At 43.6% G+C, this 134,155-nt stretch overlaps 1 protein-coding gene and 1 long non-coding RNA gene across 2 annotated transcripts; one reads left to right on the plus strand and one right to left on the minus strand.

Annotated features, from left to right (window-relative positions):
* Positions 1 to 10,511: 10,511 nt before the first annotated feature.
* Positions 10,512 to 94,461, minus strand: LOC129328778 (uncharacterized). Its single transcript, XR_008596891.1, has 4 exons — positions 94,400 to 94,461; positions 92,523 to 92,645; positions 15,214 to 15,357; positions 10,512 to 11,142 (listed from the first exon to the last, which is right to left on the minus strand). It is a non-coding gene; the product is annotated as an uncharacterized LOC129328778 (long non-coding RNA).
* A 233-nt stretch (positions 94,462 to 94,694) lies between these two features.
* TOB1 (transducer of ERBB2, 1) lies at positions 94,695 to 99,592 on the plus strand. The gene is made up of 2 exons (XM_054978213.1): positions 94,695 to 94,894; positions 97,699 to 99,592. The coding sequence occupies exon 2, from the start codon at positions 97,841 to 97,843 to the stop codon at positions 98,837 to 98,839; it is 999 nt and encodes a 332-aa protein (XP_054834188.1). The 5' UTR covers positions 94,695 to 94,894; positions 97,699 to 97,840; the 3' UTR covers positions 98,840 to 99,592.
* The last annotated feature ends 34,563 nt before the right edge of the window (positions 99,593 to 134,155 follow it).

Below are 134,155 nucleotides of genomic sequence, written 5' to 3' on the forward strand. Positions count from 1 at the left end.
TGGGATTTAAACACATACCTTGATTTCTATTTTGTTAATCATATTTGAATGATAAATAAGCAGAGTTTGAAATGGAAGTCTCATTTTGTAAAGAGGCCTAGGGACTTCTATTGACCTAAATAAAAATCGGTTTCATTTTTATCATGAAAATAAGCTCTCCATATGAATTAAAAAACCCCTATCCTGCTACCTAAGTTGAAAGGTTATTGCTAACAGATTATACATGATCCAAGCTCTGCCAAATTTATCTCAGACTTAACCAGATATATGCATAGTTCTCACAAAAATGGTAAGACAGTACATAGAGGAAACTGTGCATCTCCTCTATACAGGGGAGGTCCAGTCTCATTATTGAGTGATTCCGCACACGTTGGATAATGCACTTCCAATCCTCTTTATAGATAATTTGGAACGGATTTTTGTGTGTGCAGAACACAAAATCCACCTCAAATGATTGATAAAGTGCATTGAAAGTGCATTATCCAACGTGTGCAGAATCAGCCATTGTTCACCAGAGTTTACAGCCATGCTTAATAGGAGGCTGGCTGCCTTTCAAGAGTGCCACAGTCTGACATGGTTGCTTGCTATTTTGTTGCCACTCCTTTTGGTTGTAATAACTTGTGCCATTATTATCATCAGATTAAAAGCACCTAAGAACAGCTAGTACAAATAAATGACATTTCTACAATACAATGACAATTTTTTGTTCTTGCTTTGCAATGAGTTTGAAGTGTGATGTCTTAAAAGTTCAAAAGATTACACTTCCTTGCTTGCGAAAAGGAGAGAGGCATTTCATGATGCGAGAATATTGTTAGGATGTCTAGGAATTGCACACATGGGACAAGGTCACTTTGATCTATAAGAAATTAATTTTATGTTTAAAAGATGCAGTGAAGCAATTTTTTGGCATCGTGGGTATTTTTCTCTCAACTTCTCCAGAGACTACACTGGAGCTAATTTTAGGCATTATGTAAACTAATGTTCTGTCATTCAGTTATTTAAGTTCCAACATCATTTACCTCCAGAATACTCTTATGAATTACCTTAAGCTCTTGCCCTAAAGGACTTTAAATTTCATATGTAAAATGAGAGTTTGTGACTGGAATTAAAGCCAACATTCCCATTAGTTGATTGCAATACTGTAAAAGAGTGAAATACCATGTACCTGTGGCCCATCATACAGCTTTTTAATATACTTATTCCTCATGTTTATATTTCACCTTCCTCAAGGATGACATATATGAGCCCCTCTCCCCATGTTATCCCCCAAAAAACCTTTGTGGTAGGTTAGGCTGAAGGAAAGTGATTGGCCCATGATCACACAGGTGAGATACGAACTGATACAGCCCTAGTCGAAGTACAACACTCTAGCCACAGGCTCTCAGTTTGGTGTTATCTGACATGTTATCTAAATAGTGGTATTTAGCAGACAACCACTAAGAGTGGAAAAACACAAGATGAATTTCATGTGAAAAGCACTTGATTGGTCCCGCAATCTTCCCTGGGAATGGTAGTCTTACCACCTCCCCTCTACAAGCAACTGGAGGAAAATGGAGCAAAGTGGATTTTCTTGCAAAGAACAGCTGCCCGGCTGAAGAGATTCAAAGACATTCTCCCAAAGAGAGACTGGAGAGATTCACTTTCAAAGATTCTCTTTCAAAAATCCAATCGGCTGGTTTTCCTTCAGGAGCTCACAGACAGGGCGGGGGGGGTGGGATGTAACAGGACCCTGCCAGGAGAAGAAGAATGGGAGGGATTGGGTATCCCCCCCATCCTGAACTCTCAAAAGGATTTTTGAAAGAGAGTGTGTGTGAGAGAGAGAAAGTCTCTTTTCACATCAAGCAGCTGGGGTTTTTTTACTACAATTCCCAGGGATCCTTGCAGTATTCGACACTCACCTGTGCGTCTCGTGTGTTTTGACCTTGAGTAGTACCAAGCTCCTTCCCAGTTATGATTCTCTAGACTCCCTTACTGCAGTATTCTAACACAGAGATGATATAAGGCCAAGTTCAGGAAGGGCCGTGCTGATAATCAACCAGTACGAAGGTGAGGAGGCCTGGTGGTTAACTATTCTCTGTGAGGAGTCTCCCTCCTGAAGGTGTGAAAGCAACTTCAGCTGCAAGACTAAAGGAACAAAGAGGCATGATGAATGGAAGGATGAGGCAGTTTCTAGAGCTGCTCTGGCCATTCTATGACAATATGGAGACCAGCAGAAGAAGTCTTGAAGGAGTTCTATGAAAATGTCTACATTTAACAGAATTGTGTTGCTGTTGGGGCTTGGGTGTTCTTTAGCTGCCAAGTTTTATATATGCAAGTATGAATCAATATTTAATCTACAAGAATAATGAGATGATTATTACTTGTCCAGGTGTTCCACCCCCACCCTAAACAAAACAGACTACTGGAGGCAGAAAAAGAAATATTTATTTATTTATTTATTTATTCAATTTATATACCGCCCATCCCCAGGGGCTCTGGGCGGTGAACAGTTAAAATTGATAAAAACAAAAACTAAAATCAATATACAAATAATAAAACAAATTAACAAGGTGCAGTGGTGGGGAGAACCTTCCCCACCCCAAAGGTGGGAGGCTGACATAGCACCGCCCCCTTCAATCACCAAACGCCTGGCGGAACAGCTCTGTCTTACAGGCCCGGCGGAACGATAATATGTCCCGCTGGGCCCGGGTTTCCATTGACAGAGCGTTCCACCAGGCTGGGGCCAGGACTGAAAAGGCCCTGGCCCTGGTTGAAGCGAGGCGGGCTTCCTTAGGGCCGGGGACCACAAGTAAATATTTATTCGCTGATCGGAGCGATCTCCGGGGAACGTACAGGGAGAGGCGGTCCCGAAGATATGCCGGTCCCAACCCACTCAGGGCTTTAAAGGTAAGAACCAACACTTACAAATAGAGATAAGAATAATGGATTCACTCCTTCTGCTTGTGGAACAGGCCCTTCTGCACTTGCTAAATTTCTGCCAATTCCCCTTTCCCTCTGCAGGAGCTCCATGCTGTTTCCTGAGGTCCGTTGACTCCCAGCACATACATTTCAGAGAGCTCAGCAGGCTGCTGTGGGAAGGGGAGGTGGAAGAGTTCTGCTCCATGAGCACAGATGCATTCATAGTGCTTAGGAAACATGATGCTTAGGACAATGTTTTAACCAATAGATACGTGGTTCCTTGCTATTAGCCTATACAAATATTTATTTTAATATTTATTAAAACATTTGTAGCCAGTGCGCTCAGCAATAGAACCTCCCAAGATGGTTTCCGCTTTTTAATTAAAATTAACAATGCCATCTTAAAAAATAATGAACAATCTGCAGCCAGAATTAAACAGCATGCATCACAAAATCTGGCCTTAAAATTATGGTAAGAAAATTCAGCAGCATCAAAACCAGAGGAAATTGGCCAAAGTCATTTTGGGAGATAGCAGTAACAAACAAACAAAAATCCCTCAGATGTGATCTTCAAGGAAATCTAGCCACACTGACTGGCCACTGGATGTCACTGGTTCTTTACAGAGATAGCACAGTCTGGGCTGTGTAGATCTATTGTGGAATAGAATTCTGAGCAATTAAGGCTCATTCTGCAGATGCGAAAAGACATATACATAAACAAGCAGGTGTTTTGAAGATTGCCCTTGTGGCCTCTTCACATACGCTGTCTCAGAAATATGAGAGCTGCTCTCACATGCTGTAATCCCAAAGTGCATGAACACGTGTGAATTAAGTGGGGCGTGGAGTCATCCCAGAATTACAACTGATCTCCAGACTACAGAGATCAGTTCCGCAGGAGGAAATGACCATTTTGGAAGGTGGACTTTGTGGTATACCATAGAGTCTATGAGAAACTGAAGTCCTAGGTGATATTACGTCCCAGCTAAGCTCCCTCCCCTTTCTATACTCAGCCCTCCCCAGGCACCACTCCCAAATATCAATAGATTTCCCAAGCTGGAGTTGGCTACCTTTTTAAAAACCTTCATTTATACTCTACCCTTCTCCTCAACAGGAATCTAAAGTGGTTTACATATCTCTCCTCTCTTCCACTTTATCTTCACAACAACCCTGTGAGGTATATTAGGCTGTGTGTGTGTGACTAGCAAGTCACCCAGTAAGTTTCCCTGGCAGAGCAGAAATTTGAACCTGGCTCTCCCAAATCCCAAATCTCCAAATCCTCTAACCACTGCACTGCACTGGCTCTCAAAGCTTTTTGTGGACGCTATGTAAAGGAGCAACCTTGTAGGTTTCTCCTATGTACTTGGCACCAAATTGGGAGGGTGCCAAGTACCTTGTACATTGTGGAAGCAGCTTCCACATTGTTAGGATTGCTGTGAAGACAACACTTGATGCAGGACTACAGATATATTCGGTTTCCCAAATCTTGAAGATGAGCATCCAGAAATGAACCTATATTTGCACACATGCAAGACGCCTTGTTATCATGGGTATTTTATAGGCAAGATGAACCACTAACCTTTATGAACATCTGCATTCTATTTCTGTATGCTCATGTGTGTCATTTGATAAGCCTCTTGCCTTCTCATTAACTTCAGCTGCTCTGTAGATCATGAGTGAGGAAGTTCCTCCCTGGGGTCAGGTTAAGAGAACTCTGAATGGAGTTTCTACAACACTCAGGAGTTACCAATATTACATTTACAGAGTGAAGTTCAAATTCTCTGTTTTTGAAACTTGGCCAGTGACATTGGTAAAGCAGAAATGAACTCTCTTGGTTAATCTTCACTGCAACCAACACAGCAAGCAAAGGATTTCTGTTAGATGAAAATTTGTGGAACGAGGAAGAGTATTATAGAAGTCTAATTTTTGTTGTAAAGGTAACTATTGTGGAAGAACACTTACCACAGTTTAGTCAGATGTAGGCGTCCTTTTCTCCAGGACTAATGTCAGGGGAAACCCATTCTTCCTGTTTGCAGAGGAAGGGGCTGTTCTCAGCACTGATAGTCACAAGGGCTAGGAGAAACAAGGGCCGCAACAGTAGGAAAAAAAGAGAAAAAAACAGATGCAAGAATATGTTGGGGTTCTTGTGATCAGGGCTTTTTTTCTGGGAAAAGAGGTGGTGGAACTCAGTGGTAGAACTCAGGACTGCACAATGACATCACTTTGGGTCAGCTGGAACAAGGGTGGACTTTTTAAAAGTTTAAATCGCCCTAGTCGAAAATGGTCACATGGCTGGTGACCCCGCCCCCTGATAGCCAGACAGAGGGGAGTTTAGATTGCTCTCAGAGGGCAATCTAAACTTCCCTCTGTCTGGAGATCAGGGGGCGGGGCCACCAGCCATGTGACTATTTTCAAGAGGTTCTGGAACTCCATTTCACCGCATTCCAGCTGAAAAAAAGCCCTGCTTGTGATCCCTACGCGTTTCGCTTTAAGGCTTTGTCAGGGGATCGGTTATAAGACATAAAAACATAATTTATCAGATTAGAAGAACAACATTATAAAATTAGAAACATTCAAATATAGTACATAAATACATTAAAAATTCCTTCATAACAAACGATTGGATGTTGTGAAGGAATTTTTAAGATAAACTTGTAACATGCTCGGATAGGTATTTATGTATCATATTTGAATGTTGCTAATTTTATAATGTTGTTCTTCTAATCTGATAAATTATGTTTTTTCATGTCTTATATAACCGATCCCCTGACAAAGCCTTAAAACAAAATGCGTAGCGATCACAATAACCGCAGTAAATTCTTGTACCTTGCTCCTTTTTTTTTCTTTTCAGTCACAAGGACCAGCCAGTCAAAAAGTCACCTTGTTGGATTAGTCTACAAAGTTCAACTTTAAAAAACAAAACATCAAACAAATGTTTATTCAGATAAACATGTGAGGTGGTTGAAAGAATTTTTTTAAAAAGGTTGACAGCATGAAGCATTGGTGGGGAGAAATCAAAGAGAAAATCATTACTGTATGTGTTATCATTACAGTATGCATGTGACAGTATGCATGTTATTTGATTAACAAATTGGAAAGAGGCTGTGCAGGGATCATGACGGTGTAGGGTTGCCAGCCTCTAGGTAGTAGCTGGAGATCCCCCGGAATTACAAGTGGTCTCCAGGCCACAGAGATCAGTTCACCTGGAGAAAATGGCTACTTTGGGGGTGGACTCTATGGAATTATGCCATGCCAAGGTCCTTTCCCTCCCCAAACCCCTCTTTCTCCAGGTTTCTCCAGGTTTCACCCCCTAGATCTCCAGGAATTTCCCAACTTGGAGCTGGCAACCCTATGATGGTGTGCAATGTCTCTCATTTATTGATATATTTGTGGGTACCCAAATAGAGAGTTGAAGTACACCAGAGGTTCATCCCGATATGGTGAGGCTGAATAATTCTTAGCAAAGAACTTTTGCTATATGTAATTAACTGGCAGTTTAAAAGGAGGATGCAGTCACAGTGGCTTTCACAAATTTGGCCATGGAACACAAATCTGGCCTTGGAACACAAGATTCTTTGTACTCAGCAAAATTGTAGAACGATTATGTTTGAAAGACATCTTCTGAAAGTAATTGCAAATTATGTAAAGAACATTGTAGCCTGGTTGTGAACCGCAAGTTAGGCATTAACAGTTGACATTTCACACATTAGATTCTCTTTCACCATAAGAGGTTAGAGTAGAAATGGTGTTTGTTTTTCTTCCACTCTGGGTATTATTGTCATGAAGCAGAGGAAAAGACTCTCCTAAAAAAAAATTGACTTACAACGTGATCTTTGGGGTGAAATGGTGAAATCAGTAGAACATGTGTGTGTGCTCATATGTTGAATGGATGTGTGCACATATGTGCCAGCTATCATGCCACCAAAGTGCTACCTGTATGAGTATGGTTCAACATGTTTTGAGAAGAAAACTCTTCCTTGGAGGCAACTGAATCTGGAAGGAACTGCTTGAAACAGTCTTATGCGACATTTGCTCAAATAATTTGTAAGACAACCCTAGAGGGGATTTCTTGCTGCTGAGTTTAAAAGCTGGAAGCTCTTCACAAGCACAAAGGCTCCTCAGTTGTTCAACATGATGTTCCCTCCAGATTGTCGTCTGAATTATTTTAGCAAATACAGCCATTGATGGCTTCAAGCAGTTTCTTCCAGGAAAAACAATTTTAGCTGCCCCTGTGGAAGAAACCTGTTCCTTCAACCAACTGCTTTTTTGATTCCTGTGCACATTTTGAGAATTCTGCTCTTTTCTGAGAGCTGGTGTAGCATGGTTTGTCCCTTGCCAAATACACATGATAGCATCCTCATACCCTCCACAGGTATCCGTTGCCATTTTAAAGTGATTTAAAATGGTGGTAGGGCTTATAGCGTGGCAGGCTGAGGTACTCTTGTCCCCCTCCACACACACACACTTTTCAGCTACGGGAGAGGGGCATTTTAACACTTGAAAAGGTGCTGGGGGCGGGGCGGAAACAAAAGTGCCTCAGCTCACTATGTTGTGGGCCTGATGGCCTTTTTGGCATTTTAAAATCACTTTTATTGGCAGCAATATTGGCAGCAATTGGCAGTGTCTGAGGTGGACACAAGGATGCCATCGCTTCTAGCTTGGCTCTAAGAGAATGAGCTGTAACCAAAGAAGGCGCCGGTCTGGTCTTCATCTGCTGTAAGCTTATTAGGTGTCACTAAGAAAGCCACTCTTTTTCAGCCTCAATCTCCCAGCCACGGAACATCGCGCCGAGCTCCCAGAACAACAGTATCGTTCTCGCGCAAAATCGCGCCAGGAAGATGCTGTCGTTCCAGCAGCTCGGCGTGATGTTCTGTGGCCGCTAAGCAGTGTGGAAACGGCCTATATCCAAGGCAGTCAAAACCTTCCTGGAATGACTCCGTCCTGACTCTTAACGTTGTAAATTAGTTGTTGGGAATATAAAGGAGCCTACCTGCTTTTCTGAAAAGAAGTTTCTTCCCATTCAACTAGTGAAATGTCATTTTTCTCAGCCTGTCTTAGCCCTGGGGCCAATCGGGTAAATTGCCTTGGCCATTCACAACAGTATTTCTTGGAGGGGAGGAAAATTTTAAAAATTGCAACCATCCATTATGTTTTTCCTTTTGTGCTGTGTGTGTGTGCTGCATGTAGGTTGCATTCACTGCTCCTTGTGTTTTGAGAGAGATACCTTGTTTGGACCCCGGCCAGACAGATCCTGCCTGGACAGTGCTTGTCAACACTGCAACACGATCAGAGTGGGTGGCGGATGGGCGCCTCACTAGACAGACACTCTCAATGAACTGCTTTCACTTGGTCACTAACTTTGATTTAAAAAAATGCCTCTCCTAAAAACCAGCGGCCATTTTTGCACCTTTCCCTATTATACAGAGAACATGGATGGGGGAAACTTGTTGAAGGGGCTGTAAAATAGGACCCCTCTGTCCAATTTACTTGAAACTGGGGGATTCTTTAGACAAGAGGGTGGACTAGGTTCCCTGATGTTTTGGTACCATTTGGTGAAAAAGTCAGCTCAGGAGAAACTGCCATTTCCCCCGTGGAAAACAATGGGCAGACATCCAATTAGATCATAATGCAAATGGACTATATACTCTGTTGGTTTTTACGTCGGATGGCAGGAGTGCCGAACTGTGTTGCTGGACCTGTGCTTAGAACAGTATTTGCACAATGCTCCTTGGAGGCCAAGGCTTGGCTTGCTGCCTTCAAATTGAGAATGAGGGCCTACTATTTGGCACCTAATGCCCAAGGAGGTCTCTTATACTTGCTAAAGGAAGACAGCCATAGAAGCATATGGGGAAGATATATAGATAATGAACATACTGCTTGGCAGGGCTTTTTCTCTGGGCAAAGAGGTGGTGGAACTCAGTGGGTTGCCCTTGGAGAAAATGGTCACATGGCTGGTGGCCCCGCCCCCTGATCTCCAGACAGAGGGGAGTTTATATTGCCCTCCGCACCGCAGCATGGAGGGCAATCTAAACTCCCCTCTGTCTGGAGATCAGGGGGCGGGGCCACCAGCCATGTGACCATTTTCAAGAGGTTCTGGAACTCCGTTCCACCGCATTCCAGCTGAAAAAAAGCCCTGCTGCTTGGTCTTTCACCACCAATGCTCAGGATGGAATATAAACTCCAGTGAAGCGATGAAACTGATTAGGTCAAGGGTGTTCAATCTAGACTGGGCCAGTACTCTAGCTCGCGCGAGACGAGTATATTCCACCCTTGCACTGGGATCCTTCCTCTTATGACTCTTCCTGGGTACGTAAGTTCTCTTACGTTCCCTAATCACAGGCATGCTTTATGTGTTGGAGAGGTATATTATTTTTCTGATTTAGCACATGAGCTGCACACAGTTTTCAAGGGTCTCCAAACCCTCTTGAGCAACTTATCAGGTAGGGTGAGGGAAGGGGTGAAGAAGATGACGGGAGGAGGCAGGAAAAAAATTTTATGCAGGCAGAGCAGAGCTTGCAGTCCTTTGTGTCCAATTTCAAAGCCATGGAACTTAAGCTAGTTAAACTTGTGAGTAGCTTTTTCCACTGGTTTCAGTGGAGTTTAGATACACTTTTAACTTTAGGCAGAGAGGGGCAATGACTTTTTAAAAGAACAGCTTTTCTTTTCAGTTGTGATCTTTCTGGTGCCTTGGAGACGAGAGATTCAAATATCTCAGGAAGAAAATCTTTCAAGCCAAAGTATGGAGTTCTTAAACAATATGGACTTACTATAGATTCACTTCGTGTTTAACTTTTCCTATCCCTGTTAACGGAACTGCTTTTTCCATGTGTTTCAGAGATGTTGGAGGTACTGGGGTGGCTGTAGGGAATACATTTTTTTTTACCTTATAAGCTGTGGTCTTCATGACAATCAAGAGAACATTGGCATGTGTATTGATGTTGGTTGCAGTCTTGACCTTAAGAAAGGAAAATGCAGCGAGCCGGGCTATTTATAGCAGATCTAATCACTTTCAGAGATACCAGGCATTGGGTTCTTGTTCTTTTTTTCCCCTTTCCCTTTTTTCAAAAGGCGTACATGGAAATACACACACACACTCCTTACCATTTTACAGTATGTTTGCCAGCTGCAATATATAGGTTTTGGCAGTGATTTTAACTGCAAGATTCTGTAAGAGGAGGAAAGTGAACACAACATGGTATTTATAGGCTGTAGTAAGATTAAGGGCAACGTGTGTGGGTGGGAGAAAGTAACAATATGGTTGGTGTGGTTTGGTTTTAAACTTTTAAAAAGTCCTCCTTATATAACAAAAAGCGGATGAAGGAGTTCGCTGTGTGAACTCTACTAGCCTTTTTTGTTTTTTTTAAAAAATCTACGATATTTTCCATCAAATTCCTCCAGGCTACATCGCTGTACTGCACAAGTATGGATTGGAGGAAGGCTGCCAGGATTCTCGCAGTGATCCTTACAGTGTTGGTTTTGTTCACTTATGTTTGTACAAGCATGGTGACTTCTTGCACAACTGGTAAATACTACGAAATTGAAAGTGAAGGAAGAGAAAAGCAGACGCAGGAGAGCAAGCATGGTCTATCAAATTATATTGCATTTGAGAAGATACATTGCATTTGAGACATAAATTATATTGCATTTGAGACCTGGATTCAGACCCTTGCTTAGCCATATAGTAAAGAGTCCAGTAGTACCTTTAAGACTAACCAACTTTATTGTAGCAAAAGCTTTCGAGAGCCACAGCTCTCTTCGTCAGATGCATCCTCTGCATCTAACTCCTCTGGATCTTGCTTAGCCATGAAATCATTGTCTCTCATTGTGACCTACTTTGCAGGATTGTTGCGAGGATAAAAATTGGAAAAACCCAAAGAATGCCAGCATATTCCTGGGATGAAGGGCAAGCTTTAACTGTAACTTAAATAATATTCTTAAAGTAGGAATCCCATAATTACATTGCAGTTATTTTGTGTGGGTGTTGCCAGAGGTATTTCCAGCAGGATGGGAAGGTTGGGAACGTTTCTTTGCTAGCTGGTTGAAATTGGGGCTGAGCTTGTGTTCCTCTTCTGTTGCAGGTATTTTGCCTAATTGTGGCAAAAAAATCCTCATGGCCTGTTGCCTGTGGCCCTCAGCATACCAGGCCAGCAGATCCAGGACTAGCCCAAGTCATGTTGTATTGTATCTTTTGTTCTCTGTTTAGTTAAATAGGCATTTTCGTATTTTGTAAGCCACTTGGCATCTCCGCTGGGGAAAAAAGAGATAAAAATCCTTAAATGTTCATACAGTATGCAGGACCTTCAGTGATATCCATCCATGCAGTATTTCTTTAGGCAGAACCAGATCAGTGTTGGACACTGATTGGAATGGGACTGGTCCTTAGATTTCGTCCAATGCACATCCACCACTTGCCCTTCCAGTTTCAGCTTATCTGAGTCATTTCCTAGACAGTCTGCACTTCACATAGTTCCAAGATTGTACCCTTCTGGGCTGACCTGGAAACAAACAGGCCAGATGCAACTGGGACAGGATAATGGCATGGTGGACTACGGTGTGCAGTCAAGCTGGAAGGGATGCATTAAAATTACTCTCTTGCAGATGGAGTACCAGAGATGTTGGGGCTGTAGAGTTAGGGAGCAAGGGTAAAAATTTACACTTTTAGTAATAAGTCATGCTAATAACTGCAAGGGGATCGACCAATTGCATTTGTCTTTATTTTGAACATACTCATTCATGCCTAAAATAAATCCTCCTTATACGACAAGATATCTATGTTGTTTCCCTTGTGTCATATCAGAACCCCAGGGGCCCACTGACGGTATGACCTTCACAATAAATATGAAGAAACCTAGACATACTCAGGGCACAGAACCTGGGAAAGCCACTACCATTTTAATGCCTAACGGGAGATTTAAAAAGGTGCAAGGGCCTGATCTGGATCATACCGGCAGTGCAGTAGAACCAGTCACTCTTGTTTCACCCCCATACCTTTTCAAGTGTTGATTCCGCCCACCCCCCTCACACCACCATTCCAGCACTTGAAAAGGTGTGGAGGGAGTGGACAAGAATGCCTGGCTCTGCCACACTGCAGGTCCATTCTTGACTGGGCTCTTGCAGCTTTTAAAAATTTCCTCTGTTGGGCACCAAGATGGCAGTGGTTTCCCTAGGTCCAACCTAGGGATGCCATCGTATATATCTCTGCCTCGGTGGTTGTTCTCAAATCTCTTCATCGGTTGACACAGGTTGGACACTTGTCAGCTTCCCTTAAGTTTTGATGGGAAATGTAGGCATCCTGGTCTTGCAGCTGTAATGGAGAGCCAAGCTGTAAAACCAGGACACCTACATTTCCCATCAAAACTTGAGGGAAGTTGACAAGTGCCCAACCTGTGTCAGGTGTCACTAGTAGCTTGGCTCTCAGTTAATACATTCCCTAGTTGTGGAGAGAGAGGGTGTCATGTTTCCAACTCCATTGAACATCCATGTATATGTCCAATTGATTTATTTTTCAAGTAAATATGTACATGCCTTTCTTCTGTCATAGTCGAGACCTAATATGGATGATAACCATAAGAACATCTATATAATAAATTTATTTTTAAAATAATAAAGAACTACTATAAAACATTTACAGATAAACCAGCACCCACCCATATCACCCATTTTTGATGGAAGGACATCATAGCTGCCCGTGTTAAATCCTCCGGGGGTGGGGAGAACCCGACCCCAGACAGATCATATCCTAGTTAAGTAAGCAAGATTCCACTGAAAGGCTTTATCCAATCCCATGCTCACACAGGACCAGATTACACTGTTGATTTTTCAGATAAAATACGAGAATTGACTGTACAATTTATCTCAGCATGTTTTTACATGTGAAGGCCCATATTTCGAGACATGTAGGTAGCGCGGTGTAGTGGTTAGAGTGTCAGACTGGGATCTGCTGGGTGACCTTGGGCCGGTCATACACACTCAGCCTAATTTGCCTCACAGAGTGGTTATGGGGAAGAAAGGGAGGAAAGGAGAATGACATAAATTGCTTTGGGTCCCCACTGGTGACAAAGGTAGGGCAAAAATGAAATAAATAAACATTATGGAGTGAATTCCAAAACGCAGCACCAGTATAACAGCTGGTATACCCATTCCTGGAGTTCATACATTTATTCCTGGAGTTCATATTCATTTATCACATTTATGTTACGCTTCCTCCCAGGAGCTTCGGACAGGTTAAACAGATGGCGTGATCCTAGATCTGGTTCAAGGGGGAGGTTCTTGCATCAAAATGAGGACCATGGTGCCTAATTTTATGGGCTGTTGCTGAATGTTGCTGCATCTGGAATAAGGGGGAAGAACATAGTCCAAATGGTCTTCAACAAACCTTCATAGGACCTTACTGTTAAAATATATGGAGCGTCCACCATTAATCATAAGATGATAGTTGTGATGATGGAGAATGCTCTCAAGTCATAGCTGATTTATGGCAGGCTTTTAATGGCAAGAGACTAACAGGTGGTTTGCCATTGCCTGCCTCTGCAACCCTGGTCTTCATTGGAGATCTCCCGTCCAATTACTAACCAAGGCTGACCCTGATAAGCTTCCAAGATCAGACGAGATTGGGCTTGCGTGGGCTATCCAAGTCAGGGCAAGCTGATAGTTAAACATGCTAAAAATACTGAAGCGGATTATGAGAACTCTCATGGGAAGGGGCTGTGGCTCAGTGGTAATACAGCATCTGATCTGCATACAGAAGTTCCCAGGTTCCACCTCAGGCATCTCCAGTTAAAAGGATCAAGTTGCAGAAGCAACACCTTCACTTGAGGCCCTGGAGAGCCGCCAATCAAAGTAGGCAATACTGACGTTGATAGACCAATCGTCTGATTTAATATAAAGGAGTTTAGTGTGTACATGCTCAGACCAGGGCTTACATTTTCTGTGACTTACAGATTGTTTGAAGTCTTATCACATGTATTCCTTCCCTTCTTTCCCCTCTTCTTTCCCATGGGTCAACTGCCAACACATACAGCACAATATTCATGAGAAGTTGTGACTGATCTGATTTATGGAGGTATAAAACTCTGCCACAGGATTATACTTTACTGAATGTTATATGCAGATTTAAATAGAATGCAGATTTAATTTCTTTTTATGGCCATGGGACACACACTGAATTCCTTGAGTGGAGGATTTATGAGACTCGTTTCAGGAGTGTGAAGGTTTTTTTTATTATTATTAAATCCTTCTAAAAGCAAGTGCTGGCTTTTATTTCTGGGAAAAGGAGAAGGGTGACATAAAAACAAAATAGCTAAAATCTGGATGCCTGGCAAAGCAAGCAGTCCTCCTATCCATGCATAGATATATCAATTTATATACCGCCCTTCAGGACAACTCAATGTTCACTCAGAGTGGTTTACAAAGTATGTTGTTATTATCTCCACAACAATCGCCCTGTGAGGTGGGTGGGGCTGAGAGAGCTCTGAGAGAGCTGTGACTGACCTAAGGTCATCCAGCTGGCTACAAGTGGAGGAGTCGGGAATCAAACCCGGTTCTCCAGGTTAGAGTACCGCTGCTCCGAATGGAAATCCATATGAAGTCCTGTGACTTTTAGAGATCAGTCCTAAACATCTCCTAAGAAGCAAGCCCCTTGTTAAATCAATAGGTTTTATTCCCAGGAACATGTTCTTAGGATGGTAGCCCAAGTCTCTAAAATTTTTGTTAAAATACAGTAGGGTGTGATGGTAAAATGATGATGATAAAGGATTTTTATAAAGAAAAATAAACTGACATTTATTTTGTATACCCCTAAATTATAAGGCTATCATAGCAGGTGGGGTTGCAAACACTGTTGTTACCCAACCTCTACTTATATTGTTCCTGAAAAGAAATTATTTTTTTCCATCAGAGCCTAGGAAAGTATTCTTTGTTGAGTTAAAAAAAAAAACCCAAACCATTATTCACCAGAACATCTGTATGATAGATCCAAAATGACTACCTCCTCCATTTTTTTCCTGAACCAAAATAATAAGATGTGTTTTATTCAATTGCCTGCAGTTTGGTCCCACCAGCCTGTTTTAAATTTTAAAACGCGTTCCTTGTATAAAACTCTTTGGAAAATAGAAACAGCATTAATGCAAAATATTTTGTTAGGAAAATGTTCTGGCCGCCCAGCTCTTAAATGTTATTGCACAGCGGAAAGGCCGTGATTTGAACATGGCGATCAAAAAGGCTGTAGTAAAAATTATAATTGTACACAATTATGTGCCTTGTACTTTGACAATAGCATGACTGACATTCTTTTAGTTACGCCTGCTTCCAAATTAATACCTTTTACGTTTTGCATCTCTCTAATGTAACTCTGATGTGTTGCTGGGGAACACCTTCCTGTCGCCGCCATTCATGTTGCCGGGTTACTCTTCCATTACCAGTGACATCGGTAACCACGCTTCTTGGATCATATCAGGAAGCTGCCTGTAGCAAAAAAAAAAAAAAAAGTCTTGTTGACAGGGCTCATTTTGAGGGGGAACGCGCGGGAGCGCAGTTCTGGTAGTTCTCCAAAGAGGTCACATGTCAGGTGGCCCTGTCCACCTGATTTTTATCCATTTGGGGCCCGTTTTGGCCTGGATTGGGTCCAAAATGGCCAGGATTAGGCCTACAACAGCCAGGATTGGTCCCCAAATGGCCATGATTGGGCCTCTTACGGGTGGTGGATCACTCTCCCGCTCAGCAGTGGCCCAATTCTGACCATTTTGGGCCCCTTTTCAGCCATTTTCAGGTCCTTTTTGCCATTTTGGGCCCAATTTTGGCCCTGAATGGCCAGGATTGGGTCCAAAACAGCCAGGATTGGTGAGGCCAGGGTGTGTGGCATATGCAATTCATTTATGCTAATGACACACTTCCAGTGATGTCAAGGGGCATGGCATATGCCAATGAGTTATGCTAATGAGTTATGCTAATGAGTTCCTGCAGCTCTTTTTCTACGAAATGACCCCTGCTTGTTGACCAGAATACTTTTCCTTGCAGAAACTTAATCAGCAATGTAGAATGCAGTTCCCTAGTGTTCAGCAGAGACCTTGAGGTGTTTCCTTGGCAACAAACAATGAATTAGTCAGCATTTTTATTGAAGACAAACGACTTGGAAGAGGTAATATTATGGTATAATATTTCTGGTACTGAACCAGTTCTGGATGTCTGTGGAATCCAGCAAAGAGAATTCTTAATTCAACTGTCCTTAGATTCTTCCTCCAATGCTCTTTCAGCTTGACACTGCTTGATTAATTCAGCCTTATTCATCAAGATGTTCTGGGCTGTTTTTAATACTCTGCCCCTACATTAGGTGATCCCAAAACAAAAGAAACCCTTTGGTTAGAGTTGTGTGCTGAAATGGAAAAAGAAAGAAACAAAACTTCTTTCCTCTTGAATGTCCAAATTGGGAGGGAGGAGTATATACTCAGTGGAGTTTGTTCTACCCTATTGCTACCACCACCAGCATGAGAAAATGGGATCCATACACACTCCTGAAAAATGCCAGAGTGGTTCAGGGACCAAGTTATCAGACTTCAGTTTGTAGACTTTTTCTTTTTCATCCAACCCCACCCAACAAGAACCACAGCTTTTTCTAATACTGCCACAGTGGTCAGAAGGAAGCTACTGCTGAAGTCCTATAGAACTTAATTTCCCTCTCATATCTCCAAACATGGCCCCTACAATTCTATATTTCTCTCACCCCACTTCACTGTAAGCAAAGGGCAAATGCTTGGGAGTTGAGCATATCTTGGCAATTGTATATCCAAAAACGGAGTTCTTCCTTTCACCTAATTGTCTTTATTAGGATGAGGTGATTAGGGAGATGCAGACAGACCAAAAAAACAGAGACCAAATGAAAAAAAAGATATAACTTTTACTTAGCAAATAAAAGTTACTGATTACTACAGAAAAAAAATCACTACGTTCAGCAAAGTAAGAACCCGAATTATGAACCGTTTCTCCCCAAACTTTAAACTTACACCAAAACATGGAAATGAAGTACCTACCAAAAATGTGGATTCTGGTTTTTGGTGAGACATGCCAACGGTGGGAGGAACTTCTCTTGACTTCTCATGGTATCTAGATGGCTTCCATTCAGCAGCCTCTATTGCCATCTTTTCTTCCCCCCACCCATTTTCACGTTCCTCTTTGACAAGACAGATTCCTCTACCATTTAGTCCTACTCAAACCCCACCCAACTAATTACTAGTATTTTCCAGAGGATCCCAGTAATTTCTGTTACGAAAAGTTTCTGATGTCTTTTACTGCGGATGCAACATTCAGCTATTGTTCTAAGAGAGCGATCCTTATTATTATTATTATTATTATTATTATTATTATTATTATATCTCACCTTATTATTATTATTATATCTCACCTTATTATTATTATTATTATTATTATTATTAATAATAATAATAATAATAATAATAATAATAATAATAATAATAATAATAATATCTCGCCTTCCCTGCAAGTGGGCTCAGGGCGGGTTACAACAGAAGATAAAATATACAAGATAAAATCACAATAAATTAACACAGCTTTCTAATAAAACACCTACTCACTGTATAAAAACCATATAACATCTGACGGAGGTGGATGTGTGGCTTAACCATGCATGGTCGCTCATATATGGGGGGTAGATCATCAATACCCCCTACAGACATAGAGGAGACCGGGAGAGAGGCTCATTTGGTGGAAACCCTGATGGCCTCAACCATACGCCTGGTGGAACATCTCTGTCTTACAAGCCTGCCTGAAGGAGACAAGATCTTGGCGGGCCCGGGTATCCTTAGACAGAGAGTTCCACCAGGTCAGGGTCAGGACTGAAAAGGCCCTGGCCCTAGTTGAGGCCAACTGAGCCTCCCTGGGGCCAGGGACCACCAGTAGGTGCTTACCAGCAGATCTCAGCACCCTCCGGGGACTATATGGGAAGAGATGGTCTCTCAGGTATGCTGGTCCTAGTCCGTTTAGGGCTTTATAGGTTAATACCTTGAACCTGATCCGGAACTGCACGGGAAGCCAGTGTAGCTGCTGCAGAACTGGAGTTACATGTGTCCTGAAAGGCACACCCATCAAGACACGGGCAGCAGCATTCTGGACCCGCTGTAATTTCCGGGTCAGACTCAAGGGAAGCCCTGCGTAGAGCTAAACAATTCTACTCAGGTCTATTCAGTGAAGTTTCCTCCCAGGAAGGTGCTTTTAGGATTGCACTGTTAGAGAGCCTATTGTTTCACCAAGGCCAGTAATCTATATATCTATATCTTTTCTTTAAGAGTAGCTAGGAAGAACGTGTAAATCAGGCCTTAGAAACTGGCTGTCCAGTCAGAAGGGCAAGGGAGCCCTTCCAGGTTCATCATCTACAAAGGAGTCTGCCATAGGCCATTTTCACACAGATTACCGGCCACAGAACATCGCGCCGAGCTCCCGGAATGACAGCGTCTTTCTGGCACAATTTCGCAAAATCGCACCAGGAAGAACGCTGTCGTTCCGGGAGCTCGGCATGATGTTCTGTGGCCAGTAAGCAGTGTGAAAACGGCCATATATTGTGAAGATCATGCATTAGTTCTCAGCAATCCTTGTATGAATTGATTTCAGAGTGATGTTATATCATCCATAGAAATAAGAAAGAAGTCCGCAGAGAGTGACAGAATCTGATAAAGTAATTCTCTAACAAAAAGGATTTGCAAACGCACCAAACTTTCAGGCGATAGCAACAACCAATGAATGAACAATGGCCTGTCTGTTTAGGTATGTTGTCCTTACTTCCAGTTGCTACTAAAAGAGATGCAGGCTCCACATCCCAGGATGCTCCCTATTCTACTTACCATATGTGTGAAGGCAGTTCAACTCTTTTAACTAGAGACCATTAGTACCCCTTTGGATTTTATCCCTTTTAAGACTTTCGCTTCCATTCCCTTCATTTTAAAAAAAGAAAAAAAAACTTTCCTTGCTCTGGCAAATGTATAAAGTCAACACAATAAGCAGTTTATTTTACTTGGAGAATCACTACTGAGCACTATAAAGAGCCATGAATATTTAAACACTGGCTGACTAGTCATCTTCTGTTTGCATTCAACTGATGCCGCTTGCCAACAGGAATGTTTGTGGGAGCATAAAAGGGAATTTGAGAGTATATATTAAAGCAGCGCGCTTGTTTGTTCTAGGAGCGTTCACTCCAGAAAACCAAGTAACTAGCCTTTCTTCCAGCCTGCAAATTCAGCAACCGGATTGTTAGGCAAGTAGTAACCAAATTCTTAACAGTCGTATTTCATTTGGTTTTTCGGGTCATTTAGATTTGGACTGATAGCCATGCACAATTTTTGAACATACGGAACATACGGAACCAGGATATTAGGTCAGCTGTTGCTTTTGATTATATATGTTGGCTTTACACAGGTGATGTGTAATTGTGTATATATGTGCAGTGTTGTCTATGAAATATGTAGCATTAGAGGGCCAAATGATTCATTTCAGATAGACATTTTATATAATTACAAACGAAAATATGTGATCATGCACATTCTTTGAAACTGATCCAGTAGGCTAAACATTTTTGGCTGCGATCATATAGCTAGGCATTAAGGCCCATTAAACTTACTTCTGAGCAAACATGTATAGGACCAGACAGTTAATGTCTTATTTTTCGACATACAATTTTAGATTTCAGCACTGTTTTCTTTTCAAGACAAAATTCTACTTCTTTTATTCCAGTCCTTCAAACAATTTCGTATCCCAAAGAGCACATTCAGTGGCATCTTCTTTTCTAATATACATGGCATGCCTCTGTATTCAGAGCAAACACACAATGCACACACACAAAATTCAGCTGATTGCCATTTTAGCAGGAAACATGCCCCCCAAAATCATTAATAATCAATGCATGTGCGTGCAAGATAGATGAATTGGGGTGTTTGAGGCTCTGCAATTGCCAGCACAAGTGCACAAAAAGTGGTTTGCAGAATTTACTCCCTGCCTGCACATACAAATGATATTTGAATGCTCGACAAGTACCTGTATTGCTGGGAAAAACAGAGGGAGATGCGTGGTGCAGGCTGGCTCAGCCTGGCACCATTAGGGGACTGCTGGTTGGCCAGCTATACATCTGTTGATTTTCAGTACCGTAGTACACCTGCTTCTTTAGGCTGAGGGGGAACATAGATTCAGGTCATCAGTGCCTAGGACTGGGCTGTTGCTGGGATACAATGGAAAGAATGATGTGAGGAAAATAAGAGATTTTCTCACTTAGCGGGGTGGAAGAGCAGAGGGGGAAATTGATGCAAGAGTGATACAGGGAGAGAAGAAAAGGGAAAATTACTGGAGGCCAGGGCTTTTTTTCAGCGGGAACGCAGTGGAACAGAGTTCCGGCACCTCTTGAAAATGGTCACATGGCCGGTGGTCCTGCCTCCTGAACTCCAGACAGAGGGGAGTTTAGATTGCAATCTAAACTCCCCTCTGTCTGGAGATCAGGGGGCGGGGCCACCAGCCATGTGACCATTTTTGCCGAGGGTGATTTAAACTTGAACACCCCCCCTTGTTCCAGCTGACCCCAAGTGACGTCATTGTGCTGTCCTGAGTTCCACCACTGAGTTCCACCACCTCTTTTCCCAGAAAAAAAGCCCTGCTGAAGGCGAATGGCTTTTTGGAATGAAGAATCTTATGGAAAAATTAACAGAAGTGGAAATGAAGTTTTGGGCAGATCTGAGAGGAGAATGAAGTGGGTAAATTGGTTTGGATGGGAAATTAGTTGGGGTGTAAATTCATTGGAGTTTTACTTACGGGGAGGAAGTTTATTATGCTTAGGGCTCAGCCTCTTTGCTGTGTATCCACTTTGTGGCTTTGGACAAGTCAGACACTATCTAATCCAAGGTTGCCAACTCCAGTTTGGGAAATTCCTGGAGATTTGGGAGCAAGGCCTGGGGAGGGCAAGGTTTGGGGAGCAGAAGGACCTCAGTGGGATATAATGCCACAGAGCCCACCATCCAAAGCAGCCATTTTCTCCAGGGAAACTTATCTCTGTGCTCTGGAACTCAGTAGTAATCCTTGGGGATCTCCAGGCCCCATCTAGAGGTTGGCAACCTGCTATTTATCATGTTTATAGGTATTTATAAACTGAACAACTTGTGGGGGGCATCTAATTCCCCCCAGAATCCCTCTCTTTCCCTTCCCTGTCAGCCCCCATAGCCTGTCCACTTTTCCTGTTTCCTTCTCTTTTTCCTGCCCACCAGCCAACCCATCTTCACCTTTCCCAGTGGTCTTTCCCAAGAGTCTGGACCACTTGTTGCAGGTGCCAGACCTGGTCCAGTTACACAGTGACCTCCACTGAGGCTGAACCCAGTTGCACAATGGCTGCCAAGTAGGATTGCCAGCCCTCCTCTCCCCCGCCCAACAACCGGCCCCTACATATTGTCATTTCCATTATGATGCTGTTGCTTTTGGTGTCATACAAGGGCCAATTCTTTAAAAATTGGCCCTTGGGGTGATGGGCCCCAGTGCAATGCCAGAAGCAATGCTGTTGCGCCTGAAATGATATCATCTGTAGGGCCCACAGGCATGTACACACTCATTTTGCTGTTTGCCTGCTCTGGTGGGAATCCATTTTCTGGGCCTGCCACCTATCAGCTAGTGGTCAGCAGGCAGAGGCAGGAATCACCAAAATTTGCCATACACCTAGTAAACCTATTGCCAGGCCAGGAGCCAGGCTAGACATGATCATCATTGGGCCTGTCCCTGGTGAGTCCTCTATCAGATGACATGACATGAGGAACCCTTTCCATAGCTGTTTTGGCCTCCAATCTATCCCTGCGCCTCCTCCATGGCTTTGCTTTACAGAAGGCTTGGAAGGCTTGCAGCACTCTATGGTTGCCTTAGCAACCTCCAAAATGGTGATTGAGAGCTCAGCTGGCGTTTTCCCCATAAAGCTTCAGCAGCTTGTTACTAATATTTTCAGAAGGTTTTTTTTTTAAAGATTTCACATTTTTCTGCAAATTTATGACTTCATTTTTATAAAGCCCCCCCCGCCCCCCTTTCTGTCTATAGCTCCATTTTGTGGATGTATAGATGGCCTGGTTGAGAACTGTGGCTTGGTTCAGGATTGGATGTATGATTTTAATACTTTTTTTAAAAAAAAAAATCCAGTCCAAGGGCTTTAGAATAACCCTGAGTTCAGCATCTTCAGGCTCCTTTCTCATTCGTACCATAGCTATGGAGCTGCCAAAATTCATGCCCTGGAATCTAAGCATTCTTTTAAAACCGATGGAGTAGGATTGGTGCTGTTTATGCATATTATCACTTCAGCCAGGTGTTAGTTTTTAAAAAATAGAGAGGACCCCGTTACCTGCCCATATCTTTAGCATCCATGGGACAACAGCAGAACGTAGAAGCAAGTAGCATGGAATTTAGGTCTATGCATACGTCCTGTGATATGTCATTTTTAATATGTAATTTTAAGTTTTCAATTACATACTCTAATTTTTTAAAGGTAATTTTTTCCTTATCCAGGTAGCCTGTGGGCAGTGGAGTCATCCACTAGTATTTCTGAAAAATCATTAGAGGGAATGTGGGTGACTCGCAGTGGGAAATCTTACGGGGAGTGGGAGTCAATTAGGCATATGGCATGTTTGCCAGTTACCTAAGGCTGTTTCAACGAGAAGACTGATAAATGTTTGGAGTGTTGCTAGTCAGAATGCTGTCCTGAGCGCAGGAGAAGAATGAAGAGGACACTAGAGGCTCTAAGGGGATTACAACTGCCCCTGAACTGGAGATTTTTAAAAAAATGCTCATTTTCAAATGTAATATTGCCTCCTGTCCGTAATTTAGATTTAGATGTAGGCTGCTTGCACAAAGCAGTGGGGATCTTTTTGCAGCTGAGAATGCACAGTCATTGGCACATGCACATGGCATTTCCCCCTACACTTTCCCTCCCCCAGTCCTCAGCAGCCATTATCTCCCCCACAGCATCCAAGAGCTTGGGGGAGGATGTTTAATTAATCAGCAACTCTCACATTGCTATAGAAATTTTTGTTCTTAATAGTCAATCACGGATTAAGGGAAGGGCCTAAAAAGCCTTAGGTGGTACTGGGGGTGTGGGAATGGCAGCCATGGACAACTGGGCACATTGCAGCACAACAGATTTAGGAACGATCACACTAAAGCAAAGGAAAAACCAGACGGTGCAGAAATAGGTTATGATTAGAGATGGGCAGGGGCAGCGCAAGGGTTTGTGGTGCTCGTGGCCGGCTGGCCGGATGCCCGTGTGCGTGCTCGTGTGCACGTGCGCAGCCGCCGGCCCGATCGCTGTGGCGGGTGGCCTCTGAGCTCTCCCGCTCGGTTGCCTGCGCCGCCGCAGATGCCTGCCTGTGGTGGCTGCGCCTGGCCGGGGGCTTCTGATGGCGGCGGCGGCAGCGGCAGCAGCGCGGGGCGGGAGGGATAGGAGGATGCTGCTTTGTGGCGTGTGCTCCCGCCCCCCACGCCTCCTCCGGCGATCCCTCTGGCACCCTGCGCCTGAGGCCACCACCTACCTGGCCTCTATGGGCACGCCAGCCCTGGAGATGGGCACAAACAGCAATACGAACTAAAAATCCCCACAAACAGCCCAATCTGCTGTTCGCAAACAAGCTGTTTGTGAGGCCCCATTCTAAATGAACAGGTGGTCGTTGCAAGCCTCGCTCGTTGCTGTTCGTTGCTGTTCATCATAAGCTATTATTTATTATTGGTACCTTTCCTGCTGCCTGCTCATGTAGGGTTTCTGGGATTGGTGCAGTAGGGATCTTGATGGCTGGAGGAGAGCCTGCTGGCCCCCACGAACAACGAACATGTTCGTGACAGGATCATGTCAGTGTTCGTTGTTCGTTGTTCATGGATGGCAACGAACAACAAACACCATGTTCGGTTTTTTTTCTGTTCGTGCCCATGTCTAGTTATGATGCCATGTGGAAGCTCTAAAAAATTCCCACTGTGCTTTCATACCCGATCTGAACTAAAACACACATGTGGAAGTCACCTACGTACCAAAATGATTAAATCCAAAGCTTGTCTTTCATGAAGGACCACTCCTTCCTATTGCTTACACATGGTTAGCAGCTGATCAAATAGGTTGTTCTGAGTGCTAACATAAATGTTCTAGTTCCCTATAGAAGGCACTTGTTATCAGGGATGTTGGAAGTGGAGGCCAAAACACAGAGGATTATTTGTTCAGTCTGATGATAATTTTTCATTGGCTCAGTCTTGATTTTCCAAAGTCGAGAAGTGAAGGCCAGGAAGTAACTCTATCTGGAGTTATTTATAAAGATGGTTCTTGCCACTTAGAACGGTGACATTTGACACAAGGGGGGCACTGGCATGTATTGATTACTAGCGCTTTAACAACTGCCACCTTTCAGGACATCAGCAAAGAGCTAAAGGGGGAGAAGAAACAAGTCCTGGGGCTGAAAACTCAGTGATAAATCTAATACGGTCAAAAATACAAAATCCAGACAAGACACTAGCTGTTTGCTCTAAGACATTATTCATTCATGTCCAAATGATCAACTAGTAACGTTTATTTTCTTTTCCTTAAACTGGATTGATGTCTTGCCCTTGGCTTAAATATTTCCTCAGGGCTGTGTGGGTGTGTGTTTATGTGGGTTTGTTTGTTTTTAAGGTCTAAGTGGAACAGAACTGTTTAAATTTAGTGCTAGTAAAAGATTTCATGTTGATGATCTTGGAAAGAGGACTCTGTGCATACTTAACAGTTCGGATCAAGCAAGCCCATTTCTAAAGGTATTCTGACACCCATCACTAGAATGTTGACATTAAACAGGGGCCGTAAGACGTCTTGTTCTTATTGTCTAACAGATGGCGTTACCCAAATGTCTACCAGTGTCTTCACCCCCTTACTCTAGTGACAGTGCTCTGAAAAAGTCTGGAGTGTAGAGGAACGCCGACAGGGTTAACATAAAAGTGAGAATCTCTTCCCCAGGATCCTGGGGATGTCACTAGTGCTTGCTACTAGGAATTGACAACGGGAATGTGGTGGAGAGGAGGGAATGTCTGTGACCCGCTGCCTCCTGGTGACTTGACAAACACAGTGAGGAATTAATGATACACAACACCTAAGGACTATAATGAGGCTTACTACAACTAAATAAACAAATGAGAATGACAATGAAAATACAGACCAGGAAACATGCTCTCAACATTCCAGAGCAACACATATGAGACACATCCTATGGTTACATATACTCCCTCATTATATCCTGGCTTGCCCTCTATACGCAGAACCTAGGAATAAATTCCTGGCTAAGATCTTGTTTGCTCTACATCCCCTGTCTGACTTTGATAAGATTGTTACGATGCTCTCCGACAAGGATTCTTTTATTTCACTAAGATCGGTGCTTTTTGCTTTAGCTGCTAGGAAGATCGGAGCAAAGGAATCAGTCATTGATTCTCTGTGATTGCTTTTAGAAGGTTTTATTAATTTTAAAGTTTTTTTAGTAGGGCGTTTTATGTGGTTTTGAAGTGTTTGATTACTTGATTATTTTGATAATGTATTATACTGATATTTGAGAGTGTTTTGGTATTGTGAAGGCCAATGGCCATATACAATAAAACAAATCTGATTTGATGGTTACATATACAAGATGCAAATAGAGCTGTCTAACATATACACTTGGAGACAGATCAAGATGGGTAGCCGTGTTTGTCTGTAGCAGTAGAAAAGAGCAAGAGTCCAGTAGCACCTATAAGACTAACAAAATTTGTGATAGGGCATCAGCTTTCATGAACCACAGCTCACTTGAAGAAGTGAGCTATAACTCATGAAAGCTGATACCCTACCGTCTTATAGGTGCTACTGGACTCTTGATCTTGTTTACTGCTACGGACAGACTAACACAGCTACCCATCTAGATCTATCTGTACGGCCTACTATTCCAGAGCAGTAGTTCTCACATTTTCTAGACCTGGAACTCATCTTTAACCCACCCACCCCACGTGGCACTTAAGAACATAAGAATTATGATCTCACTAGTGTTGTGGCCAAGATTCTGGCAGTGAGACCAAGAGCTGGGGACTGGAAACACAAGCCAAAGAGCAGGAGGTGTACCACAGTCTGCTGACACCTGGACCTAACAAGATTTATTATCTTTTCGCTGAGCCTGTAGGACAGAGATGTTCCGCCAGGCATATGACTGAGGCTGGGCTATGGGCGAGCCTTCCAGCTGGTCTCCTGTTGTGGGGGGTAGTGGAATCCCCATCCTGATTTTTTCCCACCGGCTGGACCAGTGCTGCTCTTTCATCTCTCACCCCATAGAATGTTGGTTGGGGTTGGAAATATGGGCCGCCATCTAGAGCTGTTTTATTACTGAGTTATGTTTATTTATGGTTTTTAAAGCAAATTTTATTGTAAATCTGTTCTGTTCTGTTATCTGCTCTGAGCCCGTTCACAGGGTGAGTGGATTATGGCTGTTTTCACATGCCCATAGCCTCCGGAAAATCATGCCAAACTCACAGCATGAAGCATCTTCCTCATGTGATTTCCCATCATGATCCTGTTTAATGGCGCGATTTCTGACGTCATCACGCCATTAAACAGGAAATTGTGCTAGGAAGACACTTTGTGCCGTGAGTTTGGTGCGATTTTCTGGAAGGTTATGTGTGTGTGTGTGAAAACGGCCTATAAATCCAATCGATCGATCAATCAATCAATCAATCATAGTGAGGAATAAATCAAGAGTCAAAGCCATGAAGGAATCCTTTCTTCTGTTAGGTGGCTTCAGGAGTAGGCCTGCTACTCCTTGTAGCATGCATGCAGAGGGAGCAGATGTGGAGTCCTTGCACTGTATGTATCATATGCACACTAGAAGGAAGTCCTTCTAAAACCCAGCAAAAAAAAATTTCATGGCAGTTCTATAGGTGATCCAGCAGGTGGGGCTCTTCAACCCACTGGAGGTTCCTCCTGACTAGACATGGCACGATTGGAATTACGGTCTGAAAATTGCCCCGATTTTGGCATTTGCGCCATCGGGACCGGGCTGATCGGTTCCGTCCACGGCTCCCGGTTCAGCGGTCGGGTGGGGCGCTCTATCGGGTCTCGATTGGATCGATCAGTTTACGTTTGGGATTGCAGTCTGCAGACAGTCTGGCGCCAGCCATCTGTTCCCGAGGGAACGGAGCCCCGTGGAAACGGAGCCTGGGGAATGCCGGAGCTGTTTGCCCTCCTTCTGTTGCACTGAAAACGCGAATGGAAGCCCAGCTTTCCTTGATCAGCAGGGCTTCCTTCCAACCACGGAGCAGCCAGAAAAGCGCGCGCCCGTCTCGTCCATTTGGGAGAAGAGAGGGGAAGGTGGGGGAAGGGGGTGTTCTTCTGTAGCCATGGGCACTCGAATCTCATCCCTGCAAAGCCTGAAAGGCAGCTCTTACGGCCAAACACAGCCCTCCTGCGTAGCAGACCCAGGCTTTATAAATAGCCATGTGCTGCGCAACAAAGTTTCACTTTCCGCTCGCGGGTGGAGTGGGACAGAGGCGAGCTCTCGCTTGCCGCTTTTGGAGAGAGAAAGCGCAAGAGAGAGAGGGAGGGAGCTTTAGCTTTGGGCTTCAGCGGATAGGGAATTAGGGAATAGGGAGCTATCTCCTCTGGTTCCAGGGCTGCCGCCTAGCTCTGGGGCCAAGCTCGGTCAGCACCTCAGCTGAGGGCTCTGGTCTGGGGGGGAGTGTTGCAGCTGGGGTTGGGCTCTATTCCTATTCTCTCTCTCTGGTTCCAGGGCTGCCGTCTAGCTCTGGGGCCAAGCTCAGTGGGCACCTCCTTAGCTGAGGGCTCACACAGTATTACACACTCTAGTGCCTGGTCACTCTGGTCTGGGGGAGTGTTGGTGGTGGGGCACCCTCCTGCGGCGGCCTTCCCAATTCCCGATTCTGTATCAGAAACGAGACTTGATTGGCGAGGTTCGGGTACCTGGGTTCGGAATCACGATAAGCTAAATCGGGATTATTTTTTGGATCGTGCCCATGTCTACTCCTGACCCATGCACTGAAGACTATTGCTATGGAAGATGAAAGGCAGCATGGATATATATGGTTCGAAGCAACATGCACTAGGATGAGTTGTCTTTGAACTGTTTGATCTTAAGTGAAATTTGTCTAATTCATCAGATTGTTTAAATATTGATGATAAGACAATATCTTATTATTCTGATTCTTATCTAACATGACATCGAAATAGCGCAATAAACTTTGCAGGTTTCTTTAAAAAAGTAGATTTGTTCATCCCACAGTGGTTTACAGGAGTTGGATGGGAAAGTCTCAGCCAAACGATCAAAAACTTTACAAAGGGGAGAATGGGTAAAGTGGGACATTGCTGATTTGGCATTAGAAATCGCTGGTAATCGTTCCCGGACAGTCACATGCAAGTCATGAAAATGGAAAAAAAGAATCACAAAGCATAATAATTGGGGAATGAGCAAAAGCGAAGAGAATGGGTTTTCGCAGAAGGAGGTGAGATTCTTGTGGAAATTATGCAGGAAAAAGCACTAGTTTGGCACTAAACTTGTGAAAACGGCCTAGGACTCATACCAGTAACTGATTATTTTGTTATAAAAGTATAGCATTAAAAGGGTCTTGTTTAAATACTTTATTAAATCACACTTCAGTGACATTCTTTAGATGCCAGTTTTGAGTATGGAAATGAACCATCTACACACTGGGAAATCCTCATACATGGATGTGTCCCCCCCCCCCCCCCGCTTTACAATGAAACCCTAAGCAGAGTTACTCCAGTCTAAGTCCATTGATTTCAATGGGCTTAGACTGGAGTAACTCTGCATAGGAATTCACTGTTGGTGTATTTTCTTCTTCAGGAGAATGTTGGCTTCCATTCCATATACAAGAAGTATGTAGTGATACTATTGATCCATTGTTCATAAAGGAATATACAGTAAATGTCGAGAGAGTTAAAGGCACTCATCTATCTATGTTCAGACCTGTAATCAGAGTAGGGCCAATTGGTGGACTGACATGCCATGACCAAGGTTTTAAAATTTGTGATGTGACAACTTCCCTTTGAAGGTTTTTTTTTTTAGAATAGGAGAATTTCTAGTTTAAATATTAAAAATGGTGGTATTTGATGGCCTCCTCAGCAGCAGTTCTTCAACTTTGCTCTCATGACTCGCTCAGCTCTGCTCACCTATGATTCTCCATAGCTTTCAGAATCACTCTCATTATCATGCTGAAGAACTGGGAGGGGGGAGGGGCAGGAAATCCCCATTAGATTCTGTGCTTGTGAGCACAGCAGAGTTTAAGCACTCTGTTTAAGGGGATAGATCAATATGGGTAGCCCGTTAATGTCAGGTCTTGCCAGATACTTCCCCAATCATTTCACTGCATCACTTTTGTGTATGAGTTAAAGATGATTTTATTAGGAAGAATATCAGTTCAAGAAACTGTAACAATGGAATTGACCAGAATGCCTGAAGGTAGTAAAGCAGGTTCAGTTATAGGACACTGTCTCCACACCCCTCCCCCAGTGGGAAGAAGAGGCCGTTGGAAGTTTTGGTGTGCATTGCCTGAGAAGAGGGGGAGGGGGGAGAAAGGAGCTCTGCTCAGTCTCTGTATTAAGTCCAAGGTCGGGTTCTCAGGCTTCAGCAGGAACTGGTAACCAAAACACCTTGCCTGGAAGATAAGCAGTTAGCAACAGAGCAAAAGAATACTAGTTTTACTCTGCATGTTCTCAGAGATACAATACTTTCATAACCACAATACACCGAGGGCATGGCAGATATGCTGGGGCTTATCTGACATTCTGGCCCCCCCCCCAAGAACTGCCCCCTCCAAAGAACTATCCAGCCCTTGGTTTCTCCGGGTAAGTCCTGTGGAACTGGCACACTAATCTAGGGGCATTAACATCAGAGGACTTAACCCATTCCACATTACTCTTATCAAAATAAGTCCATTGAATTAAGTAGTACAGCTCTCTATGTTTCACTTTAGAGTCCAGGACAGTGGTGAGGTTGCCCATTCACGATGAGAGGGGGTGGGATTCTAGGTTCCGGGTGCCACACATCAGGTAGTGGTGCTTTCTTTAAGAGGCTGGAATGGAATATAGGGTGGATATGCTTTAAGTTCTTCGGCAATTTAAATTCCACAGTCACTGCATTTATCACTCTGAGGATTTCAAATGGCCCCAGGTACTTCCACCCTATTTATTTACTTGGTTGTTCCCCCCACAGATTTTTTGTAGAAACGTAGACCATGTCCCCTACTTTCAGTTCTGGGGGGAGGGGGAGCACTTTCAATCAGCTTCTTTTTGTAATCTTTAGCTTTGTTCAACATTTGCTTAATCACCTCCCACTGGTCAGTTACCTTAGTCCACCGTTCAGTTAGGTCCCCCCCCCCATTAGTTGGGGTCAGATTATATATGGGTATCGCTTTGCCTTCGAACCCTTGTGCAATTTGGAAGGGGGATGCTCCCGTGGAGCTGTAGACACTGTTATTGTAACAATATTCTGCGAAAACCAAAAGTTCAGCCTAATCATTCTGCTGATAATGTAACATCTCAAAAAAATGCTCCAACACCTGATTAACTCAGTTTGCCCATAAATCTCAGGATGATAGGCCAAACTTAATCCCCGTCCAATCCCTGCTACTTGCAACAGTTTCTTCCAGAACTTGGCCACGAACTGTGATTCTCGGCCAGAGATTACCTTATCAGGAAAAGAATGTAAACGTACCACATGTTGCATGAACAAAGTGGCCAGCTTTTTTTGCCATCGGTAATATGGAACACAGTATGAAGTGGGCTTGTTTTGACAAAAAATCCACCACCACTAAAATCATGGTTTTCCCCTTGGTGGGGGGAGGTCTGTAATGAAATCCACGGATATCGTGGCCTACGGTCGAGCCAGGGTCTCAAGAGGCCACAGCAAGCTGGGAGGCTTCCCTCCCCTTTTCTTCCACATTAAGCATACTTGGCAAGTGGAAACATACTGTGACACATCATGCCTCATTTTAGGCCAACAAAATTGTCTCTGCACCAGGTGCAAGGTTTCGAGATATCCAAAATGCCCAGCTAATTTGGCATCATGACAAGTCTTTAGGTCCTTTCCTCTCAGGCTGGCAGGTATGTACAATTTCCCTTGCCTGCACCAGACCCCATGTTCACCCTGTTCTAGTTTGTCTCTGGGCATCTCCTCCCCCTCCTTTTCCACCTCCGCTTTCACTTTTTCCTCCCACTCCGTGAGGTCAGGCTGCTCCGCTTTGGCTTTAGCCTGCTGCCTAGTGACAACAGCCCCTCCCAGCTGCATAGGCAAGAACATAGTGTCCACTACCTCCTCTTTTTGACTGTCATGTTGGAGGAGGCATGAGAGGGCATCCACCTGGAAGTTTAATTTGCCAGGGAGATGTTTGAGCACAAAATTGAATTGGGAAAAAAACTCTGCCCCCTTAATTGCTTGGTGCCCAATTTGCGAGGGGTGTGTAATGCTTCCAAATTTTTATAATCAGTCCATACTTCAAAAGGCATTTTAGCCCCTTCCAACCAATGCCTCCAAGTGCAAAAAGCTAACTTAACAGCAGACACTTCTTTGTCCCATACCGCTCAGTGGAGTTCTGTCTCAGAAAACTTTTTAGATACACAAGTACAGGGGTGTAATTTCCCTTCGTTATCCTCCTGTAGGATTACTCCCCCCATCTCAACATCACTGGCATCCACCTGACCACAAATTTACAGTTCTCATTGGGGTGGTGTAGAACCAGCTCAGAGGTGAACGATCATTTCAGGCTCTCAAAAGCTTCCTGGCACTCTCCCGTCCAGGCTAATTTAGCACTAGGCTTTGTCCTTTGGGGCCCCTTTCCCTATGTCTTCAGTAAGTCAGTCAAGGGTAGTGAAATCTGAGTAAAGTTCTTTATGAACGGTCAGTAAAAATTAGTGAACCTGTTACCAGAACTGCTCTTTGTTATAATGGGGAATTAGCTATAGCAGTCTGTAACTTAAAATTAAGCGCGGATCATAACCTATGTATACGGAGGTCCCGATCCCAGACACTCTAGTGAAAAAGAGGCAGACTACAAATAGGTTCAAACACGTGTATTGTCTAACAATGTGGCGTAAGCCTGAACTTGCACAAGCATACAAGAAACACACAAGATCTAGGAAGTACAGAGTATGAAATACAGAGACGTTCGCATTAGCTGGTTCCCAACGATGATAGGGGAAATACTCACTTATCCTGGAGCGAAGCAGAGACACAGCAGCGAGGGTGGGTGGCCCAATGCCAGCACTGGAACCACAGACGGACAGCAAGGAGGTCTGGATAGGGAATGGCCGAGGCACCGAGTGGTCTGAGAGACCAGCTTAAATACCCCAAAATGTACCCTGGGGCTGGTGCTGTACTTGGTGGTTCTCACAGTTTAAAACAAAGGTTCTAATGGGCTACTGAATGGCTTAGATGGGCCACTTTGGTAATCAGATTGTGATAAGTGACACCTCAGGAAGAGGGGACAAAAGAGGGAGGGGGAAATCCAAGTGGGCTGAAAGGATGTTCCAGCGGACAGGGCTTGTCCTGATGTCATCAGCTTCTGGAATGCGGAGGTTTCTTTGAGATGCATTCTCTAAGTGCTTGGGATGGTCAGCACTTAGTTCTTCTCCGGGGCGGCTCCTAAGATATGCAGAGCGGGGCGAGGGGCTCTCGCTGCGGACGTGGTGTGCCCGCTTCGCCGAAATGGCTTCTCAAAGCAGTCTTCTTCCCAGGGTCTTCTGGCTGCCTAAGAACATGGATGCCGGCTGGGCATAGCTGGGGCTGGATAGCAGGCTGCCCGGTAGCGAGGGCAAGCTCGGGGACCGGCCCGCGGGAGGCTCCAGGCGGGAACTGACCAGGGAGCGCCTAGCCAGGTTCGCTGGAGGTTTCCCCGGCAGGCGCCCGGCTGCTAGCAGCGGCTTGGGCCCATATGAGGCAGGCTTCCATGGAGGCAGGGGAAACAGCACACAAAACACAGTCCAAAGCAGGGAACAGGCACAGTCCGTGGCAGATGGCAATGCAGGCACGGGGTACACTTGTAATAAAGTCCAAACACACACTGGGAAGTCCAGATACAGGTCAGGGCAGGGTTGCCCAGGAAAAGAGTCCTTTGTGCAGTTATTCAAGCATGGAGTCAGGGAACTACACAGTCTATTGTAGCAGCAGGGTAATAAAACAGCAGACAGGAAACTGACACGTGTACCAGAACACACACGTGCAGGGTAGTCTTTGGTGCAGCAGTAAAACAGTAATGCAGGAAACTTTAACACAGTCCATGGCAGGCTTTAAAGCACGAGAGGGGGCCTTCTTGGCAACAAACCCCAGGAACGATTGCAACTGCCGTTGGATTTTGTGGACCTCCCGTTGGATTTTGGGCACCTCCCGTTGGATTTTGGGGACTTCCCATTGTACCTTGTACCTTGTACCTTGGCTGGATCCATCCCTAACCCTTGGCTCGATACTCGATATCCCAGAAAGTCCAGCTTCTTCTTGTGAAACTTGCATTTGGATAGTTTAACAGGCAGCTGGTAGGCGTGCAGGGTTTTCAGTACCTCCCACACCAATTTCACGTGAGAATCATAGTCTTCTGAATACAACAACATGTCATCTAAGTAAACCACCACCCCTTTGTAAAGATATTTGTGGAGAACCTCATTGATCAAATTCACGAAAACCCCCGGAGCCCCTTGCAATCTGAAAGGCATCGCTAAGTACTCATACTGCCCCAAAGGGGTGTTGAATGCCATTTTCCATCCATCCCCCTCCTTTATCTGTACTCTAAGCATCTTGCAGCCTGTCTGCAGCAGTAGAAAAGTGCAAGAGTCCAGTAGCACCTATAAGACTAACAACATTTTTTTAGTATTATAGGTGCTACTGGATTCTTGCTCTTTTCTGCTTAAGGGGTAAGGGATAACTTAAGGAAGTTACTGTTTATTTTAAAAAGATCTTTACAACAAATAGGTAAAATTGTCTAATCTTAAAAAAACCTGTTTTCATTCTGTTTCTGACACTGATATTTCATCAATGTTAAAATACACATAGCTGCTTTGTCTCAGTAACTGGGAAAGAAAAAAATATATTGGACTGAATCCACATATCATTGGACATTGCCCTACTGTTGCTCTATAGCAGTCATTTGCAACTGGAGTTTCCTGTGGCGATAAGAGAATCCAGTTGCAAATGACTGCTATAGAGCAACAGTAGGGCAATATGTGACAATGTGTGGGTGCAGCCTTGGTTATGAGGAAATCATTGATTTTTCCATTCATTTCTTTGAGACCCAATCTGACAGTAAGGCTGTCTATAGTCTGATTTGAGTTCAAGGTGGGCAACTTACCCTGCCACAAGGAAACAGGAAATGTTTCATGGAAGAGATACATACATAAGGAACCGATACGGTCATTACTGGGTTTGCACTGCAGTTGCTGCACTGTATCTTCTGATGCTACCAGATTAGCCGTCAATCACCACAGGAATTAACACTTCCCCAGTAGCACTACGGCTGTCAGTTGTGTTGATTCAGCATCTGAAAGTGCTGTAAGATACTCCTTTAAAAGAAAAGAATATTATTACTCTGGAAGTTCTTGACGTTGTGGTGATGGAAGAATGAAAATGTATTTAGCTTAGCTACCACCCAGCAATGTTGCCTATATAGAGAGAAGCCCACAAGTATTTTTGTATGAGGTCCCCCTGTCTTTAACCTGTTGTTCTTTTTTGTGAATGAATTAAGATGGTATCTGGTCTGGATCTGAAAGTAAAAGGAAATTTTATTTTGCTCATCCTGTTCTTTTCTGTTTTACCACATTGGCTTGCTGCCAGTGCTGCCGGCCGTATCTGTCCTGCCTGTTTTAAAAACCGTACAAATGTTGCCTGTCATGTTAATACAATGGACTGAATAGAAGCTTCTTTCTATTTATAGCATTCTTGGAACTAAGTAAATGAGACAAACTTAAAATATATGCTTAATCACCCTCAGGGAAAATTCCCATTATAGTTTTGGTTGCATAAGCACACTAGATTAGAAAATCTGGGATCTGTTCAAGACCTTTTGATCAGGGGAGCTTTGCAAGCGCAGAAAATTAAAAACACAGACAGATGGGGATTAGAATTGAGTATCAGGAGAATGATTTCCTTTTTTAATTTCAGTTCTATCAGTGAATAAAAAAGTCTGGTTACATAACTTGCATCAGAGTTCAATTATATATGAAAAATAATGCTAAATGTAATGAAGTTATCACATATCCTACGTTTGATTTTATAGAGGTAAGATTCTTGCCACATGCATGAGTGAATATACTTAAAGCATCCAAAAATACAGGTTGATGGGCCAGAATTAGCTATCTAAATTGTTTCAGGTTTCAGGAATTCAGATGAGTAAACTTTCCAAAATCTGACCTGCATCTCTCTCTCTCCTTTAATGATACAATGTGAAGCTAAAACTGTACTCCTAAATATTTATGTTAAAGGAAGATGTCAGTCCTACCTTGACTTGATTGATCTGGCCACTTTGATCCATGCTATGATAACTTCAGTGCTAGGCTATTTTAATGCACTCTACATGAGTCTCCCTTGAAGACAACGCAAAAACTTCCATTGGTACAGAACAGCACAGCTGTGTTACTGTTGAGAGCTAAGCAGAGTGCCTTTCTGAAGCCACTCCATTGGTTACTGATCAGTCATCAGGCTCAATTCAAGGTACTGGTTATCACCTACAAACTGTGTTTGGGGGAGGGATGGCAGGGAAACTACAGGGAAACCTGCCACGTGGAAGGCCTGTGGCTGCTGCTTTTTTATTGGTGGTGGTGGCAACTAGAGATGGGCATTGGGTTGGTTGGAATTGGGTTGGTTTGTGGTTCGCAAACTGGCGGTTCATCAGAGCAAATTTCTGACAAACTGCCACAAACTTTAGGCTGGTTTGTTTGGTTCATTTTTTGGTTTGTCACTGCAGACAGCCTGGTGCCGATCAATCAGTTTCCTAGGCAACAGGGGATGGCCTTCCTGCAGACTTTCTGCTGGCCTGGAAGTGACCTTCTGCTGGCCTGGAAGTGACCTTCTGCAGACCTGGAAGTGATGATTCGCTGACCTGGATGTGATGTTTTCACGAACCAAACAAACCAGTTTGCGAACCGGGGCAGGTTCATGAAAGTTCGTGGTTCGTGAAATGCAACGAACCACGAACCGCACGGTTCAGTTTTTTTCCAGTTTTGCCCATCTCTAGTGGCAACAACAGGGAAACTACACAAACCTGTCCATGTTTAGAAAACACCATCCTTTGCACAAAGAGTACAGCATAATTTACTTTTGCCAATATGAAAGACAGTAGTATTTAAAATGTTTCAAAATTCAGTTTTAAAATTCAGTAATAATCTTCCATCTCCTTGTTTAGGTCCTCCAAATGTGCTCTTACACACACATGCATGCACGCATGTGCCAATTATTGCTTACATGTTTCGCTGCTTTACTCACAGGTCAGTCCTTCCTAGCTACCCATTGATAGTTTTTCACTTCACAATGTAATTCATGAAATTTGATTCATTAATAAAAATGAAATTAATACATTCATTTAATCTCCATTTTTGTCATAAGAAACAGTGGGGGGGAGGTTTTTATGTTAAAATCTTGACAACGATATGAGTAAGAAATGAGAAAATTGTCAAAAGTGTTTTTGTTGGAATTTATTAAAAACTGTGCTGGAGCTGATAATACAGAAATGGTTACATCTGTGTGGAATGCTGCTAGAATGCATGTAGCAAGTGCCTGGAAATCAAAGAATCTGTCATCAATAATTGATTGGTACAAGAAGATATGGACTATGGCACTTATGATTAAAAGGCTAAGAGCGAGGAAGAAGGATCTTCAACATACACTTTTAAAAAATGGGATTTTATTTACAAAACATTGGAATATAAAATTTTCCTGATCCTTAAAGACCTTTTGTATTGTTTTCATTGATATAAATAAAAACATATAAAACTGAAAAAGAATACCAAGGCATAAAATATGCCACATCTGTAGACAGACGGATGGCCAAAATCATAAATCGATGACACATCTGTGTTCACCTCAATAGCTGCAAGAAATCTAAAGGAGATAGAGTTTGGAATTTGACACACAAATCATTTTAACAAAATTTTGTTAAAATGTTGAACATATCCTGATGGAGGGACATCCTGCCCCTTTGATATCCTCAATTATAATGTAAACAGTTGCCCCCAATCCCATTACAGTGACATACACACTTCTTGCATTGATTTCTACGCTAGCTTCATAAAACAAGGTGAGAGGAGAGGATTTATCAAGTTCTCTTGCAACAGGTCAAATTGACCTGTGTTGTAAACTAGTAACAAAGTGCTGGGTATACTGCCCTGGTCTGGATGACTCATCTGAAGGCATCTGATCTCCTGCCACAGGCTATCAAACACGCATACACACGTTGTACTCTTATGAGTCTTGGAAGGAAAAATTCCAATGCCTGTCTACTTTTTTTAAACTTCCAAGACTAACTGGGGTGGGGGGAGCTTTCATAGGCAAACCCAAGCAGAGGTGGAAAGGTTAGTCCTCCTTTGCATCTCACAACTTTTTTAAAAACCCAAAGCCTTGCTTCATCATGACATGTTGATGGGTGATTGCAGAAGATTGCTGGTGTTCAAGCTGAGCTAAACAACTTTCAAAATGTACCTTTTGCTGGAAGTGCCCTAAAATTCTGTCAAGGGTGCTCAGAGGAACAAAAATAATGTCGACAGAAGCAAAGCAGAATAACTGAAGTTTTCTTTTGTGCCAGTTTTGCAAGGGCAGGAGATTCAAAGGTTTATGATAAGCTGGCAACATTGCATGTTATGTAGGTAGTAATGAGGTGTCCCTTTGTTTAAATGGTGTTATTAAGAAAATGCATATTGTCTGCAAGATTCCAAAATCTTCTGGATTTCCTTCTGGGAATAAAATGTTCTCTGCACAGAGAGGCTTTTTGCATTAAATTAGTGAGCATGTGCCTAGAAACATCAATTAAAGTTAATAAGATTCTTTAGCATCGCATCAGGAAGTTGGAATCATTCTAAAACAGTTAAAAATGCTCTCCCCTAGTACTTTCAGCAGCAGGGAAGCTATAACTTCTTTTCTCTTTCTCCCTTGGAAGCAATGAAATTCCCTAAATTTTACCTTTGGAATCATATTTATCTTCAGTGCAATAGCCAACCCCAAAGCTATTTGCAGTCTTTGCACGTGCAGTAAAATTTTTTCTTATTCTGAGCTTTCCTCCACTCCATTCTTTGGTTGTAGAAAGTGCTGTCAAGTCGCATCTGACTTATGGCAACCCTGTAGAGTTTTCAAGATGAGATGATCAGAGGTGATTTGCCATTCGCTGTCGCAGGGTTAGCAACCCTGGACTTCTTTGGTGGCCTCCCATCAAAGTGCTAATCAAGGCCAACCCTGCAGCTTCTGAGATCTGACAAAATGTTCTTGATGGAGAGAAATCCCTGCAAGTTTACCCTTTGTGGCTACAGCGCTGACCACAATCTGACTTCAGCTATTACGGGCCTGAGACATAACCAATTATGTAAGTGGAGATGCAAGGCAAAGAGATAAAAAAGAATCAGGAGATTGTGAGGAAACCAAGGCAGCAAATCCAAAGAAGGACAAATGGAGAACAATTATTCTGGTGTTTATAACCTCCGAAACAGTTAGTAAGGAGAAGTGAATGATAGTCATAGGAGGAGTTGCAAAAATTAAATCAGGAGGTTCTATAGCAGTGGTGGGGCAGATCAGAACTTTTTGCCATCAACCCATTTCTGAAGCCAACGTGGATTTTTCACCCCCTCAGTGTGTAATAAAACATAATCTCTCTCTCGTTTGCTCTCCCTCTGTGTGTATTCAGCTGAACAAACTATTTGGAAGATATTATTCATAGTATAACTACACAGAATAGCGGATTACATTCATGACTCAACCGTGAAAATTGTTCGGAAACCTTCAACTTCAATGGTTTATTTTATTATTAGGGTGGATTTAAAAAAAAAAAAAATCTTTACTCCTCCGGGCCAAACCTGCTCCCATTTCATCAGAGCCCTGTAATGAGTTGCAGGATACAAAGCCTGTCATACAATATGCAGTGTAACAGAGAAGAGAGAATCTTTGGAGTAGGTTTCCATAGAAACACTGACGTATTGCCTGGCTAACAGGACATTGAGTTCCTTGAATGAGAGGCAAGGGTTTTTTTAAATAAAAGAAACCATTAAATGGCCGAAAGCCAATTCCGTAAAGCCATAGCTTTGCATCTGCCAGCAGCACACAACTTTAAAGGTTGGAGAAACAAGCACTGCCCTTCACTTTATGAAGTTATTACTTTTGGATAGCTGTTTGTAAATGGGGAAACCAGTTCCAGAAAATAAATCAAACTGCTCAGCAGAGCTGCGTCAAGTGACAATGCCAGAGGCATGTCAATACTTGAGGCTGTAAAATTACTAAAATCTTCTCCGCTTTTGTTACCAGCTACAGTTTTCATTTCATCACAAATCTTTAAGCCTGCACAATGCAACCTGATGGCAAACGCCTCCAGCTTGCCCTGAAATCAGACAGTCATTTTGCTCAAGCACCAGTTCTCTGTTTTGAAATCTGCCATCCACAGAAGAATGTTTTCAGCTGGAATTATAATGCCTTGGGAGGAGCCTTTAAGAGCTTTAGGGTGTGCTCAGAGAATAAAACAGACTGTTCTGTCTTCCCCAGGTATGAAATAAAAAAGAAAAGTAAATGTTGCCATCTTTCAACCTGCTCTACTTTTGTTCCTTCAACAATACCTGGACTAGGATTGCCAATTCCAGGTTGGGAAATTCCTGGAGATTTGGGAGTGCAGCCTAGGGAAGTAGGGTTTGGGGAAGGGGGAGGGAAATCAGCAGGGCTTTTTTCAGCTGGAATGCGGTGGAACGGAGTTCTGGCACCTCTTGAAAATGGTCACATGACCTGCGGCCCTGCCCCCTGATCTCCAGACAGAGGGGAGTTTAGATTGCCCTCTATGCCTCTCTGGCATGGAGGGCAATCTAAACTCCCCTCTGTCTGGAGATCAGGGGGTGTGGCCACCATTCATGTGACCATTTTCGCCTAGGGCGATTTAAAAAACTCCCCCCTTGTTCCAGCTGACCCAAAGTGACATCATTGTGCTGTCCTGAGTTCCACCACCTCTTTTCCCAGAAAAAAAGCCCTGGACGTCAGTGGGACATAATGCCATAGAGTCTACACTCCAAAACAGCCATTTTCTCCAGGGGAACAGATTTCTATACTCTAGAGAATAATTATAATTCTGGGAGATCTCCTAGAACTCTCTATGTGTAAATTCTGAACATGGTTCTCCTGCATGGATCAAAAAATCCACAAGAGGGGGCACCAAGGGATAGGGTTTTTTTTAACCTACAACTGAAAAAATTGCTGAAATATCAGCGGATGAAAAAAAAATAATTAAAGAAAACCCAAAACGAAATTGCTGAAGCAATTCTGTGCTTGTGCAGACATCACAAGTTACAGGGGGAAAGTAGATCTCACAACACTGCCATTAATTTCAGCTGCTTGAGGGTCTGCCATCCAAATCAACATTGTTGAAGGAAGGAAGGAAGGAAGGAAGGAAGGAAGGAAGGAAGGAAGGAAGGACGGAAGGAAGGAAGGAAGGAAGGAAGGAAGGAAGGAAGGAAGGAAGGAAGGAAGGAAGGAAGAGGAGGAGGCAGCGGCAGCAGAGGAAGGAGAAGAAAAGGTGGCAGAGGCAGTGGCAAGAGGGATGGGGTAGGGGATGGGATCTCACACGAGCTCGTCATTGGTTCCTCTACTTGTCAGTTATTATTTCTATATTCCTGTTCTATTTATTGTTTATACACATTGCTGAAAAGATTGCATTTATCTGCACCTTCTACTGCTGATTATACTCCTATGGTAACTTCTGCTTAATAGTCTAGCTTCTGCCATGTCTACATACATGGTTTCTTCTTCCACCTGTCGAATGAGAATATGGAACATAACATAAAATTATAGAGTTCATTTATATTCAGGATGGAAGGAAAGGCATTTCTCTTCGGGAAGACTCTGAACCCCAGACACATTGTCCCTTAATGCTGGGTTCTGCGGAATACTAGGAACTACTGCTGGATCTTCCAGTAGTAAATCAACTAGATTTAATGTGAAGCTTACTTTTATGAAGGCCTTCACCTCAATCGCTCAGGCAAGCCTGAACTCGTCAGATCTCAGAAGGGTCAACCTTGGTTAGTAATTGGATGGGAGACACCCCCCCCCCCCATGAAGGCCAGGGTTGCAGAGGCAAACCACCTCTGTTAGCCTTTTGCCTTGAAAACCCCACTAGGAGTCGCCATAGGTCAGTTATGACTTGACAGCACTCTCCACCACCACTATTATGAAGTATGAACAGTGACAAGGACATCAAAAGGAGACAAGCAAACCTCTGTCTGCCTATTAAGAGCCAAAACACATGAGAAGAAATACCTAGATTCAGCACGTGTTCTCTTACATCAAGGTTTGCCGGGATCTGTAGGCGTCCTGGAAGCTTAAAGTTTAGCATTTATAGAGCAGCAGGAAGGGAAATACAGGCGCCTGTATTTCCCTTCCCCTCCCTGCTGCTCTGTAAATGCTAAACTTTAAGCTGCCAAGACACCTACACTTCCCAACAAACCTTGAGGTAAGAGAACAAGTTTAGCATTTACAGAGCAGCAGGAAGGGGAAGGGAAATACAGGCGCCTGTATTTCCCTTCTTGCTGCTCTGTAAATGCTAAACTTTAAGCTTCCAGGACGCCTACAGATCCCGGCAAACCTTGAGGTAAGAGAACACGTGCTGAATCTAGGTATTTCTTCTTGTGTGTTTTGGCTCTAAGAGAAGAAAAACTCATTGATAAAACTCCAGAATAGTCTGTGTGGCCTTGGATGACCCACTTCTATGCCAACACTGGACTTTTTTCTACTTTAGAAGTAGCAAGATGTGCATATACAATGTTCGGCCTGCAAATCAACAACATACTTCTAGCTGTAGTAACCTGTCATGTACCGAAGCCCTCCAACACTCTCATATTGAAGGTTAATGATGTTTTCTTCCCTGCAGAGGTATAAGAGCACTTTATATATCGCTTCAATATGTTTATTTGAAAGGGACCATGTAGATGGAGCCAATTGCATGAGTCTCTCTTATCTGTCTTCTCTCCCAGCTGGGTGAAAATTGTATCACAAAGATCAAAGTATTTGGCTCCTATCACATGTATACGACAGCTGAGTGAAACTCCCCCACAGATAAGCAGCCGCCATAGTGTATTGCTGAGTGGTGCTTCTCCTAGTGGTTAGAATGGGAATCATAGAGCCAAACCAAATGGGGGGAATGCTACTGCCTAGTGGTATCTCCTAGCACAGGGACTGATACGTCCAATCTCTTCCTCCACCCCAATTCCTGTTGGTCACCATCCTTGTGTGTCATGGTGTTGCTCATTCAGTCCAAGAAATGCTCTCAAAAACCCCTTTAAGAAATTCTTTATCTAGGTGAATACCTATTTACATTCCTATTTTTATTTTTTTTTATAAAATTTTTTATTGGATTAGACACATATAAAATTTATTACAATCACATTCCCTTAAATTTTCCAATTCTAACCCCCTCCCTTTCCCCCCCCTTTTGTTGACTTCCAACAGTTTTCCAACCCCTTGTCTATTCTCCCTCTACTCATTTCAAACTTATTGTACTTATTATAATATACTTTCAAACTCTTCTAAGCTTTTCTATAGTAACATAGTGCTATCTCTAATTTCCTTCCCAAATGGGTAAAAGTATGACAGTCTTAACTTATCTTTTTCAATAATAGTAATAATAATCATTTTGGTATTCTGTACTCTATCTTACTCTTTCTAAGTACTTCAAAATAGGACAAACAATTTGTCCCTCTTTATGCATAACTTCACATACTTCTATAAACATTGCATACATTTATTATAAATCAATCAACTTGACTTGTACTCTATGTGTTACTCTTTACTTTCTTTTACATGTCTTGTCCTTTTTGATTAACTAATTTCTCCATTGTAAAACTACACAACAAACAATTCATGTACACATTCAACAAAGGTCTATCAATTAGACCTGTATTATGTATGCTAATGTATATTAATTCTCCATTGTACAGTTATCTGCTTACTTAAAAAAAATTAATTAAATTCTATCCTTATAATCCTTATAATAGTAACACTATTGATACCCAGCTATTCATACTAATCAAATAAAATAATTGCTTAGAATTTTTCCACTTTACTCTCTCCCCCCGGTATAGTCACTCCCCTCTCCTTTTGTTATATTTCAGTAATTATCAAACTGCCACAGTCCTCCCACCTCCCATTTTTTCACCAGATATCATTTCAGCCTCTCCCAGTCCGTGTTAAACTGTCCCGGGTCAAGGTCTCTCAATTTTCTTGTCATTTTATCCATCTCCGCCATGTACAGCAATTTGTAAATTCAGTCCTCAATAGTTGGCACTTCTTGTACTTTCCATTTCTGCGCATATAAAAGTCTAGCTGCTGCTGTCATGTAAAATAGCAATGTCCTGTGTTGTGCTGGAATATCTTCCATTCCCAAGTTCAGTAGCAGGAGTTCTGGGTTCTTATTAACTTGAAATTGTAAAATCTCACTCATTACTCTTATTATTGCCCCCCAGTACTGCCTAGCTACCTCACAAGTCCACCACATGTGATACAGAGATCCCTCATGCTTTTTACATTTCCAGCATTTATTAGATGTATTCGAGTTCCCTAGCGCAATTTTCTTTGGTGTCAAATACCAACGATAAATCATTTTGTAGAGATTCTCTTTAATACTGGTACATGTCGTAATCTTCAATGTATTTTTCCACAAATATTCCCACGCCTCCATTGTTATTTCTTTATTAAAATTTATAGCCCACTTCACCATTTGCACTTTAACTACTTCATCTTCTACATTCCTATTTTTATGAAGTTCTCTCTCTTTTTTGCAACCAGATTTATATCACAATTTTTTATAACAGTAATGGTCAAAAATGCTTGGGGTCAGGTAGCAATTTTCCCCCAGGCCAGTTTGGCTAGGGATCCTGATGGTGCTTGGCCATCTTCTGGGCATGGAGTAAGGGTCACTGTGTGTGGGAGGGAGGTATTTGTGAATTTCCTGCATTATGCAGGGGGTTGGACTAGATGACCCTAGTGGTCCCTTCCAACCCTGTGGTTCTATGATTCTATGTCACCTCCAGCCCTGGCTTGGATGCTGATGGAAGGTTTTTTGTAAGTGGAGCATTACTTTCTCACTTTCTCCATTCTCCTGGAGCCCAGACAGTGCTCCTCAAAATGCTTCTTCTAGGGGGACATAGGACCATCAGCAACAGCATGATGGGGGTGTTGGAGGTCTGCGGCAGAAGGGAGGAATCGGAAAAGAACCATGGCCCACTTTCTGTCAGTAGAAATCCTCCATGGGATCCAACCGTCCCCATTTCTTCTTGTATCTTGCTCATTCTTTTGTTCATAACTCTGTCTTGTATGAGTTCATTATCCCTCAGAATAATCAGCAGTTTATGTTGTTCTTGAGCTCTGCAGTGCAAGAATTGTTTTCAAAAATTGCTTTACCTATACGGAACATTGCAAGCACTTAGAAGATAATTGCTGCTTCATAAATAATAACATGCCTGAGTCAGAAAGTATTATGAATTGCTTTCATCTAAAACACACTAGCAACTTTTTTGTATGAAACAGAAACTTATCAAACGGGCAACAAAATGGCAAGTGAGGTTCCAGATAAGGAAGGAAAAAAGAGACCCCCTTCAAAACAGCCCCACTTCTAGTAACAACAACAACATTTGATTTATATACCGCCCTTCAGGACAATGCAATACCTACTCAGAGCGGTTTACAAAGTATGTCATTATTATCCCCACAACAAACACCCTGTGAGGTGGGTGGGGATGAGAGAGCTCCAGAGAACTGTGGCTGGCTTGAACCCAGCTGGCTTCAAGCGGAGGAGTGGGGAATCAAACCTGGTTCTCCAGATTAGAGTCCTGCGCTCTTAACCACTACACCAAACTGGCTCTCAAGTAGGACTTGAATGACTGTCGTTTGTCTAAGATGGAGGTGTGATGGATGGTTCAATGAAAACAGCAATTCAGTATGCAGTGATAGGGGAAAAGGCAGGAACTGAAAATAAAACTGCTAGTTTATATTTATAGATTGGCCACATTTGGAATATTGCAGACAGTTCTAAGTTGCTTCATTTCCAAAAGGACATTGCAGAGCTGGAAATGGTGCAGAATAAAGAAACCAAAATAACGAAAAGGATGGAGCACCTCCAGGCTGAGGAAAAACTGAAGTGTTTGGGAGCATTTTACTTCAGAAAGGGAGGGGGCTGGTAAAGGTTTACAGAAATGAGGAGAAAGTAAAGAAAAATACTGCTTTTGTTCGGATAATAATAGAGCATGGGGTTACCCAGGCAGATTGACTGGGAGTAGATTCAAGACCAGCCAAAGGACTTCTTCACTCCGTGATAATGATGGAATAGATTGCCACAAGATGTAGCGATTGTCTTAGAAGAGATGGCTTTATAAAGAGATGGATTCTTGGAGGGCAGAGCAGAGCTATAAGAGATTATTAGCCATGAGAGCTAAACAGAACCTCTGTTTTTAGATGCAGTGTACCTCTAAATGCCAGTAGGTGGGGGGCAAACAACTTGGGAATTGTGTTTGCATCTGTTGAGGCTTATGTGCTGGTTGGAAGCATGTGGCTGGCCACTGTGGGAAACAGGGCAGTAGACAAGATAGTCCCTTGGTCAAATCCAGCACAGGGCTTCTTATGCTCTTATCAACCCACATTTGTTACACGATATTTCCAAGAAATCTATCCAGCTAGACTTTTCAAATTACCATATTGAGAAGCAGGGCTTTTTTTCAGCGGGAACGCGGTGGAACAGAGTTCCGGCACCTCTTAAAAATGGTCACATGGCCAGTGGCCCTGCCCCCTGATCTCCAGACAGAGGGGAGTTTGGATTGCCCTCTGCGCAGCAGCACAGAGGGCAATCTAAACTCCCCTCTGTCTGGAGATCAGGGGGTGGCGCCACCGGCCATGTGACCGTTCTCACCAAGGGCAATTTAAACTTTAAAAAACTCCCCCCTTGTTCCAGCTGACCCAAAGTGACATCATTGTGCGGTCTTGAGTTCCACCACTGAGTTCCACCACTTCTTTGCCCAGAAAAAAAGCCCTGCTGAGAAGGAATGTTACCTTTAAGGGAGTAGCTCTGTGGTCAATGCAGAGGGACATATGCCATCTTGCTCCAATATCACAGTTGCATTGGCATTGCATAAACACTAGGCAAAGGATTTGTAACCCTTGTTCACCCTTCATTGGTTCGTTTTATTTTAATTAGTACGTCTTCAGCTGATAGAATTATTTATTTAATTTATACCTCACCTTTCTCCCCAATGAGGACCCAAAGTAGCTTACATCATCCTCCTCTCCTCCATTTCATCCTCACAACAACCCTGTGAGGTAGGTTAGGCTGAGAGTGTGTGCCTGGCCCAAGGTCACCCAGTGAGCTTCCATGGCTGAGGGAGAATTTGAACCTGGGTCTCCCAGATCCTGCTTTAACACTCTGGCCACTACACCACACTGGTTCTGACAGTAAACTGAATTACACCATTCTAAATGCATTGAAGTTAGTGGGTTTAGAAGGGTCTAACTTGGTTAGGATTGCACTGTTGATTTAGCACTATAAAATGTTACCTTTGTTAAAAGTTGAACCACCTTGGTCATTTAACATAAATGAGACAGAATATACAAGTGCTAAGAAACCAAATAATATGCTCCTTTGATTCTTCTTTCCTCTGATTAAAAGTCCAGAACTAATCCCTACAAAGCAAAAGCATTAAGAAAACACTACAAGTCTTGTCAGTCTTTACATTACGGCCCAAATCACCAAAGATGTTAATGTGCAAGCCGTAAGAGTTATTTCTGATTGGCTCCAACATTTATTTGTAAAAGTGTGTTGTTACCACCTTGGGTCCAGGCACTGTTGGGAGAAAGGTGAGGTATATAAACACCCTAAAATCAAATAAGCCACGCTTGGCACTATGATGTCTGAGCACCTTTAAAATTATGTAAAACCACCACAGGACATCTTCAGATCTCCTTCATTTTATCTCCAGTATTCTGAAGACTGATAAAAACAAGCAGTAGACCTGCATAGACTTGTGGGGGAGCATTTCTTTCCCCCCTCACCCATTATTTTCTGTTTCCCTTCCTGCTCTCCTGTCTTCTGCTTTCCTTCTTTCCCCTCCCTTGGCAGTTTCTACTTGGGAAAACTATGGCCCAGTTGGCTGCTGGGCTGAGCCCAGTTGCACAGTGGGGAACTTGCAAGGAATTCCAGGGGACACATTACTGTCAGACTGAGGATTGAATAAAAGTTGCAATCCAGACTACCCCTTGCAATGAGACAAGAGTTCATTGATCTCAAAAGGCTTTACTGAAGATAGACAACCAATATAAGTCCACACTCCCAGATCCAAGAATCAGGGCTGAGCTTAGAAATTGTTACGAATGACAGGCAAATGTAAAGGTACAGAATAGCAGTTCCCTGCGGGCCCCATCCTCCCCCTCAGTTCTCAAAACAATCAGCCCGAGGGTGAGAAAGTGAAAGTTTCCCAAGGGTGTCTGAAAGGCAGATATATGTAGACATAACATTCCTCTTCTCTCTGTGAGCTTCCAGTGGAAGGCTTGCCACCTGCAAAGAAAACACTTAATATACAGACAGGATCAAAATGGAGTTTCTTTGGTTTGAATACAGTCAGAACCTGACATTCTGCCCCCTCTAAAATGTTCCTCCCCCAGGTTTAAGAGGATATAGAGTGTGAAATGCTTTTAACAACTTAGGGGCTTGAATATGAATAGACTCCACCCACTCATCATGCCCAGAGTCAAAATCCTTCCACCTAATGAGGTAAAACAATTTATTGTGTCTAATTTTAGAGTCCAAAACTTCTTGCACTTCATAGTGGATTTGATCATCAATCAAAGTAGGTATTGGTGGAGAGGTGGTACGCCATTGATTTGCAGGGGGGGACCTTTTTCAGCAAACTGATGTGGAATGTAGGATGGACTTGACGTAAATTTTTGGTAAGTCAAGTGCTACAGTAACTTTGTTGATCACCTTGTGAACAGGAAAAGTCCCAGGAATTTCAGAGCCAATTTATGGCTTGTTTGAGCTACTCTTAAGTTCTTTGTTGAAAGGTAAACAAGATCTCCTGGATGTAATTCCCATTCGGCCACACGATGGCGATCAGCGTATTTTTTATAATCCTGTTTGGCTTTGTCAAGATGTGCCTGAATTTGAGTCCATTGTTGCGCAGCTTCCCCCCACCATTCTGAAACATCTTTGGGAGCTGTTGGAAGGGGAAGAGCTTCAAAAGGACAGGGTTTAAAGTCATAGCCATAAACTACTTTGAAGGGCGTTTCTCCAGTAGAGGCATGTACACTGTTGTTATAGGAAAATTCTGCCAAAGGTAATAGATCAGTCCAATTATCTTGTTGAAAATTAATATAACATCTGAGGAATTGTTCTAATATTTGATTAGTTTTTTCCGATTGTCCGTCGGTTTGTGGGTGGTGGACGGAGCCCAAACCTTGTTCCATGCCCATAAGTTGAAGGAGCTCCCGCCAGAAGTTGGCAACGAACTGTCCGCCGTGGTCAGATATTACCTTTGATGGAAAAGAATGTAGTTTTACAATATGTTTCATAAAAATGTCCGCTAGTTTCTTTGCTGAAGGTATAGTGGTACAAGGAATGAAATGGGCTTGCTTTGAAAATAAATCCACTACGACCAGTATACATGTGTGGTTCTTGGAGGGGGGAAGATCAGTGATAAAGTCCATAGAAATAATTTCCCAAGGTCTGCTTGGGGTTTCAAGGGGTTGTAAGAGTCCTGGAGGCTTCCCTTTTCTCGTTTTGGCGCTGAGACAAATTGGGCAGGAGGCCACATACTGGGAAACATCTTTGCGTAAGCCTGGCCACCAGAATTGTCTCTGTAATAGGTGAAGGGTTTTTAAATATCCATAATGGCCAGCAGTTGGGACATCGTGACGACGTTGCAAAACTTCTTTTCTTAAGCTAGCAGGTACATAAAAACGATCGCCCCAAAGCCATTCCCCTTGTGCAGATTGTGTTAGCTTCTCTTTGGGCACATTTCCCTCCTCCTTTTCCACTTCGTCTTTCAGTGTTTGTCTCCACCCCTGATCTGGGTGAGGAGGTTGGGCTGCACGGCTGCGCATTGTGACCACACCTCCTAATTGAGTAGGCAATTATTTTCCCCTGCCCTATACTATTTCCTCATTCCCAATATCTTCACCTTTTCCTGCTTCCTTCTCTCCTTCCCACCAACTCACCAACCTACCTATCTTTTATCTGTCCCCCCCCCCACCGCTTCCTATATTTATTATTTCATTTATCCTCCACCATTCTCCACAATGGCAACCCACAGCAGCTTATCTCATTCTCCCCTCCTCCATTTTATCCTCACAACGCTGTGAGGTAATTTAGACTAAGAACGTGTAACTGGCCCAGAGTCACCCAGCGCCACACAATCACACAGCAGCTCCAGGGAATAGCTTCCGTTTAAAAAAAGAAAGTTCAAATGGGCTCAGAAAGCGGCCCCCGGGGAAGGAAGAGCTCCCTCAAGCTTTTTCCCCCATGCAAAAAACAGTGCGGGGGAGGGGAGATTTTTCCCATTTCTGCTGCATTTCTTGTAAGAGAAGTGATGTTTGATGCAGTGGTTAAGAGCGCAGGACTCTAATCTGGAGAACCGGGTTTGATTCCTCACTCCTCCACTTGAAGCCAGCTGGGTGATCTTGGGTCAGTCACAGCTTCTTGGAGCTCTCAGCCTCACTCATCTCACAGGGTATTTTGTTGTGGGGTAATAATGGCATACTTTGTAAGCTGCTCTGAGTGGTTGTTAAGTTGTCCTGAAGGGCGGTATATAAATTGAATGTTATCAACATCATCATCGGCTGTGAGTCTCTCAGGTCCTAGCATGAAACTCTTGCTACACCACACTGACTTTTGTGGGGTAGCTGCTGTCGAACAGTTGCAAGTATCTAGGCCTAGGTGAGTGGTACAAGTGATATGGTAGGTAGCAAGTGGCTTGGTGGTTGTTGGTGGATCTGGCTGGTGATCCTGTTTAGTTGCCTAGCAATGGCCACTGAGGACATTCATTTCTTAAAGCAACAGAATCTGCTTCTGCTATTTGAAGAGGGGGTTTAAACCTCCCCACCCCACCCCGGTATGTGTGCATGTGTATATTTCAGATTTTTCTGCAAACCTGGGGCATTTTTCAGGCTTATAGATATAACTGTTTTCTCTGTTCATGGCTCTACTCTCTAGATTAAACATCCACAGATTTGGCCATGTTGAAGATTAGATATATTGATGTGATGCTTCATACAGCCCTGCAATCTTCAGTAATACTCTTTTTTAATTTTTTTAGCAAAAGCAAATATTCCTGCTAGATTTTTTTAAAAGTGCAGAAACAATTGACAGTATAACCTTGTAGAGAAACAGTTGAGGGGTTTGACTATATTTTGAATCTGGCTGAATTCTGTACTCACACAATAATATGCTGGCTCACAGTTTTCTTTCCCGCTTTTATCATGTTATATACAGTCAGGTGTGTGATTTGTACATTTCTTGGCTTTTGAACATTTTGAAGTTCAGATTTTCCTGGGCTTTACATAATGTGATATACATTAGAAAACAGTGATTTGTTTTTGGAGCTAGATTGTATTAAATAGTGGGTTCAGACTTGAGGTAAACCAACAGCTCTTTATTCAGTATAACCACACACAACACAAACTGAACAGAAACCCTCAATATATATACATATCCGTTCCACCCCCTGAATAGTGATAGCCAATGAGAACACGTATTTTAGAATACCATCGTTTGCATAACTCATATACAATGTAACTTATTTACAGCTCAATGATTGGTCTTAATCTTGCTCTTCTGATTTGCTGCCACCTGTACTTAGTAGCTAATGATATCATAGCCTTGAGTTCTCTATCAAGCTAGAGTTCGACCAGTACATTCCACTCCTCCCCCCTAAGTCAGAACTGACTTTCTAACAAATATAGTCTTTCAGGTGGCTGGGAGGAGTCCGAGTCCGCTGGGACCGCCGTATGGTCACTTGAGGCGAGGGACAATGTGAGTCCGACAATTGAGCCGGTGTTTGGGCGGTTGGCAGCCCGTTGCTTAATTCCGCTCGGTTCTCGGGGGTAGTACTTGCCTCTGCAGCCGGTGAGCTGAATGTTCGTGCATGCTGTGGTATAGATTCACTGTCCGTTTCTTGAGTGACGGTGTCCTGTACACTGGGCGTTGGTAAGCTCTCGGCTCCCGTTGTCCTGGTCGGCCATCTGCGTCGTAGCTGGTCCACATGTCTTCGTAGTTTCCTGCCATCCACAGCGACAACGGCGTACGATACTGGTCCCGTTGCGGTGTCCATGGACGCAGGCACCCATGGCAGACGTCCGCTGTAGTTGTGGGCATATACAAGATCCCCCGGCTGGAAGGTCCTTACCTCTCCTTCTGGCATGGGCCTTTCCTCGGCCGCTAGGTCGGGGTGCAGCCTGTCGAGAGTCACGGTGAGCTTCCTGTTCATCAGTAGCTCAGCGGGGCTACACCCTGTCGTGGAATGCGGCGTGACGTCTTGCTGTAACAGGAACGCAGCCAATCGCGATTGCCAGTCTCCTTGGCTGATTCGCCGAAGGCTGTCCTTTGTTGTCCGCACCATCCGTTCTGCCTGCCCATTGGTGGAAGGGTGGAAAGGAGCAGACGTGACTTGCCTGATGCCGTTGTTGGCCAGGAACTGCCAGAACTCAGCTGATGTGAATTGTGTTCCGTTATCCGATACTACCGTGTCAGCCAAACCGTGTGTTGCAAACAGCTGACGTAGGGCCCTAATGACCACAGCAGTAGTCATTGTGGAGACAGGGACAACTTCTAGCCACTTTTAAGAAGAGTCCACAACTATTAGGAAGGTTTGTCCCTGAAATGGCCCTGCAAAATCAATGTGGAGTCTCGACCAGGGTGCTCTTGCTGACTCCCAAGGATGTACTGGGGCTTGCGCTGGAGCCGGGCGTGTTTCTTGGCACGACTGACAGGTGCGGACCCATTCCTCGATAGCCCTATCCATGCCTGGCCACCAGACATAGCTGCGCGCCATTGCCTTCATGCGCACTATGCCTGGGTGTCCGTTGTGTAGTGCCTCCAGCACTTGTTGTCTCAGTTTGCTGGGGATTACCACTCTGTTTCCCCATAGCAGACAGCCCTTGTGTACTGAGAGTTCGTGCTGTCTAATGAGGAACGGCCGAAACTCTTCGGCCAGCTGGCCTGATGGCCACCCCCTCCACACCCAGTTGAGAACGCGGCTGAGGGTGCGATCTTTAGCAGCATGTGACGCCACATCGGAGGCTCTGAGTGGTGGACTCGGCAAGTCTTCTAGCAGCATGATGTGATGAGCTGGAGATGGGTCGGTCCCCTGGTCTGCAAGTGGCAGGCGGCTCAGGGCGTCGGCATGTCCCATTGCTTTGCCGGGGCGGTGCTGTAAGTCGTAGGAGTAGGCAGACATGAACACTGTCCACTGCAGCATTCTGGGCGAAAGGATTTGGGGTGTTTGCTTGTCTGGAGCTAGTAGTCCCAGGAGCGGTTTGTGGTCGGTTGCGATGAGGAACTTCTGGCCGTAGAGGTAATCATGAAACTTTTTTACTCCAGCTACGATTGCCAGAGCTTCCTTGTCTATTTGGGCATAGTTCCGTTCCGCGGCCGACAAGGTTCTTGAAAAGTAGGCGATGGGCGCTTCATGCCCGGTATGCATTCTGTGGCTTAGGACAGCTCCGATACCATATGGGGAGGCATCGCAGGCGAGTACGAGCAGTTTTTTCTCATCAAAGTGTGTCAGCATGCTCTCTGACGACAGTAGTTTTTTTACTGCTTCAAACGCCGCGGCTTCTCTTCTGCCCCACCCCCAGGGGGCGGAGGAATCTAGGAGACGGTGCAGGGGTTCTGCAACTGAGGCCTTATGTGGCAAGAAGGCGTGGTAGAAGTTTAATAGGCCCAGGAATGATTGTAGTTCCTTCTTTGATCCTGGAGGAGGCGCACTTTTAATGGCCCATACCTTTGCTGGTGTGGGATGAATACCGGCTGCGTCAATGAGGAATCCCAGGAACTCCACACTCTCAACAGCGAATTGGCATTTCTCTCTCTTTACCTTTAAGCCGGCGTCCTGTAGTTTGCGAAGGACACAGCGAAGCCTCTCTGCAAGTGCACTTTCCGACTCTCCCGCGATTAGGACATCATCAAAGTACGGAATGACGCCTGGAATTCCGCGTAGAAGTCCTTCCATGATGCCTTGGAAAATTCCTGGGGCAACGTTGATGCCGAATTGTAGTCTTTTAACCTTGAACGCCCCCCGGTGTGTCACGATCGTTTGGGCTTTGGCCGTCGCCTCGTCCACAGGTAGTTGTTGGTAAGCCTGTGCCAGATCAAGCTTGGCAAAAATCTTTCCCCCTTGGAGCGATGCCAGGAGATGGCTCACGACTGGTACTGGGTAGGCATGTTGCTGCAGTGCTTTGTTGATTGTGCATTTATAGTCTGCATAAATTCGGACCGCTCCATTGGGCTTCAGTGGGGTTACTATGGGAGTTTCCCATTTGGCGTGAGAAACTGGTTCCAGGATCCCCTGTTCGATCAGATGATCCAGTTCCTCATCTATCTTTAGCTTGAGCGCAAATGGAACCCTGCGAGGCTTCAGGTAGATGGGGGCCACGGCTGGGTCTAAGTCAAACGAGACAGGTGGCCCTGTGTAATTGACAAGGGCCCCGTCGAAGACTGCTGGGAACTCTCTGCATACTGATGCTACCTCATCACGATGCAGCCGCTGCACGCCTGCGATTTGGATGCCGAGAGGTCGGAACCAGTCAAGGCCGAGTAAGCTAGGTTGGCGGCCTTGAACTACCACTAATCGTAGTGGGCCAATAAAGTCCTTGTACTTTATTTGGAATGTGCCGATGCCCATGATCGGCACGCGGCGGCCTTGGAAGTCTTTCAGCACCATGTCTGCTGCTTCAAGATGAGGTGTGGATGACTTTCTGCGTATCAGCTTTAGTGTGTGTGAAGAGATGATGGATAACGCGGACCCTGAGTCGACTTCCATCTCACAGGGCATGTTTTGGATTTTCACGGTTACTTTTATTTTGTTGCTGCTTGGAGGATGTAATGCTTGCACCGATGACTCACTAGTCTGGGCTACATTAGCGTGGCGTATTGTGACTGTATGGCAGTCGCTCTTGCGGGTTGATGCCTTTTTGTAGCCCGGTGCTGACTTGTGGCTGGACTTGGGCGATCCGACTTGGTTCTTTGCGGAGCGACAGGCACGAGCGATGTGTCCTAGTTTCCTGCAGTTCCGGCATTGTGCTTCTCGGAACCGGCAGGACTTCCTCCAGTGAGGTCCTCCACAGCTTGCGCAAGGGGTGCCCTGAAATGTTGTTGCCCCTCCCCCGTTGCTTGTTGTGGAACTTAGTTCGCAGTACCTCTTCCTCGTCATCCTCTGATGATGACAGGTCCTCTACGCACCCCGATGTACCTGTTCGGACCTGCGGGACGGCGGGGGAGTGTGCGACTGCCGGACCTCTTTTGCAGATTGTTCTGCTGCTTCAGCGGCGAGTGCCTCCTCATGTGCCGTTTTGAAAGTCAGCTCTTTCTTCAGGAATAGTTGTCTTTGGAGTTTTTCATTCCGCAGCCCACACACCAACCTGTCCCGAAGTGCCATCTCTAGGTCAGGGAAATTGCATTGCCGGGCTGCCTGTCGGAGGGCTGTGACGAATGCCGCTATGGATTCCCCTTGTGCCTGGTTGCGCTTGTAGAACGCGTGTCTGCTGGCTATTTCTGATGGCTGTGGTGAGAAGTGCTCTTTGAGTCTGTTCTTTATTGTATCGAATGCTGTAGTTTGAAGCGGGGCTGGCGCCACTAGTGCCTGCGCTATATCAAACGTGGAACGCCCACACACGCTGAAGAATGTCGCTCTCGCGAGATCTGTGTCTTCAATCTTGTTCGCCTCAAGGTAGAAATCGAACCGGGTAATGTAGGATTCCCAGTCCTCGGCTGTTGAGTCAAACGGTTCCACGTGGCCCTTAGCGGCCATGTCTGCCCTCTGGACGACGCGAACGTATGCCGGATGGCTGAGGTGACAATTCCTCACGCTTAAGATTTCAGCTCAGGTCTCGGGGCTGCCTACCCAAGCACCTTGTTAGTGATTTCGCTCTGGTATTGGGGCTGCCTTCCCAATCAGAGATCCCATCCTCGTCGCCAGTATTAAATAGTGGGTTCAGACTTGAGGTAAACCAACAGCTCTTTATTCAGTATAACCACACACAACACAAACTGAACAGAAACCCTCAATATATATACATATCCGTTCCACCCCCTGAATAGTGATAGCCAATGAGAACACGTATTTTAGAATACCATCGTTTGCATAACTCATATACAATGTAACTTATTTACAGCTCAGTGATTGGTCTTAATCTTGCTCTTCTGATTTGCTGCCACCCGTACTTAGTAGCCAATGATATTATAGCCTTGAGTTCTCTATCAAGCTAGAGTTCGACCAGTACATTACAATTGTAAATCAGGGGGCCCTAATGTGGCATCCTTGGGTGTCATGGCACCCCCAGACACATTTTCTGGTGCCCACCAAGTATTTTTAGAAAGTAGGTGGGGCCAGGCGAGGCTTTGCCCATCAGCATTTCTGATTAGCCATTGGAGTTTGGATTGGCTGTGCAGATTTTTGAAAGGTTGTTTCAGCAGTTGCTATTGTCAGGGCTTTTTTTCAGCAGGAATGCGGTGGAACAGAGTTCCGGAAGCTCTTGAAAATGGTCACATGGCTGGTGGCCCCGCCCCCTGATCTCCAGACAGAGGGGAATCTAGATTGTCCTCCGCGCCGCCAAGCAGTGCGGAGGGCAATCTAAACTCCCCTCTGTCTGGAGATCAGGGGGCGGAGCCACCAGCCACGTGACCATTTTCTCCAAGGGCAACCCACTGAGTTCCACCACCTCTTTCCCAGAAAAAAGGCCCTGGCTATTGTAAATTTCTAATTTTAAAGAACATTAGTGCCGATCAAAAGGAACACATGATCCATGACAAACTTATTTACAAAGAAAAATATTATTGACTTGAATGAGAGAAAGGCAGAAACATAGAATCAGAAATTTGGGCCAGGGGGAATTCTGTAGGAATGTTTACAGAATGTTAATATTTAATAATCAGGGGAGCTGAAATCTATTCAACAAATCAATATTCTAATTGCTAGGAAAGATGTAATGCACAAATCTACAGGGGTGTTCTTTGAGTAATACTGAAGAATTTAGGATGAGGAATAGTATTTCTTGTATGGATGAAATTTGCTGGTGGCCCATTTAAGAAACTTCCTTCACCATTCCTTTCCTATTACTGGAGTAGCATCTGAAGTACTAAGCTCTGAACTCGACCACTTTTCTAGGCCATGATACATTCTGCATTGCAGGCAAATAATGAGATTAAATAAATAAACAAATAGCTTCCCAAAAAGCCATGGTTGCAGTTCAGTGCGTAGCACTGGCAAAAAATGAGAAATCATCTCGCTCTCAAAGAGATCCAAAAATAGCCAGGTAACAACGTAGGCATGACATTATTTGCTTTGAACCCCATAGTGTATTAAATGCAAAGTCAGGCCCCCTGCTTGTGCTGTGGCACCTTATCTTTTGGGTCACATTGACTCTCTGGTATTGTCTGTATAAACTGCTTACAAATTGTTTGTTTTACCTTAGCTGTAAATTTTAATTAAGACTGCCTGCCGTATGCTTCCAAGTGAAAGAAAGTATCCGCAGAATCTCTATGATCCTTGCTCAGTAGAATCTCATTAATTATGTGCTGGCTAGAACTGTTCTTTTTAACTTAAAAACATTTTGAAGGGCTACATGAGTGCTGTCAAGTAAGGGAAGTACAGCGGGGAGCTCTCAGCTTGTAAAGTAGGGGAAAAGTAAATTTAAATAGTCACTGTGTAGTATGGGCATCGGGAGGGGGTGTTGCTCATCATCACCCGCTGTTAGGTGAACTGGAATTTTCTGTTTCTCTACACAGAAGAATGTGACAGACTAGTAGAGACAATTAGGCTGATTCTGCACACGTTGGATAATGCACTTTCAATGCACGTTATCAATTGTTTGAGGTGGATTTTTTGTTCCGCACACAAAAAAAATCCGTTCCAAATGATCTACAAAGAGGATTCGAAGTGCATTATCCAACGTGTGTGGAATCACTCTTAGATTCATCACAGCCTAAAATGGCAGGCAGTTCAGTTCTGAAAGACATAATTTTTGTGTCATTTCTCTCTAAACCAAAATTGTCAGCCATTTCATAGACCTGCTGCTTGGGTGGGTATCAGGACAATTATTACATATCTCTAGCTATGGACTCGCAAAAAAGTGAGCAGCCCATTTCCCTGAGAAATTTTCCTCTCTTCTGTCTTGTCATTTGTAAGTTTCCAGAGAAACACAGTCTAGCCTGTAAGAACACTGCATATATTGTGAGCGAGTTAAAAAAAAAATCAGCCTTTCCCCCCCTCTCCATTTAGAAAAGAGTCCCTATTTGTAACAACTTGGATATGTTGGCAGTATCCATCAACAGTAATGTTGTGCGCAGGTAGAAAATAATTGCATGGAAACAAATCTTAAGACACATTTCTTTTGCATTACTGATGTGCAAGCACAGCGTGGCATCCCTCCTCTACATAATGGATTGTGGGGCAGGATCTTGTTATGTGTGTGGGAGGGAGTAGTAATTCTGCTGTTTACAACTTTGTGTTGTTGTTGTGAATGTTAGATGGCCACAGCCAGACACTGCACTGCCAGAATGAGATAATCTGTCATTACTCCCTGGAACAGTATTTCGTGGAATTCTTTTGGCCCAATCCAAAACACCTGGGAAACTGTCGTGGCACAAAAGAGTATTTTGCTCAGCTAAAGTGGGATCCTGGATTAGGGAAAGGAAACTGCTATTTTAGGATGGTTCCACACTAGCTAAGTCTATCATTATTCACTCGATTATATCAAACACTGGCCGTTTCCACACAGCTTACCATTTGTGGAACACAGTATGTTCTCGCGCAAAATTTTCTATGGCAAAATCGCGCAATAACAGCGTCTTCCTAGCGTGATTTCACGCATGAAGATGCTGTGTTCCAGCAAAAGGTAAGCTGTGTGGAAACGGCCCCAGACAATGTCATTGGCAACCTGGTGCATTCCAATGTTTTCTGCGTTTTGTGTTTTTTCACGCCTGAATTGTGGCAGTTTTTTTAACACTCTTTCAAAGACTGCCCGGTGTGAACAGTCAATTAGCTATTGATGTTTCTCAGGATTACTGTCTCTTTAAATTGTCTTTCCCCCCATCTCTTTCCAGCTTTAATATAATTACTGGCTGTCTCTTCTGACTAGTTGGTCATGAATCAATTGTAAATCTTCTGTTCTTGGTTGACGGCTGGAGGCTTAAACTATGAGAAAAGGTGGGGTTAAAATGTTTCAATAGATAAAAAGAAATTCATACATATATACATACTCTGACCTTGATAGCCCAGGTGAGCCTGATCTTATCAGATCTCAGAAGCTAAGCAGTTTGGCCTTGGTTAGTACTTGGATGGGAGACCTCCAACAATGACCAGAGTTGAAGAGGCAGGCAATGCAAACTCACCTCTGATAGTCTCTTGCCATGAAAACCCCACCAGGGGTCGCCATAAGTCAGCTATGACTTGAGGGCACTTTCCACCACCACAGATATATGCATACTGGTTTTTATATTGTAGCCAGCCAAAGCCACTGATTATTTATTTATTGTTATTATTGTTATATAATAATTGTCCTAATGGCCTCCTGAAAATGGAGGCGCAGGTCACAGTGGTTGTCAGGTCTTCTTTTTTCCACCTGCGGCAGACCAGACAACTTGTCCCTTACCTGTCTACCTGTGACTTAACTACAGTGATCCAGGCAACGGTCATCTCTAGGTTGGATTACTGTAACTCGCTCTACACGGGCCTACCCTTGTGCCTGACCCAAAGATTATAGCTGGTGCAAAATGCAGCGGCGTGCATCATTATGAAAGCACCAAATAGGGCGCATATTACACCAGTATTGCGCGAGCTGCATTGGTTGCCAGTGGAGTATCGGATCAGGTTCAAGGTTTTGGTATTGACCTATAAGGCCCTGTGCGGACTGGGGCCAGTGTACCTGAGGGACCGTCTCTCCCTGTATATTCCCCAGAGGACTCTCCGATCAGGAGAAAAGAAATTGCTATCAGTCCCTGGCTCCAAGGAGGCCCGCCTGGCCTCGACTAGAGCAAGAGCTTTCTCCGTCCTGGCTCCTACCTGGTGGAACACTCTGTCTACCGAGACCAGGGCCCGGCAGGATCTACTATCTTTCCGCCGGGCCTGTAAGACAGAGTTGTTCCGCCAGGCTTATGGCTGAGGCTGGTGGAGGATATAACATCTACTCCCCTCCCTATGAGAGCTGCCCACCACTGTTCTGAAGCTGCTGCCATGTTTCAATTGCACTGTTGCACTTTCTGTACTCAATGATATTGCCGCCACCAAGAAAAGAGTGCTGCTATTTTTAATCTTTATACAATGTTTTTAATGTTTTATGTTTAATGTTTAATGGAATGTTTTAAATGTTTTAATGTTGTTATCCGCCCTGAGCCTGCTTGCGGGGAGGGCGGAATATAAATACGATAAAATAAATAAAAATAAATAAATAATAAAATAATAAATAATATTTTTAAAAATCTATGAGTGACTTTGGCTGGCTACAGTAGTAATGCCACCACCTTCCCAAGGGCATAGGAAGAGATAAATAGCTATGAATTCACGAGTACACTGAGAGAACCTGACATTCCCTAGAAGACAAGGAGAGCGAAAACAAAGGAACTAAAGGGAAATTGAAGGGATACACAGAATTTTTGTTGAAGGGGACTTTTGAATAGACATCATAGGATCTTGCTTGTGGGGGACAGGTTTTTGTAGGGGTTACAGCCATACGGAACCACTGTTTCAATTCTGCCTGAAGATAAATATGGAAAAGGAATCCCTAAGCAATGCATAAACGTTACAGTGTGGAACCAGCTTTAATGACTCAGACCTACTCTTTACCATTAAGACAAAGCTGCATTGATCTATGTCTGCAATATGGCTGAAAGGCTCTTAGGCCTTGGATACCCCACATTCTGACTGGCTCAAGAAGGGAACTTCCAGGCATAAAGTCCATAAAATGTTGAGCTTGACTGGAGTTGTATGTCAGGGCTTGAAACAGCATATGTATCAGTTGGTATCAGACCTTGGAAATGGGCAAGACAGGATCTGAAAATCTTGGTCAAGCTTCTTTGCCTGCACTTGGTTGCAAATTTTGTTTGTACTTTCTGGAGCAATGTTGTAGGGTGTTTGCCTTCCCTGTGCAGAGAACTGGGGTAGTTTCACTTTTGCTGAATTGCATGCAATGGAGCACCTGCAGATATAGCTTTAGCCCACGTAATGGTAAAAGCCTTCATTCTGCAAATATCCATAGCCTGTTCAAGGGTGAGTGCTGGTTTTTCCAAAAGTTTTTCCTCAAGATGGCAATTATTTAATGCTGAAAACAATCTTGTCCCTTACCATAAGACCCTGAAATGGGCCAGACTCTCAGTGCTCGGCATTTTTTACCTATCTCAGTGAAAAAATAATCTATTCCAGCAGCCTCATTATATTGTAAGGGCCAGAACTGGTATTTCTCAAACACTGGATTGTTCCTGGGTTCTCAGTAGGATTTGAAGGCTGTTAAAACCTTTGCTAAAGTTTTATTGTCAGGGTCTGCAAACACCCCTGCAATTTTATAATCCGTAGACTTTTCTTCAGCCTTTAAGACTGCTAGGTAGAGATTTAAAGTGAAATCCTAAGCAGAGTTACCCCAGTCTAAGTTCATTGATTTCAATGGGCTTGGATTGGAGTAACTCTGCTTAGGTAATTTGTTCCATCGTATCTAGTTTGCCCCTAAATGGTTCTCAAAGGATAAATCTGAAGGAGGTTTGATATGATCCATTACTGATAAAGAGTATAGTCTGCAATCTCTCTCTCTATAAAGACAAGTGTCCTGACTGACTCAACAACGCCCAACCCAAACCTCTGGATCTAGAAATGTGAAATTTGGGGAGAATGTTCCTTTTGTGATGTAGGGCAGTGTTTCTCAACCTTTTTCCTTCCTGTGGCCCCCCTGTCCTACCGGTATAAATGTAGCTATTTTATATGCCAATAAAGGTGTTGTACTTGAAGGTAGCTATTTCAATGTCTTGTTTGTAAAAAGCCAAGGAACAAATAAGCATAAACAGCCACACAAAATGCACACATGCAGTTCTTACTGGGAAACACAGGGTTACACTTGCATGAAGAAACAGCACCCCACACACTGTCTTTTCTGTTTTCTCGGTCACTTCTCTGTTTTCTCCACTTCTCACTTCCCTCTGTGACCCCCTAGTCTCGTGCTATGGCCCCCCATTTATGCAGTTTTTACCTGTAGCCCCCTTGGAATATCCTGGCCCCAGGTTGAGAACCACTGATGTAGGGGGCTCACTAAGAAGGGATTTTAAGAGGTAAAGGGGGTAAAAAGGGGTCAAATGTGTTTTCCCACAGGGATACAGCTTCCCTGTGTGGCTGGGAGGCTGCTCATCCCCCTCCCCCTGCCAACTGCCAACTCAGCCACTCTGCCCTGAGGTCATTTGCATATGTGGCCTTGATTGGTCAGCATCCCAACATTCTAAACAGTACTCAAGACACATTCAATTACTCCCAGTCATTGAACATGTCCAGAGGTAAAAATACACCTTCTCTCTAGGGTTGCCAATCTCCCTGTGGGGCCTGGCTTTCCTGTGTGGCTGGTAGGCTGATGGGTCAGCTGTGGAACTGTGTTCTGAGGTAAAAATTAGGTCAAGGAAACTGCAGACAGTTGAAGAAAGACAGTACAAGACTCGTGAAAAGGGATTTTATATAAAAGTCAGTATGGCAGCTGAGTTTTTAAATGTTCATGGGGAGATGGTGCACGAACTTTCTAGGGGTCATTTCAATGCGAACCTCTCACATGAACCTGCCGAAGGGCCCACCACACCACCCCTCCCTCAGTCCAACTCCACTTCACACCTCTTGCAGCCATCACCTCTTACTGCCCCCAAAGCCTCCTGGCAGATGTTGTGCAAGATATACCAATGCTAAAAGGAGGAAGCAACTTAGAGATGTGGCAAAGAAATATGCACATCGTACTCCTTCAGTGCACTGAGCAGCAGTGGGTAAGTACCAGCAAGTCACAAGTCCAAGGGAAAAGTGACCATCCCTGCAGGCCTGGGCACAGTAGTGATGACTCTAGCAGACCTAACAGCCACGATATACCCTGATATCTTCACTATCATGAAGGAGTCCATGCATGGGCTGTGCAAGCGTGCCATTCTGATCCCCAAGAAAGACGAGTCTGGCATCATTAATTTTTTTTTTTTTTAGAAAATTTTTTTATTGGGTTAGGATCATATATTTACACATCACAATCAATTTTCCCATTTCCCAATTTCTAACCCCCTCCCTTTCCCCCCCCTTTTTTGTTGACTTCCAACAGTTTTCCAACCCTTTGTCCCTTTTCCCTTACTCTTTATGTATTCCTCTATCTAATCAAATATATATTCTCCTTTTATTCTAAGCAATACTTCTTTAACTATTTTTAATGCTCTGTACCCATAATGGATAAACAATTTATCCCATAATTCCGTTTTCAAATATTTCTGTATAACGTAAACTATATAAACTATATAAGCCATACAATCATATAAATCAACCAACTTAACTTATACTCTATATATTATTAATTCTGTCTTCTTCTTTCTGTTTTAGTTATATTTGTTTACATTGATATTTTATATATGATATCAATCAATTTGACTCATATATACCTTCATAATAACATATTCAGTTTGGTACATTGTGCAAAATCAGAAAGAAAATATTATTAGTTAGTCAATCCTTATAGTTAACCCTTATGATTAATTATTTTCTATCAATATTCTATTTATTATTCTATACATATCAATCTAGTAACATAACTGCTTAGAGATTCATTTTTACCTCTTCTCCCCCCTGGTAAAGTCACCCCCCTCTACATTTTATTATACTTCAATAGTTCTCAAACTGCCACAGTTCTCCTCCCACCTCCCATTTCTTCTCCAGATATTGTTTCAGCTTTTCCCAGTGTGTTAAACTGTCCTGGGTCCAGATTTCTCAGTTTTCTTGTCATTTTGTCCATTTCTGCCATATACAGCAATTTGTAAATCCAATCTTCAATAGTTGGCACTTCTTGTACTTTCCATTTTTGCGCGTACAAAAGTCTAGCTGCAGCCGTCATATAAAATATCAACGTCCTATGATGGGCTGGAATTCCCTCCATTCCCAAGTTTAGTAGCAGGAGTTCTGGGTTCTTATTTACTTGAAATTGTAAAATCTCACTCATTTCTCTTATTATTTCTCCCCAGTACTGCCTAGCTACCTCACACGTCCACCACATATGATAGAGGGAGCCCTCGTGTTTCCTACATTTCCAGCATTTATTAGAAGTATTCAAATTCCCTAGCGCAATCTTCTTTGGTGTCATGTACCAACGATAAATCATTTTGTAAATGTTCTCTTTAATGCTGGTGCATGTCGTTATCTTCATTGTCGTCTTCCACAAGTATTCCCATGCCTCCATTGTTATTTCTTTGTTGAAATTTATGGCCCATTTCACCATTTGTACTTTAACTATTTCATCCTCAGTATACCATTTCAACAGTACTTGGTATACCTTGGATATTCTTTTCTTGTCCTCTTTAAGAAGGGTCTGCTCTAGTTCCGAATTCTCTGTTCGTATACCTCCCTTTACAGAGTCCGAGTTATATAAATCTCTAATCTGTCTGTACTGGAACCAATCGTAATAAGGTGATAGTTCCTCCCGAGTCTTTATTCTGAGTTTAGATGCTTCAATTCTAGTTATTTCTTTGTAAGTTAAACATTGTTGCTCATTATCAGCAGCTCGCGGGTCTATCACCTCATATGGAACTACCCACAAAGGGGTTCCTTCTTGTAAGTAAATTCTGTACTTCTTCCAGATTATATATAAACTTCTCCGTATATAATGATGCAGGAACATCGAGTTCGCCTTTACTTTATCATGCCATAGGTATGCGTGCCATCCAAATGTTTTTTTATATCCCTCTAGAGCTAGTAGTTTCTTATTCTTTAACGTCATCCACTCTTTCAACCACACTAGACAAATTGCGTCATGGTAAAGTCTTAGATTGGGCAGTTGCATTCCGCCTCTTTCTTTTGCATCTTGTAAAACTTTCATTTTCACTCGAGGCTTCTTGCCTGCCCATACAAAGTCTGATATTTTCCTCTGCCATTTTTCGAATTGCTTAGAGTCTCTGATGATTGGTATTGTCTGTAGCAAAAACATTACTCTTGGTAACACATTCATCTTCACTGCTGCAATCCTTCCCAACCATGACAAATTCAATCTGTTCCATTTAATCAGATCTCTCTCTATCTGAGTCCATAGTTTTTCATAGTTGTTTTTGAATAAGTCTATGTTCTTTGCCGTCAGTTCAATTCCCAAATATTTCACCTTATTTGTTACTTCACATTCCATTATTTCCATTAGCGATTGTTGTTTTTGCTTTGTCATGTTTTTGCATAATACCTTAGATTTCTTTTTATTGATATAAAAACCTGCCAGATCCCCGAACTCCTTAATCTTATCTATCACTTTTGGCATGTTCTCCATTGGGTCTTCTACAATTAGCATTATGTCATCCGCAAATGCTCTGACCTTATAAGAATAATCCTTTATTTTTATTCCACGGATTTCTTCATCTTGTCGTATTTGTATCATCAGGATCTCCAATACCAAAATGAACAACAGCGGAGACAGCGGGCAACCTTGTCTTGTTCCTTTTCTTATAGCTAATTTCTTAGTCACTTCATCATTCACCACAATTGCTGCATTCTGGTCTCTGTAAATTTCCTTAATTGCTCTAATGAATCTTTCTCCCATTTGTAGCTTTTCCATAGTGGCAAACATAAAGTCCCAGTTTAAATTATCAAACGCCTTTTCAGCATCAACAAAGAAGAAACCAACCTCCTTATCACAACGCTTATCATAGTATTCAATAGCATTTATCACTGTCCTCAAGTTGTCTCTGATTTGTCTGTCCGGCAAAAAGCCTGCTTGTTCCTCCTCAATAACTTCCGAAAGCCACCCCTTCAGTCTCTCCGCCAATATCTTCGCAAAGATTTTATAGTCATTATTAAGTAGCGATATAGGTCTATAATTTTTCACGTTTGTCAAGTCTTGGCCTTCTTTAGGGATCAGTGATATATTCGCTTCATTCCAGGTATCTGGAATCCGTTGATCCTTTAAGACTCCATTAATCACCTCTTTTAGGAATGGTGCCAGTTCATTGGCCATTGTCTTGTAAAATTTAGCCGTAAGTCCATCTGGCCCTGGCGCCTTTCCCAGATTTGCCGATTGAATTGCCTTACTTATTTCCTCATCCGTTACTTCATCGTTCAATCTATTTCTCCAAGCTTCCGAAATTACTGGGAGTTTCATTTTCTCCAAATATGTCGCTATTGATTCTTTATTCACCTCTCTCTTATTATATAACTTAGCGTAGAATTTGTAAAAGGCTCTACTAATGGTAGTCTGTTCCAGATACGTTTTATTGTCCTCACATATTTTGTTTATTATTTTCTTTTCCCTTCTCTTTTTTAGTTGCCATGCCAAATACTTTCCAGGTTTATTTGCTCCTTTGAACACTTTCTGATTCAGTCTTTTGAGGTTCCACTCCAATTCTTTATTATTCATTGCTGTCAGCTGTTCTTGAAGTATTTTAATTTCCTGGTATAATTTCTTTTTCCCTGGTCTCTTTTTTAACTGTATTTCTTTGGCTTTTATTTTCTCCTCAATCTCTTGTCTCTTCTCCTCTTTCTTTTTTCTCACTCTGCCATTTAAGTCCATTAGTATGCCCCTTATTACCGCCTTGTAGGCATCCCAAACTTTGTCAGTTGGTACTTCTTTATTCACGTTATATTGTATGAAGAACTTTGTCTCTCTTCTCAACATCTCCACGTTCTCTCCTTCCTGTAACAAGTCCTCATTTATTCTCCATGCTTTCCTTTTTCTCCTCCTCCCTAATTTCCACATGATTGGATTATGATCTGAGTCTACCATCGGCATTATTTCTACCTCCTTAGTCCATAACGCTAAGTCTTTTGAGGCCCAGATCATATCAATTCTCGATAGTGTACAGTGTCTTGAAGAGTAAAAAGTAAATTGTCTACTTTTAGGATTTTCTCTTCTCCATACATCTTCTAAAGTCTCCTGTTGTATCAGCTCAAAAAAAAGCTTTGGTAACAATCCTCTTTTCTTTTGTACAGTTGATGTCTTTTTGTCTAGTTCCAAGTTCGTCACTCCATTGAAGTCTCCAGCAAGAATTATCTGGTCGTATGAAAGATTATCTAATTGCTTCCTCAAATCCTCAAAGAAGCTCTCTTTTGCACCGTTAGGTGCATAAATTCCGGCTACCAATACTTTTTTTAAGTTCCATGTACATTCCACTGCTATAAATCTGGCTTCCACGTCTTTTATTACAAATTTTGGCTGTAGCTCCTCTTTTATATACAACACCACTCCTCTTTTTTTCTTATTAGAGGCCGCTACAAATTCATTGCCCAATTTCCCCATTTTTAAGTATTTTGCATCCTGCTTTCGAATATGGGTTTCTTGCAAACAAACAATATCACATTTTTGTTTTAATAGCCAGTGGAAAATACTTTTTCTCTTGTTTGGTGAGTTTAGTCCATTTACATTCCAAGATAAAACTTTACACTCCATACTCATGATCTTGTTGGTAAGTCCTTTTCATTGTCGCTTATAAATCGCTCCATCTCTCGCTCAGATCTGATACGCTTTTTGGCCCCTCCAAACTCAAAGGACACACCTTCTGGTAACTCCCATCTGTACCTGATTTTCATGTCCTTCAAGATCTGAATTAGCACTTTATATTTTTTCCGATCTAATAATACTGACCTGGGTAATTCCTTCATTATGATAATCGTCTTGCCATCAATCTCCAATGGATCTTGAAACTGTTTTGTCACAATCTTCTCTTTCATATTTCGAGTCGTAAACTGCACAATTACATCTCTTGGTAGTTTCCTCTGGGTTGCAATTCTCGAATTTACACGGTATGCCACATCTAGGATAGCCACAACTTCCTCCTCCTCCTTCCCCAGGTATTCAGCTAACACCTCAGTCATCTGTTCTTGCGCTGACTTTCCTTCCACTTCTGGCAGGCCACGAAACCGTAGCTGCTTGTCCATGTGTTTAGTTTCTGCAACCGACATTCTTCCCCTCATCAGTCTCATCTCTGTTTGTTGCGTGTCTGCTAAGTTCTCCATCGCGTCTTCTACTGTTTTAACTCTCTGCTGCGTTCCTTGTAATTCACTTTGTATTGTTTCCATACCTTTTTTCACTTCTGACAGCTCCGATTTTACTGTCTGTTTGACCTGTTTAACCTCTTTAATCAACTCCAATTTCGTGTCCTTAAGTTCTTTAATCACATCTAAAAGTTTTTTGTCCAGGTTTTCTATTGCCGATTGCCACTCTTTTTTTGACATCGTGGGGCTTGCTTTGGCTCGCTCCCACGAGTCCGCTCTCTTCCTTAACTCCGTGGCGTAAAATTTAAATGTCTTTCTATTTCAAATGTCCCGGTCTTCTTACAAAAATTAATTTTTAAAGAGTCCAAAATGTCGGGCGTCTTTTCTCTATGGTTCCTCTATGGTTTTGTAATCCAAGATGGCTTACTTCCTTTTCCGCTGAGGCCGCGACCCTTCCCCTTTCAAAGATGGCGATTCCCTTCTTCCTGCCCTCCGGCAAGGGCCGCTTCTCTCCAGCAACTCTATTGTTATTACGTACTTCCTGTCTCCCGACTTCCCACAGTAGGTCTCACGATGGTATCTTTTTCTCACAGCTCCATAACCGCAAGTATTCAAAACAATAATCCAATTTCTTTAATAACTTCTTTAAACTTAGTCTCTTTTCAAATACAACTCTTGCCGAGTCTTCCCCTCCTTATTATTAGCCTGTTGCAGTTTGAAAATCTACTTTTCTTCCTCTCTGCTTTTATCAATCTGTCCCGTATCAGAAGATAGTGATCTTTACCTTCTCTTTCACTTTTCTCGGGCTGTAATCGCTGTTTCGATTATAACTTCTCCTCTCCACTTCTTTCCCCAATCGAAGCTTGGGTATGTAGGTCTTATGCCAGCCGAATTGGCCCCAGAACTGCCGCAGAGATCGTAGCCGACCTGTCACAGAGTGGGACCTCAAGGATCGGGAGGGGACCCGTTGCGCAGAGCCCCCCCTCGTCCGAGATCAACGCGCCCTGAGGTCTTGAGCGTTCTTTGCCTGCTCTCCGCCTGAGAGCAGTCGGCCGCGGGCTATTTTGCCCCCGCCGGCCGCTTAAAACGGCAGTCCGGTCAGCTCCGCAGTTGGAGCTGCGTCAGACCTCCATGAATCCCAAACCGGAAGTCGAGTCTGGCATCATTAATGAAACACAACTTAACTCCTTCGAAGGTGCAGAAATGGAGTACAGATCTGTGGACTCAGTGGTACAAATGGATGATGCTGTCCACTGCCCTGTGGAGTTTCTCAACATGCTCAGCCCTCCTGGCTTCTCAGACCACAAGCTTCTCCTCAAAGTGGGGGCTCCAAAGTGGGAGAAAACCACCAATGAGGTCCACAAAGAGGTCCTTCAGCAGAAAAAAAAGATTGTACGTATTTTTCACTTTACTTATTGCACTACAATCTTTTCCTTTTAAAAAATCTCTTCAATAAATGCTACATTTTGAAATTCACTTCATCAGTTTTAGGCATCAACATGCTTCGCTTTATTCAAACACTTTTGTGAAGCTTGGGTACTATGCTATTATACTACAAAACTAACTCAACCCCCCTCCCCAACCAAAAACTGTTACATACCCATAAATATTATATCTGGATTTAAAGTAGTTAAATACCGTAGCGAAGCATGGGTATCAAGCTAGTCTTCTGATATGATGCTGAAGACCCAAATATGTAACAGCACCACTGCTGACACCATGAGACGGTCCCTTTTGCTTGCAAATCAGAACTAAGGCTCCTTTCACATTTCTGTTTTAACATGGTTGCTGCCCCAACTTTGTTTAAAATGATGTGGGGGCAGCAGGTTCAAAATGGTGTTTACATCTGTTTATGAGTTGTATGTAAATTGCTGTGGCCATTTCAAACATTGCCACTTTTTCTGGCATTAGAAGTGGTTATTCCCCCTCCCTTGTGCCACCAGGGCATTTGCATTAAAAAAAAATCAGCCCCAAAATAATGCTATATAGCACTATAGTGTTGTAACAGGTTCTCTGAATTCTCAGTTTTCACTTTTTAAAGCAAATGTCTAGCACCTTCCCTTGAGGAGATATAAGGGAAAAGGTATAGGGAAGGGGCTAATGTCAGGTGCTTAGCATCACCTGTCATACCCAGCAACACCCTGCTGTCATGTTTCATGTTATAGTTATGGTTGAATGCTATTCTGTTAGTGGCCTGCAAATGTTAATCATCTTGTCTTTCAAACCTGCGATGTGAAACTATGCAAGGGAGGCATTTGTTCCTGCTGTTATCTCTGTGATCCTCTGAACTACACCAGGGCCTCTCTCTTTAGTCTGGGAAGAGGCGGCTGCCCACATGTCACAACCTTGAAAATCCCATGCATGAGTTCTGCTGTTTTCCTACTTAGATGTTTTTCCTCTGAGCTTAGCTGACCATTAGACCCGTGTGTGGGGGGTGGGTGGGGTGGGGGGGGGATCTTAGAATTTGCCTGTGCTCTGGAAACCTATTTAAGTTTGATGCTTGCATGGGAATGTCATTCCTGGCAAAGATGGAGTAAGCTTTTCAATAAAGTTCTTTCACTCCCATAGTGAAATCTTTTGAGAGTTTGCTTGACAGATCCTTACAGCTAGGGCCTTATTTTTTTTAAAAAATGAAAGCTGCCGGTTCAGAGAACCTGCTACTCCTATCGTTACAATGCTATAGCATTTATTTATATATGCTCAAAAAAAAGAACAAGCTGGAATTGGGCAGGAAAATAAAAAGCAGGCACTGTCAGAAGTGCTACAGACATTTCAAACAGTGCTTTGCAGCAAATGGGAAGAGCATTGAAAACTTGAGACCAGGAAAAACAGTTTTGTTTTTTTTAAAAAAAAGGCTCAACCCTGCATTGCAAGTGGGACACAAGAGGCTTTGTTTAAAAAAATTCATTCGTAACTAGTAGTCAAACCGGTTGCGTCTGAAATGGCACAAAAAACCCACTAGCAACCTGCTGGCAAAATGGTTTACAAAAGCTGTGTAAAAAGAGCCTAGCATACTCACTCAGGTTCCTGCTCCCAAGTTCACACAGAAGGGATGAGTGTGTTCAAAACGACATTTATTTATTAGCAAGAAGATACAGAGATGGGATCAACTGGTTCCGGGACAAGGAGCTTATGCAGTCTACAGTTCAGACTAGCAAACAGAACTAACTACCCATTGGACTAAACCAACACACCCAAATATGAAGGGGGGGGGGAGAGATTGTTCCATTGTAATGTATACAATAAATGCACTATATATTTGAGGAGCAAAGGGATCTCAGGCCTTACCCAAGAGACCTATGGTGTCTGCACCATTTCAGACTGTGGGTAAACATTTTGGAATGTTCTCTTATATTAAAAACTCCCTGCAATCAGGGAGAAAAAACTGCAAAGAAAAGGGGTACAAAGAGCAAAGGAAAGGGGTACAAACTTTCCTGCAGTGCTAATTTTCTGTTTGCATTAAAAGACCACCCTCTTTTCTCCTGTTCATTTCTACATTGGTTTTTTTCCCTGCATTGTAAGCCACAGGGTCGGGAATAAAGTAGAAAACAAACAATATTCTGGCGCGAGGAGGGAATCCCAACCCTTTGTCGTCAAGTGTCAACACACACGCACTGGTTACAAACTTAAATGATTTTATTTAACTTCTTCATACACATAAGGAATCTCTACTCACAATTCTTCTAAATAACGAAAAGAGAGAGTGCATCTTTTATGCATAAAGGCACTTGATGGAGCTTTGTAGACCCAGTGAATGTGGTGAAAAAAGAGAGATGACTTGCTCCTCTCCCTGCTGAGGTGTGAATGAACAAAAGAGGAAATGGCCTTAACAAGTTTTGGCGGGCTTTGAATGCCCCAGGAACTGAACCTGTGGGGTAAGGCACTACAGCTCCCAAGATGCACTTCTCTTAAAACTATAGGCATACATTCTAGTCTGGTACATATTGATTAATATAGTCAGCTTGCTGCTGGAACAGTACAAACAAGGAACGTTGAAAACTGGAATCTACCACCTGCAGTCTGAAGTGATGCAATCCGTTCAACCACCCGAGAGCTCTGCTATCTCAATTCCCCTGCATGAGTGAACCCGGTCTAAAAGCAAGTTAAGGGTTAACTAATCAATGGCATGGCAGCTGTCAAATGCATTATATCATGTGGAATGCTGATTCTAACCCATGTTGGTGCTTTAGGGCATTAAGGAAGTATTAAATAATAAGAGTAGTATAGTGAGGAGCGTGGTAAGGGATATTTATTTCAGATTTATTCATCCAAAGAGGGTCTTCACAATATGTTCTCGATAGACCCTCCTGCTATCAGTGCACTAGGTACTGATTTATTTAAAAATTGACGGTGTTACCAAGCCTCATCATACAGCAGCAAAAGATGAATGGCTACGCTGTGTAAAATGCTTATTAACAGAAGGCAGGACTATTGCGCGCACACACACACCCATGTTAATATTCTTATAAACGTTCTGTGTCTCTTGGATGCTGAGAACGCAGAAACAGTAGATGGTGCTGTAGGAGTGCTCCTGGGGATACAAGGGAATCATTGTCTGGAGCTGTAACAAAAGTTGGCAGCTAGGACGTCCTTGTCACTGCTAGTGGGCCTGGTAATGGACAAAGGCTTCAAATCCTTACTTAGGGAAAGATGGTGTCATTCTAGTTTCCAACCATTCCTGAGCGGACAGCGTCTTATCCAATATCGTAACCTTCTACAGTGGGTACTCCCAGCAGTTCTATTACATCAGATTTTGTATTTGGGCTTGAATATGTCAGTTATCAACCAATTTGGTTTTACAGTCCAAATATTCCTCATGATAACACTGGAAAACAAACCAGTCTCTTCCCTCCCCGTCAACTCCCCATCCTATTTACCATTCTGCATCTGGCTTTGAACTAAAAAAAACCCAGAACATATGGAAAACTCTTCAAATGTTACTTGCAGTAAAAAGGGAGAGAGGGGAGGTACTTGTAGAGGATCTTTTGATTTTCTTTTTACAAACAAAATAAGAGAGAGGTTTGCATTGGCAGAGTCCGTTCTGGCAACTGAGAATGCAGTTCAACTAAATTCTTTACTGCATGATGGAATACTTAAAGATCTGTTTATATGTCACAACTAGGGTTGCCATTCCCCCGTTGGGGGCAGGGCATCCCCCGCTCCCACCCTCCACCCCAGCCCCCGCTTACCTGGCCAGCAGGGGAGGCACGGGCCTCATGGGCATGCTCCTGGGCAGCGCAGCGTGCTCCCGCGGGCCCGAAATGGGTTGGATCAGGCCTGGATCAGCCCGGGTTGGGCTGCTTCCCCATGGGGGAGTGCTTCCCCAAGGGACAGCAGCCCATTCTGGGCCGATTCAGGCCTGATCTGGGCCGATCCAGGCCAAATTTGACCCAATTCAGGCCCGAAACAGCCTGGATCGGGCCACTGCTGGGTGGGGGAGTGCTCCCCCGCACCGCAGCAGCCCATTTCAGGCTGATTTGGGCCCAATCCAGGATGAATCGGACCTGAATTGGGCCCCCAGTGGAGCGTGGGAACACTCCCGGGGCAGCCACGGCCTGCATGATGACATCACTTCCATTACACAGGCCTTGGGGGCATGCGCACGAAGGAGACACCCAAAAGGTAAGTACTGAGGCCCCCACCTCCCACTGGGAGTACAGGGGTCCTGGCAACCCTAGTCACAAACTCCCCTTAAGCAGATGAACCGTAGGTGGAAGGAGGTGGCTTCTGTTGTCCTAATAAAAGTCTCTTGATGGGAGCTTCTTCAAGAGGTCCAGTCCCTCCCTCCCTCCCTCCCTCCCTCCGTGTGCGTGTGTGTAATTAGTAATGGCAGTCATAGAATGAAAATCAAGTAATTATTTATTCTCAAAACTCTCTACCAGTTATGTAACGTGCATTGATATAAGTAAGATGTAGAATCTTGTTTCCTCTAGATCAAGTTGCCTGTTATGTGAGAGATCCTCTCTCTCTTTTTTTTAATTGCAGTGCAGCAAGGGAGGGAGGAAAGAGGCTGACTGCAAGGAGACAGGAGCTAGAAGAAACTGAATCCATGTTGGGAACAAGGGAAATACTAACTTTTCCAGTCTATAAAAAGATCACAAGAAGACCAAACATGACCCAAATATTAACTGGGAGAACAACTGACTTTTTCACACTTAAATTTTCCCATGAACTGAGCATCTAGCAATCATTTTTAGTTCTAGTATGATCAGATGTGCTCAAAAGGTAAGGGATACCAAATTTTGCTTTCAAAATATGCTTTCCCCCTTTCAGATATATATTTTTTCCAGTGGACAGTTTGTCCTGAGCCTGAGCAGGGAATGAATAATCTAATTTCCAGAAGCTGTCTGGATATTCCATGGATCTGGTACCTTTCCAGTGCAATCCTAAGCAAAGTTACTCTCAGGGCTCATTTTGAGGGGAAGCGCACAGGAATGCAGTTCCAGTAGTTCCCCAAAGAGGTCACATGTCAGGTGGCCCTGCCCACCTGACTCGCAGCCATTTGGGCCCGTTTCGGCCTGGATTGGGGCTGAAACAGTCCGGATCGGGCCTCTGACAGGTGGTGGATCACTCTCCTGCTCAGCAGTGGCCGGATCCTGACCATTTTGGGCCCCTTTTTGGCCATTTTCAGCCCCTTTTTGTCATTTTGGGCCCAGGATTGGGTACAAAACAGCCAGGATAGTTGATGTCAGGGGGTGTGGCATATGCAAATCAGTTATGCTAATGACACACTTCTGGTGATGTCAAGGGGTGTGGCATATGCAAATGAGTTATGCTAATGAATTCCTCCAGCTCTTTTTCTACAAAATGACCCCTGGTTACTCCCATCTAAATCCATTCATTTCAGTGAGCTTAGACTGGAGTAACTCTGCTTAGGTTTACACTGCCTCATCTCAGTTTTCCTACCTAGAGCAGTAGATGTGGACCTAGTTGTGAGACAGCATGGGAAAAGACTTAGGGTCTCTCTCTAGACACACGAGTTTTTAAAGAGTTGAGCCTGGGTTACCCTGATCCAAATTGTACTTCTGCAGCCAGGCAGCAGTTAAAAAGTAAATGGTTGTTAAAAAAATAAAGGAGATCCCAAATGGCCTCACAATGCCTCTGAAGAGGAAGGAAGGGCTCCTTCCCCCTCTTTCAAGTTGTTTCCCCATGTCACAATAGCATGGGGGAGTTTCCCCCCATTTTTACTGCTCCATGTACACAGAATACTACACATGGAACAGAAAACACAGGGAGGGAAAACCTCCTTCATCTGCTATTTTGACAGAAGGCTTCTCCTTCCCCCCATGGAGGCATTCTGAGGCGGTTTAGGCTCTCCTTTGTTTTTATCAGCTATTCCCCAAAGCCATTGCATAGCTGCAGGGAACCTGATTACGAAAGGATTGAAATCTGTCCGGTTATTGGATGGTGGCTGTACCCTAGGAGGCAGTGCGAACTGCAGTTTTTACTCATTGTGCTGAGAAAGTGTTCATTCTGCCAAGTACAGTGAGTCTATGTGGAGTTTTGAAAAGTTCTGGCCAAGTCAGGCAAAGCACAAATATAAGCATTAGCAGGGCTTTTTTTCTGGGAAAAGAGGTAGTGGAACTCAGTGGGTTGCCCTCAGAGAAAATGGTCACATGGCTGGTGGCCCCACCCCCTGATCTCCAGACAGAGGGGAGTTTAGATTGCCCTCCATGCTGCTCAGCAGCATGGAGGGCAATCTCAACTCCCCTCTGTCTCGAGATCAGGGGGCGGGGCCACCAGCCATGTGACCATTTTCAAGAGGTTCCGGAACTCCGTTCCACCGCGTTCCAGCGGAAAAAAAGCCCTGAGCATTAGGATGTTGAATGGAGTTGATTCAGAAAACGACGGGGGCCAGTGAAAAGATATGCGAGTAACACAATTGTAGAGGCAAGAGATGGAGGTTGTCTGAGAAGGAATTGCCTCTCTTTCTTGTCTCCTCTCAAGTGTTATGTAATTGCCTTGCTGTTACTTGCAAGTCCACTACATTCTGGCCGGGTCAAAGATCAGGAACAAGCTCCATGTCTCCTGAGCAGAACTAGCAAGAGCTTCTCTGGGTCCCCAGGCAAGAGGAAAAGGCAGGGGTGGCTATATTGGAAGTGGGTTAATTGGTGATGTCATGGGTACAAGGAGACATTGCAGCTGTGTGTATGTAAGAGCACAGTGGGTGGTTGTGTAGGCACAAAGCTTCTAACACGAATGTCAAAGTGCTGCTGGGGAGACAACAATTACTGCTCAATTCATGCCCTAAATGTTTGAATGCGACTCCAATCCTGATCACGACCTCTTAGGCAATTCCCTTGAATACTTGCGCAATGTTGTATTTTGATTATGGCTTTGAGCTTGTGTAGCATGCCTCATCCCAATCCTGTATCTGCTGATAGAGAATCATTTTCACATATGACATGAACACCTCGGATCCTCTTCACTCTGCTTACACCTGAGAATTGTGATTGTATGGTACAGAAAGTAGAATAATTGCTAAAGAGGAGGAGACCATTTTAAAAACCTTCAGTCCTTGTTAAAAGTGATCTGTGGCCATGACCACGTCTAGTGGGTATGAAGTCCAGGTCTGTTGCGCGCGCTCTCACTGTGGCGAATCTAGGACAGAGCAACAGCTCTAATTGTCTGCATTGTATGAGTTTTGTCTTGAAGAATATGTTTACATCCTTTTGCTAATCCTGCCCCCTCCCCATAAAGTGTATTATATTCATGCTTTTGCCAATAAATGTTGGGTTCAGGTAAAACTTTAAAGCATGTGCTTTATTTTCTGTGTGCTAGTGATGCTCAGAGAACTAACCATTTGCTGAAGTGGCACGGAGATGCATGCAGCCATCATCTACGTGAGCCACACGTCATCAGATGCTGAGATGGGTTTTGTTCTTTATGTGAGTCATCATTTGACCTGCTCTTCTAATTGCTAGCCATTTATTCTTTGGGAATTCATTATCCCTGCCAGTAGCTTTTAACAAACAGGCAACAGCTTGGAATGGCAGGTATTTGTCTTGGATGTACCTGATGTGTGCGACAAAGAGAAACTTGGCATGCTTTGCTAAGGTTCCACCTCCAAAGATGCCCCTCCGTTCAAACCTTCTGCATTTGGTATGTCTTTTTAATTCCAGGGTCAATCCAGGACAGGGCTGTCTAATTGATTGTGAGAATTTAGATGCTGTTCATTTCAATCAGAGTCCTTGGAAAGGAAGTCTCTCGAAGCCCTTTGTCTCTGTCTATTTATGTCTCACTAACAGAAGTTTGGGGCAGCAAGTGGATTGTGTGTAGAACGGTGACAAAAGACTATGTATCTTCCCTCAATTCTGTTCAACCTCACAAAGGAGGCTTCCCAAGATAAGTTTCTTGCAGAGGAAGGGGTACTGGCATAATTTAATTGTTTTCATTTATAGTCTACTGCTCTCACTGAGACTCAAAGTGGATTGCAAATTTAAAACAATGCAGTACACAAAGTATAAAAATTACAATCAACAGTGTAATAAAAATGGATTGCAAGGTTAGAGAACATTTCACCAAAACAGTTACCGTGCATACAATAAAACAGCAAGATACATACAATAGTGCCACAAAACTGGATTACAAAATCAAAGAAACAGTATGCAACAGTATAATATACTCAATGAGCAAAGCAGATAAACCTACATAAAAATTCACAGGCAATACCTATGACTCTATTCCTTTTATTTTAAAAAGCCTTCCTAAATAGTTCCACTTTATACATTCTGTGAAATGATAGAAGTGTGGGAGCCTTCCTGACCGTAGGCAAGTCATTTCACCAGGTGGGAATCACAACAGAGAAACTCTGGTGTGGATAGCTATTGATCTTACCCTTTGCAGAGTGATACCTGAAGAAGGCTTTGCTCATACGAGCAAAGCTTTCTTCAGGTATCATATGAGTAAAGCTGCTAAAAAGGAGTGTATTGGGAGAGATGGTCCTTTAGATATGTGGATACTAGGCCAAGAAGGGGTTTGTAGCTAATGACCAATATCTTGATTCAAACCTGGGAAGTAATTGGTAATCAATGGCGTGACTGCAGAATAGGAGTAACGTGCATGCTCTGCTTAGCTCCCAATAATAATCAAGTGGAAGCAATTCATCCCTGCTCCTGCTTACCCCTTCAGTAGAAGCTTAATGAATTTAAATGCAGGTATTTATGAAATTCACAAAGAAAAAGATTATTATGTGTAAGCGCCACTTTCCCCTGACATTCAATAAACATTTTCCAAAGGTAATTGCAAACTGCATTAAAAGTAACATAGAATAATTATTTAAAATATTAATGCAATAGCAGTAGAATACGTAGATGTTAAAAACCAAGGATCTTTAAATAGAGAAAATAGCAGAATGCAGGTACAACAAGACTGAGGAAGCAAGGTCAGACTGAAAGATGGAATGAAAACCTCAGCACCAGTCGAATCAAAACTGCAACACGTTCAAATAAAAGAAGCCTGAAACTGTAAAGCTTTCGACTGGAGCTAAACGCACACATAGAAGACTCCAGTTGAGGGAAGAGTTCTACAAATGTGGCACCACCACTGAGAAGGCCCTAATCTCACTTACCTGCTGCAGTTTAGAAGGTGGAGGAATCTGGGAAAGGAAGGACATTTCCCAAAGTTCTCAGTGAATGGAGTCCACGGGAAGACATCCCAGTACCCAGTGGGGTGACCCATGGAAATATACTGTTGGGCTGCTATCTTATGTACACTTACACAGGAGTAAGTCCCACTTAATTAAGTTCTTAATTCTGAGTAAACATTCGTAGGAGCAGACTGACACATGCCTAGATCGAATCCAAGGAGAGGTGTCCCTCGCAAGCTAATTCTAACAGTAATCCTAAACAGAGTTACATACTTCTAAGCCTATTGATTTGGCAATTGGCTTAGAAGGGTGCAACTCTGTTTAGGATTGCACTGTAAATCAAGTAAGTGGCTTTGTTCAGAGATACATCAACCAAGGGCTGACCTCTTTATGACTTGCCTGTACATTGGATTGGGAGCTACTGAGTTAATGATTTCCTTTCTCCATTATTATTAAAGTCATGGATATTCTTCCACTCCCATTTCTTATGCTACATTCAAAGCAGGAGATGCCTCCAGGGAAAGGTAAAAGGTCAGAGGGCGAACATGCCTAATTGCAATAGTCAGCAGAATCTTAAAATCGTTGTTCTTTTTGTTTATCTTTAATTTCGTCTAGGTTGGCTGGACCCACCCCTAGGCACATAGCCATGATTCTTAACATTGCTCAAAATGAAGTCTAGCAAAAATGTCAGAGGCCATTTAATACCTCAACTCTTAGGACAAAAGAAAATGCAAAGATTTTCTCAGCCCGGTGAGCTCCACTTGTGTGAACAGATAGGCCTTGTTCTTTCATTATATTGTAAAGTTGCCAGTTGACCCTTTTTAATTTCAAAAAATTCACACAAAAGCTTTTTAGACATTTCAAAGAGTTCATATTTCCTCAGCCTGCTACATTCTGTTGAATATCTGTTATAATATGATAGATAGATGGAACCCCTGGGGCCTCAGCTCTTAAGTATTTCTACAAACGTTTCTACTTTCAGACTTGTTGTAATGTCAGAGCTCTGATCCAGTGGTTAATACACTCTGATGCTACGCGTACATGGACAGACTCAGGGAGTTTAAAGGGGAAGCCAGTATTTAGGGTTTCAAAAGCAAGTCAGTTGTTGAAAATCTGGCATGTCCTACCTCAAAATGTGAGGATATGTCAGAATCTCCATTATTCTTTTAGCTATTTCCACTGTGACCTTTAATATTGCCTCCTGTCGATTCCATTCATGTAAATACTAGTCATATTTACTAAAAATCTAATTAAAGCCTAATTATGGTTTGGATTTTTCCCAGAGCATTTTGATAAGTGTAGTACTGTACAAGAATCATGACTGTTTCCAAGAAAAAAATCACTTTCACATGATAAAGTATTTCTACATCTCTCTTCTCTCATGGTTATGAGCACAGAAAGCCCTAAAATCTGTTATTTTGAAAAGCTTCACAAATGCATAATTAAATGGTTATGAAAATACCTTATGAGGAGACTGGAGGCAGTAGCCCCCTGCTATGACAGACCTCCTGCTAGCAACCCTTTCTTCCCACTGTCACTTGGAGCAGAGGCAGAAGAAAAATTATTTTAAAAATCACTGTCAGGCTAATATTAGTTCTCTCTAGGAAAAGTCCAAAACTTTGTGGTTTCTATAGAGTTTTACAATTCCTGGAGAGGCATGATGTCACTTCCGAGTTTTCCCCAGAAGTGATGTCATCCTGTCACTGAGAGCGCCACACCCATGTCCCCACCCCCCTGGCCTCTCGCTGGTTGCCAGGGTGTGCCTGACAACCCTAGGAGGAAGGGCGTAGAGAATGTTACAAAACAGCTGTCAAGATTTAAGCAGCCCAACAGTATGATCCTTTACTGGCTTATTTGTGTTACCTCACCACACCTCCATTTTGGCGTTGAGGACTGCTCTTCCAAGATGCACTGAAGTCATGCAAGGAATCTCTGATACACAGGACAAAGAGGAATTGCACATAACTCATGCTACCTGGGAGAGCTTTGGAATGAGCCTGGAAGGGGAGGGGGAAACACCCTGAGATGATGCCTCAGACTGGCACTCAGATGGAATCAGACAACAATCAAAATCTCCAGTAGTTTCATCAGTGGCCTTTTTGCCATAAAAGACTTCCCTGCCATCCACTTGTTCACCACTTTGGTCAAACTTACCTGTTGGCATTAACATATACATTACCCCATCCAAGCATCATGCTCATATTTAGTACCAGACATTTTCTATTCCCATTTTCCTGCCTTCCATAAATTTGAACTTGCTCTGGGTTGGCCCCCTTTTCTAGTAGTAGCAAGCTCAGTTTCCCACACCTGGCCCCTGCCCACTTTGTTCCCACGTTCCTGCAGCCTTGCCATAAGACTAGGGACATAATCTTTCCTCAGTGTGTGCTTTTTCTGTCCCTGTGTCTTCTGAGTTGCTTGAACTGCTGTCTGATGTATGGTATGCAATCCTGCTTTTTCCCTTTTGGATTTGCTTACTGCTATCTGGATCCTTGAACCTGTGTGGGCTATGGATAGGCTCGCCAGGCCTTAGGGTTGCCAGTCCCCCAGTGGGGGCAGGGGATTTCCCACTCCTAGCCTCCTCCCCCCTGCCACCACTAACCTGGATGGTGGAGGGGAAAGCCATGGGAACGGAACTCCCAAGGCACGCTCCTGGAGCGGAGTGATGGCATCACTCCCAGAAGTGACATCATTGTGCCCAGCAGGAGTGCACCTGCTGCATGCTGGCCCGTGAAGCTTCTTGCCTCCTGGGCCCATTCCCTGGTGCTTCCCCCCTCCCTGCAGGCCAGATGCATGGCAGTGGGAAGCAGAGGCTGGGAGCAGAGTGTGCACTGCCTCCACTGGGGGACTGGCAGCTCTAATCCTGCACTTTGCACTGGGCCTGGGAGCGAGCCGTTTGAACGGACTTGATTTTTGCGTGTTAAAATTGCTTCTCACCCTTCTGTAACTGCTTGGAAGAAGGAGAATCCGATACGGGATGATTTATTGCTAGCGAACCCGTTGCGGTTACAATTTGATTGCTTTTGTTAATTTCAAGGTTTGAATGTTCCTGTATTGTCCTAATTGGACGTTATGCCTTTTGCACATACCTATGTAAAAAAACATGAATGTACTGCCTGTATTGTAACTGACTTTGTTGGTCGGGTGTGCTTGGGCTATTCACAGTCCACTTTTGCTCTTTGAGAGCCCCTTCCCCTTTGGGAAATTTAGGTTTCTACCAGGGCTCCTGTTAAGAGCGTTTAAATTTAATGTTTAAGATTTACTTTACAGTACTTGTATAAAGTTATCAATTTATTTGTTTCATTCATTGTCTTTGGTAATTGACTCGTAGTTAGTTGGTTGCGTTTTTGTTCTCTGCTCAGTTACACGTGACTCTCTCTTTTGGACCTTGGGTAAGGAGACCTGGCAATCCTACTAGGCCTCCTGCTATAACAGAAGGCCTCCCACTGGTAAGCATCCTTACCCACCATTGGTCCAAGTGGTGGCAAGAGAAAAATTTAAAAAGTGACATTGCCAACATTTTCAAGTAAAACCTGCAAGTTGCAAAGGGTAGCTCTAGGGATCATTTACCATGGAGTTTTGGCCAATTCCTAGAGCTACCCTTTTGTCATTTCCAGATTTTACCCAGATGTGATGTAGCACCCTCCATATCCCCATCCCCAGTCCTCCCTCTACAGATCTCTCTCTTTCTCCCCATCCCATGCCTTGTCACTCCCTCACTTCCCCTTCTCTCCTTCTCTAAGTGGGATAACTTGTTTGTACTCTTGACAGCTGAAAACACTCTCTTGTTCAGATCTTCTTATTCCCCTCAGGTCTTCTTTAATAAACTTTATTTCTGATTTTCACCCTCTCTGAACTCTCTTTCTGATCTTCTCAGCTTTTGGTAGTGCTTCACTGCCTACTCAGAATGAGGGTAGAGTACAAATCTGCAGGGGATAGGTAGTTTCTCCTCACTGGACTTCAATTTTGTGACTAGGTACTCAAGTTCAAGTAGTAAGCAATATTCACACAGCATTTATCTAGAAAACACGTGTACCTGGGCATACGAGCTAGCACCTGAGAGTAGGTTCCATTGAGTTCTGTGCACAGAAGAGTGTGGCCTTGGTATTTCATAAGAAGGTTAGAAACCGGGGAAAGGAGATAAGCTTGAAGCTGGTATAAGGTAAGACTGCAATACATAAGAATTGTCCTAGTAAAGATAAGAGATGAAAGTACAGATATGAGATTGAACAGCACCTTGATCAAGATAGCACAGAGAAAAAAAGCTGTCTTAGATGGATTTTTAGCACCTAATTCTGAGAAGGAAATAGGACTGCAGCAAGAAAAGGTATGTGATGTGTATGTTGAGAGCACAAACAGAGAGCTTTCATCTTCTAACACAAGTGTGTGTGTGAGAGGCGGGATAGTTTGAAGATAGCTTAAAACACTTCACTGTTCATCGTAATTGCTGGATGAGTCAGTGATCAATTATGTTCATCCAACCTTACTTTCAGTATTCTATGCCATGTTGACAGAGCAGCTGACAATACAGTCCTACAATAAAAGCATATTCTGCCCCACCATGTAAAATAAAAAGGGGGAAGGAAAAAAAATTTATACAGGCCAGCTAAAATTATGAGATTTATCAGAATGCTTCAATGTGCTACGCAATTATCATGAGAAATATCTCATTCTCAAACAGTTCTCATGAAGCAAAGCTCTGTACGTTATAAGACTGCATAGCATTTTCTTAAGAATCTGGTGCCAGCCACTGCTGGGCAAAGCAGCTAGGGGGAGAGAGAGAACAAATACAAAAGGAACAAACAAATAGAAAAGGAAGATTGTGGTTTGACTTGGGAGGGTTACCAAGACAAAGAATTAGAACTCCTTGTCCTCAAACCGGAGAGCACAGTTTCCATTTCAAGGTCAGGACTGGAATTTTATGCAACAAAGTCCTGGATCTGATCTAAGAATTTCTAGCTAATTAAGAAATATTATTGACACCCTTCTACCAAAAAGAAAGGTGTGTCTCACCCTAACTGCCATATACTGTTTGTTTCAGGGAACTTTTAAAAAAAAACTTCACAAGCAAAAACATATAAAATCAACCATTCAAACAGCATACAAAACTAATCTACATTCAATAAACCATCCACCTTCAAATATCTTGAGCCAATGCTATAAAAGGGATTTAAAGGAAATAATCATCAGCACCTTGAATTTAACCCGGAAACAAATTGGCATCCAGGACATGATCCAATACTCCTTTCCTTTTATTTACAAGCTCGATTGACCATAGGTCTTAAGCTGAATTACATAATTACATCAACTGAGATTTAAACATCACAGAATCATTAAAACATCCAATCCAAAGAAGAATAAAACATTCAAGATAAAATATCCCAATAAAATATACATAGCAGAAGATAAATAGTAAAAGGATAGATAAAATCAAATAGAATAAAAACTATTCTAATACTAAAATCACTAGACTTATGAGTTCATAACTGAGAGCCCATTTGCAGTTCCAATAAATACAACATGATCTAATAAACAATTCCATTATGAAGTACATGCACAGCCAGGACATTCCACAAAACCCCTAAATATGGAAGTCATAGGGCCAAACTTAGGGCCTCTCCTCTACACAAGATGCCTTGGCAAGTTGGCATGTGTTCGTCAAGTGTAGGAAGTTGCAAAGTAGCTAGGAAGCCTAGTTTAAAAAGACAGAGTCATGTTAATTTCATCTTCGCCTCCTGGAAGGCTCTGTCAATTTCACCCCTCCAGTCTAAAACTGTGTGGGATTGCAACCAGAGGGCAGTGAGGAATGGAAATGGGCTGGAGCTGCCTTCCAGAGCCAGGTCTGGACCTGGAGAGGTTATAATGGGCTGAAGTTTCCCTTCCGGCATTTCACAGCCCCTTCAGGCAGCTCCAGTGCCTAGCAAAGCCTTTGCCCTGCCACTGGCTCTGCTTTAGGGGACAGATAAGGGGTCAGCCCTGGTTAGCACTTGGATGGGAGATGGCCAAGGAAGAGCAGGGTTGCTATGCAAAGGCAGGCAATGGCAAAACCACCTCTGTTAGTCTCTTGCCTTAAAAACCCCACTAGAGGTCACCATAGGTCAGTTGACTTGATGGCACTTTACACGCGCATAATTTACGGACTGCTGTTGCCCCTCATTGGGCTAATGAATAAATAGACGGATTATCCCATAGGGTAAGAGGTGTTGTATTTTGGAAAATAAAAGTTTTGGCAGAATGAAGAGGCGTTGAATACTGTAAAAGACAATTATGCATCTTGCTGTATGTGAAGAGTAAATCAGTAATATTTTAGGGGTTCCTTTTGAAAAATGGACACTTTGAGACCATTTTAGGAACTATTTACTTCATTTACTAGGAACCAAGAAGGTAGGTCTTCATTTTGTGATAATTTATCTGTATTTTATGATCCCACAAAGCAGATTTGTTGAAGAACACATGTAAATCTTGTCCCTTAGTATCTGGTGAAGTACAGTTTCATTTTCATAGTAACTTTTAACTCTAAACATAGGTTAGATCTGCTGAAATATGAAAATGTTGAATTTTTAGAATTTTATTTTTAGAATATTGTCATTTACTGGTCATCTCTGCTTCTGTTCTCATGTCAAATGTGTATTTCATCTTTTTGTATAATTCTTTTTAAATTTGAGGTACTTTGTAATGACTTCCTTGAAATCAGAGGAAATTATAGTAGACATGAGAAGAAGAGTTCATCCTTTCATAAGAGTCTGTCAGTATACAGACATAAACTGTCACCTGCAATATTAATTCCTAACATCAGGTTCTGCACAGACTCAACTTTTTCAGGAGACTGCAGGCAGTGCTATAAAAACCTTATTGCCTGCAGTACATATGTTCAGTCCTTCTAGCCAAGGAAAATGAATAGTGAGAACAAAATGCATTTTTGGTTGTTGTGGGTTTTCCGGGCTGTATTGCCGTGGTCTTGGCATTGTAGTTCCTGACGTTTCGCCAGCAGCTGTGGCTGGCATCTTCAGAGGTGTAGCACCAAAAGACAGAGATCTCTCAGTGTCACAGTGTGGAAAAGATGTAGGTCCTTTGTATCTACTCAGGAGGGGTGGGGTTGAGCTGAGTCATCCTGTAAGAGTTTCCCAGGGTGTGGAATGCTAATGGCGGGAGGCTTCACTGTATCCTGAGGAGGTTCTTTTGCATATGGATTGGTGCTTGATGTGCTAATCTTCTCTGCAGGGCTATTGTCGGGGATAGAATGTTTTGTTAGCCTGGTGTTTTTCAGAACTGGAAACCATGCTCTGTTCATTCTTAAGGTTTCTTCTTTCCTGTTGAAGTTTTGCTTATGCTTGTGAATTTCAATGGCTTCCCTGTGCAGTCTGACAAAGTAGTTGGAAGTGTTGTCCAGTATTTTGGTGTCCTGGAATAAGATACTGTGCCCTGTTTGCATTAGGCTATGTTCAGCCACTGCTGATTTTTCAGGTTGTCCAAGTCTGTTCAGCAGTTCTCGAAAGCTTATGCCACAATGAAGTTGGTTAGTCTTAAAGTTGCTACTGGACTCTTTACTATTTTGCAACTACAGATTAACACGGATGACTCCTTTGGATCTATGGATATCTACCTGACACTTCAGGACCCAGATCACATAAGAGGTATTATGCCTTCCAAATAATCACATGAGGGTCAGATCCAAAAGACATGCCTTGGTAATGATAGTGTCAAACATACATATGGAAAAACCTTTGGAAAAAATCTGTGGGTGAATTCTCCACTGTACAGGGGGAGAATTATACATGGACAGCATTTGCTAGGGCTGGACCACAGAAAAAGAAATTAATTCCTCTCTCCTCATACTATTGCTGATTCCAAAGCTCCTTTGTTCTGTATCACCCTATTAAGATTACTGGAAAAACAAATCACCCAGGATGCTAGCACAGAGCAAAGGTTACCGGTGCTTCTGTAACAGGAGATGCAACATGTGCTGAACTTTCCCTTCCGTGCAATAATTAAAAGCCCAGGAGTTTCATCTGGGGCAAGAATTATCTAACTGATATACGGGTGCAACATGAGATTTCACAAACAAGTTTTGCTAATATTCTGGGAAGAACAGCACATCTGCAGCCTGCAGCAAGACTGTGATCCATCTCTTGGCCATTTAAGAAAATAAGAATAGTTCTGCAGGATCAGAGCGAAAGCCTATCAAATCATGCGTTATTATTACAAAGTAGTCAGCCATCTGCTTCCAGGAAGCCTACAAAACTGCCCTAGTCTCCCCACCCCCAATCAAGCAACTGGCATTCAATGGTATACTGTCTGTGAACATGGAGGTTCTATTTAGCTACCGGGGTTAATAACTATTGATCTTTCCTTTATAAATTTGCCTAACCCCTTTACAAAATTATCTATGCTGCTGGACAGCAATACATCCAGTGGCAGAAAATTCTATAAATTCGTTATGCAGTTTGACGAACTATTTTCCTTAGTCCATCCTGAGTCTCGTCCCCATCAATCTCACTGGGCAATCATGAGTCCTCTCGGTCTACTCTCTTCACCCTATACCCCATACGTAATTTTATAAATCTGTATTATGTATTTGCTATGGGAGCGCCTGCCTGCTTAGGTTGAAATAGTGCTGCCCTCATAAAATACGTAGGTGGCCTAGTGCTTCCATCACCAAAGGCTTTCAGGGATCACTGACGGAAATGGAAAACGGAACAGCTGATAGGAGCTGCTGGAATTTGAACCAGCAATCTTCAGAGCTAGAGTGTTGCTGCTTCGTGCAGCAACTCATTAATGCTGTTGATGTGAGCATTCCTAGGGGTAATAAGCAGCTCAGCGCCTCTCTGTATCCATGTATGCAAACCACTGGCTCACTGCAGCAGAATCCACCGTGGAAATCCCAGGGAAGACTGGGGATTCCAGTCCCGATAAGAGCCTTACTGATGGTTTTACCTTCCTGATTTCTAACTTTGGGCTTTTTTCCTTTCCTTGCTTTTTTTTGTGATCTTAGCTTCTGTCCTATCAAGAGCCCCGTGGCGCAGAGTGGTAAGCTGCAGTAAGCTCTGCTCACAACCTGAGTTCGATTCTGGTGGAAGCCGGGTTCAGGTAGTCAGCTCAAGGTTGACTCAGCCTTCCATCCTTCTGAGGTCGGTAAAATGAGTCCCCAGTTTCCTGGGGGTAAAGTGTAGATGACTGGGGAAGACAATGGCAAACCACCCCGTAAAAAGTCTGCCAAGAAAACGTCGTGATGCAACGTCCCCACCATGGGTCAGTAATGACTCGGTGCTTGCAGTGTTTACCTTTTTACCTACCTTTACCTTTTACTTAGCTTCCGTCCATGATTTGGTACAGCTTCTGCTTTTTCAATATCAGCCTCTGGAATTCTTTGTGACCTTGGCTCCTCCTCAAAGATTTGGCACAGTCTAGGTTTCTTCTCTTACAGTATCAGCCCTTGGACCTTTTGGGGACTTCATGCTGGGATCTGGGTTCCTGGCTCTGCCTCCCTGCCAACAATGACCCCAATCTTGGTAACACCAATGGTGACGGTCCACACAATTGACCAGTCTTAATTGCTAGTTCTATTCCTCCAGTTTTATGAACTCCTGAAACCACAAAGTACTTATTATTTCCTGGTGAAACATAATACTGTCTGTGATAGTTTCTAAAATGAAAACAAGACCAACAAGAAAAGGTTCCTTTACTCCTGGTGGCTTTTGTTCATATAGGTGATGCCCAGCAAGGCCACAATAACAACCAGGGGTCATTTTGTAGAAAAAGAGCTGGAGGAACTCATTAGCATAACTCATTGGCATATGCCATGCCCCTTGACATCACCAGAAGAGTGTTATTAGCATAACTGATATGCATATGCCACACCCCCTGACATCACCTATCCTAGCTGTTGGACCCAATCCTGGCCATTCAGGGCCGAAATTGGGCCCAAAATGGAGAAAAGGGGCTGAAAATGGCCGTAAAGGGGCCCAAAATGGTCAGGCTCAGGCCACTGCTGAGTGGGAGAGTGATCCACCACCTGTCAGAGGCCCAATCCGACCCATTTTGGCCCCAATCCAGGCTGAAACGGACCCAAAATGGCCGAGAGTCAGGTGGGCAGGGCCGCCTGACATGTGACCTCTATGGAGAACTACCGGAACTGCGTTCCTGTGCGTTCCCCCTCAAAATGAGCCCTGATAACAACAAACTGCTGTGGATAAAAGTCATATAGGCTGCTTCAACCTGAACATTTTTCTCTATCCATCTTTATTTTTGTAGCATCCACATTATGTTGTCCTCTAACTGACCAGTTTCTAGGTTTCCTCTGACCTTGGTACATTGTCTCTCAAACCTGCTTTACTACAATCTTTTCAAACAGAACACATTCCAAGTGTGTAATCACTCCATCTGGATGGATAACTTCACATTTTCAAAGGTCCTGCCCACATTAGCCCCATTTTATTTCCATCACATCCTTGCAGTTGTCCTTTCCTCTGCCAGACCACCAGAGGTTTTAGAATTTTAGAGTTACCTTCCTTTTATTTCTAATCTGTTGTCAACATTAAGTCCTAGTAATAAGGCATTTTCCAGATGTATATAAGCTGTTTTTATAACTTGCTATTTATTGGGGGGTTAAAACTCATTAATCTTTTATTAACTAATGTTTGGTTTCAGATGCAGTCTTGAAATTATTTATTTTATCCTGCCTTGCAGCCATAGATTCCAATAAAAATATACAATATAGAAATAGTTAAAATATCAGTAAAGACCAATTAAAAAATCAGTTAAAATGGTCATCGTTTAATCAGCAGCTCAGCAAGATAAAATGAGATCAAATTTATTCATGAGTAGAAAAAGAAAACAAAAATATTTAAAACACCTTTAGAGCCAAATAAACAGATCAACGTCAAATCAAATTCACACAAAAAGAGACAATCCAATCACTAACCAAATTCAATAAAACATCTTATTGTGGTGCCTGAAATGTAGCAGGTTAGGTACCAAGTGAATAACAAGATGCCACCCATCAGACTCGAAGGAGCAATTCCATGAGATGGTGAGTGCAATCAGGACACAAACAGAACTTGAAGGAGTTTGAGCATCCCTACAATAATTTATAACAACAAGAACATTCGATTCATATACCGCCCTTCAGGGAAACTTAATACTCACTCAGAGCGGTTTACAAAGTATGTTATTATTATCCCCACAACAATAATCACCCTGTGAGGTCGGTGGGGCTGAAAGAGCTCCAAGAAGCTGTGACTGACCCAAGGTCACCCAGCTGGCTTCAAGTGGAGGAGTGGGGAATCAAACCTGGTTCTCCATATTGGGGCCCTGCGCTCTTAGCCACTACACCAAACTGGCTCTCAATGCACAAGGACTGCATTGCAAAAGTCCTGCACCATATATACACGTTGCCAAATGAATGTGCTGTCTGTTTCAGCCAATGTCTGTTTCAGCCAAAATGTGGCTAATAATATAACCAAACATTTACAATATTTTATAATTTTAAAAATCCATTATTTTAAACCACCAACTATACTAAAACAGTGGCTATTTCATAGTCAATCAATTCAGCTCAAAGGTCTGCTGGACAGAAAATCTTAATTTAGTCTGGAAGGCACTTCTCTCAGCTCCCAGAATCTGGAAGCAGCACCCCTTCCTGCCAATTCTAACCAACCTCACTGGAGAAAAGGTTGGTCCCTTAAAGCAAGGCACCGTCACTCTCAGAGCTCAAGCAAGTTGACTGCCACTGTTAACCATTCTATTGCTACCACTAATAACTCTTATCACGACTGGTTACTTGGGCCTGCTGTACATGATACAGCTTACCATATTAACAGCTGATGATGATGTCTAGCAAGGATACTTGCCACGAGTGTTAACTGCAAATGATAATAGACATTGCGCGGCGTAAAGGACTGGAAACCATGAACTTCTGGGTTACGTTCACAACCAAAAAGCAAAGTTTGTCAAACATTTATTATACATTGCTGAGATCTGAACTTAAACCTCCAAAAACTTTTTGTGAATGCATGCAACACTCATTTACCAACCATATGAATGCAAATATATCCTCTATCCACAGTTCATTTGGGGAATTTATACTTTAAAACCAGTATCTCAGCAGCGCCTGATGGCGCTCCTGCCCACAAGGTTTGCATCCTGTGTTAAATGTGGTGATTCTTAAAATTTGCTCTAAAAGTTCAAGTTTTTACTGGGACATGTTTAGACATGTCAAAAACATGTCCTGAACTGACAAGAAGGGCCCACCTGCGTGCATACGTCCTGGCCTGTGGCCTTGTTTTCACTGCAAGGTCACTGTTTGTTTTGAGAACAGCTGTACTTTAACTGTGTGCACTCACTTGACTCCTGAGCCAGCACACCCAGGTGGCTGATAATATTTTTTTCCATAGCATGCCCCTTGACACTTGAGGGGGGAGAAGCGATGACGGCCTCCACTCAGTTCTCAGCTCTTCTCCTTCTCCACTGACCCTCCCCCTTGACTCCGCCCCCTCAAACTGGAGCTCGACTCCTCCTCCTAGATACCCAGTGACGAATCAAGGGGTTACTAAGGAAGGCACGCAACCTCTCGGTCATCGCTGCTACCTGTCGTCAATATTTTAGCACCGATGGAGAAAAAAGATACAAAGACACAGAGGAGAAAGACCTTTATTCTGCATCCGAATGGGATCGGCATACGTTTCTTTTTTAAAAAAACAAACAAAACAACCACTCTAGTGGCAATGAACAATACAGAGCAGCAATATAAAGAAGTAGTTTCGACTATGAAATAAAACACAGATGCAGAGTTTTCCCCTCAGTAGAAAAGAGCAAGAGTCCAGTAGCACCCATAAGACTGACAAAATTTGTGGTAGGGTGTGAGCTTTCGCGAGCCACAGCTCACTTCTTCAGTTTCCCCCCCAATATCGAACCATTGCCGTACAGCTCTTTATCCCGCACAGACCTCGCTGGTGGCTTGCAGCTGACCGCCGCGTGGTCCCTATGGTCATTCAGTCCAGCTGGAACTAATTTCAATCATCCCGTTTTTTTCAAAACCACGGAATGGATGCGCGTCGTTCCTTTCTCCCCGTGTCTGTGAAGCGAGCCCACCCCAACCGCAGAGACCCTGCCTGCCCCGCCGACTTCCACCCGCTTTTACACAAAAGCCAAGAATTGCGCTGCTCCTCCCTCCCGCCCTCCTCTGGTTGCGCGGAGGGTTTCCCCACCCAGTCGCCTTTCCCCTCCCCGGGAGAGCTCGTGCGCCCTCGGCACCAACAGCACGGGGCGGCGCTGGCAACGTTTCCTTCTACCTGCTCTGTGCCCCCCTTCCCCCACTTCTTTCCCGTTCGCCTCCTCCTGCCATTTTGCCTACCTCTTTCCTGCCTATTCCAGGGAGCCCCAGCCGCGCAAGGCCCAGTATTTAAACTTCGGGCGGAGGTGACTCGACGGGCACGCTGCCCGGTCACCTATGACGGGCACGCCAGTGATAAGACAAACGCGCACGCGCGAGTGAGTGAGTAGGAGAAAAGAGCAAGAGTCCAGTTGCACCTAAAAGGCTAACAAAATTTGTGGTAGGGTATCAGCTTTCATGAGTCACAGCTCACTTCTTCAGATACCTGAGCGGTGACTCGCGAAACCTCAACCCCTACCACAAATTTTGTTAGCCTTATAGGTGCTACTGGGCTCTTGCTCTTTTCTGCTGCTACAGACAAACTAACATGGCTACTCGTGTGTGTGTGTGTGTGTGTGTGTGTGTGTGTGAGAGAGAGAGAGAGAGAGAGAGAGAGAGAGAGAGAAATGGCTATATACTATACAGACACAGAATGTGGATTATTTAGGGAGCAAGCATGACTGCTGAGATGTAAGTCCCATTTTATTCAATGATGTTTATGCCTAGGAAAGGGTGCTGAGGACTGTAACCTCAGTGGCCTCTCCTGGAGATGAGAAGGCGTTGTTGACCCACCCAGTTTCCTCCCTCGAGAACATTTTTGCTCTCTTCAGGAATGTGCAACCATAGTTCAGGGGAGAGGGTAATCCCCGCTGAGACCCTCTCGTTTCTGTGTTTTTCTCTTGTCAGATCAGCTGTTTACAAATCATCATCATAAAGGAGATTTTTGAGGGTGGGTGTAAGGTTGCCAATCCCCTGATGGGGTCTACAGAGCTCCCAGAATTTACAGCTGATCTCCAGACTTCAAAGATTAGTTTCCCTGGAGGAAATGGCTGCTTGAGGGTGAACTCATACCCTCCTGTGGTCCTCCTCTGCTCAAACACCACCCTGGCCGAGCTGCACCCCAAATATGGGGTTCCTGGTCCCTAGAACTTCCATATGTGAAATAAAGAGCTGTGGCATTGTGATGTTCTGTTGCAAAAAAGAAAAAAAGGAACAATCAAAAATGCCAGGGGTGGGGTGTTGCGTCGGACAGGGCAAGAATTAAAGCACAGATCAAAGATTAACTTGTGTTTTAAGATTATTGTACTTACTTTTCTACCAAAGAAGTAAAATGACTCTCATTATGACAGACACGATGTGCGTGGGCAGGGAGGGAGAACGTCTGCATTGATGAGTGTAGGCCCACTGCATTCTACTCCACCCCCAAGGGAACCCTGTTGATAAAAATCAGGCCATTAAGTGTTCAGGTAGCAACAGTGTGAGCTTCACTTGTCCTTCAAGGAGTGAAAAACTTAGATAAGGAGAAAGTTAAAGGGTTGTGAAATGACACCATTGGGATGGGGGCTGGTCCTGCTGTGCCACTCTGTGAGGATTGAGCCTCTTCCAGTGTGCGTAGCTCTTGCCCTGGGTTCTGCTTCTTGGTCGCAGTATAGTGTGATGGTACATTGGGAACAAGATTTTATAGATAGACACAATTACTATAGCAATTATCAAGACAAAATCAAACACCAACACCCCTTTTCATAAGCAGAAATTGTGCATTTGGCATGCCTAGCCATTCCATTGGCCTATTTAAGTAGTTTGAAAGGCATAGCGTCCTATTATGTGTGGTGTAGTAACATTTCTTTTATCCCACTTTGGTCAAACAGGCTTTGCAGGTTTTTGAAATAATAACACATCCCTGTGCAACCTGTTTATTAGAGGCAAAGTGGGGTGAATATACATATCAGGAGCAGCGATCCTTGTTCCTCTGAGGGGGAAAAATGAGAATGTAGAAACTTGAGTTGGTGAGAGATTTACATGTTTTTGAGGAATAATCACATGATATGAAACAGCGCCCTTGAGTAAAAGGAAGAAGGAATCTCACAGTATTCCTTTTTGCCAATGTATGTCCTGAATACTACTACTTTATGGACAAGAAAATGTTTAAAAATGATGAGCACCACATTCTCTGCTTCTCAAAGAAAGCAGGGGGGATCACACCCTGCGCTTGTGGTTTTGTGGGTGGTGTTCACCTCTCCTAATCTCAGCCTTTTTTTTGAGTTAAGATTCCGTTGAAAAGCCTTCGATCTCATTTTTCTTCCAGTATAGGTTCAGAACAGGTTCATCCCTCCATGATGTCTAAAGCAAAAACGGCATCCTGGGAAATGTAGTTTCATGGAGCCCCGAAAGGGTGGAGAGTCACGAAGGGGAGTGACCTAGCATTTGACGCAACTGCAAGACCCATAACAGCAGGGGGCGGGAATGAGGGGGGGCAATTGACACGGTTTAGGCCTAATCCTCATTGGCTCCTGCGCTGAAGGGCCGTGGAAGAAGAGGGTGGGGGAGCCCATAAAGTAAAATGGCGATGAACAGAGAGTCTCGATGCTAATCATGATAGGTGAAGCTGTGTGCGTATAGGGCGTGTGCGGTACGCCTAGGTGCGGACGTGTAAGGCATGGGCGGAGCAACCGCAAGGCTCCGGGAGGGAGGCTTCGGGGGCAGATTGTGTTGGCAAGGGGGAGTGGAGGAAAAGCAAACGGCAGGCAAAACGTGAAAACAGCCAGTGCAATCCTAGGCAGAGTTCCTCCTGTCTAAACTCATTGCCAAATCAATGAATTTAGACGGGAATAACTCTTCTTAGGATTGCAGTGTGTTGGTCTGCAGCAGCAAGGCCAAAAAAAGGAGTCCTGGTGCTGAAACAGAAGGCTTTCACGGTGCAGCGACTAGTTCACGAATGCTCTTAGGCTGCAATAATTGGTAGCGTTGAAGGTGCCACAGTATTCCCTTTTAACTACAAGAAACACAGAGGTGTCGGTGGAGCTTCGGGGCAGGAGAGAGACCGAACCAAGTCCTCGGTGAAATCTAAAACACAAAAGCAGCAAGGGAGGGAAAGAGATCCTTTCTCCAGTTAGGCGTTGAAAACAGCCGCCTATACAATCACCCGTTCTCTGTCCCCCCCCCCCCCCCCCCCCGGAGAGCCACTCACGTTATGCTCCTGTTTGTGGATTCAGCCGAATGGGAGAAAGGGCAGTCATATGAGCCCCGGCCCGGGGAGAAGGCAAACGCGAGGCGAGGGGCGGGGACAGCGGACCTTATTGGCACGCGCGGGAGGCCAATGGGGCGCCGCGTGCGGGGCAGGGGTCGGCCGATTGGCAGCCGAGGGGGTGGGGCCTGCTGGCCGAGGGCGGGGAGCGGGTGGGCGTATCCACACGGGACGGAGGGGGCGTGGAAAGGGAAGGCATAAATAGGGGAGCGGCCGGCGCTCGGGCGGTACAAGAAGGCGTCTCGCAGCTGCCGAGGCGGAGCGCGCTGTCCCTCTCTGCCCGGGGTGTGAGGAGCGCCGTCGCCCTTTCCCTTACGCCCTTCTCGCGGGTCATGGGGCTGCGCTGCTGAGCCCCCTTCGCTCCTCCCGCCCTCCCCCGCCCGCGCTCGCACCGAGATCTGTTTGCACTAATCCTGTCACCTCCTCACCCACCCCCGGGTGAGTATCTCTCTCGGTTTCTCTGTGGCGAAGGGAGGCGGCGCCCCACCCGGAGGGGAGTGAGGGCGGGAGGGTCCGCCGCGGGGAGAGGGGCGCCACACCCTCGTCGCCCCCGAACGGAGGCGCTGCGAGGCTGTTTGTGCCGAAGAGGGGGCGGCTGGAGGGGCCCGGTGCGGGGTGAGGGGGGGGGGAGCGGCGAGAAGAGGCTCGCGTCGTCCGGAGAGAGGCGCGGAGGGCTGACAGGGCGAGCACCGAGCGAGGCTGTTGACACAGCCCTGCAGAGGGAGGCGGAGGAGCGGCGAGGCGGGCGCAGCCCCTCTGAGGCGCAGGGGAGGGGAGGGGAGGCGTGTGGGGCTGGCGCGGGGCGGCCTCGCTCAGCTGAGGGGGAGCGGCTGCCCTGGGGGGGCTCCTCCCTTGGCCCGCCCCCCGGGGGGGGATAGCCTTGGGGGGCTTACGTTGGGGCTGGGGGGTGGGCGGGAGGGGCGGTGCGGCAGCGTTGGCACAGTCTGGGGGAGGCGAGCGCGGAGGGGGAGGAGGGCGGCTTGGCACTCTTCCGTCCCCCCCCCCTCCTGAAGAGAGCGGTGTGTGTTGGGTGGGGGGGGGACCGGTGTGTTGGCAGGCGGGGTAGCTGGCTGTGGGTGCCGTGGTCTGGCTTGTGAGGCGAGAAGGCCAAGCGTGTAGGGAGAGGTAGGACGGGGGGGGGGGGTGGCGAGGAAGAGAATATCCTCGGTGTAATGGCGGGGGGGGGGAGGCTTTGGGGAAGTTTCGTCCTGGGAAACTGAAGAGAGTTTCTAAAGATCCAAAATAGTAACGAGTCCGGTAGCACCGTTGAGACTAACCAATACTTTATTGTAGCATCTGACGAAGAGAGCTGTCGTTTTCGAAAGCTTTTTTTTACTATTTTGCAACTACAGACTTAACACGGCTAACTCCTCTGGATCTAAAGATCCAGGTAACATGGGGCAGGCGGGTGGCTTATAAAAGCGTTCTACCTATATTTTTTGCCTAGGCATGTCAGATTGACTGAGAGCTCCCTTTTAACGATATCTGCTGCCCCTCCCCATTATGCTAGGGGAAGGACACTGAGTGTGAGATAGTGGAGAACTGGGCCTGGCTTGGCCTTAACCCGAAAGAGGACTTGGCCAATCATCTTCCCCTTCATAGAAAGCCCTTTTTTTTCCTGCTGCTGGTGCTCAAAGAGCTGTGAGCAGAAATCTAATGAGACCCAACTGCCTGGTTATGTAACGCCATATACTCTGCTTAAGGTTCCTCCTTTTTTCCCCTTCCCCCATCGCCACTATCATCATTAATGCAATTAACAGGTTTAGCTAATTTTAAAAACTCCTTTTTAAACATAGAAAATGTTTTGAATTTTCTAGATTGTTTTGTTTAATGAACTCCCTGTGCTGTATATCTTTACAGGGAAGGGAAAAGATTACATGAATTTTATTTCTGTCCTCCTTAAAAGGGGTAGCATTGTTCCAGTTGTGCAAAGGAGGTTAAACAGATGGATTAATATATCATTTTAAATGGTCCATATAGCTGCAGCAATCAGATTTTCTGTACCCTATGTGTTCCCATTCGTAAATACTTTTATGTTTGCCCTTGATCTTTCCTTATCCCCACCCAGTGCTGATCTAGCAATCGTTTAAAGGTCGCCTTATCATACAGCTGGTATCATTAAAGAAGAGGGGAGGGAAAGGGAAATAGCTTTACAAGCAAGGTGAATCTCTGAAATCTGTCTAGAGCAGGAAAGTGTAAAATCCACTCATTTAGAATTAGCAGTAGAATTTTGAAATGTGCTTTGGCTCTCTTGTTTTTGAGCCTGCTAGATTTCAAAACTACTGTTGCAGTGCTGTGCTGAGGAAAATCCTCAACAGTAGTAGTAAAGTAACAGTTAATTTTTAGCAGTAGCCGATGATACCATGATTTTTTATTCTAGTGCATAGTTTCTCTTCAGTCGCAAGTTACTTTTATGGATTCTTACCTCTCAGTTTAGCTTTGTATTAGTTTAGAGGCATAACCATGACCTTTTTTTAAATGAAGCAAAACCACCCCGTATGTAAGGATTTCAGATGCTTTAAATAAGGTGGTAAATTTAAAATATTCTGATGGCTTTGAATTGGTAACGAAACTATGGTGTTGATTTATTTCTGGATTTAGGGATGAATTATTTCTTTCCTCTGAACAGATCTGTGTACAGTATATGCATGTTGTGGTAAAATAGTGGTCATTGTGAAACATTGCATATCTTGATAGTTTTTCAAAACTGTCAGTTGTTCATCCAAAGGTAAGAGATATTTTGCTGCAGGTTATTTGAACTGAAGCAGTTATTAAATTCTACAAGTATAAAGCAATATATTTTGTACTAATTTGAAAGTTCAAAATGAGAAATTAACTCTCTTCAATCTGAGACATTTGAAAATAATTTTGAGTGTTACAGCTGGGTTCTATAAATCACAAAAAAAAGTGTTTGGTAACTGAACCCCTGACAGACCTTCTGCTGAGATAATGTCCTAAAGCAGTGTACTCTTTTGCGCGTTACTTAAGTTCTTTGTTTTCACACTCAGATTATGAAATGCCTGATGCTATAGTTGTAACATATTGTTTTAATCTATACTGTTACATTTGTGTTCAGCATGCTTAATGACAGCTTTTAAGTGGCATGTACTTGGTGTGTTGTAAATTTTCTGTAGTTGAGAAATACAACCTATTTTAAGTAGTTTGTGAGGCTAAAATAATAGGCCTAGTCAACTTGCTTTTGTATTTTCCTTATTTGGATTTTTGCTTTTGTTTTCTTAAAGGAACAACACACTACTCAAGGTGAAGAATAATAATCTTCTTGAATCAGCACTTTGAAAAAAAAATCACTTTCCTGTGGTATTGAACTCTTTTCTCATTTTGTGGTTTGAAACGGAGACTTTGTAATTCTGTGTCATAGCAGCTATGCAGCTTGAAATACAAGTAGCACTCAATTTTATTATTTCGTATTTGTACAATAAGCTTCCCAGACGACGTGTGAACATTTTTGGCGAAGAGCTTGAAAGACTACTTAAGAAGAAATATGAAGGGCATTGGTATCCAGAAAAGCCATACAAAGGATCAGGGTTTAGATGTATACATGTAGGAGAAAAGGTGGACCCAGTTATTGAACAAGCATCCAAAGAGAGTGGTTTGGACATTGATGACGTTCGTGGCAATCTGCCTCAGGATCTTAGCGTCTGGATTGACCCATTTGAGGTTTCATACCAAATCGGTGAAAAGGGACCAGTGAAAGTGCTTTATGTGGATGATTCCAGTGAAAATGGATGTGAATTGGATAAGGAAATCAAGAATAGCTTTAACCCAGAGGCCCAGGTGTTCATGCCAATTAGTGACCCAGCATCTTCTGTCTCAAGTTCTCCTTCACCTCCCTTTGGTCACTCTGCTACTGTGAGCCCAACCTTCATGCCCCGTTCCACCCAGCCTTTAACTTTCACTACTGCCACATTTGCTGCCACCAAGTTTGGCTCTACCAAAATGAAGAACAGCAGCCGCACCAACAAGGTTGCCCGCACTTCTCCCACTAACCTTGGCTTGAATGTCAATGATCTGCTGAAACAGAAAGCGCTTTCCTCCTCCATGCAGTCTCTTTATGGTCTTGGCTTAGGTAGCCAGCAGGTTCCACAACAACAGCAAACACCACCGCAACAGCAGCAGAAAACTTCTGCCCTTTCTCCTAATGCAAAGGAGTTCATTTTCCCTAATGTACAGGGTCAAGGTAGTACAAATATGTTCCCTGGCGACACTCCCCTTAACCTTAGTCCTCTCCAGTACAGTAATGCCTTTGATATGTTTGCAGCCTATGGAGGTCTGAATGAGAAGTCTTTTGTGGATGGCTTGAATTTCAGCTTAAATAGCATGCAGTACTCTAACCAGCAATTCCAGCCTGTTATGGCTAACTGAAACAAAAAACACAAATCATATTGTACAAGTTGAAATGCACGTACCCAAGGGTGTATCTTTTTCACCTCTTGAGTTTTTTTTAAAGCTTGTAGTATGAATATGGTCAAGCTTGGTTAGATAAGGACAACATGCATCATTTCTTTTTCATTTGCCAACCAAGCACAAAGTCATTTTTTACTGACTGTACATTAAATATACTCAAGATATGGCCTCTTACAGTATTTAAGATATAGCAAGGACATGGCTGATTTTTTTATATATATAAAAAATTGGCACTAATAAGTGGGTTTATTGGTCTTTTCTAATTGTATAATTTAATTTAGTACAAAGTTTGTAAAATATCAGAGTATATATTGTTTCTACAACATGGTATTGCATTTTTATCTTTTTACTACAGTGATCTGTGACAACTGCAGCAGCTTCATGTTGTATTTTTTTTACTGAAATTATAAAAATCCATCTTAAAAACATCAATTCTAAAAAAAAGTGTACAAAATATTCCTTAAGTGGTGGAATTCAATTGTATGGAATACTTTTTTCCAAGGAAGAAACACAAATTGTATTTTCTGTTAAAAAGTTTAAAGATTTTTGCTATATATTATGGAGGAAAATGTAATCGTAAATATTAATTTTGTACCTACATTGTGCAATACTTGAAAAAGGTATAAAAAGTATTTTGAGTCAGTGTCTTATGTTAAAGAGAGGGACTGAAATAGTTTATATTAAGTTTGTATTAAAATTCTTTAAAATTCAGTTGGTGTTGTGGACTTCTTTTAATAGTGAAAGAACATAGTGATGCTGGTTTTGATGTGTAAAAGTCTTAATTCAGTGTATCTCACAGATAATTTAAAGCACTTTGATATACCCATGCTCCCTGATGTGGTCATTTGCTTAAAGTTCTGACAAAGCATGTTGCTTTGTAATAGGTTTGTTGTGAACAGACTGTCATGTGGTTCTCAATGCAACTCCTCTGCATAATGAGATTACTAGGTGCAAGCTTTTACACCTTACGACAGATTTAGGGCTATGCATTAATTTACTACTGGATTCCTGTGATAGGATATGAAATCTAGTGAGGGCTTGGAGGAAATTATGCTCCTTCACATGCAATCAGTAGATTTGAGCAGCACCTCTAGAGCTCAGTTCATTGGTTTTGTGTTGGGGGAATCCTACTTCATAAAGTGGGCTTTATTTCTTAAGAAAACTCATCCTACAATATTTTAGCATTAAAATGTTATAATTACTAGGAATGATCACATGGAATTTTCCTGTGCTGTTTTGAATCGAGATGACTTTAGCTTCATCTTTGTTAATTTGTAATGCATTTTCTGAGTGAAGAAATTGGCTTTGGGACTCCTGTAAATAACCCTACCAGGAATATTCAGTTTAAACTTCAATTACATAGGCTTTTCATAAGAAAGAAACAGACACAGCAGAGATACTTAACATACCCAAAAGTTATCTCTAGTGTGGTTGAATATTTGGTGTTCGTCCACAGCCAGTTTAAAGAGTAAAGCATGCAAACGTAGAATTTTTTTAAGCCTACATTCAAGTTCACTTGCTAGCTCGTCTCACATTTGTTTTTTTAAACACCACGGGATTGGCTATTGGAGCCCATGTGTTGATTAATCCCACATCGTTGGTAGTATGTGTGTGGACAATTAAGTTACGGTGTTCTGCAGACCTCGTTGAGGTGAATGGTTGTGTGAGTCATTCCTGTGCTGGCTTTGAATTGGGATGGTGTGGGTGTTTCCAGGTCCTTGGAATAGAATCAAGCATGCTACTTAATATGCTAAGCTTTGTTTTGGAAAAGTTGGAATGAGGCTGTGAAGAAGAATTGGGCCAGCCCGGTGAACAGGCAGAAACAGGGCCCTGATAAGTTTTCATTTTATAAAGTTCAATTGGCTCGGGATGTTTTAACGTTCCTGTTCTAGCTTGTATTGAACTCATTATTTGGCCTCCAGTAAGTAGTTTTGAACATGTGAAGCTACTTGATGCTGTGTCAGATCAGATGAGACCTGTATTGTCTGACTAGCTGACGACTTAAGATCTTGAGCCTTTCCCAGTCCTACCTTCAAAGAGTAGGACAGCTTTAGTCCTTGTGCATGTGAAGCATATTGGTTTGCTAGAAGCAATGGACAAATAAATTTGATTACTTCTTCAATGAAATGCTTTTTAGTAATGCCATGAAGTTCAAAAATAGTACTGTTTACAAGACTCGTTGAGTTGAGCCCCCTTACCCTGAAGTTATAACTCTTCACGATTAAAGAGGGCTGTTGGTCTTACATACTCCTTTTGCATCTGTGTAATTTGAAATTACTTGCTAAAATCAATGGCTGCTGCCGGTATGCGTTCAGGAGTTACTTTAAACCCTAACTTGGTCCCAGTAATGAAATGGTTGCGATTGCTAAAATTGAGTTAATATGGAGCCTAGACCAAGGTGTTATGGCAAAACATAATGGCACGTGAATGAAAACGGAATATTATATGGTCGCCTAAACAACATATACTGATGTCTACAATACCTGAAATAAAACCTTGACGGATGGTGTGAATATAGATGGGCAAAAAACCCTTAATTTACAACTGATGAAAAGCAGCCAGCAAGCTGTAGTCAGTTACAGTCAGTTACAATTCGAGCAGAACAAGACAAAATGAAGGACCACAAAGAATGAATTGTATTGCCAATATAAAAACAGAACAGCATGTATAGAAAACAGATAAAATAAGACTCTGAATTCTCATTTTGTATCTTCAGATTTGGGCAGATTCTTTTTATCTTAGTAGCAGAGATTGATATAATGCAGATTTTATTTGGTGACTTACCATTGGAATTTCTTTCCTCTGCTTCGTATTAATGGTAGATGGTGGATTTCTATAAACATACTGCTGTTTCCCAGCCTAGGCCATGTATTTTGAGTGGTTTTTTTCCTGAGAATTCCTTATGAATTTGATGGACATAGAATTCATTAGGTGTCTCATTAATTGCCAATTTTCTATACATGTGTTCGTGTTTGTATATGGGCAGTAGAACTTGTTTGTGGACCCTTTGTTCCATAATGCTTACCATGAGGACCTGCCCCTCTATTCCTCTCCCATTTTTCCGCTTACAGTTTGAGCCACAGGGAGTTTACACATCAATTGCGTGTGTAGTTTTTTTTTTTTTTAAAGAATCATTCAGGTAAGAACATCAAGTATACTGGATGGGACTATAGACAATGTTATAACAATGCCATTATTGTTCAATTGACGTTAATGTCCCTAAATTTAAGGTCAGATTCTGCTCAACTTGCTGTACAGCACCAAGATTGCTATCATTGAACAAACTTCCATGACACAGATTATTCTTTATATCTTCTGTTCAAGTTATTCCTTGAATAACGTGTGCATATAATCTAGGAACATCATAGGCATTTGAAAATTATTTGAGTTGGCCCAAAATAGGGTCACGCTGCACATTCTACAATAATTACCTAATAACCACTCTCCAGAGCATTCTCTTGTTGCTTGTTAGTTTACTTAACAGCTACTACTGTTCCAAAGGGTTTCAATCAAACAAAAATTGCAGTTAGGGATAGTTGATTTTGACTTTTTCTTGTAAATGGAAGAGGAACCTAAAAGCCTGTGCACTTAGCATTTCTCAGCATTGAGTTAAACCTTGAATAAGGCAAGAGTTGAATTTTCATTAACGGCCCACCTGTAGTTTATCAGGGAATTGGTACAGAGTGTCACCAGATGGCTTGTGCGATGGTGGCTGCGCAGTGCTTTGGAAGAAAAACAACTAAAAACTATGTGAGATTCCTTAGATACTTTAAAAGTGTGGGGCAAACTCGTATTCTTGTCTAGTTTGCATTTGGGGTTGGACCCTGCCTAGGATAAGCAGAGCTGTGCTAAATGAAGGGTAATTTCTCCCCTTCTTTCTTGCTGTGACCTCTGAAATTGTGCCCTGTCACTAGACCATCAGGAACAGTGTGTGTGTGTGTGTGTGTGTTTAAAAATGCACCCTTGGTGTGAGTGCCCTTATGCAAGTGGAAAAGGATGTTAGGAATCAAGTCATCTTCTATGCAATTGTACTCTGTGTTGTGAACATTACACAACTGCACATCAAAGTGCTTTTCTTTTCAACTTACCCATGAGCATAGTGGCAAGGATTTAGTTTATCTAATGTGAACAAAAACATTGGCTTGACTCCGAGCTTGCCCCTCTAGAAGCAGAAGAGCACTTATGCTCATGCAGAGAACTGGGTGATTTCTGCTGCCTTCCTCTCTATAGCACAGCCCTCCCTCCTGGTCAATTCAATCTTCTTCCTGAGGGTCTTTGGTGAAGTGCGGGGAGGTTGCAGCTGGAAGTGAGGAACCGACGTTATATGAGCAGAGCCCTACAGTTTGTTGGATCCAAGCCGTTGAAACCAAGACCCTAGTGAGCATGGTGCAGGTTGCCCACTGCTATTTAAAGAGATTTCGCTTCAGGTAAGCATTAAGTGATTTAAATGGTTGCAAAAGTACCTTCCTTAACTCGCTCTGAATTTTGCCTGCAACAAACTGCCCTGTAGATTGTTCTTACTGCGTTGTTGCTTGGAAGATTGGAGGTCCTAACGCACACTGGAGAAGAGCACAATTGTGTTGGGCTTGATTGAGTGAAATATTTAACATTTGGAAATGGATTTTACTTATGTATGAGATGGCAGTTTCACACCTGACAAGTATGAAATTTATCTTAGTGTGGTAAGGAAACAAACCATCCTAGCGGCTGCAGTCCCACCACACCTAGCTGTCTCAGCATTGCCTTTAACAGAACAGTTTGTATGCAGTGGGCCTAGCAGACTTGGTGCCAATGTAAGGAAACTTCTGTTGGTTCTAGCGCTCCTCACCTGCAGCTATTATTTTTGCCCCGGCTTTTCACATATTAGGTACTAAGAGTAGTGCTTTCAAGTGTCCAGACCACTTCATGTGCATTATAGTAATCTTTACAATGTTGTATGGTAAGTGAATAGTAGCATGGCTCATTTTGAGGGGGAATGCACAGGAATGCAGTTCTGGCAGTTCTCCAAAGAGATCACATGTCAGGTAGCCCCGCCTGCCTGATTTTTGGCCATTTTGGGCCCGTTTTGGCATGGATCACGGCCGAAATGGCCCAATTCGGGCCCAAAACAGCCAGGATTGGTCCTGAAATGGCCAGGATGGGGCCTCTGATGGGTGATGAATCACTCTCCTGCTGAGCAACGGCCCAGTCCTGACCATTTTGGGCCCCTTTTCAGCCATTGTCAGCCATTTTTTGCTATTTTGGGCCCAATTTCAGCCCTAAATGGCCAGGATAGGCTCCAAAACAGCCAGGATAGGTGATGCCAGGGGTGTGGCATATGCAAATCAGTTATGCTAATTACACATTTCTGGCCATGGCATGGGGCGTGGCACATGCAAATGAGTTGTACTAATGAGTTGTGCTAATAAGTTCCTGCAGCTCTTTTTCTATGAAATGACCCCTGAATAGTAGTAATGGTAAGGTAAGTGTTATAGATGAAGAGTAGTAGCTGGAGAAATTTACCTCAGGCCACAAGATCTGAACAAGGCCTACAAGCTTAGCTGCTCTTTCATGGTCCTCCTGGGGATGGGAAACGTAGGCAGGCAGCCTGTGTATTCCATTTTCATTCCCCTCTCTTCATCCAAGGAGCTCAGAGGGGTTCTTCATTTTATCCTCCCAAAACCCCACGGAGCAAGTTAGGCTTAGAGAAGGTAACTGACCTCAGGTCTCCTCAGAGTTTCCAGGATGAGTGGGGATTTGAGCTCCCCAGTCTGTGTCCAATACTGGAACCGATGCATTGCACTGGCTCTCACCTTTCTAGATATAATTCTGGTTAGCCGTCAAAAGACCATTCGGGAATGCCGATGAGGAATATTCTTGAGAGTAAAAGATTGGAGGTTTCCCTTGCAGGACCCAGAACTGTTTTACTTTGTCCTGCTTGAGGGCTCGATTGGTGTTTTAACCGTAATAGTTAAACATTTATAGGGTCAGGCTATCTGGCGTTACTTAACAGCAATGACGATTTGTTCAGTTCTTGATGCAATATGTGAGGTGTTTGGAAAAAGGAACGGCACCCTCTTAAAACTTCTGTATAGGAATGATGTCGCAGCAGCTCCTTTGGCTGAACGGCTTTTTTGTCTGTGGAAGAGGGGAAGGAGAATTTCAAGTTACCACCTCCTGCATGCAGACTCCTACGTTGGTCTTGTGGATCCACTGAAACCCAAGAACATGAAAGGCTTCAGTGTCCGCAGGGCAAAAAGGGACACCTTCCTCTCACAACTCCCCTTATGCTGCTGTGGGATCCAAGCTGAAGTCCCATACTGAGTAAACATGCTCCAGTTCCTGAGACATTCACCTCAGCTGTCTGCACCATCATTTGAATTTCAAGAGTAGTTATAAAGATAAGTGAGGGAAGGATTGCAAATAATTTGCCTGATAGTGTAAAACGATCGTCATTGGCTATGGAGATTTTACGCCTCATCTGCAACTCGATCCAGACACTCCACATGTTTAATAAGTTTTTGAAAAACTGAGGTCTTGTACCCAAAATTACCAACATATGTTAATACTATAGCCCGTTGTGGGGAAAAAATACAAGCTCTAGAAAGGGGAGGGTGGGCAGGCAGGGATTCCTTCTTCCTCTGTCACTGATCCTGGCCAGATGAAGGCAGGAGGGGGGTGGGCATGGTGACCTCCTCTGCACCTGCATTGCCACCTGCTCTGTGCCTGATCCTGGCTGGGTAAATGGGGGGCAGGCATTGCCTCCTGCTCCACTCTTGATCCAGGCTGGGTGAAGGGGTAGGCCTTGCTGCCTGCTCCGTGCTTGCTCCTGGCCAGGTGAAGCAGGAGTGGGCATTGGCACCTGCTCTGATCCTGATACTGGCTGGGTGAAGAAGAGACGGGCATCGCCTCCTACTCTGCGCCTGATTCCAGCTGGGTGAAGTGAGGGGGCATTTCCGCTGCCTCTGCTCCTGATTCCGGCAGGTTGAATGGGCGGTGGGCAGTGCCTCCTTCTTCATGCCTGATCCCAGCCAGGTGAGGGGGGGCATTGCCTCATGCTCTGCTCCTGATCCCTGCCGGGTGAAGTTGGGGGTGGGCATTACCTCCTGCTCTGCACCTGATCCAGACCGGATGAAGAGGAATGGGCATTGCCTCATGTTCCGCTCCTGATCCCGGCCGAGTGAGGGGGATGGGCATTGCCCCCTATTCTGTTTCTGATCCTGGCTGAGTGAAGGTGGAGGATGGGCATTGCCACCTACTCTGTGCTTGATCCTGGCCTGGGCTTCCTGCCATGGCACACTCTCTGGAGGTTTGGCTGCCTCATCTGGGCTTTCCTCCACAGCAGCACCCTCTGGTGGCGCACCAGGGTAGGAAGTGAGTTGTCTTGAATTCGCTTAGCCTTTTATATAGTAGGATGTGGAAGAAAGAACTGCCTGAGGAACTTAACAATAGATAATTGAGAAGCCGTTTATAGTTCTCCCTCGAACAAATTTACTGTTCATTCAATTAGGACACAATTTTACAAATTATTTGCAAATTGGTATCTCTGTCCCAATAGACTACACAAAATAAAATCAAGGTCTTAGCCCTAAATGCTGGAAGATTTGTGGGCAAAAAAAAAAAAAGGCTCTCCACTTATGGTGGAAATGCCCCCAAATTTATCTTTTCTGGATGGCTGTTTCTAAGGCAATTTTCCAGATTATTTAGGTTAATCTACCCTTCTCTTTGAAGCTGTTTATATTTGATATTGGGAATGATATCCAAATTCCCAAAAATACATGAAACTTTATTTCCAAATTATTGGCAGTGGGCTGTTTGATGATTGCAGCTGTTTGGTCAGATCCAGTTGGAGCTTCATTCAATAGATGGCATGAGAAACTTTGGGAGATTTGTGTTTCGGAGAAAATTGTGCATAATCCCTTCTGTAGCTCGCATCGTAGTGTGCAATGGAGTAGTTATGAAGAAATCTAGACTGGTTTTCTCTTTGACTGTCCTTCTATCTGAAGTTAGTATATTCATTTACACTTTCTGGAGGTCTAAATGTGTTTTTAGCTGTGTACTCCATTTTGTGATCTTTATTGTACTTACAAAAATTCTAAATAAAATTTAAAACAAAATTGAAAAAAAAATAAGATTTTGAAATAAGTTCATATAAAGAAAAGAAAATGTGGGGGAGGAATTAACCACATGTCCTTAGCATTCTTTTTAGCGTAATATTTTAACTAAAGAAGTGGGTTAGAAAATCGAAAATAATATATTGTGCCCTACTCCTCGCGCATGGAGGAGGAACCTTCTGTCTTCATGTGACTTCAGTCAGATGCAAATTTGTAAAACATTTACTGACTCTTTCATGGCTAGGTAAAGAGGGCAGTAGCACAGTATATAGCCAAGATCCTGTTTGTACTCTTCGGTTCATATGTAACCTTTCTACGTGAATTCACAAAAACAAGCCCAGCCAAAATGACGCCACATATTGGTGACTGAAAATTCAGAGGAAATTTCCCACCTGTTTTATTTCTGTAGTCAATAATACAACTTGTACAGCCATTTGAAGTAGAAAGAAAAGGTTTACCTGCCATTTTGTGCTTTCCATTCTAACACCACAGTACAACTCTTCTGATTGACAGTGCTTGTACATACTACAGTTAAATAGTCCAGAAAGGTGATCATGGTCAGTACAGTAGGAATATCCAGAGGTTGGGATCAACATAAACTATGATCTCCATAATTTGCTTCTTTGGCACTTCCTCCTTCCAACCAGTTATCATCTTTGCTCGTAAACTCTATCCACACTCTCTGCCGCTGTAACATAGTTTTAGAGTGGATGCAGGCTAATAAACTGAAGCTTAATCCCAAGGAGATGGAAGTGCTACCGGTAAGTGGAAGGTATCAGGGCTTTTTTTCTGGGAAAGGAGGTGGTGGAACTCAGTGGGTTGCCCTCGGAGAAGATGGTCACATGGCTGGTGGCCCTGCCCCCTGATCTCCAGACAGAGGGGAGTTTAGATTGCCCTCCACACCATGGCGTAAACTCCCCTCTGTCTGGAGATCAGGGGGCGGGGCCACCAGCCATGTGACCATTTTCAAGAGGTTCTGGAGCTCCGTTCCACCGCGTTCCAGCAGAAAAAAAGCCCTGGAAGGTATACTTAGGATTTAAGATGACACCCATTCTGGATAGGGTTGTGAACGGGGATTTAATTTGCAGTACTCTACTTTTTAGTCATACCTCCCTTTCAGCCAATAATTTTCACACAGATTCAAGACACCAAAAGCAGTGATCTGTGAAGAAATATGGGTTTACTGTTTACATAATAAGCCCATGACACATTCTACCATTCAGGACAGAAATGTGTAAGGACCAGTAGCATCGGAGGACTTTATATACCCTCAATGCCGTTTGTTTACAGGATAACTGTTATTTGTTTACAGAATAAAATATCAGAAGGTTAGAATAAAAAGTTTTTCAGAACTGCATTCCTCAGGATACAAGGCACCCAGCAAGCCTGATTGACAGGACAATCAGATCTCACTGTAATATAAACATACTAAATGCTGGAAACATACTTCTGTTACGGCTTAAAGCTCTCTGGGTAATTGCTTTTCCAAGGTTTTTACTTAGTTGCAAAGTGAAAACAAGAGAAAATGTTTACAGCTGAAAAGAACATTCTTCCTTCAACGTAGGGCCAAGTCAACTTGCAGCTTAATCTCCTAAAATGTGGGAGAAGGAATTTGCTTATCAAGGCAAACTTTGCCTTCTGTGTAAGTGCTTAGCTTCAGTGATACTCACATAGAAAAAAAATCCTTTACAGGTTGCAGTCTCCTTTATGGGACAAGTCCATAGTCTATGAGTGATCTTGGATCCAGGCTTACTGCTAGATAAGCAGGTGCAGCTGTGGCCAGAGGTGTCCTTCTTTGAGTGGTTAACCAGCTGCTGCCTCTCCTAGGCAGAAAATATCTAATGATTACATACCCTGGTTATATCTAGATTAGATTACTGCAGTGAGCTGTACATGGGACTGCCCTTGAAACTTCATGGTACAGAATGAGGCAGACAGGATGTTGATTGGAGTGGGTTGTAGGTACTGTATTGCTCCAGTCTTAGCCTATCTACACTGGGGCCCAGTTTGTTTCTAGGCACAATTCACTATGCTGGTGTTGACCTTTAAAGCCGTATATGGTTTGGGACCAACATATCTGAAGGACCACCTATTTGATTATTGATAGGTTTATTGTTGTAGCCATAGGCCATAACATCCCCACATACACACCAATATAAAACAGTGAACCACAGCAAAGGGTTAAAACATATTTACACAAGAGAATAAAACTTAAAAGTTTAGAACTAAGATGGTAAAAGACATAAATACAAAAACCATGGAATGACATGGAATTACAATTTAGCTAAATTTCTTACAGGATTAATATACTGATTCCTTCCTTAAAATTATAGGTAAAAATATTAAAATAGCCACTTCGAAAGTAACAAGAGGAAAAATATCAACCAATAGAAATTTAATACATTCCTTATTCACACAAAATTTATTCAGAAATTAATTATGAATAGATCCATAAAAAGGCCAATGTAAAACATAGATATCTTGTGTAGAGAGACTCATAGAGAGAGACGTGAAGAACACGTGTTGGGAGATGCAATGTTTGATGGAAGGGTTAGATGGAAGGGAAAAGACAGAGCTGGCGGCAGGACAAAGGCTTTGCTATACACTGGAGTTGCGTGAAGGGGCTGTGAAATGCCAGAAGGGAAACTTCAACCCATTATAACCTCTCTAGGTCCAAGCTCAGCTCTGAAAGGCAGTTCCAGCCCGTTTCCATTCCTCGCTGCCCTCTGATTGTGATCCCACACAGTTTTAGACTGGAGAGGTGAAATTTCATCTTCAGGTAGGAGAAGTTGAAATTAACAAACACTCTGAGGAGCAAACTCTGTGGGCTCTGTCTTTTTAAACTACGCTTACTGGCTAACATTGCATCTCCCTACATTGAAGTGTGGTATATAAATCGAATGTTGTTGTTGTTGTTATTACTTGATGAACACACGCTGAGGCATTTCGTGTAGAGACAGAGACTGTCTTCCACCTGATTAAGACCACAGGGGTAGAGACGCTGTTCCACAGGTAATTTTTGATACCTGCCCCGTAAGTACTCAGTTGGCATAGTTCCATTATGAATCTACCTGACCACTACAGTCATCTTCAGAAGCCCCACTTCAGGTGCCCCTGCCTTCAGAGATTGTGGAGGTGGCAACCTGGGAAAGGGTTTCTCGGTTGTGGCACCAAAAATCTGGAATTCTCTGCCCAGGGAGATCTGTCTGTCTCCTTCTGTTGCCATTTTCTGTTCGTGGGGGAAGACTTTTTTGTTTCATTTGGGGGTCCCTTAGGCGATACGTACATTTTGTAAAATAAATAGATTAACCTTCCCTTTCTACATGCACACTTTCCTCTCCAGTGGAAGTAAGCCAGAACTGTCACTCCCATCGTTCTCTTTCGATCACTTGAATTGTTTGCCAGCAGGGTTCCCTTACTGGTGTGAAACGCAAATGCCAGCGGGAACAGCTTCCTCTTGCTTTGGCCGTAATGGCCAGCTGAACCCTTGCTTTGAGGCTGTGTCCTGCCAAATTCTCATCTACTTTCTCAGCTGCCGTTTGCCAGCTGTGTGAAGGGTAGACCAATTATGGAATTAAAAAAAAACATCTTGCAATGTTCATCAGTAGTCTATGCTTTAACTGAAATGGTAGAAAGAGCTGAGTTTCCAACAACCCAGGGCCATTTTGGAAATGTCGCCATGCAGCTTGTACACACCTGTTTGTGCGCCATGTGTGATTGGCTTGGCTTTGGACTGCTGCTGATATCCTAGACTGTTCTAATAATGTCTGAGTAAGAAATACCTCAGAGTGTGAATGTCCAGTTCTGAAACCAATGAAGCAAACAGTCTGGTTCAGCACTTTTTTTTCTTTTTTGGTCATCAGCAAGTTGATTTAAATTGAATGAACAATGTTGGCTGCATTCCTCTCGTGAGTAGCATAAAAAAAAGTTTTGTTAAACTGTAAAATCCTGCTGAAGTGATTGTTCCAGAAAAGTGTAGTGGCTTGAGCGGGCCTGGCCAAACAGACTGTGTTCCTGTGGCTTTTTGTTCCTTTGGCTTTATTTTAGCGGAGAAAGCTTGCTGTGCAGAAGGGAAAACATTTCGGAGTCAGAAGGATAAACTACACTCCTCTGGGTATTCTTGGCCTTTTACTTCACTGATAAAATATGATCAATGTGAAGCATTAAAACAGATGTAAAACGTTTTTAGAAAAATCTTGGCATGCAATAATATGAACCCCTTTATCCCTTCACTCTGCTGCTGTTTTAACTTTTAAGGTTTTGTCCAGACATGTTCACTTCTGGTTGAATTGGGATATCATACTCTGAACATTTAAACTTCAGCTGAGTACCTTAACGTCTGACCCTATGCTTATTTACTCTGAAAACAGTCTGATGAATTTATTGAAGCTTACTGTTGCAGCCTTAAGAAAAGGCTAGGCTAACCTCATTTTTAAGCACCAGGCCCCAGAAGAAATCCTGCACTTGTCCCATAAAAGAATGGGTTTCAATCTCCAGGCTGCCTTGAACCAGGTCACAGGGATATGTTGAAGTCTTGCAGGAGATTCTGAGTGCTAAAGAAACGGTCCATAAACATGCACTGTAGTCAAAAACTTACTTTCCTAATCTCTTAAGAAAGGGTGGGAGACAAAGAGGTATTCCTTAAACTGGGATGAAGCAAAACAACAGTGGAGTCAGGAAGTTAAAAGATGCCCTTATATAGCTGGCATTCTTAACGGATGACCCTAAGTGTGGTTCTGAAGCAGGCCCTGTTGACTTGACATGTGGGGAATATGAGAGAGTAACAATATCATGTCTCAACTCTATTTTCAACTTCTTATTTCAGAGACACAAAGTGTTCTGCTGCTGGTGGGGGGGGGAACAGAAGTGCTGAAGAATGTGTCAGACTCCTCACAACGCTGGCTGCATCAATCCCTTCGGTTTACCTATATCCCTGGCGACTGTTCTTATTTCTGTAAATTGGCTGCCCTAGGAATTTGAGAGAGCTTCTCTTCACCTGCAAAGCATGAAGTAGGATCAGAATGGAATGATGATGTGCTAGAACGGTTTAATGATCTCCCTATCATGCACATAGCTGCTGCTAGGAGGGAAAGGCGACTGCTCCTTGCTGTCACACAGTTCCAGAGTGCCCTGGCAATTTAATGATCAACCTGCAGGAATTACAGAGCCCCTTTGTCATACTTCCATTTGCTAGAACAAGAGGGCTTAATTTGAACAGCATGTGATTAGAGGGAGTTCACTTTACACCCTGGATTTCAAATAGTCTTTCTGGAAACAACCAACGGCTGTGGGAATAATCTAGTTTTGGATAACACTGGAGAGAGTCGCATTCTGGCATTTTCATGTCAAACCTTTTAGGCTTTTGTTGGCTGTCTGAGAGCCAAGCTACAAGTGACGCCTGACAAAGGTTGGACACTTGTCAGCTTCCCTCATGTTTTGATGGGAAATGTAGGCATCCTGGTCTTGCAGCTGTAATGGAGAGCCAAGCTGTAAAACCAGGACGCCTACATTTCCCATCAAAACTTGAGGGAAGCTGACAAGTGTCCAACCTGTGTAAGGCGTCACTTTTAGCTTGGCTCTCAGCTTGTTTTAACTGTGAGAGTTAAGAGACCATATCCTTACCAGAATAAGTTTAGTCCCTTGAAGGATCCTTTGACTTTTTATAGACAGGTAAAATAAAATGGCATTCAATGCAAGCAGACACTTGTTTCCTGTTGCCAGTTCTGGATTTTGCACCACCACCCCGCCCAAGTAGGGCTTTTTTCAGCTGGAACGCGGTGGAACGGAGTTCCGACACCAATTGAAAATAGTCACATGGCCAGTGGCCCCGCCCTTTGGTCTCCAGACAGAGGGGAGTTTAGATCGCCCTCCCCTCTGTCTGGAGATCAGGGGGCGGGGCTACCGGCCATGTGACCATTTTCGCCAAGGGCAATTTAAACTTAAAAAAATTCCCCCCTTGTTCCAGCTGACCAAAAGTGATGTCATTGTGCAGTCCTGAGTTCCACCACCTCTTTTCCCAGAAGAAAAAGCCCTGTCCACAAGTATTCTAGTTATTGACAGATTTTAGAGGACCAAATTTGGAGAATTTGCTGCTCAGACTATATCATCAGTTAGTTTTTTCCTTTTAAAATGTTTGCTAAACTTTCAGTGAACCATACTATCAAGGTAAGATGGCAGGAGAAGAGTGAAACATAAAGGCTGTTTCCACACATGTTGGATAATGCACTTTCAATGCACTTTAGCAATCCTTTGGAAGCGGATCTTTTGTTTCACGCACGAAAATCCAGTTCCAAATGATCACTAAAGAGCATTGAAAATGCATTATCCAATGTGTGTGGAAGCAGCCAAAGTCTGAAACTATAGAGTGGAACTGAATTGTAACGTGCTACTCAATGTTTTCTGTAACCCAGTAGATGGGCTCAGCTGCTTGTAGCTGGAAGGAGGGAAGAAAAATGTTGCTTGGGAAGGGCTGTAGCAGAGTGGTAAATCACACGCTGCCCCCAGGTTCAGTCTTCAGCATTTCTACTTAATGGTGTTACGGAAGAAACAAGCTTGGGAGAGACTCCTGCCAAAGATCTTGGAGAGATTCTTCCAGTTATATCAGTCAGGGCTTGAGGGATCAGTAGTTAGTATAAGCAGTGTATGTTTATATGTTGCTACTAATATTCACACTAGCAGACAGAGGCTTGGATCCAGCGATGCGCAAACAGAAACGGACTTTGCGTAGTTCCAGTAGTGCAAGATCTTCTGCCAACACCTAGCACTTTCTCACTATATAATATGTTGCACAGAAATTGGTTACAAAAGGGACTTTTCTGTAAGCTCAACTGCAGGGCTTTTTTTCTGGGAAAAGAGGTGGTGGAACTCAGTGGTGGAACTCAAGACCGCACAATGACGTCACCTTGGGTCAGCTGGAACAAGGGGGGAGTTTTTTTAAGTTTAAATTGCCCTCGGCGAAAATGGCCGCATGGCCGGTGGCCCTGCCCCCTGATCTCCAGACAGAGGGGAGTTTAGATTGCCATCCGCACCCCTTGGCTGCACAGAGGGCAATCTAAACTCCCCTCTGTCTGGAGATCAGGGGGTGGGGCCACCAGCCATGTGACCATTTTTAAGAGGTGCCGGAACTCTGTTCCACCGCGTTCCCACTGAAAAAAAGCCCTGCTCAACTGATTCCTGAATTCTTTGGCATTCAGTCCCCAAGCACTGGAATCAGTTTGGATATGGTTCTTCTGCACGTCTGCCATCCGCCTGCATTTTTACAGTTATGAAGCCAATTAATTTTCTTCCTCACAGGCCTTAGATAATCAGGATTTTCAGAGGAGAGTGCTGACCTCATTGATGGTGTCACAAAGCACCCCACCTCTATTTTTTGTGCATGAATAGTGATACAGCAATATACAGCCATTTTTCTGAAATACGAAAAAAAAATAAAAATAAGCATATGCTTAGTGATAAAACAAAAGAGTGGGGAACTCCACTGACATATGCAAGGCTGCCTGTGGGGGAAGGATAGCATTCTTGCGGGAGGGCTGCTGCTGGCTATTTGGGAGGGTTATAAGCCCTGGGGGAAAGAAAAAAAGAAACCAGCCCCTTTGGATGCTAGTACTCTTCCCTTTTTTGCACAAAGGAAATCTCCTGGCCCTGATTCTTTTTATTCTCCACCAATTGCTCCAAATAAAACCTGTGAAATTCATAAGCTAAGTGAGAAGAGGGAATTACATGAAAAGCGTGTTTTAGGTAAGATCCCTTCCCACCCAAATGCTCAGTTGATCTACCTTCACAAGTGCCTTCCCTTAAGTGTTTTTCTAATTAAGTTGACCTTCCATTACTCCTAGATAACTGACTACTGACAAATGAGAATGGGGTTCTGAGGGTCATAGATAGACTAAGGGAATTCTGGGTGATCCTTCTTCAGGAAACTTGGGAGCAGCATTTCTTTTATTTTTCTGGATATAAGACAATTACGCGCCCAGCTACTGTAGGGATTGAGGGTACACCCCCAGCAAGGCCAGTGTGCCCATTGAGGCCAGGTAGGCGGTGGCCTCCGGGTGCAAGGGCACTGGAGAGGCGCCGGAGGGGGTGTCGGGGGCGGAGGCACGCGCTGTGGAGCTGGCGTGGCTGGCCCGCAGCTGCTGCAGCCAGCCAGCCCCATGCTGCTGCCGCCGCCACATGCCCCCAGCCGGGCGCAGCAGCCATGAGCCACTGCCGGGGTGGTGTGCGGAGCGCGGAGCAGCCTCCGCCCGCCACCCCAGCCATCCGCCGGCGAATGCCACCGGCTTGTGCTGCGCGATGATGTCATTGCGCAGTCTGCGGCACGTGTGTGTGTGCTGTGCGTGCGCAGGGGGTTACCACAGGCACCAGAAACCCTGGCACCGGCAGTGACCCCCAGGCTGGGCTGCCTTGTTTTGTAGCTACCTCCCTTGATGCCAAGGTTTTAGAAATCGCCTGTCAGTCGCCGTTGGCCTTACCAGTCCTTATAATTATTAAGATTCTGTTTTTTGTGTTTATCTCTATATCCCTCCAGTTAGCTCAGTACAAGCTCTCTGTTCTAATTGGGCAGAATTACACTGTCTACTTGAACGACTCTTCCCGAAGTTCCCTAGAGCTAAGGTTTTTTTCCCTAGGAGAGAATTTTAATGTTAGGGTGGGTCTCTCAGATGAGACTCTCATTGGTAAAATCCCAGAGTTATCTACTGACCTTAATTTACCGGGGTGTTTTGAAAGAAGAGCTAGAGATCAAAAGATCAATCAAGCAGGGACCCTGTTATTTAAGCTGATTATTTAGTTTGGTCTAGTAATGTTAAATGGATAGCTGGGTCTTGATCCCCTTGGAGAGTTTACTTTTATCTCTATAAGAGGATGCAGTGTCATAGATTATTGTTTAGTCAATTTTGCTGCTCTTTCCTTAATCACTGACTTTGGAGTTGGGGAATTTCTCAGAGGTGATTGTTTGCCTCTGATAGCTATCTGTCCAGTCCTCTTTATTTAGCAATCTTCAATAACCATGTAGATCTTTTCTCATCATGGCCCCAATGATGTAGATTAATTCCACATGAGGGCGATTCCCTGTTGTGCTTTCAAAGCTCTCTGCACAGAGAGAGGCCCTGATCTGGATAGCCCAGGAAAGCCCGATCTCATCAGATCTCAGAAGCTAAGCAGGGCTGAGCTTGGTTCGTAATTGGATGGGAGACCTTAGATAGGAGGCTTTCAGGGTTGCTATGCAGAGGCAGGCAATGGCCAGGGCTTTTTTTCAGCCGGAACGCAGTGGAACGGAGTTCAGGCACCTCTTGAAAATGGTCACATGGCTGGTGGCCCCGCCCCCTGATCTCCAGACAGAGGGGAGTTTGGATTGTCCTCCGCACCACTGGAATGGCGTGGAGGGCAATCTAAACTCCCCTCTGTCTGGAGATCAGGGGGAGGGGCCACCGGCCATGTGACCATTTTCACGGAGGGTGATTTAAACTTTAAAAAACAACCCCCCTTGTTCCAGCTGACCCAAAGTGAGATCATTGTGTGGTCCTGAGTTCCACCACTGAGTTCCACCACCTCTTTTCCCATAAAAAAGGCCCTGGCAATGGCAACTTACCTCTGTTAGTCTCTTGTCTTGAAAACCCCAGCGAGGTGTGTGTTGCCATGTCAGCTATCATTTGACAGCACTTTCCACCACTACCATACTGGGAGATTCTCCATGTTTCCTCACACCTGCCGCTTGCTGCCAGAGTGCTTTTTTCTAGCTTTAAAAAAAAAATCAGTAGTAAGTATATCAATATACTATATACCTTTATACTCACTCTCTCTAAAATGCAATATACCTACTACAATTTTTTAAAGAAAACGACAAAAGGCCCACCAGTGTGGGAGGAAATGGTTCCAGGGCCGTTTCCAGATGGCTTACCTGCACCCGGGACGTTGCGCCACGTTTCAGATCGTGCTGGGGAAAACACGATATTTCGTGTTTTCTCACACGAGTTTTGCGTGACGTCGCACAAAACTCGCGTGAGAAAACGCGATATTTCGCGTTTTCCCCGGCACGATCCGAAACATGGTGCGACGTCCCGGATGCAGGTAAGCTGTCTGGAAACGGCCCAGGTATGGCATAGGATGAACATGGGAAGATGAAGAGACCTGCATCTTTCTGTCCACCCAGATCCCAAATACACTTTGAATACAGTGATTTGAGGAAGATCATATCAAAATGAGTTTGAAAAAATCCAGAAGGTGGAGGGCTGCATGATTGTGTTTTATGGAAGCCCCAGGAATGACCTACTGCAGTGAGGAGGGCGGGGCAGAGTTAAGTACAAATCCTCTATGTGGAAGTAACAATAAAGTTGCTCAAGTGAGTAATTCCTTCCAATTCTGTTTAGGAAAACATGTCTTATTAAGGTATTAAAGATGCCCCCAGATCCTTATACCATCTTTTTCGATTGACTGTAGTGTATTTGCAAATGATACAGTGTTCGTTACTTGCAAAGCAGATATTCATTGTACCAGCCACCAAACTGATGTCTAACCTCCCAAAGACTAGACTCCCTAGTCAAGCAGGGGAGAGAAAGAGTATTCATTCCCCAGAACCAGAAATAGTAGCTCCAAGCCCCATGATAATAGGTACATCTTTTTATGAGGCACTTCCTGTTTTGCTTCCAGGACTGCATGCAGCTGCTGTTGCTAGGGAAGGTGACGTTGTCTAGGAGCGCTGGTAGCAATTAAGAGAGAAACCAGTATGGACATGCTTTCCCTGTGTGTCGCTAAACTCATTATGCCAGCAGTCAAAACAGGCAATAAAAGCTGAGCAAGCTTCTCCCTTTCCTCGGCAATGCAGTCCTTGGAAAGAAAAGCACTAGGAAGAGAAACTCACCTGATTTTGCCTTCCCCTGGACTCGAATCCTAGAGGGGGAGATGTGTTAATCTCCTGCAGCAAAAACCAAATAATTGCACAGGGTTGCCAGCCACCAGGTGGTGGCTGGAAATCTCCCAGAATTACAACTGGTCTCCAGGCCACAGAGATCAGTTCACCTGGAGAAAATGGCTGCTTTGGAGGGTGGACTGAATGGAATTATACCATGCTGAGGTCCTTTCCATCCCCAAACCCTGCCTTCTCCAGGCTTCACCCCCCTCCCCCAAATCTCCAGGAATTTCTCAACTTGGAGCTGGCAACCCTATGTGACAGTAAAGGTTAATAGATTCAAAGGGGGGGGGGAGATTTGTAAGTGGGCCAAATGGCCATGAAATGCAAGGGGGTAGCTGTTGGTCCATTAGAATTGCCAGCTATTTGGAGAAAACTATCCTATCTCTTTAACAGAGGCTTCCTGAGATATTATTTCCCAAGTGATATAATTTACCTCAGGAACAAAAAGAGCTCTAGCTGCCTATTTCCATACCTCTATTCAAGGAGCATGAGATTTCCCCCCACCTCGCCCTGTTGGTAACCTTGTCAGCAGGGCTTTTTTTCAAGGGGAACACGGTGGAACGGAGTTCCAGAACCTCTTGAAAATGGTCACATGGCTGGTGGCCCCGCCCCTTGGGAGTTTAGATCGCCCTCTGTGGAGGGCAATCTAAACTCCCCTCTGTCTGGAGATCAGGGGGCGGGGCCACCAGCCATGTGACCATTTTCGCTGAGGGCAACCCACTGAGTTCCACCACCTCTTTTCCCAGAAGAAAGCCCTGCTTGTCAGTAACATTTCAATGCAGAGCTCTCTTATATACCTGAGAACAGAATGGATTCACATTATTAGTGATTGTATTTCTAATTACTCTATGCTAATATAGCACAGGACTGTGGGCCTGTTTCTTTCTGCCGATGATCAATTTGCAAAGCATAACTGACTTAAAGTTTCTACAGGTGCCTCTCCCCATGCAGTCCCCTCTTACTACCTGATGTTGAGCAGCTACATAGGTAAAAATTAAATAGGTAAAAATAGGTAAAAATTTAGCCATCGGCTAAAATTAAACAGATGCCGCTTGCCCACTGCAAAGAGAATAGCTTCAACAGCTGAAATTCTGCTCATCCCGCATCTGTTGAGTACGTCATATATTTTATTCTACTATATGCATTAATTCAGCATGGCCGCTGATGCGGTCCTCCAGCCTTTTAATCCAATGTCTTCGTTTTTCTTTTGCACACATTAGCTGCTTGCATCTTTGTAGAGGCCCTTGCAAAATGCTGATGGTGGCAGGTACAGGTGGCCAACCACTCGCTTCTCAGGTTCAGGTTTGCTAGTAAACCAGAAGAACCTGAAAAGCAGCAAGCTTAGGGTCCTCAAGACTGCAGATTTGGACTTTCCCCCATATTTTTAAATAAGTAGTGTGTGATATTCTTATCAGGCAAATCTTTAAATGCCCCCCCTCCTACTTCATGACCAAAGTGAGCTGTGAAAAGAAAACTGGATTAACTTGGTTGTGGGAAGTATAACTTGGGATTGCACGATCAGGAGCTTTCCCTTAAGATGCACTACGCTGGGTTTTTAAAAAAATAAAATATAATTCCTTTGGAGCTTTGCTATTGCAGAAAAAATAAGGAAGAAATTCACCTGACCAACTTGAAAAAGTTGCTGCTGTAGAATTTGGCAGAGAAGCCCTACTGGGAAAAAGTGGTTTTTCTTGTGGTTAAGAACACTCCTTGGGTAGTCCGCGGTGTTTCTTCTTTTTCGGTCTTCAGATGCCAGGCTGACCCCCAGATGATGTTTCGGCATGCGATTTGAATTCTGATAGTGATTTTTTGTCTGTTTGTTTGCTCGGCTATGGCTGCATAGGAATTCTTCATTGCATTTCTTGCATTATTGTGAATTCTGTCATTTTTGTTTTGCTGATTTTAATGCTTGTATTATGTCTTTTATTTTATTGTGAGATGCTATGAGATGCCCAGAAGGGCGAATTACAAATATTTGAATAACCGTAACAGCAGCATGCTTTGATTGTACAGTTGTCCACTCCCCCCCCCTCCGGCACCTTTTTAATGTAAAAGGCAGCTAGGTGCTGCAGTTGCTAATGTGCAAGTGAAGTGATAGGCATGGAAGGTTTATTTGCTGAACTTCTGCTTATCACACTGATAGTAAGAAGCTGGCATCACTAACTTCTAGAGAGAATCTGGAGGTAGTTTCATTTTTCTCATGTCTTCCCCTCAAGAGGGCTTTGGTAACTTATTTATTATATAGAACATCAGTAATACAGACCTCTGCAAATTGAACTCTCATTTCACCCAAGGGAAAGGCTGTGGTGAGAGCCCTTGAGAGGTCTACAGGAAGATTCCCTGCTGTAGAAAGCGGGCAGTTGCACGAACAGTTGGAGACAGAAGAACATCTGCCTGAATTGGGAACTGGCTGCACCAGCAAAAAGGCCTGCTTTTTAGAAACCCAGTTGTCAGTGTAGAGCCATCGAAGCCGTCCTGTAAGATGAAAGAACTGCAGATCGATATGAAACGGCTTCCATGGCCCTTTTCTCTCCCTCCCTGTAGCTCAATTGCAGTCCAAGGGCATCTCTTCCTCATTTCCCTTTGCTGTGGAATGCCTGATTCCGCACTTCCAATCCTCTTTATAGATCATTTGGAACGGATGTTTTTGTGTGCGGAACAAAAAATCCACCTCAAATGATTGATAAAGTGCATTGAAAGTGCATTATCCAACGTGTGCAGAATCAGTGCTGTGCCCCATCCAAACTATGGTTTATTTCTCCTTAGGGTTGCCAGCTCTAACACACAAGATACCACATACACAGAGGGCCTCTCTCCAGATCAGAAAAATAAACTAGAATTTTGAATTAGTAAAACTTTCCTAAATAGGTGATAGTGGCCCTACTTCCCTGACTTAAGAAGATTGTCATGTGTTTTGAATCAAGAGGTTAGGAATAAAGTCTCAAGCCATTGGGGTGGACCGGTCATTTAATTTACCAGGAAAGTTCTCGGTCAGTCACTTCCCTGGAGGGCTGCTGGTGACTAGGATCAAGTGGAGCCAACCCCCAGCAGCTCCACCATATTGCAGGAATTGCTTTACTCAACCCTTTCAGCACCAACAACTATCAGCACTTGCTCCTCCCACCCCACCCAGCAGAGGCAGTGGGTGAGCCAATGACCATCTTTGTTTCTGTTGACTGAGAGCCAAGCTATAAGTGACGCCTGACACAGGTTGGACACTTGTCAGCTTCCCTCAAGTTTTGATGGGAAATGTAGACATCCTGGTCTTGCAGCTGTAATGGAGAGCCAAGCAGTAAAACCAGGACGCCTACATTTCCCATCAAAACTTGAGGGAAGCTGACAAGTGTCCAACCCGTGTCAGGTGTCACCTGTAGCTTGGCTCTGAGTCCGAGCTGAGTGGACCACAGTGCAGGCTCTAGGGTTGCCAACCTCCAAAACAGCCCCAGAGGGAGATATTTGCCCTATTATGGGTTGCACATATACTGATAAGCTAAATGTGCAGCTGCCAGTGGGGCAAATAGCCCCCCTGGAGGCTGTTCTGGGTCAGGAAAATGGTGCAGGGAAGGCAGGAATTGATCTAAACCAGGGCTACATGCACCTGAGAACTAGGGTTGCTAAAGTTCGTGTTGTGAAACTCTTGGAGATTTTGGGGGTGGAGCCTGGAGAGGGCGGGGTTTGTGGAGGGGAGGGGCCTCAGTGGGGTATAATACCGTAGAGTTCATCCTTCAAAGCAGCCATTTTCTCCAGGAGAATTGATCGGTGTTTCCTGGAGATCAGGTATAATTCTGGGAGATCTCCAGCTACCACCTGAAGGCTGGCAACCCTACTGAGAACAGAGGTCCCCGTGGGGCCCTCATAGTTGATATCTGACTAAAAGTCCCTGCAGCAGAAATGTAATATGTACAGTGTAGTCAGAGCCTCAGTCTCAATGAGTCCCTTTGTCCACCCACGCGCCCAGTTGGCACAGCACAGAGCAGCAACTGAGTTTAAAAGTTTTGCAAATAGCTGCCAACTGATCTGGCACAAATGGTTGGCTACAAATACCATTGTCAAATACAACATCTGAAACTCGAGCAATGACCTTCAGTCATTTAGATCAGGGAATGACAGTAAGTAACTGTAGAAACCAAAAGGATTTGTTTTATTGCAATACTTATAGAGCAAGGCCACGAAATGCAAGCAAAAGTGTAAAATCACCCTATGAAATCTTTAATTTAGGAATACTCTGTTTATGCCTGGATTTTATTTTTCAGCCTCTGCTCCCCTATTTAGAATCAGAAAATGTTAAAAGGATACCAGCCACCAAGAATTCCCTTGTGTGTTTCAAATAAAGAGAATAGAAAATGGACATAAATTGAAGATCAGAAACAGAGTGTGAACGTATTATACAAAGCTCAAATAGCCCAGAAGTAAAAGAAGCTGAAACACGTATCTCAGTAAAGAAGAGTTCAGATCTTACAAAATGTACATTACCTACATAAGGATAGTAGGAGAATAAGAGTACAGTGGAAGTATATTTCCCAAAGGTGGGAAGTATATATAATAATCCAGGGCCATATTAACCCAGGGTTAAGCCCCTAGGCTTTCAGGTATTTTGGGCCCCCTCTGACACGTCAATCTTTCACCCCACTACAGCTGACTGCCCTGGTACGGTAGGTACTAGACCGCAGTACATAGCCCTATATCCATTTTGAGGGTCTCCTGAAGAATTCTATTTACAATTTTAAAACTATTTTTATTGTGCGAGTAGAACTCTTCAGAAAAGCACATTTCCAGAGTACAATTGTTCAATACTGTAATATTTTGAAGTGAATAATTTTTTTATTATTTATTAAAAATATATAATTTATGGATAATTGTTTTAATATAAGAAACAATTTCTTTCACTTCAATAAGTAAGCTGTTAATTATCTTATTAATAGAGGTTATATATGAGAATCAATTAATTGTAACTTATATGGGGGTGTGCCTCAGCAAAAACAATTGACGGGCCCCTAGTCCCTGCGGGGCCCCTAGGCTTCATTCAACCTTGTCAGTCTTATGAATAATACAGCCCTGTAATAACCAGCTTGTCTATGTAAGTGCAGGTATTTAACAGTACCATCGTAAGTAGAGTCACATCCTTCTAAATTCATTAAAGTCAAAGGGCTTAGAAAGGTGTAACTCTACTTAGGATGGGTCTGTAAGGGCCTAGATATGGGGGTGGTCATACTACATGCATCAAAGAGGGAATTGTGGCATATGCTGTTTGTTGTGTATTGGTGAGAAAGGCAGCATCCATCAATATTTTCCTCTTTTTCACAAAAGGTATATAAGCATTGTCCTCTTTTGCATCTGGCCACCCAACAAGGTTTTTATGATAAAGGACCGGTAAAGGACAGCTAAACAAAGAGGCCATTTTCACACGTCTTACTGGCTGCTCAAAATCACGCAAATCTCCCAGAATGATGGTGTCGTCCTGGCGCGATTTCCTGTCATGACTCCGGGTTTGTGGCACGATTCACAAACCGGAGTTATGATGGGAAATCGTGCCAGGAAGACACCATCGTTCGGGGAGTTTTGCACAATTTTGCGCGGCTGGTATGACGTGTGAAAATGGTCAGAGTCTCTCTATGAGCAGAACCACAAGTGACAAAAGGCACAGATTTGACACTTGTCAGCTTTCCCTCAAGTTTTGATGGGAAATGTAGGCATCCTAGTCTTGCAGCTTGGCTCTCTGACTGCTGTCCAATGGACTTTTCAACTGTCACTTGTTCAACATTCCGCCAAGCTGCCTACATTTCCCATCAAAACTTGAGGGAAGCTGACAAGTGTCCAATCTGTGCCTTTTGTCACTTGTGGTTCTGCTCTATATAAGAGAGGGACGCTCAAGTGACTTACTTTCTGTGTGATCTTATATTCAGGTGTACTCTGTCTCCCTAGCAGTGCGTGTGTATCCACAATGGGAGAACAAGTGTAAGATCTTTCACTAGAGTGGTTCCCGTGTAAAAATCATGTGCAGAGACACTCAAAGTAAACAATTAGAAGAAGTGACTTTAGAACTCCATCTTTTGATGTCAAGTGCCACCTGGTGGTGCAATTGGAGAGGGACCATTTCTCACGCACCATCTCATGTAACCTACACAAGAGAATTTTCTTCCCTGAACAGGCATTTGTGGATATGCTGAAGCATTTACCTCCCCTTCCATTCAAAGTCAGATGGCTCTTTTCTGTTGTGAAGAACTTTTAAATTTGGGGGGGGGGGGGAACTGGAAGGTAGAATTTTTTAAAAGCCTGAATCAGAAACATAACATATTCAATTACTGGGTTGTATTTTTTTGGTTGTTAGATGGCTGCCAGGAGAAAAATGCTCTGTCTCTTGAACAGAGGTTTAATGGGATGCTATTTACCAGGTAATGTAGCTCCACGCCAGAAAATTGGTTCATTTGAAATGTGGTAGTGGAGGAGATTTTTCGGCTACCATGACAAATGTTGGTTGTAGATCGAATCAAACCTGAATTCACCTTAGAAGCTAACGTGACTTAAGTGGGGCTATTGTACTTCGGTTACATCATGAAAAGACAATAATGCTAGAAAATTCATCTCATGTTGGCTTGTCCTCTTTTCCTACTGCCTTCATGAGGTGAATTAACTCAGCAACGGAAAGTACAGCCTTCAGTTTGCAAGACCTAAGCAAGGCTGTTAATGTGATAGGACTATTTTGGAAGTGATTAATTCAAAAGTTGGAAGTGATTTGGTGGCACATAACACACAAATACACGAAAAAGTTCAATTACCCATCTTCATTCATTAAGCCCCTATTCAAGGGACAGGACATTTTTCTCCACTTGGCAACCCTGATAGTATTTTGCCTTGTGGTTTTAAATGGTTGCCGTAATCAGTCATGTTGTTCAAGCCTATTTACTTACATGATATAACCAGAACTTTTAGAGGTGTTTCATACAGGTAAGGGTGGGCCCTGACCTGATTGACTTGAGAGGCCTCCAGGTGCCGTGTTTGGCCTGGGTAGCATCATATAGAGGCACTATTTGTCTGGGTCAACTCAAATATATGATTGTTATCCACATAATTACCTCAGTTAGATAAAGTCTTGAAGTTATTTATGTAGGCAAGTCCTCCAAATGCTCCATAAAACTCTGTAGAACAGGAGTAATTAATGGCAAACCTCCCATTAATTTTGATTTGTCCACCTTAGAGTTATCTTAATTTTAAGGGGAAGTTACAGTTTCCTGGGGATATATCTCATTTGCTTTCAGTATGTAAAGATATTAGACAACTTTCTCCCCCACTGACCCTTTCCTATACCTTTACAGCAGCATGACACAAAATTTTCCCACCTAATAAACTACCTGTTCAGAGGTTAAAAACATATACCCGTACATTCATAAATATTTCAAGTATATTTTTTTTGAAAAAGTGCAAAAAGTGCTCAGACTAGTATGAAGGTATATAGAAATATACACATTATCAAAAATCCACTATCTACTAATATTCACAGGTTCTTACATTCAGTAACAATTTTCCATATCCATAAATTGACTCTAAATAGTCAATAAATAGTCAATGCAATAAATAGCCAACAACAATTGTAGAGTCCAACTGGCAAAGAACAATCCTGTATGAAGATTGTTCTACTGGTAATGCAATCCCAGAACCTAACGGGGGCTGTTTTCACACATCTTACTGGCCACGTAAAATCACGCAAAACTCCCAGAATGATGCATCTTCCTGGCGTAATTCCCCATCATGACTCCAGTTTGTGGATTCGCACCACAAACCAGAGTCATGACAGGAAATAGCGCCAGGAAGATGCCGTTGTTCTGGGAGTTTTGTGTGATTTTACACAGCCGGTAAGATGTGTGAAAATGGCCAGGGTTTGCCAACGTATCCAAAAACGTCCTGTTTCGCAATAAACTTTTTCAAAGGCTCATTAAATTGTTCACGTCCAGAAGTCTGAACTGTCACATCACCCAGTCGGTAAGGCTGAGACACAGAAATTTAGCAGGTGAAAAATTTCTGATTATGCAGATAAGTAGTCTGAAAAAACAACAACACCCTCCCATCCCTTAACAGTTTTGGAAAATCTCACCATAAACTTAAACCTGTCTGACCTCTCCATTCCTAGAGACCAGGTGAGATTCCTCTCACAATGCAGCTCATTTGACAGCTATGTTTGAGTTACCTGAAAGGCCATTCTAACAGAATTCACTCTACGAATCCTTATCCCACGTAGTGGCACCAATTAGTCCAAAATATGCATTTACTAAAAGCCTGTGCATTCTTTGAGTCTTGCAGTTTGACTACATGATCACAGTCATGCAGCGTTCCACAACCGACACGCAGGTGTGTTAGACTGAGCAATGACTGGGGCCCACCTGCGCCTGCTGGGCCCAGATTGAGCGCCAGTTGAAAGCTGCCTCCACTCAGTTGCCAGTTGGCAGTAGCCAGGCACCATTTTCACATAGTTGGATCCAACATCTGTTTAAAACTCCTCCCCTCCCGGCTAACAGCGTATTTCTGGGACCAAACGAAATAGCCATGCGCCCTTCTAGTATGCCTGTGCTCCAGACCTCACTAAAACTACTTCACAAAACATCTTTTAAATTATTTTTATATGACCTTATTTATAAATTTGGGAGTCAATCTTTGGTGGCCAAGGAGGGTGTAATTAATGTTTGTTTGTTCCAAGGGTGTTTTACCTCAGAACCAGCCTCCTTTCCTGTTCTGAGCCATTTTGCCATGTGTGTGTGTGTGGTGGTGGTGGGGTGAGATAGGATTGAGAAGCAGCTGGTTCACACAGAGAAATTTGGCTAGCTAAAGCTATTTGATGATGAGTTGTGGGATAAAGTGAAGTTCTGACACTTCATCTCTCGGAAATGGTTTCCTCTGAGTGCACTGGAGCGCAGCGCAAACTGTTGTGGCAAAATAGTGGACCGGTACTGCATGCCGTCAAGATTCTTCCTTCTCCTTTGGCAGCCAAGTTGCTTTTAGTAGTGCAGTGGAAAAGAAGGGACGCTTCTCTCTCATGGACCAGAAAGTGAGTCTGAGGTCTGTGGGAGGCCTGTTGTTTAATTCATGTGTGGGTTCCAGCTAGAGGTTTTCATTCCTCTGAGAGCATTATTTGTGCGTCTGAAAAGTGCAGAATATTGCAGCATTACCCAGAGATTGTTCCATGTTTTGATACCAGCTCAAAATGAAAAAGTGCGGTTCAAGAAGTTTCTCTTCATGTTACTATTGGTTTGGGTGGGTTTATGTGTACAAGAGCAAATGAGGTATAGTGGTCAGAGCATAGGACTGGGACTGGAAAGACCCGAGTTCAAATGCCCACTCAGCCATGAAGCTCACAGGATGATGTGGGACTAGTAGGGATCTCTCTTTTTCTCAGAGTCAGCATATTTTACCTCACAGTGTGGTTGTCAATGAAAAATGGAGGCGGAAGAGCTCTGTTATTTCACTCTGCACTCCTTGGATGAAGAACAGGATAAAAATGTGGTCGTTCCTGTAGCATAGTGGTTAAGTGGCTGGGTTGCAAATCAGCATTCTGCTAGCGCAACTCCCACTAATGCCATGAAATCTGCAGGTGGCCTTGGGTAAGCTGCCCCAGAAACCCTGCCTGCATTTGTGGGGATAACGGTAACACTGACTCTGTTCACCACTCTGAGTGTGGCACTAATCTGTCCAGAAGGGCAGTATCTAAGCACACTGTTGTTATTATTATAGACAGACAGTGCTATCTAATGGTTAGAGTGTTGGACGAGGACCAAGCAGATCTGAGTTATAATGTCCTCTCAGCCAAAATTCATTGATTGATCTTGGGCCAGCTACCCTTTTGTAGCCTAACCTACCATGCTGGGTTGTTGTGAGTGTCCTGTTCAGGAGAAGAAGAATCTTGTATGCCTGTCTGTGCTCTTGGATATAAAAATCCTTAGGAAAAAATGTCATAGATTGATAACTAGCAGGTATAACAACAACAACAACAATAACAACAACAACAACAACACATGGAATCAGCTGCCTAGGGAGGTGGTGGTGAGCTCCCCTTCACTGGCAGTTTTCGAGAAGAGGCTGGATGAATACTTGTCAGAGATGCTTTAGGCTGATCCTGCACTGGGCAGGGGGTTGGACTAGATGGTCTGTATGGCCCCTTCCAACTCTATGATTCTATGATGATTTCTAGCACACCCTCCCTGCCCTCCCCATAACAGTATGAAAATAAAACATTTAAATACATTACAATCAGAATCATCAATGTATACACATTCAAAATCCTAAGATGACAGTCCCTGCACTCTTTCCTAGCCATAATATAAACAAGTAGGGGAGGGGGGTACAAACTGATGTCATCACTGTGACTTCACATGCCGATGTTAGGCCGAATCCACATTACCTTCGCGCGTCCCGGTGTTGCGCTAAATGTCCGCGAAACACCCGGAAGTATAGAGTCTTTCAAGCGCGATTTCAGAAATCGCGCTTGAAAGACGCTATACTTCCGGGTGTTTCGCGGACATTTAGCGCCGCGCGGAGGTAATGTGGATTCGGCCTTATGTAGCCCCCCCTCCATGGGAGACCAGTAGGGGAGGCATTTGACGTTTGTTCCAGGCATGGAAGTGCAGTTGCACCTTTTGATCCCTACTTTTTCCACAGTTGTTCAAGGGAGACTTTAGTTGTATAGGAGGTTAATCTTTTTTTTAAAAAACACTTGCTCAGTCTTAGTCATGAGAGACTTGAAATCCACCTATGTGGATAACAATCCACCTATGTGCCCAGCTTGAGCATTGCCTTATACAGTTTGATGCTCAAATAGCTGTGTTCATATTTCTGCTATGACTGATCAGGGCCAATTTAGACAACCCATTGGAAATCCACACTTGGCCTCCCTTCTCTTTCTCTTTTTCTCTCTCTGTATTTTTTAAAAATGTTTTATTTTTGCATTTTTTTGTTTTTGCACAAAGTTAAACACAACAATTCAAACTCAACTTTACAATATAACTCAACAAGTATTACTTCCAGCTTCTTTAGAGTCCAGTTATAGAATGGGCAAGACTGGCCAGTGCTGTTTGCAAGCTGGGCAGGAGGTCTTGAATCTCATATGCAGTGAGAGTGTAAATAGACAAATGTGATAGAAACTGTCTTAAATTGTGTGTGTGTCTATAACTATTTTACTGTTCAATAAAACCTCCTGTGTCACCAAAAAAACACAAAACTTTACAATATAACAAGAAAGCAAACATAAATGAAGTGAAAGAAACAGTCAAGTATATACACAAGTAGCGATGTCTACAGGAGATACATTACAGAAGGGTTCACAGATCAAGTTTTGGAGTGAAGTCCATATAGCCACTCAATAACTGAAAGGACTGGCCGGATACAGTGTGCATGGTTTTATATCTTGGCTAAGCATATAGTCTAGAACTGGTATCCAATCTTCCCAGAAGTTTGACTGGAGACTTATTGAGCCTGCTTCTCTAAATTAGTAAATTATTTTTTCCATGAAAAACGGGTCCCAAATTTTGTTATGCCACAATGTGATTGTATTTTTAAAACAGCTGATGAAGGGCCTAAATTGGACCGGAGCTGTGTGTTTGTTTTAATCCCTTCCTTAATGCTGTTACTGTAAATAAAAGTTCTCCACCCAAAGCTATTTAACGTGATGGGACAAAAAGGCTGGGGCTGGGAGGATCAACTATACAGATCCTTATCCAATTCATGCCCACTCATATCTCCTTTTAATAAGGGAATAAGTCTCCCCCACCCATTTTCCTGACTTAAAATGCCCCTCAGGAACCACTTTTTTGCTTCGCTGAGAAAACTTGCATGTATTGATGAGCTAGTTTTCCCAGTGCTGGAGCGACAGAATGCTGTACCTGCATAAGGATTTTCCCCTTTATGCAGCACTTTAAAATATAGAAGTCCTCTCTCTGGCTTTACTGCCGGCAAACCTACCTGTGGTGGTAGAAATATCATGCGTTCTCCTCCCCCATTTCCTGCTGTTTAATGTGTACAAATAAACTGGTCTGTGTAAATTTACACAAGTCCCTCAACGTAGCCTCTTCCGTACTCCTTTCATTCCTGTTCTCCTTGTGCTGGGTGTTACTGGTGCTCGCATCCCAGCTGCCATCTTTCCCTATGCTATTTCACACGTGCTTACATGTGTACGTGCCAGAAAACATAGTGGTGGACGCACACAAGAAGCCACTGGGAGCAATAGTTTTTTAATTGGCGAGATTTCTGTGCCTTTAACAGCCGCATGACAAGTGGCCGTTCAGCTTTTTCCCAACTTGCAGATGCAGTGATGATAAAAGATCCAGAGGAGTTAGCCGTGTTAGTCTGTAGTAGCAAAATCGAAAAGAGTCCAGTAGCACCTTTAAGACTAACCAAGGCCGAATCCACACGTCTCAAGTTTTCCGCTTCTCAGAGGGCTGTTCACATACGCTTACCTCAATCCCGCCATTCTCTCGTGTCTTTCGCGTTGCACCTCAGACGAATTTGTCATGCATTCAAACGCTTCTCTTGTACAGTTCTCACCATGGATGTGGACAAATAGAAGTGTTTCACAAAGAGACTGCCCCCTTCAAACCACCCCACTTCCGTGTTTGCAGCCTTTCCGGAACACCATCCCTCTTTGCCGTGCAATTATCAAGCTTTTCTACTCTCTCTGCAGCATGCCTGCCTGCCTGCCCTTTCCCTTTTTTTTTTTTTAAAGGGGACTTTCCCAGCATTGTTGCACAATCCCAGCCATAAATCTTAATCGGGGTGCTCCAAAATCCCCGTGGAGACATCAAGGGGTGGCGTCATTTCCATTTCCGTGTCATTTTTAGGATGCCAGACAGTCGGAAATGTCGGTGGCTGTTAAAATTACCATTTTTTAAAACTGTTGAAATTACTGTTATAGCGGAAATCTGTCATTCTAACATTGCATTCAAGCATCAAATAATTAGTCTGCCCGTTTGGAGAGTTTGGATCACCTCCACCTTAAATATCAGTTCAAATTAGCCTGCCAGAATAATGGTCCAATGGATTTCAAAGAAGAAGGCATAGAATAACATTTACCAATCACAGGCATCATAGGGGTGTGGCCTTGCCATAGCAATTTAGCAAAAAAACGCTATAGCGGAAATCTGATGAAAAAATGAAAAAAATATATACGTGATGTCGTCATCGGCAACATCGGATCTAAACCCACCCCGTATTGCATGATTCTACCAGGGATGTGGACGAAGTATAGCGTGAAGCAGCGGCAGTAAGAGAAGGGATGTGAACACAGACTGGGACTTTGCGGGATAGAATCCAGCGCGATTAATACACAAGAAAAGTGGAAGGTAGGGAAGTGTGGATTCGGCCCAACTTTACTGTAGCATAAGCTTTCGAGAATCACAGTTCTCTTTGTCAGATGTGTGTGACACATCTGACGAAGAGAACTGTGATTCTCGAAAGCTTATGCTACAGTAAAGTTGGTTAGTGATAAAACAAGCTTTACCAGCTGAATACCATCCTAACATGCAATTGTTAAAAACATAGGTGCCCTGCCAGGGAGAAAAAGCTAGTAACTTGACCAGTAGGGTGTGACCAGCGATAGTTATCAAATGAACTCCCTTCGCAATTTAGTGAAGTACTAGTGGTTCAAACAAACTAGAAAGGAAGCTGGTGACAGTGATGCAAGACGATCCTGGCACCCTGCTAGCAGAAGCAAGCTTTACAGTATGACAAGCTTAACCTGGGTGGGCAATTTTGAATACTTCATGCTCCTGACAGTTTCAAGATGGCAAAATGTCCTCGGCTCTCTGTGTGTTTTCGTTCCCTATGGCGAGAGGGAACAGATAGGCATTTAAAGGAGCATGAATAGTAAGTTCAGGAGCTGGAACTGCTTCTCCCAAAGGGAATGCATCTTCTCCTCTTTCATTGCGGGCTTAACTCTTTCCTGCCTCTGCCTCTCTTTAGCAGGAGAAAATAAGATACGTTACTCTTCCACTCCCCTCCCTCTAGCACTCAAAGTCGGCTTCAGCTAGGAAGTTAACTCAGGGCACTTGAACCCCCTCCAGAGAAGTGCTTGTTCTGCTAGGAGGATCCCTTTGAAAACAGTGTGATCTGGATGCGTTTCCCCTCCCATTCAAGGGAAAGGAAGCCTCTTTCTGCTTTTGTGGAGGCTTGGCTTTCCCTCCCACTCCCAGTTGATGGGGCTCTCTGAGGTGGGGGGAGGAGGAAACGGGGCCCCAGCCAGCTGCTCTGGGAGGAGCCGTTTCATGCCCCAGAAGCAAACATCGTCTCTCCTGCTCGTGTGCTAATTGCTCTGCAGATATGAATGTGTGTATTTATATTGCCTCGAACTACTCTGCCCTCTGTGCAGACGTAGGCAATGCTTTCCCAGGCCTTGCTTCAGCATGGGAGAGGGTTCCTTTGCTAACAGGACTGTTTCTGCCTCTGCTTCTGTCAGTACTTTTATACTAATAAAAATTAACTGGCAGCCAAAAATCAGAGAATTAATTTTTTCCTTCTCTCACTAAGTTTGTTTGCTCTAAAAAGTTGCCTCCGCTGAATTTTCATCTGCAGTGTAGGTGTAAAAATTACCCAAGTCCCGCCTGAATTTTCATCTGCAGTGTAGGTGTAAAAATTACCCAAGTCCCGCCTGCAAAAACAGGAGGCATCTATCGAATGTGTGAAGCATTCCTTTACCAAATGATGCAGCTCCAAAAAGGATACTCTTGTTAAAGTAACACTATAATTAAGATGTATTCAACAAACATGCTGGGTGCCTTACAGGGCACATCATGACAAAGTTTCTCTGCAGAGAGCTAACAATCCAAGCACAGGTCTTCACAGGATTCTGGAGTTGATGGGTTCTGCAGAAAGCCAGAAGCCTGCCAAGCACAGACTTGGCGCATGATTTCATGGCTTGTTGTACAGACGGCCTGCTGGGTGGTTGGGTGAGGAATCAGCGTGAACTGTATGCTGGTGCCAGGTTGTTTACTGAGATTAAATGTGTTCCATAAAGCACTTCAGCACAGGAACAAAAGAAAACAAAAATTGAAACTCTCAGAAATGGAGAGGGAATACAGAGGAGAGGCTTTAATAAAGAAGTGATAAGTAAGAGAGAGTAAAAGTACTACCAGTTCCAAGGATAGGAGATGGAAAGGTCCTTGAGCACAGCACACTCAGAGCTAAGCTATCCTACAAGAGATGAATTACACGAGGACACGCACGTGAAGGGAGTCACGATGTTAGCTGGAAAACTGAGTTTTAAAAGAGATCGGAAAGTTTTGTCAATTTTGCCCCTCTATACCAGTAACAACCAGCACAAGGAGAATGGGAATGAAAGAAAAAGCAGCACTTGTTCCCACTGCCTTATGGTGCTTTGCTTTGGCCTTCCCACCAGGTGTCCCTCCCTCCTGCCTATGGAAAAGGAACTCCAGGACTGGTAGTTCTTCATATGATAGACCCATCTGAGGCGCAGCAGTTCAGAATGTGGCTGGAGGTTGCGGCTCTAACGCTGCTTCTGACTGGCTCCAGCAAATCTCACCTGATACATAGATATAGGAAATATCCTAAAATATAACAGGAAAACTGTGTTGCCGACGACTCACTTTTTATCCTGGAGCAGGTGCAGTGAGTTATCCTGCACCAGGATAAGCCCAGAGAAGCAGTGGCCAAGGCCTCTATGGACCACGCCAGTGTGGTGGTGTTCTCTGTCACTGTGGGGACTTGGGAGGGGCCCAGCAGGCTGGTTGGCCCTCTGGAGGCCCGGGAAGGCCTGGTGCGATGGCGGAAAGGCCTGGTAAGGTGACAGGGCCCTCAATAGGCTCAGGAGGACCTGGCACAGTGGTAGGAAGGCCTGGTAAGGCGGCCTGGTCCTCCGGAGGCCGTTTTCTAGAGCCTGTTGTTTTTACAGCTGGCCTGGTTGCTCTATAAATGTCCTCAGGTATGATCTACAGTTTATCCTCATTTCCCCTGTTTTTTTCTTCTCATGATAACAGGGTCCCTCTGGACCTACAAGCCCCACTAAAGTGTACCCTTCTGCTGCCACCTGTGGGACCTGGCCTCAGCTCCCCAACTGTAAAATGCAAATGAAACGTTCCATATGACCTTCACATAGTTCATCACTGCATTATCAATAGCATCAACTCTTGCTTTAAAAAGTCATTGCTTTGCACTCTTACCTGCTGTCACAAATGGAAACCTCTCTGGTTAAGTGTTTCTATTGTCTTTAAGTAATTTCTGCTGGATGTCTAGGAAGAAGCTTGAGCCTAGATCTTGGCAGAAAGTTTCATGATGCCGTTAGAA

Source organism: Eublepharis macularius, chromosome 4, assembly GCF_028583425.1.
Source record: "Eublepharis macularius isolate TG4126 chromosome 4, MPM_Emac_v1.0, whole genome shotgun sequence".
In the NCBI taxonomy this organism is placed as follows: Eukaryota; Metazoa; Chordata; class Lepidosauria; order Squamata; family Eublepharidae; genus Eublepharis; species Eublepharis macularius.

What these genes read in the sequence shown, in the direction of transcription:
- TOB1 (XM_054978213.1), top strand. Translation starts at nt 97,841, where the DNA reads ATGCAGCTTGAAATACAAGTAGCACTCAATTTTATTATTTCGTATTTG.